We start from the raw sequence: 144,179 nt of genomic DNA, 5'->3' as shown, positions 1-144,179 counted from the left end.
TGACCTTTTAGGTCACCAATATGCTTAGAACTGATGCTTTTGAACTGTGGTATTGGAGAAGACTTTTGAGAGACCCTTGGACTGCAAGGAGACCCAACCAGTCCATCCTAAAGGAGATCAGTCCTGAATATTCATTGGAAGGACTAATGTTGAAGCTGAAACTCCAATCCTTTGGCCACCTGATGCGAAGAACTGACCCATTTGAAAAGACTCTGATGCTAAGAAAGATCGAAGGCAGGAGGAGAAGGGGCTGACAAAGGATGAGATGGTTGGATGGCATCACCAACTCAATGGACATGAGTTTGAGTAAACTCTGGGAGTTGATGATGGACAGGGAGGCCTGGTGTGCTGCAGTCCATGGGGTCACAAAGAGTTGGACATGACTGAGCAACTGAACTGACTGACTGACTGAACTGATGCTTAGAATACAGTTAACCATTTATTAGGTCTTACTATATGCCATGACCACACTGAGAGGCAGGTATAATCCCCATTTTACAGATGAAGAAACTAAAGTGTAAAGAATTAAAAGTGACTGGTGGCTTAGATGGTAAAGAATCTGCCTACAATGCAGGAGACCCAGGTTCAATCCCTGGGTTGGGAAGATCTCGGAGAAGGGAATGACAACCCACTCCAGTATTGTTGCCTGGAAAATTCCATAGGCAGAGGGACCTGGCGGTCTACCATCCATGAGATCACAAAGTCAGACATGACTGATCGACTTTCACTCACTCCCCAAGGCTACACAGCTAAGAGTGCAGCTGAAGAGCTCCCAAAGCCCAGACTGTTTTCCCACTATCCCCTACTATCTTAAAAACTATCAGTCTCGTCTTCTTCCTCTTGATAAGAAAATGCTACCACCAGCCCACACTAATAGTAATGTCCAAGGAAGAAAGTTCCATAATCCCACACAATGTTTAACTGCCCTCATGATCAGGAAATCGTTCACTTATGTAACGAATATGCCTCCAAACAATGTGGAGATTCATTTCCTCTTGACTGGGTTTTTACTCGGGGCCGTTGCTTGGCAGCTTTCCTGATACCAAAACAGCCACCAAGATCCTCTTCTTACACTCCAGGAGGTCTTGGAATTGTTGGCCTCTGCTTTTGAGTGTTCCCACTGGCTCCTTTGCACCACCCCCTCTAGACAGTGCTGAGTTGAGCAAGTCTCGGGGAGTGAGAAAGTGACACTTGAGAACATATTGGTTTATTATTACACAGAGAAGAGTAAAATTAACCACACGAGATGTGTCTGGAATTGCCAAGGCGAAGATGGCTCTGCCTTTCTCATCTTGTCTCTTTTTTTTTGATTCCTACCTCATCTCCATTTTTAAAGCTGTTGAAGCATTTAGTTGAAGGGTGTGTGTGTGTTACTCAGAGACATCCCCTGGCCCCCCAAATTCGTGTCCATAGTCTCTGAATTAATGTTATATTTTTTAAACTCATTGGCCTCATCTCATTTTGGCTCTTTTAAGGGTTAAACTGAGAAACTAGTGCAAATTATGGTGTTAATGGTTAATCTATGACTGAATGTATGTTTCTTCCCAGAAAATATACTTACTTTTTAATCAGGACCTTCAGTGCCTTTAAAACAAGGGGAGCAGAGTCCTCACAATATCCTCAGATATCCTTTGTTGGGTTGCTGATCCATCCTCTTGCATCCCATTGTATAATTCCAGAAATCAAGTCAAGAGCATCTTCTCTTTGTACTTTTGGTGTGACTGGCCTTTCTCCTGAGCAACCCACACAGAATTCTGTCAAATATCACAGACTCTGAAAGCACTGGGCTTCCCTGGTGGCTCAGTGGTAAGAATACACCTGCCAAGGCAGGTGAGGCAGGTTCAATCCCTGGGTCAGGAAGATCCCCTGGAGAAGGAAAGGGCAACCTTCTCCAGGATTCTTGCCTGGGAAATCCCATGGAGAGAGGAGCCTGGCCAGCTACAGTCCAGAAGATAGCAAAAGAGTCGGACATGACTTAGCGACTAAACAGCAACTGAAAGCAGTATTGGAGAAAAGGAATTAACCACTGAAATGCTGGGTTGCCTGCCACACTACTCACACTCATTTGGCATCTAATTTCACATCCAAATTTCACTCCCTAATGTCTATTTGAAAGCCTGTGAGTTTTCTCAAGGTTTTCTCCACAAGGCCTTATGAAGAGAAAGTTCTTCAAGGCCCTCCTAAGAAGTGACTTATAAGGTGATGAGGGTGCTGTAGTGGAAGAATGGGACTTTCAGGATGACAGGAAAGCAGCATCTCCTGGTTTGCCCTTGTATGGTGACTTCCTGCTTTGTCAAGCCCTAAGAACCTCCTGCTTGTCTTGAAGAGAAATGAGGCCTAGAGCAGGGAATTGTAGGCAAGTTTTAACTAGGAATTCCTGGGCTGCAATTCTCAGGAAGGTGGTGGGTCGTTTGAGGTGGAGGGGGTGGTCAGATTATAGTTTTTGTATAACTGTTCCTGATAACATCCTGTTAATATTTTATCAGTGATCATATCATAGCATGTAGGGAGCCACGTTTTAGGGCAAGAGAGAGAGATAACCTGCTGGACTTCCTGTTTGAAGTTCGCCCCCCACCTTCCCATTGAGATAACAGAAATTTTCATCAAAGCTGAGAGCCGCTCTCTGGGCCCGCGAGACCAGACTTGGCAAAGGCTCTAGATTAGTGCAAAGCCCACTGAAGAGAAGCACATGGACTTTCCAGCCTGGGGTCTGCATGTCCCAGAGTAGGCAGCTGCAGGCATGAAAGAATCCCACGTCCATGAGTGTAGGGCTGAGTGATGACCCTGTGAGGCCTCATTTGGCTTCCTTTAACACTGGGCCCCTCTTCTCTCCCTTCTCCCACTTACAGACATGTTTCTCCTCTGGTCGAGAGCCCAAAGGCCTCAGGTTACCTGGATGGACACTGCCTCTGCTGCTTCCAGCAGTTTCCGGAGCCCTGACCAGGAGAAGGAGATGAGGAGGGAGAGGCTGAGCCCCAGTGTCTCTCTCTCCATTAGAGCCACTTAGGGTCCTGTGAGACAAACTCAAGGAGCTCGCAGGTTAGCTGTGTGGCATATCCCTGTTTCTTTCTTAGTACAGCCCTCTCCCCTACTTCTCTATTCCCTATGGTCCTTCAGCTGGAGGAAGCAGTTTTCTCTGTTTGATCATCCTTCCCCCAGAAGCTCAAGTAGTGCCAGACCCTCCTTTCCTATGGATTGGGATTTAGGGGATTTTCAAACCGTTTTTAACTAGCCCCTGATATACCCCTATCTTGTGACACTTTTCCTTATCTCTCACAAGATAGACCATATTATATCTTGTACCACAGGTGGGTGTGCATGTCTTATCTCCCATAGATCAAGTATCACCTGCTACTAGGCACAGACGTTACCTTGTTCACCCTTGTTACCGTCAAAGCCTTTAGCACATTGCCTGCCACCAGGTAAGAGGGCAGTTGGTGTGTGCCGGCTGGTAGCTCGCCAGCTGGAGAGCTGGCTGGATGGCTGTTTGACTGGCTGAATGAAGGTCTTTCAGAAAGTTGGAGTTCATCTTTCTACCAAGAAACCAGTTTTGGCCTCCTCCTCCCCTATTAATAATCACATAGCCATGGGTCAGTAGGGCCCCCAGGGGGAAAAACCATGAGTCACACCATTATCAGAGGAATGAGGGAAGGCAGAAACATCTCTCCTTGTGCAAGGGTCAGAACTGTGAGGCCAGGGAATAGATGCAATGGCCTTCACTGTCCCTGGGTCTGTGGCTAATCTAAATTACTTTATGACGGAAGGCAATGGGGTGACCTGAAAGCTGTTCAACTTGGACCCAGACTCAGAGTTCTGGGAAAGTAGCTAGAGAAAGGCTTTTCTTGCTCAACCACCCAAAAGGATCACTTGCTCTTTATCATGCCTGTCCCAGTTTTTCTAGTTGATGATGAATGTCTAACTCCTTCCATAGAATCTTCCCAAATTAAAAGAAAGGAGGATCTCTCAGGCAAGCCTCAACCTAACGTGGCTGGAAGCTCTGTGCCCTATTTTCCTCAAAAGCCCTTATACTGAGTGAAAGACAGGAGCAGGAAGGTGGCAGGAATTTGAAGAGTCACAGGCTGCCCCCCACTTACACCTTCTGAGACAGAATCCCAGACCCACGTTTGGTGTGGGATGGGTTTCCAAGCTTATCTTCAGATTCTGACACTGTGACTTTAAGGAATTTACTCACCTCTCTGGGCCTCCCTTTTGTCTCCTGTAAAAGACCTGCTTCATTGGGGGTATTTGGAGGAGGTAGTGAAATCATGGATCTGAAAGGGCTTTGGCTACCAGGTGGTGGGTCATCAGAGTCCATATCAGGTTGCAACCCACTGGATCAGATGGTAAAGAATCCACCTACAATGCAGGAGGTGAGGCAGGAGCTGCAGGTTCGACTCCTAGATCAGAAAGATCCCCTGGAGAAGGAAATGGCAACCCACCATGGGAAATCCCATGGGCAGAGGAGCCTGGCGGGCTACAGTCCATGGGGTCACAAAGAGTTGGACACGACTGAGTGACTAAGCACGCACAGCCCAGCAGAGTCAGCAAGGCTAATCCATTTTCCAAATCCAGCGGCCTCCAGTCAAGGGCTCTGGGGTTCTTGGTACCAGCCCAGAAATATGACCTCTTATTAAACATGTGTTCAGAGAGCCCTCTCCCCACTGCCCTTACTCCTGCCTGCCACTATTCCCTCTAAACGGGATTGGATGGTAGGGCCCTAGCCTCTGCCACAAAGAAGGCTCACCTCAGGAATGCAAGGGTAGTGTGTCTTGTAACAGGCTCCTGTGTGCTGAGGCCACCAGGTCTAGGGACTGGGGAGGCTGAGTCTTATAGGGCTCCATTCTTGTTAGGGTTGCCACAGTCAACATGTTTGCACATCAAATGTGGTTAATTCCCAGTGAGGTTAGAGCAGTGCTAAATCATTGGCTTTCCAAACTCCCACACCTCCAGCGCTAGAGGAATTGGAGTTGAGGTGTCATGTCTTATTTAAATGTAAGCTTGGCATTCCCCCTAATGGGCCAGTTAGCTGGACCCAGGCTGGCCACCTGGCCAGCATGGCAGGACAGGCAGTTCCAAGTGGTTCACTCAGTGACTTGGTGCTACTCGCCCAGATTTCGCTCATGGGAGACCAGCAGATCCTATATGTCCCCAGTCTTACCTTACTGGCCACGCGTTGTTTCCTCAGACAACCTGCAACCTCTGGCAGGCTTGCAGTACTGGCTGTGAATATTGTTTGATTGGCAGAGTCCTATTTGGGGAGTCAGGAGACTCAGGCACCTATACGAGCAATGTGGCCCTACAAAAATCTCTTTACTGATGTGTGCCTTAGTTTCTCCATCGCCAAATGGAGATTGGCTGATCTATTTCACCTTCCTCATAATGGTGGTTCAGAGATGAGTAGAATAAACATGTAAGCATTTAACAAATAACTTAAAGGAAATAACTTGTAAGAAGGGAGGGTCCCTGGACATTATGAAAAGGTTAATGTTTCCCTAAGAAGGGCCAAGAACATCCTGCTTTCTTAATGTCTCCAGTAAGGTCTAGAATTTTCTATTCACCTATTGGGGAGAAAGACCAATTTCTATTCTACCCTCCCCTTTGCCCAGTTCCCTCAGTCACACCTGCCCTGTCTGAATTAATTAGAATTAATAAAACAGTTGTTCAATCAACAAGTATTTATTGATCACCTACTATGTGCTCAGCACTCTTACAGATAGTCTGAGAAATATACACATGGCTAAGATATGGACCCTACCCTTCAAGAGTTTACAATGTGCTTGTGAAATCGGTTACATACACATAGAAAGATAATTATCCATCAAACATTGTGAATAATAAGCATCAAAGAGTGATTTTTTACATTGAGGGTTGGAGGATGGAGGGGTAGGAGAGGGACGGAGTGGTCAGAGGAGGCTCGGTGAAGGAGGCGGTGCCAAGCAGCTTCTCCAAGCATGAGGAAGACTCAGCTAAGGGGAGAGGGCCTTCCCGCTTGGGAGAGGAACTTAAATACAGGCAAGAACTGTGAAAGACATGTTCCAGACAGTGACTGGACCCCTCCTGCTGGCGCTGAGGGTTAGGGCAGTGTACTGGAGTTTGTCAGAAGCTAGTCATGCTCAAGCCTTTGGTTTGTTTGTGCCTGTCACTCCCACCTCCACCCCCAGGGGAAAGGGGGCATTTTGAAATCTTGGAGCTGAAACTGTCTGCCTGGGAATCCTCTACTCTTCCATCTCAACCAAAATCCCAGGTGGCAATTCAGCTGTCACTCAGATGAGGGCCACGGCACCTGGGTCAGGATGACTCCATGCTGGAGCCCTTTGATGCCTTCTAGCAATTCCACCATGTCTGGTAAAGGATGGTGGGGAGAACAGGAAGGTGGCTGACAGGGGCCCATCTGGGGCTGTGGCCTTTCAGAGGTGCTGCTGTGCTCTGTGGGCAGACCCCGGGGGCCTGATCTCGATCTTCAGGCTGCTTCTCCATTAAGCCTAAAGACTCTCCTGGGGGCTGCCTCTCTCTGGCCCAGTAGAAACACTCATTGTAGTTTCCACCCATGTCCACCCGTGCTCCCAGGCTGTCACCCCCAGCCAAGGGCCATCTCTAAACCAAACCAGTTTCCTTTCTCTACAGAAACCATTGTGCAGGCCCTTTCGCCTGTTGTTAGCAGGACGCCAGGTCAGAGGGAGACGGGGGCTTCAGTGCAAGTTGGCGCTGTAGCTTTGGAGGGAGCGCCTCGGTACAGTCAGAATCTGCTGCTGCCTTGAGGGCCCTGTCGCATGTTCTTTCCTTGTGCTTTCCTCTGGGAGCTAGGTCCCTGGGCCATGATTTTCGCCTTTTTTTTTTGGTCCTCAGCTTTGGTCCTTGCCCTCTCATCCTCCACCCCGTTGCTCTCTGTTCCCTCAGTACAGTGGGGTGGCTTTATTTCAGTTCATACACATTCAGTTAGACACATTGAGTCTAGACATGTGGAGTCATAAGAGTGGGATGGAGGAGGCTCCAGGGCCCATTACTGGCCAATCAGTTTGTTTGGAGGGAGGCTTGCAAAGGAGATTAGCGCCATGCCCACAGGACCCACCACCCCTTTGCACCCACCCCCATCCCCCAGCAATGAGCTAAGAGCCAACCTCAGCAAGAGGAAGGGTCTTTGATCACAGAGAGGGTCAGTCAGTGGGACGTACTTAGTGGGCTTTTGGATGGACTCCCAGGTAAATCAAAGGGTAAAGGGGAGATGCTGGGGCCTGGCTTCTGGTGGGGGGTGGCTAGAGTTGAAGGTTGGGTATTCGAGGGCTGGGGAGTGGAGGGTGCCAAGATGAAGGAAACAGAAAGTCTGGCTTAGCAAGAGTCTTGACAGTTTAACCCGCATGCTGTCACACCAGCTCCTGTTTCTGCCTTTGTTTGATCCAGTGGCCAAAGTCAGTCTATCTCCAGCAGCACCTTCTGACACGATCCAGTGCCAATATCCCTCACCTGTGGGCCTGGGGGAGGGAGGTGTCCACTGGTGTTCACAGACCCAGCCGCCACCCCCAGCTCTGGCCCCTGGTTCTTCACACATACCCTGTCAGGCTGTAGGAGTTAAACTCACTCTTGCCTTTGGGCGCTTGACCAGGCCTTGGAGAGCTCCTAGTGGCCAGGGGCTGGGCCTGGTAGGCATCGTAGTAGTTGGAGCGATTTCCCTGGGGTGAGCAGGAAAAGCAGAGGAAGATTCCAGCTACCAGGGAGAACAGGGAGGAAATAATGCCCAGGTAAAGAGCCTCTCCGATCTCAAATTTCATGCTGTCAGGCACCAGCGGGGAGTAGAAGTCTCGCAAGATCCCGTGAAGATTCCAGGCAACAGGGATGAAGCCCAGGAGGCCTCCAAGGATGAAGAAGACTCCGCCCACCACCGCCACTCTGTCTTTGGCTCGAGACTCCTGGAAGAAGACTGTGCATCTCATGCCCACCACAGAGACAATGCAGGCCAAGGAGGACATGGCGCTGGACGTCACCATCATGGCCTGGGCAGCTTGGATGTCAGCGGGCAGGCCTAGCATGGTGCTGTAGATGTCACACTGGGTGATGCCTGTGCTGTGTGTTGCACACTCCATCCAGAGGCCCTTGGAGAAGCCAACTGCAGTCACAATGCTGGCACCAACATAGGAGCTTGTTCGCCAGCTGGGGAGCAGCATGGCAATCAGGGTGCCCAACAGCCCCAGAAGGCCCAGGATGTAGCCCACAAGCTGGAGGCCAAGAGAGGCCATGGCAGACCTCTCAGCACACGTGGCTTCAGGGCAGGCTCCCTTGTCTGCTGGCTGTAGCTTTGGCTCCTTGGATCCCGGCCTCTAATCCCTCATTTCACAGTGTCTCTGCCAGGCTGACTTCTCTCCTCCTTACAAGTGTCTGTGGGTGGCCACAAGCAGGCTCAAGAAGGCATCTAGAAGACTTTAAAAAAAATCCATAAACCAGATTAAATATTGACCAGAAGCTTATGAGAAACCAGAAAATGCTGGGTGCCTTTTGACCTTTGTTATCTTTAGAAAAAACACATGAGAAACAAAGGAAAAAAAAAAAAAACTTTGAAAGTGGAGCCAAAATGTCATCAGCTCCTGCGTAGGCACATGCTTTATATTGGCAGCCAGACAAAACCTAGAGCCAGACAGGTGGCTGCTTTCCGAGAAGGTGGCAATGGCAGGGTCGGTTGTGGTGACTATGTTAACTCCAGGTCATGCTGTCGGCTGGTTCTGTCTCCAAGGCCTACGGTTTAATACATTGCCCAGCAGCGGTGCCACGGGGCCCCTCAATTGTACCTTGGGGCCAAATTCCAAGGCAAAGGAGCAGGAAGAACAGACCCTAAGATATAACCTTGGACTCTACGTTCTCAGAGGCCTCTTGACTCTACAGCAGCCTAGAGATCAGTGGTATAGCCCTGGGTCACCCTGTCCAAGGTTAAAGTCGACTCCAGGGCAGGTTGGGGCAGACAACGGGGTATCTGTCCACACTCTTAGAGTTCAAGTCCTCCCAGCCCTGCCCCAGTCCTCCTCCACAGGCTAGCCCGAGGCCTCCCACGTGTGTCACACACCCAGACATTTCCTGTCTGCTCTCCAAATAGTGGTGCCACCATCCCCTAGGCCTCTCAGGAGTTGTGGGAGGATTCAAGAGTGAAGGTTGTTCCAGGGCCTAGAGGGAGCCCTGACATTCCTGGGCTATCTGCTAGGGACACTTAGGTAGACAGAGGAAAAGGCAGCTGCTCCAGAATGGAGGACTTTGTAAGAGGCAGTCATCCAAGTCAATCCTTTAGAATCACAGAGCTGCTCAGGGTTTTCAAGTATTCAAGGAGCATCCCCCACCGGCGCCCCTGACTCTTACCAAGGTTCAAGACGCTAAGGGTCAAGGGCACATCCTTGCTTCCATCCACCTCAAGACCCTCTTGTTTTTCAACCCACCAAAATCTGGCTGTTCAATTTTAGCCTTATTCAAGACTGCTCTTTGTGTAATCATCTCTTAAATGTGAGTATTTGAAAGTCCATCCTTTCCTCAATCAACACTCTGTCCCTGAGCAAATGTATCCATCCCCATGATGTAACCTCCTACTCATCCCCTGGCACTCCCAAATCTGTGTTTCCAGCATAGACCTTTCTCCTGAGCTTCAAGACTTCCAGACCAACCACCATCCAGTTGGAAATCTCATGGGCAGCTCAAATTTGACATGTTCAAAAGAGCCCTCATCACACACACCCCCACTGCATCCTTCCCCAAACAGTTCTTCCATGGGTTCACTGAATGATACCTATGATATCTATCTCCTTGCACCAGACCCAAATCCTAGAAGTGATTCTTGACACTTCTCTCACACATACGTGTCACCTTCTACTGTCACAGTCTCACCAATCCTTGTTGTTGTTGCTCGGTCACTAAGTCCTGTCTGACTCTTTGTGATCCTATGGACTGCAGCATGCCAGGCTTCCCTGTCCTTCATTATCACCCAGAGTTTGCTCCAGTTCATGTCCATTGAGTCAGTGATGCTATCTAACCATCTCATCCTCTGATATCCCTTTTTGCCCTCAGTCTTTCTGAGCATCAGGCTCTTCGCATCACGTGGCCAAAGTATTGGAGCTTCAGCTTCAGCAACAGACCCTCCAGTGAATAGTTGGGGTTGATTTCTTTCAGGATTGACTGGTTAGATCTCCTTGCAGTCCAAGGGACTCTCAAGAGTCTTCTCCAGCACCACAGTTGGAAAGCATCAATATTTCAGTACTCAGTCTCCAACTCTCACATCCATACATAGCTACTGGAAAAACCATAGCTTTGACTACATGGACCTTTGTCAGAAAAGTAATATCTCTCTTTTTTAATATGCTATCTAGGTTTGTCATGGGCTTCCGTTGTGACTCAGGACTTCCCTGGTGGCTCAGACTGTTAAGCGTCTGTCTACAATGTGGGAGACCTGGGTTCAATCCCTGGGTCAGGAAGATCTCCTGGAGAAGGAAATGACAGTCCACCCCAGTACTATTGCCTGGAAAATCCCATGGACAGAGGAACCTGGTAGGCTACAGTCCATGGGATCGCAAAGAGTCAGACATGACTGAGCAAATTTACTTTACTTTGCCTTGTGACTCAGCTGGTGAAGAATCCGCCTGCAGTGTGGGAGACCTGGGTTCGATCCCTGGGTTGGGAAGATCCCCTGGAGAAGGGAAAAGCTACCCACTCCAGTATTCTGGCCTGGAGAATCCCATGGACTAAACAGTTCATGGGGTCACAAAGAGTTGGACACCACTGAGCAACTTTCACTTTCACTTTCAGGTTTGTCATAGCTTTCCTTCCAAAGAGCAAATGTCTTTTAATTTCATGGCTATATTCACTGTCCACAGTGATTCCTTAGCACCCTTCTCTCCATCCCCACTGCTACTTCCACAGTCCAGGGCTTCATCATTCTCTCTCCCCTGGACTATAGCAATGACTTCCTAATTGGTCTTACTTCCAGTCTTGCCTCCTCCAATTCATTCTCCATGCCATTGCTAAGGTGATCTTTCAACATTAATCTGATCAAGTCTCTACTCTCCATACAACATTCCAGTGTCTCCCCATCTACTAAAGGATAAAGTTCAAACATGTTTGGACTCTATGACTTGTCAAACTTTATCTCTTGCCATTGCCCTTCTCATGTTCTATGCTCTTGCTGAACTAAATTACTTTATGTTCCTCGTCATGTCCTGTTGTCTTTTGCTTCCAAGCCTCATCTCAGGCTGTTCCTACAATGCAGAATGCCTGGCATTCTTTCTCTCTGGTTAGCGCGTTCTCATCATTTAAGGCTCAACTCAGATGACTTTAGTCAAGGTCAAGTTCCTCTTCTCTGTGTTCTTATAGTATCTTGTATTTACTTACCTCCATCATAGTACGACTACTACTACTACTAATGATGATAAAATAGCAGCACTCATATCCTATGCAACCACTATAAACAGTTTATGCATCTTAATTCACAACCATGTCTTGTGGTAGGTACTAATCCCTATTGTATACTTAAGGAAATACAGAAAGTACTCATTTCACTGTATTGCAATCTCTTGTTTAAATCATTATTCTTTCCCACTAGTCTGTGGGCTCCTCAAGGGCAAGGACCATGTCTTACTCATTTCTGTATCTCTAATGCCTTACACCATGCATTACCCATCCATTTCACACTCAAAGCAGATGTTCAAAAATATCCTCTCAATGAATAAACAAAAGTGGTAAGGAGGTTTGAGGGACTGTAAGATACAGATTTCTAAATGAACCAATGACACTTGTGTAAGGGACCAGAGCTGCTCAGTGTTGGTAAAGAGGATTGAGAGAGAGAATCAGAGGAAGAGTAAAGGAATGAAGGGGAGGTGGGGAACACAGGAGAGAGAAAAAGAGTTTCACCATTTGATTTTGTCGTTCTTCAGTCACTAAGTCGTGCCCAACTCTCCGTGACCGCATGGACTGCAGCATGCCAGAATTCCCTGTCCTTCACTATCTCCCAAAGTTTGCTCAAACTCATATCCATTGAGCCAATGATGCTGGCCAACCATCTCATCTTCTGTCTCCCCCTTCTCCTCCTGCCCTCAATCTTCCCCAGCATCAGGGTCTTTCCCAATGAATCGGTTCTTTGCATCAAAGTATTGGAGCTTCAGCTTTAGCATCAGTCCTTTCAATGAATATTCAGGACTGATTTCCTTTAGGACTGACTGGTTTGATCTCCTTGCTGTCCAAGGGAATCTCGAGAGTTTTCTCCAACACCACAGTTCAAAAGCATCAATTCTTCAGCACTCAGTCTTTATGGTCCAACTCTCACATCTGTATATGGCTACTGGAAAAACCATAGCTTTGGGGACTTCCCTGCTGGTCCAGTGGTTAAGACTTCGCCTTCCAGTGCAGGGGGTGAGGGTTCAATCCCTGGCAGGGAGTTAAGCTTCCACATGCCTCAGGGCCAATAAATAAATAAACATAAATATTTTTAAAAAACCCATAGCTTTAACTATATGGACCTTTGTTGGCAAAGTGATGTCTCTGCTTTTTAATATACTGTCTAGATTTTTCATAGCTGCCCTACCAAGGAGTGAGCGTCTTTTAATTTCACGGCTGCAGTCACCATCCACAGTGATTTTGGAGCCCAGGAAAATAAAATCTGTCATTGCTTCCACTTTTCCCCCTTCTATTTGCCATGATGTGATGGAACCAGATGCCAAAGTTTTAGTTTTCTGAATGTTGAATTTTAAGCAAGCTTCTTCATTCTCCTCTTTCACCCTCATCAAAAAGCTCTTTAGTTCCTCTTCACTTTCTGCTATTAGAATGGTATCATCTGCATATCTGAGGTTGTAGATATTTCTCCTGTCATCATGATTCCAGCTTGTGATTCATCCAGCCTGGAATTTCACATGATGTACTCTGCATGTAATTTAAATAAGCAAGGTGACAATATACAGCCTTGGTGTCCTCCTTTCCCAATTTCGAACCAATCTGTTGTTCCATATATGGTCCTAACTGTTGCTTCTTGTCCTGCACACATGTTTCTCAGGAGTCAGATATTCTCTGGTATTCCCATCTCTTGAAGAATTTTCCACAGTTTGTTGTGATCCACAGTCAAAGGTTTTGGTGTAGTCAATGAAGCAGAAGTAGATGTTTTTCTGGAATTCCTTTGCTTTCTCTATGATCCACTGAATGTTGTCAACTTGATCTCTGGTTCCTCTGCCTTTTCTAAACCCAGGTTGTACATCTGGAAGTTCTCAGTTCACATATTGTTGAAGCTTAGTTTGAAGGATTTTGAGCATAACCTTACTAGCATGTGAAATGAGTGCAATTGTACAGTAGTTTAAACATTCTTTGGCATTGGCTTTCTTTGGGATTGGAATAAAAACTGACCTTTTCCAGTCCTGTGGCCACTGCTGAGTTTTCCAAATGGGCTGACATATTGAGTGCAGCACTTTCACAGCATCATCTTTTAGGATTTGAAATAGCTCAGCTGGAATTCCATCACCTCCACCAGCTTTGTTCATAGTAAGGCTTCCTAAGGTCCACTTGACTTCATACTCCAGGAGGTCTGGCTCTAGGTGAGTGACCATGCCATCGTGGTTATCTGGGTCATTAAGACTTTTTTGTGTGTATAGTTCTTCTGTATATTCTTGCCACCTCTTCTTAATCTCTTCTGCTTTCATTAGGTCCTTTCTTGTCTGTCCTTTACTGTGCCCTTCCTTGCATGAAATGTTCTATTGATATCCCCAATTTTCTTGAAGAGATTTCTCATCACCATTTTATAAGTACATGCATTTGTTGACTATCTTGTCTCTTCAAACTAAATTCTAAACCACATATGAAACTTCTATTGTGCCTCTGCAGCATTGGACCCATGGTTGATAACCAATACTATTCATCAGTGATGGATATGACGATGCCAATGTGGATGCAAAGCACTGCAGAGCAGGGGCCAGAAAACGTTCAATGGGAGGTACAGAGGGAAATCTACTTTAATCTCGGCTCTGTCACCTTATCAGCAGAGATGCTGTGCAAGTAACTCTTTTCCAGCCATTGGTTTTCTTATTGCTAAAATGGGCATAATTTTACCTGATCGTGATTCTGTATTTCAGTGGTATCTTTAGAGCTGTTTGGAAGTCCTTCTACTTGTCCCTGGTGAACATCTCCTGGTGACCACTTCAAATACTTACCACTTTCTGAGCTTCCTACTCTACCTCTTCCCTTCTCAGCTATTACCCTCTCTTCATCATTTTCTTTGCAGCCAAGATTCTTAAATAAGCCATTTAGTACTGGTGTCTCTACTTCTTCCCCCTTCCACTCACTGCTCAACTTTTGAAGGCTGGCCTCTGCCATTAGTCCTCCACTGAAAATGTTCTCATCAAGGTTACCAAGCTTGTCCCCAAATCCCTCATATCTCTGTCATCTCATCTTGTCCTTCTCCTTCATAAAATTATTTACTCATTTGTTTTCTGCAGCATCACTGCCAGTTTTCCCTGCTCCTCAAAATGATTCCCCTAGGTCTCCTTTATAACTTCCTCCTCTTCTACCCACTGTATAAATTTGACTATTCCCCCACCCCCAGGGTTTCAGCTAGACTTCTTTTTCTTTACATTCTCCATGAGTGACATCATCCACTTCATCTCTATGCCAGTGACTCCTAAATCCATGTATCTGGCACAGATATCTCTCTCTCTTGAACTCAAGATTTTTATATGCAACTTCATTTGGAATGACCCCATCCGGATGTTTTAATGGCACCTCAGACTCAACATTTTGCAAAGTTCAAATCATATTCATTATTCTCTCTCCACTGCCAAACTATTCTTCACACGGTGTTCCCCAGCTCAGTGAGACTATCATTCATCCAGCAACCCAAGTCAGTCATCCTTGGTTCCTCTCCTCTTCTTGACACATAAGTAGTTATGAAGTCCTATGAGATCTATCCTCAAAATATATCCTAAATGCATCCACTTTGTTCCATCTGTACTAGCTAGACTTTAGTTCAAACCTGATATTATCTCTGTCCAGTTGCAAACCTCACATGGATCTCAAATTGGTCCCTCTAATTCCACTTCTGCCCTGTCCCTGTGATCAATTATCCATCCAGTAGCTAAGGCTCTTTCTGAAATGGAAATCAAACAATTAGTATCGCTTCATCTCTTGGCCACACTTAAAAAACTTCAGGACTTCTTCGTTGCTTTCATGATGAAGTTAAAACTCTCTAGCCCAGGAAGCCAGGAAAGCCCTCCAATGTCTGACTCCTGCTCTTCATCCCAGGCTCATCTCTCACCAATAACCTACAACTTCATGCTTTATGCTCCTTTGTGTGCGTGCACACACACACACACACACACACAATCTAATGCTACCTGAACATGTATGTGTACTTCTCTGAAGTTGCCTTTCTATGTGTCTCCAAACCCTTAAGCATGCTATTCAACCACCCAACATTCAAGTCATAGGTGTCCCAGAAGAAGAAGACAAAAAGAAAGGGCATGAGAAAATATTCGAGGAGATTATAGTCAAAAACTTCCCTAAATTGGGGAAGGAAATAGCCATCCAAGTCCAGGAAGCCCAGAGTCCCATACAGTATAAATCCAAGAAGAAATACACGAAGATACTTATTAATCAAACTAACAAAAATTAAACACAAAGAATAAATAGTAAAAGCAGCAAGGAAAAAGCAACAAGAATTTTTTAAATGCCATCACTGAGGCTTGGAATCTCTAAAGAATCTGACATGGCAGAGCTGAGCAGGAGGAAGAGCAAGTTGTTGGAGCTTATTCAACTGGGAGAAATGGCCCGATAGGGTCAATTTTCAGCCAGGCTCAGGAAGGCATGGGGTGGACAAAATAGCAAGTGGTTGAACAGTGAGCCAGTCTAGATTCTGCTCTGGTTTGTGTGATAAGCAGTAGAGGGTTTAGAGAACCAGTGCTAGCCTGAGAATCAAGAATAACTTCTCATCTCGGTTCTGCCAGGAACCTGTTGAGGAAGTTCCCTCACTTCTCCAGACCCTAGTTTGATGAGAACTTTTGAGTCTCAACTAAGGCCATGGGGACAGGAAGCCACTTGGACAAATAGAGAAAGCTGAACAGCTGTCACTAGAAGCAGAAAACTGAACTGAACAGAAAACTAGAAAACAGCTGTCCCTTGAACGAAACTCCTCTCTCTGAGGGGTCCCCCTAGAAGCCAAGCCCTGGTGGCTTTGGAGGGACAGAGAGCTCTGGGTCTGGCCAGCTGAACTTGTCTTCTGGGCATGAGGCCAACACACTCCATGGTCCAGGGGCTGGGCAAGAAGGCTTCATTTAGGATTAATCTTTCTTAGGGGAGGGACTGGAACTGCAGGAGAGGATTAAGAGGGTCAAGACTGACAGCAGTTTCTGAATTAACCCTTTCTTGCCTACTTCCTTGCCCTGCCATTCCCCACTTCTTGCTCTAAGAGTCTTGTGAGTGGTGCCCTTTCTTTGAGGGTACTTTCATGAGACTCTGTGGGATAAGTGGAGTCCTCAGGTGCAAGGAAGGATATGGAGGAGATGGAGGCCACCACAACCCTCTTCTGTCTGCCAGTCTCATTTCTCCAGCCCTTGATCTCACAGTCCCTCCCAGAAATCTGAGACACTTTTTCCACTCCACACCTCACCCCCAGCTCCCAAGCACTCTGGTAGGTGGCAAAGCCATTCCTTTGAAGCCCAATTTTCTGGAAAGCTTGTCCTTGGAGCAGTTCACAGCAAACTACAACTGGATGGAGAGATTTTCTAATTGCTTTAAAAAGAAGTTGCCCCTGGAAAAGGAAATGGCAACCCACTCCAATATTCTTATCTGAGAAATCCCATGGACAGAGGGGCCTGGCGTGCTACAATCCATGGGGTCGCAAAAAAGTCAGACATGACTTAGCAACTCAACAACAACAAAATACTACAGTATTGTGGAAACATAAATGAAAAGTGTCAGGAGAAAAACAATGTTTGAAGCATGGTATTCCTTTACAACTCTCTCTGCACATGGATATACCCTTCTGTGTGTACCCTCAGTGACATATATATTCAGATACAAGTTTTTGTTTGTTTGTTTCATAAAAGTAAAGTTATACTTTGTATACAAAAAAAAAGAAGTTGCTTTTTGTCCTGATCATCAAAGTAAAGCATTCTCATGTTAAAATGCTGGAAAACACAGAAAGACAGAATTTTAAAAAACAGAGATCACTTACAACCTCCCTAGCTACAAGTGCTGTTAATGCTTCCAGTTCCATTTTTTAAAGAGCCCACTTGGAGAGAATAATGTCTCAGTCCAAAAAAGGAATTTCATTTTTATTGAGATATAATGAGTCGAGAAGATCCCCTGAAGGAGGGCATGGCAAACCACTCCAGTATTCTTGCCTGGGAAATCCCATGGACAGAGCAGCCTGGTAGGCTACAGTACATGGGGTCACAAAAGAGTCGTTAATTATTCATTCTAGGTGTACAACATAATCATTTGATACATTCATATATTGCAAACTGATAGCCACATTAAGTTTGGTTACCATCCATCACCAAAGTTGCACACTTTTTTTCTTTTTCATCTGATGAGAGCTTCTATCATCTTCTCTCTTAGCAACTTTCAAATCTACAGCATGGTATTAACTATAATTCCCAGGCTGTACATTACATCCCCTGGATTTATTTATTTTATAACTGGAAGCTTGTACCTTTGACCCACTTCACCCATTTCACCCACCCATCCCCACCCCAACTTCTGATAACCATCCATCTGTTCTCTGTGTATATGTGCTCATTTTTTGCTTTCGTGTTTTAGATTCCACATTAAGTGAGATCATACAGTATTTGTCTGACTTATTTCACTCAGCATAATGCCCTCAAGATCCATCCATGTTGTTGCAAATAACAGGATTTTCTTCAAAGAAAGGCTTTCTAATGAGACACTTGGAGACCAGTGAGAGAGTTATGTAAGGGCTTAAAGAGGAGACTTTAGGACTTCACTCAGAAATCCATCTTCTGCTGCCTCCATGAGCCTTCATGGCAAGCAAGGCACTGGAACTGGTCATGAGGAAGCACCCTTCCAGTCCTCTTCAGTGCCTCACCCCCACAGTTAAGCAGGAGGGTAAAGTGTACCTCCTTTATCCCATCCCTTGATCTCAGTCCTTTTGCCCTCAAAAACTCCATCCAGAAATTATCATCTGACTTGGAGAGTGCTTCTTCTGGCCCCACAGTTTCAAAGACTGGAAACTTTGTGGTAGCCTTGAGGAAACAAATACTACAAATCCAGGTGCCTCATGAATTTTCCCTCTCATACCCTCCGGTCAGAAACCATAGGCCAAACTGATAACGACTAGGAATTTAAAAGGTAGCAAATAAATCAGAATTGAGACACTTACAAAGCAGTTCTTTTGCAGAGCCTTGGAGAAGATGTATAGCCCTGGAGAGAAAGGAAGGGATCCTGAGGGAGGGGAGGAAGGTGCAAGGGGCCCCAGGCTGAGGTGATAAAGGATTTCTAATTGTTAGCTGCAGCTTTGCAAAATCCATCTGCAAATCTCAACCTTGGGTCAGAGACTTATTACAGATCAGAATTAAACCCCTGGAGGCTGTGAAAGATTGAGGTACTTAAAAAAAACTTCGGTGAGTTTTGTGTTTTTCCTGTCAAAAACTCCAGCTGGGCTTTTGTGTGGTGACCTCTGTAAGCCCAGGAAAGATCTTGGGGGGAGAGAGGTTTGGCCCAAGAAGGAATTTGGAACATTTCAGCTTTGGGATGGGGAGAGGAGGGGGCTCTGCTAACCCCCATTATGTGTTCCTGGCTAGTGGCCCTGAGGGCCAGCAGGAAGTAAGCCTCATAAACATGGCCCCAGTAAGCTAGTACCTCAGCAACCCTGCACTGCCCACACCCCACAGACTCATCCACCCAGCTTCTTCTCCAGCAAACCCCAGCCCTACCCCACCCCTAAAACTGACTCCAAGGGCAGACATGTGAACTGTAGGGTCAAACTCTGGTGGCTTCAAAGAGGAGGTCCTGGTCTCTGCAAGGTGGGAGTGAGGCGGCCATGATCATGATGGGCCGCCTCTTTGTATCACTCTCTATGTTACTTCAGTCTCTCCAAAGTTCTGTGGAGTAGAGTACGGCCATGGGTTTCCTCTCCAAATGGAAAATAAAAAGCTTTCCTATTATCTTTTTCTGATTAGAAACATGCTAGATGTGATTGCAAAGAATTTTTAAAAGTATAAAGAGAAAAATAGAGGTCTCTGTAATATCACAAGCAAGAAACGTAGTTTTAATCACTGATAACACTTTGACGTACTATAGGGGTGAGGGTGAAGTCGCTCAGTCGTGTCCGACTCTGCGACCCCATGGACTGTAGCCCACCAGCCATTTCCGTCCATGGGATTCTCCAGGCAAGAATACTGGAGTGGGTTACCATTTCCTTCTCCAGGGGATCTTCCCGACCCAGGGATTGAACCCAGGTCTCCCGCATTGGAGGCAGACGCTTTAACCTCTGAGCCACCAGGGAGAAGACATGAAAATAATTTTTTACACAATTGAATCACTTTATTCTCTATAAATCTATAATCTGCTATCATTTCTAAATAATATAATAATATGACATTGACAGGATCCATTGACATGGCCCTATTTTCATGTCAATTGAAAATCAGATCTGTATCATTCAAATGGCAACCCACTCCAGTACTCTTGCCTGGAGAATCCCATGGACAGAGGAGCTTGGTGGGCTACAGTCCATGGGTTGCAAAGAGTTGGACACGACTGAGCGACTTCACTTTCACTTCACTTATGGATATGCTACACTCTATCATATAGGAATATAATTAAACCATTATCTAGTAGACATTTTTTAATTTCCATTTTTTACTATTATAACCTAGCATCTTTGCATGTAATACTAACAATTTCCTACGAATAGAATTGCTAGGTCAAAGACTATGAATGATTTAAAGGCTTATATAGCATATTACAGAAGTAGGGCTGCTATTAATATTTCCAGACGAGAAACCCTGGGCCCACTGAGATGAAATGAATGACTCACCCAGAAACTCCCTGGAATCTAAGGCTCTTGATGTCTGGTTCAGTAAACTTGCCAGTGCATCACACTGACTCCCTACCAAGAATTCCTCAGTAAAAATGATAAGGCCAATGGCCACTATTCACTGAACACTTTCAAGGTGTCAGGCACTGTGCTCAGGGCTTCATGTACACCATCTCACTGAGCTACTGCAAAGCAGAACCACGTATGGGCATTAAGAGCCCACCTTGGAGCCTGACTCTTAATCATCACTCTCAACTCCATTTTGGAAGCAATATCAAAGCAAAGAGATTGCTGCCTAGTGTGAATTCAACAAAGCAAATCAGAAACCATCTTTCTTCCAAAGGTGCCCTATAACTATACTCCAGGTGCAAATGGGGTACTGACCCCCAGACGATGTTCCTGAGCCAGGGCCTCTCCAGGGGGCTACCCTATGGCAGGCTGGGACAAGCTAAAAAGGCAGCCATGCCTGAGTCCAGGCCTGAGGAGGCCTGTGGGCATGAAAGCAAGCAAGACTGAAGTGGTAGGAGGGAGAACGTGCTAATCCTCTACCCAGCTGTGTGACCTGGGGCAAGTCTTCCTATCTTTCTCCTGCTGACTTCTCAAGTCTGCTGGAGAAGCTTACATAGAGGAAGACATTTTGATATGTAGAAAATGCTGGTTGAAGTGTGATAGAATTTGTAGTAGAAGGGCACCTTATCAGCTCACAGTGATTCTATGCAACTGAGGAGAGGAAAAGGCAGAACCTTAGGGGCAAGTGCCAGGGCGGATGAGGGCAGGATGTGGTTAGCCGATTGGCAACCACACAAGGACTAAGTTCTAATGCTGCATTTCCTCCAGGTCGGCACTGTCAGATCCTGATGGAATCGCGCCAAGCTCTGATTCATCAGTGTTAAGGCTAGGAGGCTATATCTGCTAGGACACCTGCTGAGATCCAGGGAGCCTAGATATAGGGGAACAGAGATGAGTCTGAAAGGAAAAGAAGAGCAGTCTGAGAAAAGCAGTATCTGTTGAAGGAGAGGAGTCCTTGGTGAGAGAATAAAGGGAGGAAAATTAGATCTGGGAAGAGATGGCTTAGGGAAGAGAGCAGGACAAGAGGCAGGAGTGGAGATTTTGAGAAAGAAAATCCAAGAGAGATTTGTATAAAGTGAGGTCTTGAGGGAGAGGGAGGAGATGGTGCTATAAAAATAGGAGTCTAGAAGGAGAAAAACGATGACCAACCTAGACAGCGTATTAAAAAGCAGAGACATCACTTTGCCAACAAGGTCTGTCTAGTTAAAGCTATGGTTTTTCCAGTAGTCATGTACGGATGTGACAGCTGGACCGTACAGAAGGCTGAGTGCCAAAGAATTGATGCTTTCGAACTGTGGTGTTGGAAGACTCTTGAAAGTCCCTTGGACAGCAAGAAGATCAAACCAGTCAATCCTAAAGGAAATCAGTCCTGAATATTCATTAGAAGGACTGGTGCTGAAACTGAAGCTCTAATACTTTGTCCATGTGAGGCAAAGAACCGACTCACTGGAAAAGACTCTGATGCTGGGAAAGACTGAGGGCAGGAGAAGTGGGTGGCTGAGGATGAAATGGTTGGATAGCATCACCAATTCAATGGACGTGAGTTTGAGCAAACTCTGGGAGATAGTGAAAGATAGAGAAGACTGGCGTGCTCCAGTCCATGGGATCGCAAATAATCAGACACAATTTAGCAGCTGAACAACAATGAGAAATAAAAAAAGATTCTAGGGGGACTTCCCTGGTAGCCCAGTGCTTAACAATCCACCTGCCAGTGCAGGGGACTCGGGCTCAATCTCTTGTCAGGGAACTAAGATCCCACATGCCACAACTAAGACCCAGCCAAATAAATAAATACTTAAAAAAAAAAGAGTGGTTCTAGGGACAAAGGGGGAGGCATGAAAAGACCATGGGAGGAATCAGGACTGATGGCAGAGAGGGTCAGACACATGCCAAACCAAGAAATTCTCATCAAGTTCATGAATGACCCCTAAAGTCATCAAATCCAAAGGCCACATCTCAATTCTTAACTTCTTGACTTCCATGCAGAATTCAATGTCCCCAGTAACTTTGCCCTTCTTGAAATGTTTTCTTCTCCTGGCCTCTGTAATATAACTTTCCCCTGATACCCCTCCTATCTCTCTGGCTACTTCTTCATCAATTCCTCCTCCCTTATATATCTGTTTCTCAGGAGCCTGACCTAGGACTTCTTCCCCTCTCCCTCTGCATGTCCACTCTTGGAATTCTCATTTATCTCTTACGGTTTCAATGACTCTCTATAGTCTCATGACTTCCAATCATCACTTTTAGCCCAGACTTCTCTGAAATCCAGACCCCTATATACTGATGTGCATCTGTGTTTGTGTGCTAAGTTGCTTCAGTAGTGTCTGACTCTTTGTGATTTCATGAACTGTAGCCCGCCAGGCTCCTCAGTCCATGGGGATTCTCCAGGCAACAATACTGGAGTGGGTAGCCATTCTCTTCTCCAGGGGACCTTCCCCACCCAGGGATCAGACCCAGGTCTCTTATGTCTCCAGCACTGGCAGGTGGGTTCTTTACCACTAACACCACCTGGGAAGCCCATGCCACCTGGAAACATCTCCATTTAAATACCTCAAAAGCATCTCAAAATCAGCATGTTCAAAATTGTATCCTGGATTGCCCTTGAACTAAAACCAATCGTCCCTCAGTTTTTTCCTTTTGAAAAAGCTAGCTGTTTAAGCCAGAAGCCTCAGAGTTAATCTTACTCTTTTCTCTCTCTCTGACCTTCCACACCCCCATTGCATCTGATCTTTAAATCCTTCCAATCTTATCCCCTCTGAAATCCAGACCCTTATATACTGTTGTGCATATGTGCTTGTGTGCTAAGTCACTTCAGTCATGTCTGACTCTCTGCAATCCCATGGACTGTAGCACGCCAGGCTCCTCCGTCCATGGGATTCTCCAGGCAAGAATACTGGAACGGGTAGCCATTCCCTTCTCCAGGGGATCTTCCCGACCCAGGGATCTGCCTGCAATGCAGGAGACCCAGGTTCGATTCCTGGGTCACGAAGATCCCCTGGAGAAGGAAATGGCAACCTACTCCAGTATTCTTGCTTGGAGAATCCCATGGACAGAGGAGCCTGGCAGGTTACAGTCCATGGAGTCACAAACAGTTGGACATTACTGAGTGTCTAAGCACATACACACATATCCATCCCAAACTCCCTAACTATCCCTTCTCCCCATCCTTCCTTCTGGCATTCATAAGTCTGTTCTCCTTAGATAATCCATCTATGTTTTGTAAGTAAATTCATTTGCATCATTTCTTTTTAGATTCCACATATAAGACCACTTTAAAGTTTTAAAAACTATTTAGGAAACAACTCAATGTCTTTCAGCTACTGAATGGATAAATAAACTATGGCACGTCTGTACAATGGAATATTCCGTGTATTGTGTCTGAGTCTTTGTAACCTCCCCCTCCAACTGTAGCCCGCCAGGCTCCTCTGTCCGTGTAATTTTCCAGGCAAGAATACTGGAGTGAGTTGCCATTTCTTCCTCCAGGGGACCTTCCCAACCCAGGGATTGAACCCTTGTCTCTTAAGTCTCCTGCATTGACAGGTAGATTCTTTACCATTGTGCCACCTGGGAACCCCACAATGGATTACTACTCAGCAATAAAAAGGATGTATTAACACCACTGATACAGGCAACCACATGCATGAGACTCATATGTATTATGCTGAGTGAAAGAAGCTATATTCAAAAGGCCTCTTACTGTGTGGTTCCATTTATATGACATTCTTCAAATGACAAGGCTATTGACATGGAGCACAGATTAGTGGTTGCTTGGGACTGGGAGTAGGGACAGAGGTTAACTACAGTGATATGGCACAGGGAATAGTTTTGGATGTTGTAACTGTAAAGATTGTTGTATAAGTCTACAATTCATGGAACTGTACACCCAAAAGAATGAATTTTAAGTATCTTTTCACATTTGGTCACACAATATAGAATGACATGTATGTCAATTTAACAATAAATAAATAAATAATACTAGCTAAAAACCTATTAAAGATTCCATGGTACATGCCAGCCTAGATGGGAGAGGAGTTTGAGGGAGAATGGATACATGTATATGTATGGCTGAGTCCCTTTTCTGTTCATCTGAAACTATCACAACATTGTTAATCAGCTATACCCCAATGCAAAATAAAAAGTTTAAACTTTGAAAAAAATTATTAAAGACTCCAAGAAGGCTTTACTTTAAATGGGTTATATCATTTGATATTTGACATAATAGAAATTAAAATGGATAAATTTTAAAACTTTTTAATTCAAAATCACAATAATATACCTATTGCATGTTAACATATATTTAATAAATCAGGAAAGGAGTACGTCAAGGCTGTATATTGTCACCCTGCTTATTTAACTTATATGAAGAGTACATCATGAGAAACACTGGGCTGGATGAAGTACAAGCTGGAATCAAGATTGCCAGGAGAAATATCAATAACCTCAGATATGCAGATGACACCACTCTGATGGCAGAAAGTGAAGAACGAAAGAGCTTCTTGATGAAAGTGAAAGAGAGTGAAAGGTGGCTTAAAATTCAACATTCAGAAAACTAAGATGTTGGCATCTGGTTCCATCACTTCATGGCAAATAGACAGAGAAGCAATGGAAATGGTGAGAGACTTTATTTTCGGGGGCTCCAAAATCATTGCAGATGGTGATTGCAGCCATGAAATTAAAAGATGCCTACTCCTTGGAAGAAAAGTTATGACCAACCTAGACAGCATATTAAAAAGCAGAGACATTACTTTGCCAACAAAGGTCTGTCTAGTCAAAGCTATGGTTTTTCCAGTAGTCATGTATGGATGTGAGAGTTGGACTGTGAAGAAAGCTGAGCACCGAAGAATTGATGCTTTTGAATTGTGGTGTTGGAGAAGACTCTTGAGAGTTCCTTGGACTGAAAGGAGATCCAATCAGTCCATCCTAAAGGAAATCAGTCCTGAATATTCATTGGAAGCACTGATGCTGAAGCTGAAACTCCAATACTTTGGTCACCTGATGTGAAAAACTGACTCATTGGAAAAGACCCTGATGCTGGGGAAGATTGAAGGCAGGAGGAAAAGGGGACAACAGAGGATGAGATGGCTGGATGGCATCAGCAACTCAATGGACATGAGTTTGAGTCAAAACCAGGAGTTGGTAATGGACAGGGAGGCCTGGCGTGCTGCAGTCCATGGGGTCTAAAAGAGTCGGACACGACTGAGTGATTGAACTGAACTGATTTAATGAAAAATTACTATTTTCCAGGACAAAAAATATTAGCAAGAAAACTGGCATTGTACTACATTTTTCCAAATCTCTTTTTAATATCCGATTGTATAAAAAACAGCTGGATTCTCATACCTGCTTTTGCATTCAGTCTGTTGCAATATGTTGTTTTGGTTAAAGTATATGAGGAGAATATAGCCTCACAAAGATATGTAGCTAGAGAAGGGAGTTATTTAATAGTTTTAAGGTAGAATTCTAAGAATGATCCCCAAAATGACCCTCACCTGTATATAAATGTCCTCTCCTTTGAGAGTGGGTGTTAACGATGTTTATCACTCCCATGATTATGTTGGTTATTTGGCAAAGAGAGATTTTCAGTGGGACTCATCTAATCATATGAATCCTTTAAAAGCAGATTGCTTTCTCTGGCTAGGGGCAGAGAAGGAAGAGAGATTGGAAGCATGACAACATGCCATTGATGGTTTGAACATGGAAGGGGACACATGAGAGGAAATGTGGGCAGCCTCTGGGAGCAGAGAGTGGCTTTTAGATGACAAGCCAGCAAGGCAACAAGGACCTCAAACCTACAACCTGAAGGAACTGAACTTTTCTAATGTTCTGAGTGAGTGTGGAAGCAGAAATTTCCCCACAAGAGCTTCTAGGTAAAAATCCAGCCCAGCTGACAACTTGGCTAAGCAGAGAACTCAGGTGAAACCCCCTGGACTTCTGACCTACAGAAGTGTGAAATAATAAGTGGTTATCATATTAAGTTGTTAAGTTTGTGGTACCTTGTTATGGCAGCAATAGAAAACTAATACACTGTGAATAGTCTTCTTTGATGCTACGTCTAAACTTCACAGGTGGTAATATCTTAACGTTTGTTGGCAATGTTGAATCTGAAACCATATCAATGAACCTTTTGCACTCTGTTAAATTAAAATCCATTGGACCAGCTTGCACTTTGAATGGATCTATTATCCATGATTTTGTAACATCATACGTTAGTCATTTGGAAAATGACTCACCCAGTTATACAGATCTTCCAGTTGTTGACTCATTTTGTGATTGTACTCTATAAACACTCACATTCATTAATATAACTATTAATCTTATCAAAAATGTCTTTAGGGTATTGAGAAATTCTCAAGCTTACAGTAACAGTTACAGGTTTTCCAAAATTTGACTTCTTACTTGAAAGCTTAGAGTTTATCATTGACAACAAATACTATCAGTTATTTCCCTTGAGATGACAGGATCGCTTGATTCATTTTCAAAATGTTGGCCAAATACTGAAGTCTAAATAACCATAGTTTTCCTGTCAATTGTTCTTTCAAATTAAAAAAAAATGTTCCATGAAAAACTGGCTAGTTTAGCTTGCAATTCAATCAAACAAGTGCTTTTCCTCATGCCAACATCATACTGCAATATGAAGCAGAAGTGCCTTAGATATCCTTCCTATTTGTCATACAAACTGTTAAAAACAAAATATACTCAAAGGATTGAGATTTATTATATTAAAAATGAAATTTCACTGTTCAAGCAAAGCTTTTACTTTTTTGGTCAGACCTTGTGGCATGCAGGATCTTAGGTCCCTATGCTGGGATCAAATTCAACCCCTGCATTGGAAGGCAGAGTCTTAACCACTGGACTGCCACGGAAGTCCCCTAGAACATTCTTAAGTGAAACTCACATTTCTTCTACCAGGAATATATTGATGATGCAGTTTAGTGCCACTGCCTTGATCCATGCTTAGGTACTTTGACCCATTATTGCTTTTATTCCATCAGTGCAAATGTCAACACAATAAAAATGGCAAATAATGTCTCAGTATTACCAAGCAAGTAGTTTTGACTGAACCCCCTGATAGGGGGAGCCCCCAGATGTTTTTGGATCACACTTTTAGGCCTGCTGGTCTAGGCTGAGGCTAGAGGAGAGGGAAAGAAAGAGGGTGGAGGTGAAACTTTAAACATGCTTAGAAATGTTCTGTCAATAGAGGAGACAACTGGAGATAAGGTGGAGAGAATTTCTAGATTCCTTCCCTCCAAGGACCTCTGCTGTGCTCCTTTTTCTTCTGACCTGCCTTGCTCCTGAGCTGTCCCAACCAAGTCAACAGCTACCCTCTGGACTCCCCCATCCTGAGATCATGGATACTCTGTCTTACAAGGCCAAAATACAAACAGAGAAACTCATCCTGGCCTGTGCACCTGTCATGGCTGTTTGTCCCCCTACCCTAGAGCCCCTAAGGCTCTACTAGACTGACTAAAATTAGTCTTCTCAGACCAATTACCGTGTGTGGCATGGCTTCCCAGTCACATGGAATGAGTGCCCTCTGTGTACCCAGTCCTGTGCCGGGAGCTGATCACTTCAATAGGATGCCTTGCTTCACATCCGAGAAGGGAACTTGGATGATAAGCCACGGAAGTAGGTGGATATTGGCATGTCCTGGAGTAACTGAGGCTCAAAGGGGCAGGGAGAGGTAGAATATGAGACATGGGGAAGAGAGAAGGCATTCCAGACGTAGGCAGGCAGGAGTAGAGATGGCCATGTGCAGGGCCAGTGTAGTAACAAGCCTGCTAGAAGTGAGAGGAGGAACTGGGTGAAACTGGAAGTGACGCTGAAGTTACAGGGGAAATTGTGAATGCCTGACTTATCTGGTCATGGGTTGCCAGGGCAGATGTACGAGCAGCCTGGAAGGTGTATTTCAGAAAACTGAATCTGGCCATGTGTGCAGAAAACACCTGAAAGTGTGTGGGAGAAAAAGAATTAATACCAGTTTACCTATACGATTTCATTCCATCCTCACTCCAGCCCTGTGAGATGGGTACTATTGTTTTCATCTCCAGGAAGTTGAGGCTCAGAGAGATTGGTTGATTTACCCATGACCACCTGGATGGTAAACTACAGAGGAGGGATTCCAACCCAGGCCGGCTTCTGAAGCCGATGTTCTAAATAACTACAGTGATGAGAAAAACAGAATAATTACAATAACTGATGACAGCTGACATATACTGGATCCTAAATATGTGTCTGGTTGAACAAAGGACACATTCTTTCATTCAGCCTTCACTACAGCCCTGTGAGATAGGCACCATTATTATCTCATTTCACAGATGGGGAAATTGAGATATGAAAAGTTATTTGCCCCAGGCCATAAACAGCTAAGTGCCAGAGCTGGGACACAGACTAAATTGATCTAACTCTAAAGCCCAAACTTTTCCACTTTACAGTCTACTGCAAAAATACTGACATTAGAGGATAAGGCCTAAGCTCGAGTGGTAACCAAACACTCTATAACAGTGGCTACTGAAGGCTGAGTACAGAGCTATCATGAAGCAAGCAACGACAGCACTTCTGGTGGTCCCCATTTCTGAGTCAAGAAGTGGTGCCGTTGACAGGTCAGGTCGAGTCTCAGAGCACTGGTGATGGCCATGGTGGAGTTGTATTCGGCTTGTGGCACCAGTTACCCACCTCCATTGGCGCCCTCTGCCATCTGCTTAACTCCATAGCAGCACAGGGGCCTCAAAGTAGGGCACCTGGGGCAGCTGTCACAAGGACCATACCCTACACGGATGGATGCTAAAGTCTCAGACAGCACTGAAACAAAACAGACTTAAATCTCAATCTCAGATCTTTTCCCCACTAGCTATTTGCTAAGTCACTTAATCTTCTGTGCCCGTTTCCTGCATGTCTTTAAATGGGAGGAATCATAGTATCCACCTCCTAAGACTTCCATATGAGCAAATGAAATAATAAAGCAATAAAGTGCTTAGCACAGTGCCTGGCACATCACAAGTGCTCCATAGCAGTAGTGTTATTTGCTCAGTCTTGTCCAACTTTTGGGATGTTATGGACTGTAGCCCACCAGGCTCCCCTGCCTGTAGAATTCTCCAGGCAAGAATACAGGAGTGGGTTGCCATTCCCTTCTCCAGCAGTAAAGAATCCTGCAATGCAGGTTTACAGTAAAGAATTGCAGTAAAGAAATCTGCAATGTAGGAGACGCAGGTTCGGTCTCTGAGTGGGGAAGATCCCCTGGAGAAGGAAATGGCAACCCACTCCAATATTCTTGCTGGGAGAATCCCATGGACAGAGGAGTCTGGTGGGCTACAAGCCACAGGGTCACAAAGAGTCAGACACAACTGAGCACAGAACAGAACATTTTTGTGGTGGTGGTGATTATTCTTACTAGTTTGTCAGGACCCACCTCCCAAGAAGATATCTGCCGCTGGTTACCAGTATGAGTTGTTTGCCTAGGCAGGATCTGCAGGATGCCAAGACTGAAAAGAGAAGAGAAGAGAATGCACTACTGAGAATTCAGGACTACGGACTGCATCTTCCCCAGGCCTCAGGCCAGGCTGGGAAAGGGGGCTGGCCAGAGGAGCCAGGGCTGGACAGATTGAATAGAGGAGGGAGTGCCGTTCCCAGGCACCCTCCCTCCCACCCTCCTGCTTCCTCAGTGCTCTGTTTTTCTAAGCCCCTGCCATCCAAATGAGGAGCAAATGGGGAGCTGCGAGGGGCTCTGCCCAGAGAGCCCACCACCACATGGGCCACAGGCCCTGGACTGGATGGCGGCCAAGAGGGAAAAAAGTGTAGGAGGAGAGCTGACCCAGCAACAAACTGTTCTCCAGAGGGGACCCCCATCTCAGGCACCCAAGGGGCTGGGTCCAAGGCTTGGCACATTTGGGACATTTGGACTTGAGGGCAGAGGCCCCAGGAGCCATTTGCTTCTTTTGCTCTGGAGACAGGCTTGGGTGGGAAGAGAATCGCCCCCATCCCTCCTCTCTCAGAGCAGAGGCTGTCTTGCTTCTCGCCTCCATGAGGCCTGCGTTCTGGTTTCTAGGCTTCCTGCCCATGAACCCAGGGACCCTGGGCCAAGAGGCAAAGGCTAGAGGGAACAAGTAACATCTCCTTTCCCGAGGTGAGAGCAGAGCCTTTTCTGGACTTTTCTACCTGGCATTCTAAGTCCTCCTCTAGTTTCCTGCTGGCCTAGACTCTCCCTTTACCCTGCTTGGCCCCCTTTCCACACCAGATCCCCACTAGCAGGGCGGGTAGCTCAGTGGTTAAGAGAACAGAGACCACCTGAGTTCAAAGTTCAGCCTAGTCACCTTTGGTTCTGTGACCTTATTGTTGTTCAGTTGCACAGTTGTGTCTGACTCTTTGCCACCCCATGGACTTGTAGCCCACCAGGCTTCTCTGTCTATGGGATTCTCCAGGCAAGAATACTGGAGTGGGTTGCCATGCCCTCCTCCAGGGGAATCTTCCCCACCCAGGGGTCAAACCGATGTCTCCTGCATGCACAGTCGGATTCTTTACCACTGAGCCACCAGGGGAGCTGGGATGTGACCTTAGGCAAGCATCTTAACATGTTATTCACAAGAGGCGTTTCAATGTCACAGACATCAGTTTCTGTAATCCGCCCCCCCAACCCCTGGTCAATAATGTGTTAATCTCACCAATAAATGAGGCTGGAAATAGCATTTTCTTCATAAGGTTGTTTGTGAGACCAGTTAATCCATGCAAAATGCTTAGAACAGTGCCTGCTACATAAATGTTTAACAAATGTTCTGTCTTGTTACTATCCACTCCTGTGCCAGGATTACATTCCCTCTTCTGTCTGCCCACATAAGCCCCACCCTGCTCAATCATCCCTCTTCCATGAGGCCTCCCTGGCACCACCTGTTCTCCTGACCTCTATTACACTCCCCAGCGAAAGCAAGGACTCTGGCATGAACAGCACTAATTATGAGTCCCAGAATAACATATAGTCCCTTGCATGCCTGCTTAGTCGTGCTCATCTCAGAAGATAGGCATCAGCAAGCAATACACAAAGACACGCACACACACACACACATGTGTGTGTGTGTGTGCACTGTGCTTAGTTGTTCAGTCATGTCCAATTCTTTGCAACCCCATGGACCACAGCTCCCCAGGCTCCTCTGTCCATGGAGTTCTCCAGGTAAGAGTACCGGAGTGTGTTGCCATTTCCTCCTCCAATCTAGTCCCTCAAGTGTGGTCAAATTTTATGACTGGGACCCACAGTAGGAAATGTTTGTTATGGCATAAACCAGGACGTGCATTTATATATCTTTCAATCTAGATCTAGAGATATATGACTAAAGCAAAAGCCTCACAGAATAATATATGCCCTTATCTCATGTGTTTCACTCTTCCATTTGCTGTTCAATTTGTTAAATGCTGGCTGCAACCCACTAAATCAATTTTAAGCTCTGCCACTGGTTGTGACCCACAGTGTTCCCTGTGATTAACCCTATATGGGATGGGACTGAGACTTTCAGAGGCTCTAAACCATGAAAAGATTACAGGTGAAAGGCGTGACCTGTTTATAGAGTGGAGGTCTCTAAAGAGGAGCTGCACTGGAGGCTGCATAGAGGGACTTGGAGGCAGAAGGCTGGAGAGGAAGGCTGGGCTTCGGCAGCAAAGGGCTTCAACTGCCACACAAAAGAGATTGGACACTTCCCATAGGCAACTGGGAATCACTGTAAGTGTTTAAGCCCAGAAAGAGCAAAGTTTGTCCCATGTTATAGGAAGATCACAGGATGAGCTGGGAGGAGGATGATTGGAAAGACCAAGTCAAGAATGGGGGAATCTATCCACGTGAGAGAGGATGGATGAGACCGTAATTGAAGAAACAACCAGGAGAATGGGGAGCACAGAGGAGACAAACGTGAGAAATGATTTTCTTATTTTCTCAAGCCCCAAATCAATAGGACTTGGCGGCTGAGGCTTTTAGCTTGAGTGACCGGGCCAATATGATACTGGTTATCGAGGTAGGAACAGAGGAGGTTGGTGGGAACAAAATCAGTTCAGTTTTGCAACAGGTTTGAGACACCTATCAGGAACATTTCAGGATGGAAATATGTCTCAATTTTTCATTCATTGAATAAAACATTAATGGGACTGGACATTTCTATCTTGACAAATAGGGACATTAAAGAAATAAATTAATATCCACCATTGCCATCATTTCAGGAAAGAGAGAATATTTTGCCACCAAAAAGTTTTAAAAAGGCAGAATGTCAGAATAAAGGACAATCGTTTATAATTAGATACATTGAGATTATTGAAAAACTCTACTTTTGATGTTTCTCCCATTTTGCCATGACCCGTTGAAAACATTACTGTGTATCAGCTTTGTTTGTGGATTGTAATTGACAGCCACATATTTGAGAACTGAGCAGAAGAAAAGTCAGCAAAAGATACACAGGGGGGTAGTTCCAGAAGTAGGAGGGAGGTAGTGACCAAGAAAGAAAGGAGAGCCTCAGAAATGAGGACTTGGTCAAGAGTGCCTTTGGCCCCAGAGTTCAAAGAGATCATTGAACTTGGCACTCAGGTGGTCATTGGTGACCTTTGGTAGTGCCCTTTCACAAGGAGGATGGGGCTGAGGCCAAAATGCAGTAAGTTGAAGTATGAATGGGAAGTTGAGAAAAGTATAGACTCTACATTCAACGAATTTGAGGGTGAAGGAAAGAAAAGAGAGAAGAGGAGGGAGGGGAAGAGAGAGAAAGATATTGAAAGTTAGGGGAGCAAGAGAATACATTTAGGAAAGGAGGGACTTAATTCTGGGGGATAACAGAGACAGGTACTTTATAATCAGGAGGGAAAGAGCTGGTATAAAGAAGCCGAAGTTTCCTGAAGAGAAGGGTCATAATGCCCGGAGGAAGGCCCCAGAGAAGGAGGGTGGATAAGGCCAAGGCTCGAGTGAACAGATTAGTCTTTAACGAGAGGGGCACCTTGTCCCCTGAGAAGGGAGGGCTGGAGGGGAAGGAAGTTGGAAAGGCAGGCCAGTTTGGGGGGAGTGGGGCAGGGCACTGAGGTAATTCACGCTTCAAAGCCTGTGTTTTCTCAGGGAAGTGGGAGGAGAGGTTGTTCTGTGGGTAGAGGGGAGGGGCAGGAACGTGGTAAGAGTTGAAGCAACTTTGGAATGTGGCCCAGGGAATGGGGACACTCGAGCTGGGGAGAGCTGAGGAGTGGACAAGGGAACACGCTCCAGGGTGGTAGGGGGAACCAGGCCCCACTGACATTGATTGAGCCTGTCCCGTGCAGGTCTTGTCTCCCTCCCTAGCTGTCAGCACCGTGAGGCAGTCTGTTCCTCTTTATAGTTCATTCTCTTGCCTGGCAAGGTCCAGAAGTGTCTGGCCCAGAGAACGCACCAAGCCCTCTCTGAATGTTCTGGCAAAGCAATCACTGACAAAACCCAGAGGCACCATAAGGCTGTTAGGGGTAAGGGAGGTAGGATCATAACTGCCGTGACAGGAAGTTCTTCGTTTTGATTGTTCCAGACCTTTCTTGCCACCTTGCTAGCCACCTCACTCCTTTTATGTGCGAGGGCAAAGGAGAACAGCCAGGTTCCCATTCTTACCCAGCAACCCTTGTGGGTCTTAAATCCTTCAGACTGAGGAGAGGTCCTCAAGAGGTGCCAGTGGCTTCATCTCCCACAAGCTAAATGAGGCTGAGGCAATTCTTAGGGAGGTGGTGAGACAGAGCAGCTGTGCAGCTGGAGAAGAAAGATCCACACTCATAGGCCTGAATGCCACCTGAGCTCTAGGAGAAGATGCCAGGAGCTGGCATGAGGGGAACCCTCAGGCCTGCAGCTCAGGAGAGTGAAGGAGCTGGATGGCCCTGATTGTGAGATTGTGGCTGAATGAACACAAGTTCAAGATGCCTGGGCATGAGCCCTGGGCTCTGGAGGAATATCTACCTCTTCTCTCTTTCCCCGCTCCTGACCATTTTCAGGGCACCTAGAAGTCAAAAAGATGCCCCGGTTTGACAATAGGTCTGCTTCTTCCTCCTTCACATGCCATCTCCTTCCAGCCCAGTCTCTTCATCCTGGCTCCCTCTCAGCCTCGCCCCTCCTTTGAGCCAGTGGCGCAATACATGCACATTTTCATCTCCTGGAGGTAAATTTAGCAAGAACCCTCAGAGACCGATAGAAACTCAGGCTTCCCATCAGCTCTGCTCGCCATCCCCCACTCCCCCCTCCCTCTAGATTTTCCACTCCAAGATCCAGGATCCGGGATCCAGCCTGCACTTACACAGTTCAGGGACAGAGGGCTTAGCCCAGTCCAAGACTCCACTCATTTCACCACATATAATAAAGCTCTGTTTATGGAGAACCGGTACAGTGCCAGGTCTCTGGGTTAGGTGGAGGCTGGGCTGTTACAAAGTTTTCCTTTGACTGAGCCAAAATGTATCTCCTTGTAGCTTCTACCCGTGGGCCTCAGTCCTGCCCTTTGAAGTCACACAGAACAAGTGTAATCTCATTTCAGTCAAATCCTCAGACATTTGAAAATGGCCATCATTTCCCCAACAGTTTTCTCTTCTCTGTGGATAAACATTTCTTTCTTTCTTTTTAATTTTATGTCTTTACTTTTTATTACCCAAACAGTATCAGGGCTTGTGGAACTTTTGGGAAAACTCAGAAAAGCCTAAAGAAGGAAATAAAAGTCTACCATAATCTTATTCCCAGAAAGCACTGTAACTTTCTCCTTTCTTCTAACCAGACTCTTTTTTCCCCCCTGCACACTGTATATTCTACTCTCCTTTTTTTTTCTTACCAAAACAGGATCATCCTCCAAATTATGTGGTACAGGCTTCTTTTTTTCACTCTTCAATATATCAACCTTTCCCCAGTCTTCTACCATGCCAGTTTTAATATGAACCTGTGTAACTGTTCAATGATTTATTTAACTGGCTTTCTAAAGTAAGACATTTGGCTTGTTTCCAGTTTTCCTTTGCTACAAAGAACACAGTGGGGTTGAAATTGGAAATGGGGGTTATGTGAACAGAGAAAAAAACAGCACTGGGATCAAATTATTCACACTTTTAGCATCTTTCTTTTTTTCTAAACTTTCTGTGTTGATAATTATACTTCCTAGAACACGATTATGAGTGCCTGCTTAGTATTCGGTGGTAAGGACTTACCCTAAATAATCTAACTTGTTTCCTGTCATTGGACATTGAGGTGGTTTCTAATTTTTGACGATTACACACCTGGCTGTGATGAATATCCAAGAAGCTAAATAAACCTGCACTGGTGCTCGACACTGAGGTCAGTAGTCATAGTTTCAAACCTCTGAAGCATAAGGAACCTGCCAGTAGTTGTAACTGCAAGCATTTTGGCAAAGGCCCAGAAGACTGGCTGAGACTGAGAGGATTGTGACCCAGGTGCTGGGCTTGCTGGGGTCAGTACCCATTTACCCAGAGCCCGTCACAGAGTGTTCAGCCTGACTGGGCCCTTTGGAACCACTGGGCTTGCATCCTCCTCTCACACTAGAGGGAACCGAGGCACCGGGAATCCAGGCGCCAGGGTCAGAGATGGTCTTTCAGCAGACCTCCCCCAGCACCCTGGCACCTGGACTGGAAGCTGAGCTTTGAGATCAGCAATCCTACCTGGAAACCCCTGCAAATGCTGCCTGCACTCCCTTCTCAAACCACTGATGGCTGAGGCTGGAGAGGGGATTCAGACAGGCACTTCTGCAAATGCACTGCCCAGTAAAAGGGAGGGCATGGAAACAAGACTTGAGGTCCAACCCACAGGCAGTCAGACCAGCCCCACCCAGACGCTCCATTTTTCTCTAACCCAGGGGATATGCTTCATAGTGGTCACCCCATATCCGGTCCACCTGGCCAGTCTATTTGGGGTTTGAACTGAAATAACGTGAGTCTCACTGGCCTCAGTTGTCCCTTCTCACTGGAAACCAGCTTTGCTACTGGTCTCTCTCCCCAGCGCCTGACAACTTTCTGCAGTTTCTAAGGCACTTCCCTTGTTCCCTTCCCTCAGGCCTTGCTACCACCTGGGGAATTCGCACAAATGGTGTTCGATTTGCCTCTTTTGTGTTTTCCTTTCTGACTTGGAGATAAAGAACCGCACCCCCTCCTGCCTATTGACTCTCTGTTTATTCAACTGGGAGAAATTTCACACCCAGGAACACGGGTATCCCTTCCCAAGCCCCTTTGCCTAAATCTTCACACACACACACCCCCCCCACTGCTCCCCAGGTATCTCATCCTGGTATGTCCCTGAATAATTTATGAGTCCGGGCAGACCTTATAAAAAGGTCTCCCAGGAAAAGCCAGAAAAGTGCGGGACACTGAGGAATCGCAGCCCCCACAGCCTGCCTGGCCTTTACACCCTAAGGATGGACCCTCCTGCCCTCGCTGCTGCCACCCCTGCCCTGGCCCTGGCCTCAGCTCCAGCCCTAGCACAGGGCTCCCTGGCACTGCCCTACCTGGGAAACCCATCGCCCCTTCTCTCCTCTGGACAAGAAGTAAATAAATATGAACGGTAAGTGGAACTTGGCCTTTGGTCATTTGAACTCAAGCTTAGTGGGGTTACTGGGACAACAAAGGAAATGAGAAGTCCGGGGCCCCCCTGTTCTCTGTGCTCCCTCCACAGCTCAGACTCTAATATCTCAGCTGGCTCTTCACCTCACTAATCCCTCTGACTCACAGGAGGAGACTTGGGGACAGTGGGCATTGCCAAAGCTGAAAACTAAGCAGCCAGGCCCTCATGCGCCAAGTGGCTCAGTCCACTGAGGGGCAAAGGGGAGGCTACCAGGAAATCTGGATTGGACAGGACCTAGGCTGAAGAGCAGGGAACGAGGTTCAAAGTGCCAAGAGGCTGATAACCAAGGGACTGTCTCTTTCCTGACCACACCATAAGCTCTCCGTTTGCTTTTCTTCTTACCTTTTGAAGTCTAGTGAGGGAGCAGTGGACCCAGAAATATATTTGGCCCCTTTCCCCATCCCAGGAAGAGGGCAGAACTGTGAGCTCTACTTTTGGGGGCAGGAGGTAGGGGGCAAGATAGTTTCTACCCAACCCTCATTCATTCATCCAAACGTGTAACCGTTCACTAAACACTGACCAAAACACCTACTGTGTACCAGGCATTATGCTTTGGTGTTGGGGATTCAGATACCATTGAACATAAATCTGCCCTTAAGAAGTTCTAAGGTTACTAAACAGATAATCATCCAACAGGTGTGATAACATTGTTGAAGCAGAGGAGGGCCATCTGTCTTGACCTGGACTCAGGGTCCTTAGGAAAGTCTTCCTGCAGGAGATGGAATCCAAGTCAAGTTTTTGGAGGGCTTCTTTTCTTATTTCAGGGAAGCCAGACTCTTTCTCCTCCACCAACTAATCTCTCCTCTTTGTCTTAGAGGAGCTTCTCTTTGGAGGCCCTGGCTGACCTCTACAAATGACCTCCCCAGGCAGGTGAGGAAACGTGTGGATTTGGTGAGTTGTAGCCCCTGTCCCACGTGTTCACATACACACATGACCATGTGCAGGCACTCAGACCTGGTCCCTTCCCAGAGGGGCCCCCCAACCTCTGACCTTCGACTTGGGCTGTAGACCCAGAAAAGCACTTTCCCAGCCTTGCCCACTTTAGCTGTGCAGAAAGCTGAGCCCCAGAGCATGAGAGGGACATGGGCAGGCTCCACGGCACATGTGCACTGGGGTTGGTGCTAGAATCACGGTCTCGTGGCACCCAACCACGGGGTTCTTTCCCACCCCCACCCCACCCCCACGTCTTTGCTGCCCCAGTAGAACTCTGTCCCCTGGACCATCTCCAAACAGGTGTTAGAACAAGGACAGGAAAGCAAACAACCCCCCGGACTCTGTCCACTTGTTGTTCAACTAGAACCAGGACAGATCCCCTTATGGGGGGCGGGTACTGAACCCCAGAGATGTCTAAGGTCTCTTCTAAATCATCTTACCTACAGGTTGCTGACCCCTGATACAGAAGAGGCAGTTATCTGACCATGCACTTTGAGCCACATGCTTTTTGCTTTTGACAGGCCCCCGGTGGGACAACACATGCCAAGGTCACCAAGGTTGACTTTGAGTTCCATCACCCGGTCAGGTAAGTTTCTGGCACCAGGCACAGAGCCTCATGTAGATCTATTAGCCTTTTAAATCCTCACAACAGCACTATGAGGCAGGAGGAGGGAGGTACTGCTATGATCACTCTTTCACAGACCAGGAAATGGAAGCTCAGAGAGGTTAAGGGACTTGGCCTAGGTTGCCTTCCCTGGAGTCACTGTCATTGACCGCTAAGAACAAGCCCCTGTGGAGAGATCAGTGAAGAAAGCCTTAGCAGGAGATGGAGGACATGGGGCTAGAAAATGCTTGGCTGCAGGCCTTCTGGGGTGGGGAGTAGGGAGGGGGATCAGTTGGAGGATTGATATATGCCAGGCCTGGGTCTCTTCACAGCTATAGGCCCACCAGACATGACCTTCCTGCATGGAGCCATTTTGTAACATTCCAGAAGGTTCTGTTACAAAGCTCCCTTTCTTCTTTTTCCATCTCACCCCATTACTGCAACTAGAAGGAGTTTAGTGTCTGGCTTCCTTCTTGGTCCTACTGACCCCTCTGCACATGGCAGCCTATGCAAGTTGGGGCCATATTTCTTCTCTGTCCACAGACTCTTTTGGCCTAAATCCTGCTCCTTTGACTACCTGTACAGTGATGGGGAGATTTTACTGCAGAACTTCCCTGTCCAGGCAACCATCAACCTCTATGAGGACTCAACCAGCGAGGAGGAGGAGGAAGTGGAGGAGAGAGAAGAGGAGGAGAAAGAGGAAGCAGATGGAAAGGGGCCAGAAGGGTGTGTGAAGGTACCAGGGTCAGCACCACACAGGGCCACAGCTCATTCTCCCTCCCTGCCCCTGACCTGTCCCAACTGAACCAGTCAGTCTGATGGGGTTCATTATGCCTGGCAACGTTTCAGGGCATTGATTAGCCAGGAATCCCCAGGAACAGTTCTCTGGATTGAAAGTTGGGTCCTCAAGTTACCAGCTCACCCTGGCTACACCCAACAGGTCTGTGAGCCCAGCCCTCTGGCATCTTATTGGATTGCTATTGTGTTGCCAATGAAAGGGTCCTAGGAACTCTAGGGGAAGGAAAATTTGTTTTCTGAGCCCCCCAGGGAGCAGATGAGGATGAAGCATGCCTATGCAGAGAATTGCCACTCTTCAGGGCTCTGACTCCCCAACCATTCAGGTGGCCATGATGTCCTGTCTTCCTGTGGTAAACCTGACTTCTGGCTTCACCTCCACGGATGCAATACCAACACCAGTTGGGGTGCCTTTCTGACGGACCTTGCAGGAAGGAGAGGGGCCATCTAAAACATCAGTCTACTTTGGGGACCTCTTCCCTTTCGGTTGTTATCTACTGGGGTCTGTATTTTGGCATGAGACGAATCAGGAGAAAAATAAACTAGATGATGTTTACCTTTTTTCCTGGAACTGGACTGATTTCTTAACTGAACTCTGCCCATGTTTTGAAGTCATGGGCACAGGGTCAGAAACCAGCTCAAGGCCAATCCATTGCTCTACCTGAGGTCAATTGACAGATCTTTCTTCACAGGGATGTACCACGGGGGGCCCAACAGGGGGTCAGGCCTTCTTGGTCAACTTGTGCAATCAGGTTTGATTAAACCTTAAAGACAGCTTGGAAAGGGAACAAAAAGGACCTCAGAGGGCAGCTTAAAAGTCAGAAGCAGAGCTGGAGGTGGGGGAAGGTGAGAGGTGCAGCATCAGCGGAGCCTTGATGATGAGCCTGTGTGTGGGGGGAGGGGCCTTAAGAGGCGCCCAAGTCCTACCAATGTTACCTTCTCAAGTCCCTTTATATCTTCCATAGCTCAGGTCCTCAGATCCACCCCTGTCCCAAACAGCCTTTGAGTCATTTTCTTGCCTCCAGAATGTTCTGCTGCAATTCATCCTCTATGTGTGTGCATGTGTGCTAGGTTGCTTCAGTTGTGTCTGACTCTATGTGACCCTATGGACCGTAGCCCACCAGGCTCCTCTGTCCATGGGATTCTCCAGGCAAGAATAGTGGAGTAGGTTGCCATGCCCTTCTCTAAGGGAGCAAACCCTTGTCTCTACATCTTCTGCATTGGCAAGAGGATTCCTTACCACTAGTGCCCCTGGGAAGCCTACAGGCCACTAGATCAGACCATGCTGTGCCCCCTGCTCAAAGCCCGACCACAGCTTTTCGTTGCCTCAGCAATAGTTGGACTTTGTTTTTTAAGTCACAGATCTTTCTGGGAATCTATAGCTTCTCTACTCTGCTGCTGCTGCTGCTAAGTCACTTCAGTCGAGTCCGACTCTGTGTGACCCCATAGATGGCAGCCCACCAGGCTCCCCCATCCCTGGGATTCTCCAGGCAAGAACACTGGAGTGGGTTGCCATTTCCTTCTCCAATGTAGGAAAGTGAAAAGTGAAAGTGAAGTCGTTCATTCGTGTACCACTCTTAGTGACCCCATGGGCTGCAGCCCACCAGGCTCCTCCGTCCATGGGATTATCCAGGCAAGAGTACTGGAGTGGGGTGCCATCGCCTTCTCCGTTCTCTACTCAGACACTTACAAATCAAGTCCTCAACTTGATATTCTAGGCTGTTCAATTGCCTGGTTCCTGCTTGTCTCTTTAGACTTGTCTCTCAACACTTGAAGCTCATGCTTCCTGTCTTTGAATGTGTCATGGATTATAATCCCTCTGTGGCTTTAATGCTGTCTGGAATGCTTGTTTTTTTTTTTTTTCACTTTTGTCTGATAAGCTCCCATGCATCCAACAGGACTAGCTCAGACACCTCTCCTGTGGGAAGTCTCCCCAGACTTCCAAGCCCAGGCTGGGTGCCCCCATCATTCAGTACCTCAACCTTCTACCATAGCATCTGCCTCTCTTCCTTTGCAGTAAGATGGAGCCGTGACTTGTTTGCACAGCACACTGTCTGGCACAAGAGAGGTGCCCAGGAAATGCTGAAGGAAAAAGATTTGTAGATCTTTTTAAAACAGTTCTTAGTAGAACCACCTTCATCCCCTCACTTGCTGGCTTCCCATGTCTTTGCTGAGCTACAGACAGGACAAGGTAGCATTATCTGATTCAGGAGCAGAACACTGCCCATCTTTCTTTCTCTCCTCTCTCAACTTAAGACAGGTTGCTTCAGTTCTGAGCCCTCACTGGGACTTCCCTTAATTGGACACAGCCTTGAGCAGCCCACCAAACACACACTGGTGCCATCTATTGGTCAAAATTTAACTTCGTTCCTTAATTAAGGCTGCCAGGCAGTTGACCTTTGATCACTTTAATTCTTTTAGGCCATTCTGTTTCTGCTTGTAGGTAAAGTGGAATTTACCAGTCTTCTAGCTGTATAATCTTGGGCTAGCTACTTATCCACTCTGAACCCCAGTCTCCTCATCTGTAAAATGGGAAAAGTCATGATACTTCCTCTCAGGGTTGTTGTAAGGATTCAGTGAGATAATATATGTAAAGTACTTAGCACAACTCCTGGCACATAGTAAAAGCACACAATAAGTAGTGGCATTCATAGTAATTATAGTTGTAGCAGTGGTTATTATTAATTTTATGATAGATATCAGCTAGTAGGCTAGAGTCAGCTAATGACTGGATTTATTCAACTAAAGATTGATTTATCAGTCACCTCCACCTGATCTCCCTGGCACCATTTGATGGTTTACCAATCACAGGATGTATTGTTTGTCCCCCATTAAGCAAACAAACAAAAGGAAACAGAGGCCAAATGTGGCTTCAACTTATTTTCTGCGCTTCAGCAGGAACACCCTTCTTTTGAATTGAATGCAGGGCCAACATACAAGCCAGACAAAGATGGAGCTGCCCTGGGAGTTATAATGGGAGACACAAGATTCCTACTTTGGTGTCCTCTTGATGTAAACGAACTCTCTTCACCCCATTTTTGTGAGGTACCATCAGAGGTCTCTAGATGGTGTGAAAGACTATTTGAAACCACTATCCCAAGAGTTAAACCAAGGTTGATTTGAAGTTGAAGAGGGATTAGTATTTTTAACATGTTCAGTGTTCTGATTAAAATCCTTGTTTTGGGTCCTAGGCTCCCAGCATTTCATTTCACTTGAGCATTTCATAGCTCAAAAATTGCTCAAGTCCTTGTACCATAGGTAGTAGGAGTTTAAAATCTTTGGAATCCCAATATCTTTGGTTTTAGGGTATTATGCAGCATAGAATTACAAATCCCTAAATCCCCAGTGGCTTAAAGACCTTAAAACCCTTGGGGCAGTAATTCTTAACTCAGTGAACTCCTCTCACTTCCCTCTCTCCTCCCTCTTTCTGAGCATGTGCCAGTGGTCAGTGGCAGCCATTTTATCTCATTTTCCTCCCAGTCCATTGCCCTGAAATGGCTTCCAATCCTCTTCCCCTGACATAGTTGCTAAGTGATTGGAAGTCACTGTTCTGACTAATCGGAGTACAGTGTGAGTTGCTTTGTTGTCATGGATGTACCAGTCATTGTAGCAATGTCAAATCCAGTGCACAGACTTGGGGTGGGGGGAATCTTTGCAAAACTGAGTCCTTCCTCTGGCTCCACCTAGCTGGCCCATCCTAGCTGCCCATACGTCCTCATCCCAGCACTGTTCCTCCTGTTTTCCCCATAGCAATGAGAACAGGGTACTTTGGTTGAGTGTTGAGTGCAAGTCTTCATTTGAGCTGGGCCTTGAAGAATGGGCCCAGGTAGAGATGGAGAGAGAAAACTTTCCACAAAGAGGCAGCTGTGTGAATTCTTTCATTAAATGAATATTTATTGAGTAGCTCCTCCATGCCAGATATTAATATTATAGTGATTAAGAGCATGAGCTTTGGAGGCAGATGTACCTCAGTTCAAATCCCATATCTGACACTGCTGGCTACATCCATAGGCCCACTCCCCTCAGGTGTCAAGGTCAGTTCCCTATGCTCAGCCTTTTCACTACATCTCTGTAGTCCTTGATTGTATCACTCACACAGTCACACACATACACACTGCATGTGCTCGTTAAGAGTTGCCTATTTTCTCCTCTGTTTCTGGGCAAGGAAGGCCCTCTCTCCAACCCCAGTGGTTGTTACCAATTTCACCTCTCTCCTCTTCTCCCGGACTGTACCTGTGTGGCTATCTAGCAGGCAGTTGGTCTCCTCCTCGACTCAGGCCCTTGTTGTAAAATGGTGGCCAATCGTCCTTCCAAACAAAGTTGTTAGGTGGCCTGAGTTCACTGTTTGGACCTCTCAGGGGCCTGGTGTTGGTTACTATGTTTTGGGTTTACACCCCAGCTGGCAAGACTTGTAGCAACCTCCAGGCAAGCGCACAAACCCAGGTAGAAAACCTGGCAAAGAGCGAGTCTTTAGGAAGTGGTAGTCACACGTTCTCCAAGGCACTTGCTGCTCACAGTAGCTGCCATGATCTCCTATGCTACTGTAATCACAACAATCCTGAGAGAGACACCAGTGTTATGCCCGTTTATGAATGAGAAACTTAAGGTTAGTAAGGATTTTGTCCCTGGGTCTGTGTGTTTGTGTGGAGGTTACTACGAGCATGGCCACTTCTTAGGATGAGGCACTTTATCCTATTACCTTATCTAATCCTTACAACAACTCTGATACATAAGTACTGTTATTATCCTCACTTTAGAGATGAACAAACTGAGGTTTGGAGAGTTTAAGGAATCTGCTTAAGGTCACACCACGAATCAATGGCTGAGCCCAGATTTGAATGATTACAGCACTTGCCCAGGTTACACCAGTAATAAGCAGCAGAACCAGGCTTCTGGTCTGTCTCATGGCAGAGCCCCAGTGCTTTCAGGAAGTAGAGTCTACAGAGCTTGGTGAAGGATTCAATTTGTGAGAGGGCAAGAGAGAAAATGTTTCAACTCCAGTTAGAGGGAAGTAAGTCAGAGATTAGGAACAATTCTGAGCCAGGAAGAGCTGCTGAAAGGTGTCACCAAGAGATGGATATTTGAGGGCCCCCTGCTGGGCAGTGGTAGCCTCTCACAGAGCCTGGGCTCTTTGGAACACAGGGCTACCAGAGGCCAGGGCCGGATGAGGGACTTCTGTTCCCACCTTCCAGCCCTGTGCAACCTCTGTGTGGACTCCATCCTGGCTGGGCGAGCTTCCTTCTGGCTGAAGGGTCTGGGCCCAGAAGGAGAAACTTTCAATAGCCCAGCTCTCCTGAGATGCACCAGGCACTGAGCTCAGCACCCCACAGGCTTTATCCTGAACAAGGCTCACCAAATCCCGGCAGGGTGGGGTGGGGAGGTGTTATCCTCATGTTTACAGATAGGAAAAGGGGGCTCAGAGAGTTGAAATGACCTCAGCAAGGACAGAAAGTGGGGAACCTGAGGGAGACCCAGACAGTGTAGTCACAGAGTTCTGGCTCTTAAGCGCTCGGCTCCTTCTACTCATTTCCCTTCAGAGTTCCGAGAAGGCAGGCACCTTGCCTGGTCTCCTGTGGCCTACATGGAAAAGAAAGAAAGTGAAGTCACTCAGTCGTGTCTGGACTCTTTGCGACCCCATGGACTGTAGCCTACCAGACTCTTCCATCCATGGGCCTACATGGAAGAGAAGCATATAAACTGATGTGCAAGGCATTTCTATCCCCACCACTGGGGAAACCTGGGCCCTGGGGCTAAGTGTGAATTAAAAGGCATTGAGCGAGAACTCAAGAAAAACCTGGAGTCAGGCTCTGGGTTTTTCCAGAATTCTTCCCTCCCTGAGAGAGAATAGCCAGCTTTGGCTTCCCTGGCAGCTCAGATGGTAAAGAATCTGCTTGCAACGCAGGAGATCCAGCTTCATTCCCTGGGTCGGGAAGATCCCTTAGGTGAGAGCATGCCAACTCACTCTAGTATTCTTGCTGGGAGAACCCCATGGACAGAGGAGCCTGGCGGGCTCCAGTCCACAGGTCGCACAGAGTGGAGACGCGATTGAAGCGACTTAGCATGCAGCATGCACAAGTTCCCAGCAATTCAACCGCTGCCCATTAACAGCATGGGAGGCAGCGCCCTCTGGTGGCTGAGTTCTAAACTGACCCTAAACCTTTAGCACTGGGTGAGGGATAAGGAGGTCCAGGCACCCAGGAGATTCTATGGCCAACAATTTAGTGCCGGGTGGTTATACGAACAGGCTGTGGAGTCACACTACACACATTACACCTGGATTGCAAATACAGGCTCTTTGCTAGCTAAACGGCGACAGCCAAAATAGCGAATTAGTCTGCAAGCCTCAGCTCCTTCATCTATAAGACAGGTATGATAATACTTTCACAGGGTAATTGTAAGGATTAAATTAGATAAGACATGTAAAATGTTTAGCAGAGTACTTGGCATGTTACAGATCTGAGACTCAGTGTGGCGTGTGGCGTGTGTGTTTGTGTGTGTGTGTGGAGACAGATAGATATAGATTAATAAAATGTGTGCATATATATAATCATTTTCCTTTTTGGACACACACTTCAGGGCTCAGTTGTGTCCTACTCTTTGCAACCCCATAGACTGTAGCCTGCCAAACTCCTCTGTCCATGGAATTCTCCAGGCAAGAATGCTGGAGTGGATAGCCATTTCCTTCTCCAGGGGATCTTCCTGACCCAGGGATCGAACTCAGGTCTCCCACATTGCAGGCAGATTCTTTACCATCTGAGCCACCAGGGAAGCCCCATCATGGTATCATTTCAGTAATCACAAGGACTGGTTACCTTGACTTTCCTTGTTGTTCAGTCGCTAAGTCATGTTCGATTCTTTGCAACCCCATGAACTGCAGCACGCCAGGTTTCCCTGTCTTTCCCTATTTGGCTCTATTAGGTCCCTGGTGCCTCCAAGCTCGCTGTCTCCCCTGAAGGGAGGCACAGTCATCACTTACCCAAGGCTTATGGGCAAGAAATGGGTTAAAACATTTGTTTTTCCTCCATGGATACTTTCAAGTACCTTGGACTGTACATCTTTGTCCTTCACTATCCTGTGATGTTAGTAAGCTGGCTTTATACACAGGCTGGGCTCTTTCTGCACTTCAGAGCAGCTTGGCATCCATGGTCTCATTTGAGTCTCTTACTACTCCCCATGAGATATTCCCATCTTTCAATGAGGAAATTGAAGGTGATGAGAGAAGCGATTGGTTCAAGGTTGCCCCACAAGTCAGTACAGGAGCCAAGACCGGACCCCTAAATCTTATGTTGAGTCCAGGGCTTTTCCACTAATCCTTGCAATCGTTCTGAGCTCTGGCTAAACATGAAGCATCTATAATCCGGATACAGCCTTATTGTGTGGAAGCCACATCACTGCATTCTGACAAAAGGTTTCCTGTTTCTAGGGCCAGGACTGCATCTGCGTAAACTGTCAAACCATGTTATTTTCCTAAAAGAAATGACAGCAACTTCCCGGGACTGGTTACCCAAGATAGCCACATCTCCAACACATGCCAAGAATGCAATTAAATGTCAGATGACAGGTTTAAGGTGAGATGAACATTATCTCCCCTGCCAACCTGTGGGAGAAACTAACTGCTGTCCTGTATTCACAGCCAACTTGGTTAGCCACTTGTGTTGGACTGAACCATTGGGGCCTCAGAAGGGCAAATCTGCCCTGAGTCAGTATGAACATTGGGAGGTGCTGATGTGTGTCATCAGTGTGGGTCCTGATTGGTAGTACCTGTTTGCAGGCACTAAGGGAAGCAATATTATAATAGCCCTTGGTGTCATTTGACACGAACACAGGCTTGAGTGTCAGTATCAAGGCTGGGATCCTCTCATTCTGACACATTGGTAGCAGCACAAGCCCTGCGGAGATAAGAGGTCTTTGAGCCCAAAGACTTCTTCCTCAGTCCCTATGTCACTTGGAAGCCCCAGCAAGTTTGGTTCTACTGTGAGGGGAATCTTGTTACTTCCTCCTGGAACACTGCATCTCTGGATGACACTGGATTTCTCTTCATGCTGTCACTTGCTCTTCTCCCTGTCATCACCATGACAACCTGAGAGGGAGCCAACATCAAAATCAACTCCTCCCCACCAAACATATGTGGAACAGTGAAGGTATTCTCTGTCATATTAGGAAAGGGAACATTTTTAAGCCTCCTCGCCACGCTTCAGCTTTGGTCCATGGTGGAGAGCAAATTCTGTTACCTACAACCTGACGTTTGCTATACCTCTTTCTGAGCTCTTCCTGCATAGAAGCTGTGAATCTGGTGGGCCTGAGATCAATCATTATGCTACATCTCACTGGTGAGCAGGGTCATCACAGTGAAGAGTGATCTATACATCTATAGCCCATATTGTTGGTTCCACCTACTCAGAATGATTTAAGTTAAGTAAAAGTCACTTGGTCTTGTCTGATTCTTTGGTCCATGGAATTCTCCAGTCCAGAATAGTGGAGTACGTAGACTTTCCCTTCTCCAACCTAGGGATCGAACTCAGTTCTCCCGCATTGCAGGTGGATTCTTTACCAGCTGAGCCACAAGGGAAGCCCAAGAATACTGGGGTGGGTAGCCTATCCCTTCTCCAGCGGATCTTCCTGATCCAGGAATTGAACCAGGGTCTCCTGCATTGCAGGTGGATTCTTTACCAACTGAGCTATCAGCTCAGGCCACATTTGTTCTGACCACTTTAGATTCTCAGATTCAGAGGAGGAGTAGCTTAAGTTGTGTTTTCTGATTAATTTGTGAAACCAGAGAACTCTAAAACAGAGAGAATGAGGGGAGGAGGTATTACCAAGTGTACCTGAATTCTCATATCAAGCTTTAATTAATAAAAGACACTTCGCTTGCTGTTCTAATCACTCTGTGTGCCTATAGCTTTCTCAGTGGAAACCTTTTTTTTTTCACTATTATTTTTTTAATTGGAGGATAATTGCTTTACAATGTTGTGTTGGTTTCCTGCAGCAATGTGAATCAGCTATAAGTATACATATATCCCCTCCCTCTTGAGCCTTCCTCCCACTGGGCTGTCACATAGCACAAGGTTGGGCTCCCTGTTAGGCAGCAGCTTCCCACTAGCTGTCTGTTTTATACATGGTAGTGTGTATATGTCCATGCTACTCTCTCAATTTGTCCCACCCTCTCCTTCCCCTGCTGTGTTCACAAGTCTGTTCTCTATGTCTGTGTCTCCATTTCTTCCCTGTAAATAGGTTCAGCAGTACCTCAGCAGAAAACTTTGAAGAGAAGAAGGGTGAGTGGTGGGATTCTGGCATGAAAACTCCTCCTTGAACCAATGAAACCTAGGAAGGTTGGTCTAGGGTCAGTGTCTTGTCCTAGCCGATGTCTACACTGGACATTTCCTCACCTTCTCATGATCTCTGAGGGTGTGGGGGAGCAAATTCAATTTAAATTCAAATTTCATATCCAGTCTGTAGATGTGTGTAACTCTTTCATGGACACCCAGGAGTCACAGGAGTATGTTGTTAGATTGTGAGCCTGGGAGTAGTGGTTTTACCTTGGGCTAACAGTGAAAATGTCCCCTGCTCAAAAAGATCCAAGGAAACTTGTTTAATTATCAAAGAACCTTTGGAAAATTGATGACAATTTCCACAGGTAAGAAAAGTTTAAAATAAAAATCCATTGTGTGCAAACTTATCAGACATTTTTCTTCTTTTCTTCTGGTTTTACATTTAGGTCTATGATCCATTTTGAGTTAATCTTTGTGTATGGTGCAAGGTATGATCAATTGTTGTTGCTGTTTTTTGCATAGAGGTATTCAAGTTTTCTAGTGCCATTTGTTGTCCTGCACCACATGACATGTGGGATCTTAGTTCTTCTTAGTTCCCCAATCAGGGATCGAACCCATGACCTCTGCACTGGAAGGTGGAGTCTTAGGCACCAGACCACCAGTGAAGTTCCTATCAGACTTTATTATGGCAAATATTCTCTGAGGTGGGGGAGCACTGTGAGTAGGAGGCTTGACTGAGGTACTTGTTCAGGTTCTCTCATTTATTATCTGTAATATGTTGGACTATTGACTTCGTTTCCTTATCTCTAAAAGGGGGGCCAGTCCTTAGCCTATCAACTTCTTTGGGCTTGTTGGAAATGAGGTTTAGGTGGGTGATTATATAATGAAATCACTCTGAAAATTGTAAAAAATTTATATGGAGTTGTATTTTAATAACCACCATGAAGGAAACTTCAGTATAATAATAGTCTGCCTTTTAAAATGCAGGCACAAGCCCCAGAAATTTATAGGAGAAACCCTTGGAGATCTGGCATAAAAGCCATTCAGGTAAATTACTGGAGGAGCTGAAGCTCATGGCTTTACTCCTAGAGGTAGCTGAAATATTGCCATTTTTGTGTCCTGTCCAACTTTCCTGGAAACTCCATCTCCTGGTCAACTTGGGAAATCTGTCCAAGAGGCTCTGTGTACAAACCTGTGACTATGGGAGCAGAACAGTAGTTTTGCTTGAGTTACTGGGAATGCTGACTTTTGGTAGTTGCCATTGGCAAGGGCTTACAAAATCCTCAGTTCATACTATTTCTGCAAATCTAGGCTGCCTTCACGTTTGAGCAAAATGAACATATTATACCACTCCAAATGTAGTCAGTGTGTTTCTTCAGTTCAGTTCAGTTCAGTTCAGTCGCTCAGTTGCGTCCAACTCTTTGTGACCCCATGAATCACAGCACGCCAGGCCTCCCTGTCCATCACCATCTCCCGGAGTTCACCCAGACTCACGTCCATCAAGTCCATGATGCCATCCAGCCATCTCATCCTCGGTCGTCCCCTTCTCCTCCTGCCCCCAATCCCTCCCAGCATCAGAGTCTTTTCCAATGAGTCAACTCTTTGCATGAGGTGGCCAAAGTACTGGAGCTTCAGCTTTAGCATCATTCCTTCCAAAGAAATCCCAGGGTTGATCTCCTTCAGAATGGACCGGTTGGATCTCCTTGCAGTCCATGGGACTCTCAAGAGTCTTCTCCAACACCACAGTTCAAAAGCATCAATTCTTCGGCACTTAGCCGTCTTCACAGTCCAACTCTCACATCCATACATGACCACAGGAAAAACCATAGCCTCGACTAGATGGACCTTAGTCATGCCCAAGGTAAGAGAAACCCAAGTAAGATGGTAGGTGTTGCCAGAGGGCATCAGAGGGCAGACACACTGAAACCATACTCACAGAAAACTAGTCAATCTAATCACACTAGGACCACAGCCTTGTCTAACTCAATGAAACCAAACCATGCCTGCGGGGCCACCCAAGATGGGCGGGTCATGGTAGAGAGGTCTGACAGAATGTGGTCCACTGGAGAAGGGAATTTCTTGCCTTGAGAACCCCATGAACAGTATGAACAGTATGAAAACAGTATGAACAGTGTGTTTGTTAGGAAAATGGATTTTTTTTCCTAGAAGCCATTTTAAGGACTCACACTATTCAAATTCCAAAAAGATACTGAAATTTTTACATACCGAGGAAACCAGAATTGAAAGAGACACATGTACCCCAATATTCATCACAGCACTGTTTCTAATAGCCAGGACATGGAAGCAACCTACATGTCCATCAGCAGATGAATGGATAAGAAAGCTGTGGTACATATACACAATGGAGTATTACTCAGCCATTAAAAAGAATACATTTGAATCAGTTCTAATGAGGTGGATGAAACTGGAGCCTATTATACAGAATTAAGCAAGTCAGAAAGAAAAACACCAATACAGTATACTAACGCATATATATGGAATCTAGAAAGATGGTAACGATAACCCTGTATGTGAGATAGCAAAAGAGACACAGATGTATAGAACAGTCTTTTGGACTCTGTGGAAGAGGGAGAGGGTGGGATGATTTGGGAGAATGGCATTGAAACATGTTTAATATCATATATGAAACGAATAGCCAGTCCAGGTTCGATGCAGGATACTGGATGCTTGGGGCTGGAGCACTGAGATGACCCAGAGGGATGGTACGGGCAGGGAGGAGGGAGGGGGGTTCAGGATGGGGAACACGTGTATACCTGTGGCAGATTCATGTTGATATATGGCAAAACCAATACAATATTGTAAAGTAACCTCCAATTAAAATAAATAAATTTATATTTTTAAAAATAGTTCTCTAAAATGATGGGAAAACTTAAAAATAATCTATAAAAGAATTGGCATAAGAATAACAGTAAAAATGGTAGGAGACATCTCAACTGACCAAAACATTTGCTGAAACATAAAAAGTAAGATAAAAGGAGAGTAATGGGAATAAAAATAAAATTATTGAAAGTATCACAGGAAGAGCCATATACAAAGAGTTTGGATTCATGGAAGAACACGAACTTGAGGGATCAATTTCAGAAGTAAGTGAGGAAAAAATGGAACCAGTCAGGAATGCAATGAGATGGCAGATGGCCACGTGTTCCTTGATATAGTCTTTCTCTCATAATATCACAAATCTTCAGGAAAAAGACAAAAATCATCAAGTACTTATTGTGTTTTTGTTGCAGGAAAGGAGACCCCTTCCAGGGCCCGAGAGTGGGCTCATGTTTAACACTCAGAAATGAATTGTCCAAGGAGACACACATGCTGAAAAAGCAAGAGACTTTATTGGGAAGGAGTGCCAGGGTAGAGAGCTGCAAGGTAAGGCAACCCAAGAGGACTGCTCTGCCACGTGGCTCACAGTCTCAGGTTTTGTGGTGATGTGGTTAATTTCTGGGCTGTCCCTGGCCAATCATTCTGACTCAGGGCCCTTCCGGGTGTTGCTCAGCCAAGATAGATTCCAGTGAGGAGGATTCTGGGAGGTGGTGGGACACGTGGACTGGCATCGCCTCTCTCCTTTTGACCTTTCCCGAATTCTTCCAGTCATGGCGGTTTGTTAGTTCTGTGTTCCTTACCAGGACCTCCTGTCATAAAATAACTCATGCAAATGGTTACTGTGGTGCCTGGCCCGGGAGGGTGGTTTCAGTCAGTGTTTCCCCTAACATTTTGATTTCTTTTAGAAGATGGTGAGAGGGCTAAAGTTTTTGGCCAGGTTCTGATTAGAGGCACCAGAAAATCTGTGTGCACATAGAAGCAGAAAATGATTCAGAGAAACAGAAGAAAATTGAAAGAAGTCTGAGTTTCCTGTTATCCTGGAATTGGGATTCAAGCCAAATATACTAAATCTTTGATGAGGGTTAGGATAGGTATGGTAGCTTGATGTTCAGCTCCATTCCACCCCCCATCCTAGTGTGTCATGCAGTTGATGGAGAGTATAAAAACACACACACACTTTCTGGACTTCCTTTCAGCTGAGATTCTGAATGATTTAGGTTCAGCTAATCATATGCATAGACTTCCCTGATGGCTCAGCCAGTAAAGAATCTCCCTACAATGCTTCCTCCTTAAACTAGCCAGAGTAGCTTCTGATCTCTGCAACTGAACTCTGACCAATGAAGGGTGTAGTACCACGAATGCTCAAAGGCGATAGTGTCAATGCAAGTTTGAGTGCCCAATGCACAGTGAGGCCAAACAAACTGAGACATTGGAGTTTGGAGAAGAGAAAGGTTTATTGCAGGGCTATGCAAGCAGACAGGTGGCTCAGGCTCTAAAGCCTGGAACTCCCCAAAGGGTTTCAGCAAAGCACTAAGGTCCCACTCTACAGCACAGGGAACTCTGCTCAATGTCATATGGCAGCTTAGATGGGAGGGGAGTTTGGGGGAGAATGGATACATGTATATGGATGACTGGGTCCCTTTGCCCTCCACCTGAAACTATCACAATATTGTTCGTTAATTGGCTATACCTCAATATGAGCTTCCCAGGTGGTGCTAGCGGTAAAGAATCCGTCTGCCAGTGCAGGAGATATAGGAGACACAGGTTCAATCCCTGGGTCAGGAAGATCCCCTGGAGGAGGGCATGGCAATCCACTGCAGTATTCTTGCCTGGAGAATCCCATGGACAGAGGAGCCTGGTAGGCTATGGTCCATAGGGTCTCAAAGAGTCGGACATGATTGAAGTGACTTAGCATGCACGCACACACCCCAATACAAAATAAAAAGTTTTAAAAAATATAAGCCAGGTGAGGGAGAGGGTCGCAGGGTCTGAGATCAGCTTGTGCACATTTCTCTGACTGGCTGATGGTGAGGCAGCAGGGTGGTATCACAGGGGTTGACATTGTCAGTCCCTAGGCTCCAGGACGGAGAAGGCAATGGCACCCCACTCCAGTACTCTTGCCTGGAAAATCCCATGGATGGAGGAGCCTGGAAGGCTGCAGTCCATGGGGTCGATGAGGGTCAGACACAACTGAGTGACTTCACTTTCACTTTTCACTTTCAGGCATTGGAGAAGGAAATGGCAACCCACTCCAGTGTTCTTTCCTGGAGAATCCCAGGGATCGGGGAGCCTGGTGGGCTGCCATCCTGGGGTCGCACAGAGTTGGACACGACTGAAGTGACTTAGCAGCAGGCTCCAGGAGGCCTGGGACTCTGTCAAGCAGTTAACATCTTCCATTGTTGGACAGGAGAAGGTTTTTTACATCTGCAAAACAACTCAGAAAATGTGCATCAAATACTATTATCTAGATATTTTGGAGAGGAACTAAAGCAGAGGATATGGAGGAAGGCCTGTCTCCTCACAGCTCCCTCCCCACCAAGGCTCCATGGGGTTCTTGCTGTTGTTTAGCTGCTCAGTCTTGTCTGACTCTTTGTGACCCCATGGACTACAGCACCCCACATTTCTCTGATCTTTACTATCTCTGGGAGTTTGCTCAAACTCGTGTTCATTGAGGCAATGATGCCATCCAACCATCTCATCCTCTGTCACCCCCTTCTCCTCCTGCCTTCAATCTTTCCCAGCATCAGGGGCTTTTCCAATGAGTTGGCTCTTTGCATCAGATGGCCGAAGTTTTGGAGCTTCAACTTCAGCATCAGTCCTTCCAATGAATATTCAGGGTTGATTTCATTTAGGATTGATTGGCTTGATCACCTTGCAGTCCAAGGGACTCTCAAGAGACTTTTTCAGTACCACAGTTTGAAAGCATCAGTTCTTAGGCACTCAGCCTTCTTCATGGTACAACTCTCACATCCGTACATGACTACTGGAAAGACTATAACTTTGACTGTGAAGAGCCTAAGCCACTCCATTTTGCAAAAAAAAAAAAAAAAAAAAAAAAAAGACTCCATTTTAGAGTTCTGAGGAAAGAGTCTTTGGAAATCTTCTGACCTCACCCCCCCCCCACCTGCAAGCCAATCAGATCCCAGATCAGCATCTCCTGACTTTATGTTCAGGACTTATGACCTGCCTGGGAAATTCGAATTAAGCCCGGGAAATGAAAACCAATCAGAACCCAATACCTAACCCTTCCACAGAAGGTAACCAATTAGACATCTCCTAACCCGGAAACTCCCGTTTTTCGAATTGTTCGCGCGAGAATACCCTGTATAAGCAATGTAACCCAGAGTTCGGGGCTCCTCTCCTTAGCCGCTGTGTCGGTAATGGTGGGAGCCCCAGCTCGAGCTTGGTAATAAAAACTCTCTTGCTTTTGCATTGGATATCGGCTCCCTGGTGGTCACTGGGAGATTTCACAACTTGGGCATAACAACTGTACAGATCTTTCTTGGCAAAGTGATGTCTCGTGCTTTTAAACATGCTGTCTAGGTTTGTCATAGCTTTTATTCTAAGGAGCAAGCATCTTTTAATTTCATGGCTGCAGTCACCATCCACACTGATTTTGGAGCCCAAGAAAGTAAAGTCTGTCACTGTTTCCATTGTTTCCCCATCTATTTGCCATGAAGCCATGGGACCCAATGCCATGATCTTAGTTTTCTGAATGTTGACTTTTAAGGCAGCTTTTTCACTCTCTTTCAGCATCATCGAGAGGCTCTTCAGTTCTTCTTCACTTTCCACCATTAGGGTGGTGTCATCTACATATCCAAGGTTATTGATATTTCTCCTGGCAATCTTGATTCCAGCTTGAGCTTCATCCAGTCCAGCGTTTCACAAGATGTACAAACAGGCTGACAATATATGGCCTTGACATACTCCTTTCCCGATTTGGAACCAGTCTGTTCCATGTCCAGTTCTAACTGTTGCTTCTTGACCTGCATACAGTTTCTCAGGAGGCAGGTAAGGTGATCTGGTATTCCTATCTCTTTAAGAATTTTCTAGCTTGTTGTGATCCGTACAATCAAAGGGTTTAGCATAGTCCATGAAGCAGAAGTAGATGTTTTTCTGGAATTCCCTGTGTTTTCTATGAACCAGCTGATGCTCTAAATTTGATCTCTGCTCCCTCTGCCTTTTCTAAATCCAGCTTTTACCTTTGGAAGTTATCAGTTCACATACTGTTGAAACCTAGCTTGAAAGATTTTGAGCATTACCTTGCCAGCATGTGAAATGAGTGTAATTGTGCAGTAGTTTGAACATTCTTTGGCATGGCCCTTCTTTGGGATTGGAATGAAAACTGACCTTTTCCAGTGGCCACTGCTGAGTTTTCCAAATTTGCTGGCATATTGAGTGCAACACTTTAACAGCATCATCCTTTAAAAACTGAAATATCTTAGGTGGAATTCCACCACCTCCACTAGGTTTGTTTGAGGTCCAAAAGTGTTTCAGGAAAATGGGAAATTGGAATTTATTAGATAGCCTGATTGGATTTGAAAGTAGTAGTATTCAGAAGAGGAGATGCTGGCATCTCATGACACAAAATGCAAACCAATCAAATCATGGCCAGTAGGCATCGACAATGAAGTGCCTCCTGAATGCAAGGCTTGATGGTCTGAGTAGCTGCTACTATGGATTATTTGGGCAGTAACGATGAACCCAAGAACTATGGAGTGGGATGACTTCTAACTGTGTTCTCAGTTCAGTCACTCAGTCATGTGTGACTCTTTGTGACCCCCATGGACTGCAGCATGCCAGACTTCCCTGTCCTGGAGCTTACTCAAACTCATGTCCATCGAGCTGGTGATGCCATCCAACCATCTCATCTCCCCTTCTTCTCCTGCCTTCAATCTTTCCCAGCCTCAGGGTCTTTTCCAAGGAGTCAGTTCTTCGCATCAGGTGGCCAAAGTATTGGAGCTTCAGCTTCAGCATCACTCCTTCCAATGAATAGTCAAGACTGATCTTTTAGGATTGACTGGTGGATTTCCTTACAATCCAAGGGACTCTCAAGAGTCTTCTCCAACACCACAGTTCAAAAGCATCAATTCTCTGGTGCTCAGCTTTCTTTATAGTCCAACTCTCACATCCATACATGACTACTGGAAAAACTATGGCTTTGACTAGATGGACCTTTGTTGGCAAAGTAATGTCTCTACTTTTTAATATGCTGTCTAGGTTGGTCATAACTTTTCTTTCAAGGAGCAAATGTCTTTTAATTTCATGGGTGCAGTCACCAACTGCAGTGATTTTGGAGCTCCAAAAAGTAAATTCTCTCACTGTTTCCACTGTTTCCCCATCTATTTGCCATGAAGTGATGGGACCAGATGCCATGATCTTCATTTTTTGAATGTTGAGTTTCAACCCAGCTTTCTCACTCTCCTCTTTCACCTTCATCAAGAGGCTCTTCAGCTCTTCTTTGCTTTCTGCCATAAGGGTGGTGTCATCTGCATATCTGAGGTTATTGATATTTCTCCCAGCAAGCCTGATTCCAGCTTGTGTTTCATCCAGCCCAGCATTTCACATGATGTACTCTGCATATAAGTTAAATAAGCAGAGTGGCAATATACAGCCCTGATGTACTCCTTTCCCAATCTGGAGCCAATCTATTGTTCCATGTCCAGTTCTAACTGCTGCTTCTTGACCTGCATACAGATTACTCAAGAGGCAGGTCAGGTGGTCTGGTATTCCCATCTCTTGAAGAATTTTCCACAGTTTGTTGTGATCCACATCATCAAAGGCTTTGGCATAGTCAGCGAAGCAGAAGTAGATATTTTTCTGGAATTCTGTTGCTTTTTCTATGATCCGAGGGATGTTGGCAATTTGATCTCTGGCTCCTCTGCCTTTCCTAAATCCAGCTTGAACATCTGGAAGTTCATGGTTCACATACTGTTGAAGCCTCACTTGGAGAATTTTAAGTATTACTTTGTTAGCTTGTGAGATGAGTGCAATTGTGCGGTATACAGATCCCATATGCCGAGGGACAATTAGGCCCATGTGCCACAACTATTGAGCCTGCACTCTGGAGCCCGCAAGCCACAACTACTGAGCCCTCATGCAGCAACTACTGAAGCCTGAGTGCCCCAAAGCCTATGCTCTACCACAAGAGAAGCTACCACAATGAGAAGCTCACAAACCACAAGTAAAGAGTAGCCTCCTCCCTGCAAAACTAGAAAAAACCTGCACACAGCAATGATGATCCAGCACAGCAAAAACTAAGTTTTTTTTAAATAAAATGGCAATCTTAAAATTTAAATTGCCAGCTTAAGAAACAGAGGACGGTAAGTTTCTATTATCTCTTGTTGATGTAGATCACAGACCGATTGGAACCAGAAGGTTGTTGATGCTGAGTCCCACTTACTTTACCACCTACCAATCAGCAGAATGTCCACAAGCTGATCATGCCCTTTTTGAACCATTATTAAAAGAATTTCTCACTACCCTCTCCAGGTTGCAACACACAGTTTTGAGGGCATTAGCCCACTGTGGCCTCCTTCACCTGGCAAAGCAATAAAGCTATTCTTTTCTACTTCACCCAAAACTCCACCTCTAAGAATTAATTCAATGTCAGGGTACACAGGCCAGATTCAGCTTCACATAGTTGAAAATTAGAGTCTTATTCCTATAGATGTTTGAGTTACAATATATAATGAACTCACAGCATTGTCATGTCTCACTTTGGGGAAACTAAGGGCATTTGATTAGATGAGATCTCCTAGAATAGAAATGAGGATATTTGGGTGAATTCAGATGATTTTAAGTACCTCATCAATTAGACTTCTTTGCCCTAAAAGCCATCCCTAGTTGATGAAGCTAGCCCTGCCTTGCTTCAGCATCCTCAAGTTACTTGCAAGGGAATGCCAATTTTCCTCATGTACCGTTCCTACCACCTCTCATTGCTTCCAGACCTACAACTAGAGTTAGATCACAATATAGTCATGTATGGATGTGAGAGCTGGACTATAAAGAAATCTGAGTGCCGAAAAATTGATGCTTTTGAACTGTGGTGTTGGAGAAGACTCTTGAGAGTCCCCTGGATTGCAAGGAGGTCCAACCAGTCCATCCTAAAGGAAATCAGTCCTGAATATTCACTGGAAGGACTGATGCTGAAGCTGAAACTCCAATACTTTGGCCACCTGATGCGAAGAACTGACTCACTGGAAAAGACCCTGATCCTGGGAAAGACTGAGGGCAAGAGGAGAAGGGGACAACAGAGGATGAGATAGTTGGATGGCAGATGGACATGAATTTGAGAGAGCTCCGGGAGCTGATGATGGACAGGGAGGCCTGGTGTGCTGCAGTCCATGGGGTTGCAAAAAGTTGTACAGGACTAAGTGACTTAACTGAACTGATGTTCTAAGAATACAAATATAAGTCTGAACTCGAAGGAGGAAATTATGAAATTTTGCTAATTTATAATAGCAGAAATTTGGAGAATATGTGTGGGAATGTATTTGAAGGATACTATGCCTTGGAGGAAGGAATGTAATTTTAATTGGGCCACTTATCAGAGATTCTGGATTCAATTACTAGCTTGCCCACTTGAAATTGGTTCTATTTGCTTGGTTGACTGAAGTCAAGGCTGAAAATTAGACCATATTAAATGAAGTTGATATGCCAGATATCCTTGGCATAATGTAAAGGAAGTTCTCCAAAGGCTTAAGGAAATTGAAACATTGGAATACATTTATGATACATGATCCACTCACCTACATCCTAACCATGTCCCCCGATAGGACCTAGGGGATGTTCTCTTCCACAAGACACTGAAAAATACATTGACAAGAGGAGCCTTATCACTCTTGGAACATGGTACAGTGGAAGTCTTCAGTAGGCCAGAGATAAGAGTTGAGAGATGCTGCCACTGAATGTAACTTGCTAATTTCAATGAGAATAATGAGATCTTAGAATAGCAGAGAACAAGTGGCAGCACTTAATGACCAGAGATGGGGTGAGCATGGTTAACATGACAGGAACATAGCTAGAGAAGTAATCTGAATGTTCTGACCTGCAGAGAAGTTTGGTGATGGCTAATTATTCTTCAGATGGAAATAGATGAGCAATCTACTAATTCCTACTTGATCTGCATAGCAGGAACAGTTCTACCTGGTGAATAAAGATCTAATTTGAGTTATTATGATGGAGATTCATGGCCTTTTGAAGCCAAATCCAGCCTTTGTACCCCAATACCGAATTAATTCTCAGAGACAGAGTTTTGGGTGATGTGGAAAAGAGTAGCTTTATCTCTTTGTCAGGCAAAAAGGGCCACAGTGGGCTAATACCCTCAAAACTGTATGTCTTGAGTGGGTAGTGAGGAGTTTTATAGTAATGATTAAAAGAGGGCATAATAAGTTCATGGACATTCCTCTGACTGGTTGGTGGTGAGGTAAGTGGGAAAGAACATCATCAACCTTCTGGTTTCAACTGGTCTGAGGTCTACCTGTGTGCGGGCAGCATACTGTTAACTTCTCCCACCTGGTAGGGGGTTTCAGTATCTGCAAAACAGCTCAAAGATAGTGCTACGTGTATCCTTTGAGGGGGAACCAGGACTCCGCCCCAAGGCTGCACTATTGTTTCTTTTGACTGTCTTGTCTCTGCATCCTTTTCCTTCCCCAATTAGCAAACGTTTGGACCTGCTCCTTGGATCTCAGGGAAGGTCATGGAGGCCGAATGAAGCCTATTTCCTGTAATCAAGAAATGGGGGACACAAAAAGACTTTCGTGCCCAGGAGCCCCACAGGGTCCTGCTTGGTATCAGTTTCGCTTATTTGCAGATCTGAATTCAGTTCACACACCTAGAGGCCCTGGAAGAGAACGCCAGGTCCCCCTTGGAGAAGGATTCAGCAATACCATAAGCAGGTGTTGTAAATTTCCTCCCGAGCTTTCCTTTCTTTCTAGCCAGAGGGGCCTTTGGTCATTTACCAGGGTAGCCATGCACTAGGAAATTGGAAATGTAACAGGGAAGAACTAATTCTGACTCCAGTTGGATCTATTTGACTTTAACCTTTGCTTTTCATTGGTTTTGTTATTATAATCATACATAATGGCCTGCCTCAGGGAACCCTGCCCCTCTGCCTGAATGTTAAAGTGGCTTTGTTCAGCTCACAGGAGACACAACTGATCCTGCCACCCTGTGAGTGGCTGAAGAAAAGATGAACACATCCCCTCCTATTTTGCAAGATAAATGGCCTTTTTACTTTATTTCCTCACCTTCTCTCCCTCTCTGTTCTATAAAAGAAACTAGTATCCAGACTCCAATAAGATGTTTTTTTTGGAGACACTACTCTGCCATCTTCTCAGTCTGCCAGCTTTCCAAATAAAGTCATTATTCCTTGCCTCAACACCTCGTCTCCTGATTCATTGGCCTGTCGTGTTGCAAGCAGAGTGAGCTTGAACTCAGTAACAGAAACACTCACACTTTTCAGTGTTTTGAACAGTGATTATGAATTCACATTCATCCAGGACCAATGTGGGGGTAGGGTGGGGGGAGAGTTTACAACACGATGGTCATTGATTGGTCAGAGTCAGGGCTTAGGGAGTCCAGAAATAAATTTTATCCTAAATCCATCTACAATGGATCCAGTAGATCTGCAAATATATCATACAATTCTTAGTTTATGAATGAATATTTGAAGTAGTAATACTCAACAACTGGCAGACCTACCACATTTGCTCCCTGACCAGTGTAGTAAGGACTATTTATAGTAGAAATGGCCAAGTAGAATTCACTGTATCTGTCAGTACCTCACCCCCAGGGAAATCACACAGCTGAGTGCCCACCAAATATCTGAAGGATGTATGTATGTATGGAAGGTGATTTCTATTACATCCTCATTTAATTTGCCTGTTCGGCTTGTGCAAAAAGCATGCAGGTCTAGAAGAATGATGGTTGATAATCAAAATTTAATAATGTCAAACATGACTTTTTAAAAAGCTAGATAAATCATAAGAAACTGCAGAACACTGGCAACACTATGATCTTAAAAGCAGCCATAAAGAAAAGACATTACTCTCAAAGGAGGACAAGTAGAATTAATAGAATAGGAAATCTACTGCTTGGTGCTTTGGGGATGGGGGAAAAACTGTAGTTCTGATAACAGAAATGGATGCTGCAGTAAACTGTGAGATTAGGGTTAAATGCCCTTCTGCCAGTAAGTGTAAGCCTAGGAATGTAGCTACCAGGATAATTTGTTTGCCTGACCTCAAGGGAGATGGTGCTACAGGGCTCCCAGGGTCACATGTATCAACCTTACCTTAGATAGCCAATGAAACGGATTCTGGCTGGCAAAAGGAGAAAACTACTTTATTGAACTGTTGGGCTCACAGATGTGTTAGGGGAGTTGCTGACTGAAACCAACCACCGTGGCCAAATACCACAGTAACCACTTGCATGAATTACTTTACAACAGGAGATCCTGGTAAGGAACATGGAACTAACAAGCCACCATCAACTGGAAGAATTCAGGAAAGGTCAAAAGGAGAGAGGAGATGCTAGTTCATATTTATTACCAACTTCCAAGAGTCCTCCTTTGAATCCATCTTGGTTGAACGATATGCCACCAGCAAGGAGCCTGAGGCAGAATGGCCAGAGAAAATTCAGAAACTAACCCTATCACCATAAATCTGAGACTGTGAGCCATGTAGTAGAGCAGTTCTCCTGGGTTCCCTTACTCTGCTGCTCTTTCCCTGGGTGCTCCTTCTCGATAACGTTTTTGCTTTGTCAGCATGTGTGTCTCCTTGGCTAATTCATTTCCGAGGTCAAACAAGAGCCCATTCTTGGGCCCTGCAAGAGATGCACTAAGAAGCTCCTCTCCCTCAAAAAGGGGGGATAAAGTCTGTGCATCCATAAGCACTTGAAGTCCTACTTCAGAACCAGAGTATTGATGTGAAGATGCCACTACTGCCACCAGAATGTCTTCTCTACTTTCTCTCCTGCTCTGCTATGGATTGAGAAATTCAAGCAGAAGCATGTCATTAACCAGTTCTTTGTCACATGGCTACAAAGGGTAGGGATTTGGGGACAGCAAACATCTGGTCTTTAATATGTTGGGGAAAACCCTGATGATAAGTGGTTATTAGGGGTGGGGAGAGAATGTCACTATGAAAAGACAGACTGCTTCAGGGAGTTTTGGGGGGTGATGGAATTCTAATTGTGTTCTGTATTCTAATTGTGGTGATGGTTACAGGAACACATATCTGTGTTAAAAATTCATATAAGTGAGACTTCCCTGATGGTACAGCGGATAAGAATCTGCCTGCCAATGCAGGGGACACAGGTTCTATCTCTGGTCCAGGAAGATCCCACATGCCACAGAGCAACGAAGCCCGTGTGCCATAGCTACCGAGCCCGTGAGCCGCAACTACTGAACCCATGTGCTGCAACTACTGAAACCTGTGCGCCTAGAGCCTGCCCTCCACAAACAGAGAAGCCACCAGAATGAGAAGCCTGTGCAGCACAACAAAGAGTAGCTGCTGCTCCTTGCAACTACAGAAACACCCGTGTGGGGCAACAAAGACCCTGCACCACCAAAAAAAAAAAAAAAAAATCGTAGAGGTGTACACCAAAAAAAAAGCTAATTTATTGTATGATAATTAAAAAAATGAAACATAACTATGGTTGTGTTGTAGGAATGACTACTGTACCTATCCATAGTTTCTGCCATTCTTTTTTAGGTACATAATTATATACAGGAGACGGGGATCAAGACCATCCCCAAGAAAAAGAAATGCAAAAAGGCAAAATGGCTGTCTGAGGAGGCCTTACAAATAGCTGAGAAAAGTAGAGAAGTGAAAGGCAAAGGAGAAAAGGAAAGATATACCCATTTGAATGCAGAGTTCCAAAGAATAGCAAGGAGAGATAAGAAAGCCATCCTCAGTGATCGATGCAAAGAAATAGAGGAAAACAATAGAATGAGAAAGATTAGACATCTCTTCAAGAAAATTAGAGATACCAAGGGAACATTTCATACAAAGATGGGCTTGATAATGGACAGAAATGGTATGGACCTAACAGAAGCAGAAGATATTAAGAAGAGGTGGCAAGAATACACAGAACTATACAAAAAAGATCTTTATGACCCAGATAACCATGATGGTGTGATCACTCACCTAAGCCAGACATCCTGGAGTGCAAAGTCAAGAGGGATTTAGGAAGCATCACTATAAACAAAGCTGATGGAGGTGATGGAATTCCAGTGGAGCTATTTCAAATCCTAAAAGATGATGCCGTGAAAGTGCTGCACTCAATATGTCAGCAAATTTGGAAAACTCAGCAGTGGCCACAGGACTGGGAAAGGTCAGTTTTCATTCCAATCCCAAAGAAAGGCAATGCCAAAGAATGCTCAAACTACCACACGATTGCACTCATCTCACACGCTAGCAAATGCTCAAAACTCTCCAAGCTAGGCTTCAACAGTCCATGAACCGAGAACTTGCAGGTGTTCAAGCTGGATTTAGAAAAGGCAGAGGAACCAGAGATCAAATTGCCAACATCCGCTGGATCATGGAAAAAGCAAGAGAATTCCAGAAAAACATCTACTTCTGCTTACTACGCCTTTGACGGCGTGGGTCACAACAAACTGGAAAATTCTTCAAGAGATGGGAATACCAGATCACCTGACCTGCCTCTTGAGAAATCTGTATGCAGGTCAAGGGGCAACACTCAGACCCAGACATGGAACAACAGACTGGTTCCAAATCGGGAAAGGAGTATATCAAGGCTGTATATTGTCACCCTGATTATTTAACTTATATACAGGGTACATCATGAGAAATGCTGGGCTGGATGAAGCACAAGCTGGAATCAAGATTGCCAGGAGAAATATCAATAACCTCAGATACGCAGATGACACCACCCTTATGGCAGACAGTGAAGAACTAAAAAGGCTACTGATGAAGGTGAAAGAGGAGAGTGGAAAAGCTGCCTTGAAACTCAACATTCAGAAAACTAAGATCATGGCATCCGGTCCCATCACTTCATGGCAAATAGATGGGGGGAAAATGGAGACAGTGAGAGACTTTATTTTGGGGGGCTCCAAAATCACTGGAGATGGTGATTGCAGCCATGAAAGGTACCTGCTCCTTGGAAAAAAAGCTGTGACCAACCCAGACAGCATATTAAAAAGCAGAGTCATTACTTTTCTGACAAAAGTCCATCTAGTCAAAGCTATGGTTTTTCCAATAGTCATGTATGGATGTGAGAGTTGGACTATAAAGTAAACTGAGAGCCGAAGCATTGATGCTTTTGAACTGTGGTGTTGGAGAAGACTCTTGAGAGTCCCCTGGACTGCAAGGAGATCCAACCAGTCCATCCTAAAGGAAATCAGTCCTGGGTGTTCACTGGAAGGACTGATGCTGAAGCTGAAACTCTAATGGGGCCACCTGATGTGAAGAACTGACTCATTGGAAAAGACCCTGATGCTGGGAAAGACTGAAGGCAGGAGGAGAAGGGGACAACAGAGGATGAGATGGTTGGATGGCATCACCGACTCAATGGACATGAGTTTGAGCAAGCTGCAGGAGCTGGTGATGGACAGGGAAGCCTGGCGAGCTGCAGTCCATGGGGTCGCAGAGAGTCTGATATGACTGAGTGACTGAACTGAACTGAACTGAATTATATACTTAAATTTCTTTCCCTACTTCTCTACTTTATATAAGGTGAGTTGATGGTAGTTATCTTTTTGTAGTTCACATGTAAGATGGGATGGAGATTGAATTAAGACTAAAAACTTGGATTTTCCCTTAGGAGAGAGGATTAGTGCATTTTTTTTGCTATGAGGATTTCTGTTGTGACAGTCAGAAGCATACCACTGATGCTATTAGCTCTTCTGCGGAAGTATGAGAAGGGTATGGCTGTGTGGGAAAAGAGGTGGGTAACATAGATTCTTGTGGTGAACAGACTCCACAGTGCACTCCCTAGAACCTTTGTTTCCCGATGTTCGTGTGTAATCTTCCCCCCTTTAAAGTGGACAGAACCTGTGGCTTACCTTTAATTAACCAACAGAATATGGCAAAGGGGAAATGTCACACTGTGAGATCATGTGACATTATATAAGACACTGTCTCGCTAGCAGACTTGCTTCAGAGACTCTCCTTGCTGTATTGATGAAGTAAGTGGCCATCTGAGTGAAGCCCACAAGGCAAGGTCAGGAAGCCTGAATAAGCAGTTTCTGGGAACTGAGTAAAGCCTCTAGGAGCTGAGGGGGATTTCCAGTCAACCACCTGCAAGAAGCTGGGGCCTCCAGACCTATAACCATATGGAAATAACTCCTGTCAACAGTCTGAGTTAGGCTGGAAGTGGATTCTTCCCCAGGTAAGCCTCTATAATGAGAACCACCTTGGAAAAAACCTTGGTTTTGCAGTTTGTCAGATCCTAAGCGAGAACCCAGCTAAGCTGAGCCTGGAGTCCTGACTCTTTGCAATGGTGAAATAATGTGTATTGAGATAATTTGTTACCCAGCAAGAGAAAGGAAACACAGTGCTCAGTGTCCATTCCAGCCTCTAAGTGTGCCTTTCTGTACTGCTGGGGCTAAGAAACTAAGGACATTTCCCAGATTCCCTCACAACCAGGACTCTGGACATATTACAGGGCAGTCAGATACACACGTGTGAGACAACTGGCAGAAGGGAGGTGGAGGCTATGCTTCTGCCATTTCTTCTGGTAAACACGGTTTTGCAGCTGTTTGGTTGTCCTACCTCAATTTAGTCACTAGCTTGTGGGTGCTGAGAGGCAGGATGCTTGGCATCAATTTCACTGGTGTAAATAGTAGTAGGTGGAGTATGGTTCTGGGGACAGGAGCCATACAGCTGGCTTTTCATCATGGAGTGGGAAGTGGCAGTTTCCTAATCGGAGAAGAATTAGCAACTCCCTTGGTGACCTGATGCTGTGGTATAGCTTTGGAAGTTGTTCTTGAATGCTCAATTTAGAGTCAGTCCTCTTGATAATTCTATAAGTAACTTAATGTCTGGTAATAAATCTTTTCCTGCCTAAACTAATTTGAGTGAATTTTGTTCTCTGCAACTGAACCTTAACTAATATAGGAGGGAAGTCCTCAAGTGATTATACATCATAATAAATAATAGTAAGATCTCTAAGTAAGCCATTTTCATATTTATTTAATAGATTTATAACATTTATTTTTATAAAGACAAGTAAAGCCCACCTTATAACACCTAATTTAATGTATAAGGTACAATGCACTGGTTCAGTGTGACACAACTACGTAAGAAAAACCCATTTGTTCAACAAGATAGTGACTACAAAACTATGTGTTCAGTTTATTTCTCCTGCAGACTCAGAAAATAAATGTTTGTCTTTTTAACTTGCATTTATAATCTTTTTGCAACTCAAAAATCTCTTTAGGTACTCAATTTTAACTAATCTAGGCTAAAATACAATACTAAGTAATCTTCAATATTCTGATTTTAAAATCATATCAAATATCAATAACATATGCTCTTAAGAAAGTATCTTTTTTGTAAATACGACTGACAAAATATTGAACAATGTGCAACAGTGCATTTGAATATAAGCATAGAGCCTTGTGTCTTACAGAGCTACTATAGTATAACAATCATTGCTTAAAAGCAGATGTGTGATAGTTCACATACAAACTATTAACTGAACTCTAAAATTTGGACACATTTCAGGCAAATAAATCATTTCTGAGAAAAGGCACAGATGTTTACTTAGCAATTATCTCTTTAAGTGGTAATTTCCTTGAAAAGACAAAGCTGACAAAATCATTTTAAAGACATTACTAGTAAGTGTTTGGCCAAGTCCAATTTACAAAAATTTTCAAGGGGTCAACTTGAAAATTCTTGAACCCTTCTGAAAATAACACATTTTGTGGTGATGAAACCCTCTGGGTTAAGCCTTGTTCACAGTGGATTCTTGCCAAAAGCTGATTATACCAATCAATTCTTTTCCACAAAGGGAGACTTCTTGGGTCATTCTTAAAGGATGTCTGCCTTCTCATGATTTCAAATCTGCAAAGTCAAAAGGCTTAAAACCAAAGTCTTTTGTGAAGAAAGAAGTTCCAATGGATGACTTCTCAGTTTTCCAAATTAATTGATTTATAAATTGCTTTTATCAGAAAGAGCACAGAATATCAGACAGCTATGGTTTTTTTTTTCTCTTTAAAGTGCTAACAAAGCCCATTATCTCTAAATGAACTTTCACTGTAATGACTGAAATATAAGCAGCATAAAGTATATAGTAATTACACATTTAAATCAGATAAATTACAGCTTTTTAGATAGATGCCAAAATTCTATACATTATCTTAACAATCCTTGTGCACAAGTACAGGCATACCTTGGATGTTGCAGGTTTGGTTCCAGAAGCAAACCTGGGATAGAAGCAAATATTGCAATAAAGCGAGTCACATGAATTTTTTGGTTTCCCAGGGCATATAAGAGTTATGTTTACACTATAGTGTAGCCTATTAAGTGTACAATAATAGCATTATGTCTAAAAAAGGAACAAACTTTAATTAAAACTATTTTACCACTAAAAAATGCTAGCCATCATATGAGCCTTCAGTGAGTTGCATTAGTAACATTAAAGATCACTGATCACAGATCACCATGACAAACATAATAATAATGAAAAAGTTCCAAATATTGTGAGAATCACCAAAACGTGACAGAGACACTGAGCAAATGCTGTTGGAAAAATGGCACTGACTTGCTCAATGCAGTGTTGCCACAAGCCTTCATTTTCAAGATAGTATCTGTGGGAACTTTCTGGTGATCCAGTGGTTAGGACTCTGCACTTTTACTGCCAAGGGCCCGGGTTCAATCCCTGTGGGGAACTACCATCCTGTAAGCCTGGATCCCACAAGCCCACTAGTCACAAATCATGTGGTGGCCGAAAAAAAAAAAAAAAAGACAAAAAACTGTAGTATCTGTGGAGCACAGCCAAGCCAAGTGCAATAAAACAAGGTATGCTTGTATACTTTATGAACTCGTCAGACTAATACAATAATTCAAGCTATCTACTATAACTTAAAATATGACTGGTGAAAATCCAAAATCTAAAATTGGAACCAAACTACTCTGAGAAAAATACCACAAAGAGCAATGCTTGGAATTTCAAGTAACTTCTCAGTCCAATGAGAGACCTGTACACAGTTAACTGTATATTTATTTACCCTTCTGAATTGGCTCATTTTAACCAGCTCAAATCCAAATCCAATATAGTTTTTCCTCATATCAGCCCAGTATTTGAGTTTTTTATTTTTGTCAGTAACAGAGCTGGAAGTGTGTCAGTAGCTTCTGAACTGCTCAGGTTAGGGAGAAGGTAGAATTTACTTAAAAAAAATAAACCACGTAATACTAGAAGGCTGAATGAGATTAACTTTAAGAACTTAATATTATTTCAGTTAGATAACTTGAAAATGAGGTTCCCATATGGTAATCTTATAGATAATTAAGGCTACAGATCTAAGAGTCTGATTTTCTAAAGCATTGTAATAGGACTGAGGCAATTTGGAAAGTAAGATTTATCGTTATGGCATGTCAGCATCACTAATACTCAAACATAACACCACATTTTCAAAAATCATCACTCATTCATATGTAAATAGCAACACAAACTAGTTATTTCCTTACTAAAAGTGATATGGTGGTGCCCTCTGGTGGTGACATTTAGCATACTCCCCCCCCGATACTGCATGTCTTGTGAAATATAAAAAGTATATTCGAATTATAGAATATCAAAATTAGATATTACCCCAAAGGAATAAATCATTGTGCTTACAATATCTTATTTTTAACCTTAAAATACATTGGTAACAAGATAAATCCCTGATCCCTATTTCCAGGAATCAAGTTGACGGTTGTAAGAAATCTTGGTAAAATGCCTGTTAAGAGCTTTACTTCTTGGTTCTAGAACTTAACTGAGAGGTTTTCGCATTTTCTAGTTTGGCTTTTAGATCTATGGATTTCTCAAAAAACTTCACCAATGCTGGTTCATTCAACAAAGAGGCAAGAATCTGTTCAAACGCAAATGACCACTGAGGTTCTTCCCTGGGCGAGGAGGGTTTTCTCTCCAAGGGTTTCTCTGCCTGCCCCTCACTGGGTACTCCAGAAACACAGACTGCACCAGACAGTCCTTTCATTGCAGATGTAGGGCTATGGAGTTTCCTTCCAACCTCTTCCATCCTGAGCAAAAGGCTGGTTACAACAGCAATGGCTTGATATAATGACTCTTCTTCAGGGTCCCCATGAAATAAGTTATATAGTGTCTTTGAAAACTGAATAAATTGTGACTAGAAGACACAAGTTAGAAATATCACATTTGATATTAGACTTAGCAAATATATAACGAGAACTTAGAAGTGAATAGTCTTCTATTGAGAATCTGCACCACATAACCTTCACTATAGAAGTTCTAAGAACTGATGATCAATCCCCAAGTAAATTTTGGTTCTAGAAAAATGGGTATGAATTATGAAAGAAAATTCCACTTAAGTTTTCTCATCTGTTGCCTAATAACAGTAAATTATATATATATATAGATATATATGTATGTATGTATGTATGTATGTATGTATATAGTGTGTAGCGTTAGTCACTCAGTCATGTCTGACTCTTAGTGACCTCATGGACTATAGCCCACCAGTCCGTGTGATTTTCCAGGGAAGAATACTGGAGTGGGTTGCCATTCCCTTCTCCAGCGGATCTTCCTGACCTTGGGATTGAACTTGTGTCTCCTGCACTGCGAGCAGATTCTTTACCATCTGAGCCACCAGGGAAGCCCCCCAAACAACATATATGTACATATTTTATATATACAATAATTCCTGGACAGTATCTGCCAGCATTCCTTCAAAGTTAGGTGATACTTTTAATTAGGCAAAGTCCCATATTTGCCTACATACAAATCATTCATTCATTAATCAATCTTAATGAACAGACTAGGTTGACTCAAATTTAAGGAAGAATGTTTTGGAATCAATCCAGTAATACAAGGAGGTCATGTGGGCATGTGTCTTTTTAAAGACTAAGGAGGGGCCCTAGTAAAGAAATAAACTGGATTGTTTGCTAACTGTCCCTAGACAATCCATAGACATTCCTAGAAGATCCTTGCCAATATCAAAAATTTTTTTCAAACACAGAAGTCCTATAAGTCAATCATCCTTCTAGAAAAGTTTATCTGTAAATAAAAAGCAAATAAAAAAGATATACTTTGGGTGGGGGCTGCACTGTAAGGCATGCAGGATCTTAGTTCCCCAACAAGGGATCCAACCTATGCCCCCTGCAGTGGAAGCATGGATTCTTAACTACTGGACTACCAGGGAAAGGGGAAGTGAAAGTAGCTCAGTCATGTCTGACTCTTTGCGACCCCATGGACTAGACAGTTCATAGAATTCTTCAGGCCAGAATACTGGAGTGGGTAGCCTTTCTCTTCTCCATCTTCCCAACCCAGGATTGAACCCAGGTCTCTCGCATTGCAGGCAGAGTCTTTCCCAGTTAAGCCACAAGGGAAATCCAAGAATACTGGAGTGGGGTAGCCTATCCCTTCTCCAGCAGATCTTCCCGACCTAGGAATTGAACTGGGGTCTCCTGCATTGCAGGCGGATTCTTTACCAACTGAGCTATCAGGGAAGCCCCAGGACTGTCAGGGAAGTCCCCCTAAAAGATACACTTTATAAAAACTTATACCAAACTTTAAGCTTTACTTTTCTTTCTTAGTCTGTAACACTGTTTATTAAAATTTTAGTATTAATATATTAATTTTAAGAAGTACTTATTTAACTATCAAATTACCTACTCCACTGAGAAAAATGAAGTTATTTCATATTTCTCATTTTGGTTAAGTTCTGAGAATCCTCAGTATCTGTACCAAAAGAATTTATTTAAAAAATATAAGAACATACAATGACTGAATAGTGTGCAAGAAAGAGATGGATTTATAATTGTGTCAATAGGGAATTCCCTGATGGTCCACAGCTTAAGACTCTGTGCTTCAACAGCAGAGAGTGTGGTTTGATCCCTGACTAAGATCCCACATGCTACATGGCATGGCCAAAAAAAAAAGTTGTGTTAACAGTAGTCGTTAGTACTGAGCAGATTCAAGATGATTAGGAACCAGGGTATAACCTATTTTAGTTATTTTTTATTCCTACTACCTAGTATTGGGCATGTCATCTAGTAGTCACTAAAAAATATATACTGAATAAATGAACATTTCTAATAAAGCTAGAAGTAGAAAACACTGAAATATATGTTATACACACATCTTTTCTATAGGTACAAATGTCACAGCAGAGGACTGTACTGAAACTCTAGATGCATTTAAGTGTTTAAAGTAGAAAATCATTTAAAAATTTACTCCCACTCTTCTATACTCATCTGAAACTTACAGAGATGATGCAGAGATTATTTTTGTAATAGCATGTTAGCTATTTTAGATTTGGAAACACCCACATTCATTTTAATAAAACACATAAGAAAACCAGAATTTATGAACTGAATACCTGATTCATTCTTGGTAAATCTTTAATGTTTTCTTCTTTTTTTAGAAGCTCATCTTGCCATTGACTTAGATATGCTTGAATATTGACTTTTTCTTTTTCTAAATGAGGAGAATAAAATCATTTCATAATGAACAGCCCACTATATTTTCCCAAATCCTCAAAAGAACAATTATTATTGAAAGATATTTCATTGGATATAAGATTCCACTTTTTTCTCCAGAAATTGATCTGACTATACCTTTTCTTTCACTTACTGGTTCTCAAAATATTCTCCATTTCCATTAAACTAAAATTTTTACTTTGAAAAGGTTGGGGACTAGAGAAGATGTAAGGTGAGGGGAAGAAGAATGCCTTTTAGATTAAACAGTACACCCTGATTTGATGATGTAAATTTCATGTAGATGTTCTCATGTATACCACTAAGTTTAAAATAGCTTCTATATGATGTTCTTAATATGCAGATACCAAAGTGGTCTATGGTGACTCTTTGAAAAATTCAAAACAGTACTTATTCATTCGTTCCTTTGAAGAGTTTAACCACAATGATGTTAATGTGACTTTATTAATAATTATTTAGATCTCTTGGAAAACTAGGATATACTGAACAACCTGGTGAAGTGGTCATATCTAAGCAGATCTTCAAAAATTATTTTTTAGCTGTTACTCAAAAACATAAAAAGAATGATGGACTTTTGTAGAACAATTTGACAGTCTCTGCTACTGCTGCGGCTGCTAAGTCGCTTCAGTTGTGTCCGACTCTGTGCGACCCCATAGACGGCAGCCCGCCAGGCTCTGCCGTCCCTGGGATTCTCCAGGCAAGAACACTGGAGTGGGTTGCCATTTCCTTCTCCAATGCATGAAAGTGAAAAGTGAAAGGGAAGTCGCTTAGTCGTGTCTGACTCTTAGCGACCCCATGGACTGCAGCCCACCAGGCTCCTCCATCCATGCATGGGATTTTCCAGGCCAGAGTACTGGAGTAGGGTGCCATTGACAGTCTCTATCAAAATACTAAATGTGCATATTCTTTGTGACCCAGCATTCTCATACCTCTATGAATTTATCCTATCTTAAAGAAATATGCCCCAAAGTGTCATTAAAGGTAAGTATAAAAATGTTTGTTGGAGCATAGTTTGCAATATAATTAATTGGAAATAACCTAAGTGTTCATCAATATTGAGCTAGTTACTGAAATAAATGACAATACAACCAAACTCTGTACCCCAATACTCAGTACATGTCAGATCCACATGTACTGACATGAAAAGTTGTCCATGATATACTATAAAATTAAAAAAACAAGTTATAAAATGGTATTTATGAAGTGTTTCTTTTTAAAAAATAGATGTCTATTTATATCTGTTTATATGCAGAAGCAGGTCTGGAAAGAATATAGGCCAAAATATTTTCACATCTACTTCAGGGTGGGGTTGGGTGGGGATATGAGCATTTCCGTGCCATTTAAATTTCTTTTATATGAATTATCTATTACTTATACAATTAAAATAAGTATTTTTAAAATAATAAATAAATATGGCTCATTTACTGTTACATTTTCTATAACTTCTGAGACTGAAGTATCCAGAGAAGAATAAATTGTTCAACTTACACAAAGGAACTGAAAAAGCTCTAAGGATAAATCAAAGATTTTAAAAGGAATCCATGCCTCCCCCTTGTGTAGTTAACCTTATTTACAAAAACAATAACTTAAACTAAATGGTACTCCTAAATCATATACCTTTTTCAGGGCTGTTTTTTGCTGACTTTGCTTCCTTCTCCTTTGCAGGCTTGGAAACTAGAGGAGAAGAGGATAACTGCATTTTGTAAAATATTTAAAAAATACCTTTTGAAAGTAAAATAGTATTTTGATAGACTTATAAGCACACATTATTTTCTTCAGTTCAACAAACCAATTATAGCTAATCTGACCTCCTATCATGAGAAGACAAAGTATTCAAGAACTTTAAAAAAAACACTGGGTGGAAAATCCACATTAAAAAATCTTAGATAGAAGTATACAAATTATTAATTTATTTCTGGGTGGTATGTGATATTTCTTTCCTTGTGATTTTCTTCAAATTGAATAGTATTACTTCTTTTATTAGGAAAAAAACATATTGAGAGCCAAAAGACTGAGCCAAAAAAAAAGAAAAAGACTGAGCTACTAGTCCTAACTGTGGTAAAACCTCATTGAAAAATCTCACACGAGTCACTTCTCCCTTCTAGGCCTCAGTGCCCTCTATATAATTAAGGGACTTGACTAGATGATTTGTAAGGTTGCTTCAAACTTAATGTTCAAATACCATCATACAGTAAGCATACACAAGGTTACATAAGGACTTCTCTCTAAGATACTTCTATTTATGAAAAAGCAGCAAAAGACACAACAATAAGCCCATAATACTTCCAAATTTTGTCTCAGAGACAGACTCATCCCTATCTCCTACACCTACACCAGTGATTTATAATAAGTATTCACTGTTTGAATAATAGCTATGATCTTCTATCATCAAAGATTCTATTGTCTTCATTGCATTTTAACAAAGCATTAAAAAAGTCTGATACATTTTAGAAATTTCTGCTACAAAAGTAGAAACAAAATGCATTTTCTTTCAAATTCCCCAGTAAACAAGAAATTCCATAAATCAAAATCCAAAATGTAGTTTAGTTAATCAGTCAAATATTTATGGAATACTTACCATGCATTTAGGACTATGCTAAGTGCTATGGCAGCACAAAAGAAGTGTAAGGTATAATTAACTCAAATTTTACTAGTAGTAGCTGGGTAAAGAACATTTAAACCAGAAAGATCTCTAGGTGATTAATCAACAAAACAGATATATATATTCAAAACATATTTACCATGGAGTTGACTGAAGTACAGCAATTCTTCCTTGGAAAGTTCATCTCCCTTTGAAGGGTCTTTATACTGCACTTCAGTATAAGCTGAAAATAGATAACCCAGATCATATTTGTAACAATGAGAGACAGAAACAGGTCCTATAATGGATCAATTAAATCTGGGGACAGAGAATTAAACAAAGGGTCCCTGTAAAAGAAAGACATATGTGAAGAAGTATGGAAGTAGTACTACTCTACTGTATAGCAAATATTTTAACAAGAAGTATTTGATCACTTTGAATTCTCTTATTTCTCCAAATTACTTGCTTTTTAACAGTTTTCCAAGAGCCATTACAAATTGAAATTTTAAAATATGACACTTGGGAATCTCTGAAAACGTGATCACAGTCATTTAAAAACATCATTAATAAGAAGGAAAACATGAAACTCAGTGTTTTTTCTATTTTTGATCCTTCTATGGAAAATCATATTCATTTCATTACAATATTAGACAATCTAATGACAATTTGACTTGACAATGTAAAGTCCTTCATGGTTAAATTATTATTTGATTTGTCTTTGGTTTTTAACACTGTGTTTGTGATTTGAGTTTCTGAAGGTTAAACATGAGTTTTAGATTTTTGGTGTGGTAAAGAATGGTTCCCAGCTATCCTGGGAAGACTTTAAAAGAGACCTCAGGTGTAGTTTTAGACAAATTATGAAATTATGAGGTGCTTTTTTTTTTTTTTTTTGGTGAATCACCCTATTAAAGCTAAAAGGTACTTTTGCAATGTTCCTTTAAAGTTTAAGACTAGATTCCCAATTATGGATCAGGCTGGCAAATGCAGCCTCTTGAGCTCAGAGGGAAACACTTAAGTAGAACCGATATGGTAACAGTAAGGCAGTATGGTAGAATAGAAAGAAGTCTGCGTTTTGGAGTCAAACCTTAGTCTGAATTTCAGCTAAGCAATTTATTAGATATGCTGTCTTCAGCAAATTTAATCTTTCTCTTAGTTTCCATATCGTCAAAATTGGACAGATAATACCACCTTTTCAAAGATATCATGAGAATTAAATAAAGGAATGCATATAAATGCCTGAACAGAACAAGTGCTCAATAAATGGTAGTTTTTGTTTCCTCCTCCAAATGTTTAATATCCCTTGCCGTCCAGTCTCACTTTTCTGAATAATTTGTAGTATTTCACAAGTTTGGTGGTTTGTCTAAATTCTACTGTCTAATGACAACAACAATAAAAATTCAACATTATGCCAATATTCAAATGATAGACAGTTCTTACACATAAACTACTTATTAAATTGACTGACCACTAATAGGAAGGAAACCTGTGAACCTATCTGTTGCACAGAATCTCCTCTACAGATTTCAGTGTAACTATATATTAACAAAAATATTGCTAACATGATCCACAGGCCACATTTAAGCAACGACTTTATACCATATGGAAAATTATATTATTCGTTAAAATGGAATGATATCTGTAATTATACTTGTTAAAAAGTATAATATTAAACTCTTACCTGGAGAAATATGCAGCTTAAAAAGCAGCTTAAGCTTCTCAGTAAAACTTCCATTGTACATTATATCTGTTCAATAAAATTAAAATTGCAAATAATCACAGCCAAAGAACATTCAATCAATTACAGCAACACAGATTAATTAAGACACAGATGTGAGCCAGGATTCAGAAACCTTCTGTTACTGAAACTATCAGTTAACCAAAACCCAGTAGGCCAGATTCTCTCCTTGAAGTATATAAGCAAAATAAAGGGATAAGTAAAATGCTCTCCTACTGAACTCTCTCCCCAACCCCAATCTAAAATTTACTTTTTCCTTTGAACGCTTCATCAGAGGAGAGAACTCCTCTTCAAGGGGCAATCCCTGATAAGAAAGCACGTTAGGGTATCTGGAAAAGCAAAGGAACGATATAACTGGTGGACTATTTACAGGCACAAAATGTTTGTTGACTATTTCTTTACCACTTTTCTAGGCTATGCGGTTGCATTTTTGCTGAGGTAGAACATCCTCCTGAAGAATCTATATGCCTGAAAGTGGGGAAATCAGGACATTATCTTCCTTCATGTTAACCATTAAAACAACCACATCTAACAGCTTGTTTTTTCTGGGAGGGTTGGGGCAAGATGAGATGAAATATTTAGATTTAGTAACAAACAAAGAAAATGGTCCAGTTATTGCTAAAGCTGGAGATAGTATAAATCAGGCTGATAAAATCTGACTAAATTGGCAATGATAGGCAGTACTAAGTATTTCTATGGGTACCTTTATTTTTCTGCTTTAAAAAGAAAAGTTATTGGACATCATCCTACCAATTGCAGAGGAGAATTCTTTGAAGTTGATAAGGCAGTCGGAGTTTTCATCCAACAATCTGAATGTCCATAAAGCTAGTGAATCTCTATTTGCAGAATGAGCCCAGGGACTCAACAAGTGATACAACACTCTGAACTGCTGGCAGTCAATCTGATACTGCTCCAAATATGGCAGACTGGGATCATGGTGCTTCAATACTGGAGAACTCAAACACCAATAATAAGAAAAAAATAACTCTTTCTATTTAAAAAATGGAAAAAAAGACAAAAGTCATTAAATCAGAAAAGTAACTTCATAACATTTTTTAAACCTGTATACTAAAATAATTAAAGATAAAATAGTTGGGTGGTTGTGGTAAAATTCTGCTAAGTATTATTTTTCATTTAAAGAAGGAAAAGAGTACCTTAAAGATGACATAAAGTTCATCCAGTTCATGAAGGCTCAACTTCACGTCTTGTGATACAACACGCAACTTTAAAAACATTAAAAGCAATTTAGAATTTAACACTTTGGTATAGAAATTCTCTTTGAACCCATTTAGAAAACTCCCTCTACCAGAATACTTTTAAATACTTTTTAAAACTTTGAAAGTAAAAGTGAAAGTGAAGTCGCTCAGTCATGTCCGACTCTTTGCGACCCCATAGACTGTAGCCTATCAGGCTCCTCCGTCCATGGGATTTTCCAGGCAAGAGTGCTGGAGTGGATTGCCATTTCCTTATCCAGGGGATCTTCCCGACCCAGGAATCGAACCCAGGTCTCCCGCATTGCAGGCAGACGCTTTACCATCTGAGCCATCAGGGAAGCATGTCATTTTAAACTTTAAGGAATAACAAAAGGTAAATGTACCTATTTTGTCCTTTAAAAAAGCTGTGCATAGAGTATAGTTCAATTCTACTCTGATATGTAATTTGACCTTTGTCTCTTCATACACAGAGATAGCCACCAGAGGACAGCCAGTTAATAAGTGTAAATATAATCCCTTGGATCATTGAAAAAGTAAGAGAATTCCAGAAAAACATCTATTTCTGCTTTATTGACTATGTCAAAGCCTTTGACTGTGTGAATCACAATAAAATGTGGAAAATTCTTCAAGAGATGGGAATACCAGACCACCTGACCTGCCTCTTGAGAAACCTGTATGCAGGTCAGGAAGCAACAGTTAGAACTGGACATGGAACAACAGACTGGTTCCAAATAGGAAAAGGGGTACGTCAAGGCTGTCTATTGTCACCCTGCTTATTTAACTTATATGCAGAGTACACCATGAGAAACGCTGGGCTAGAGGAAGCACAAGCTGGAATCAAGACTGCCAGGAGAAATATGAGTAACCTCAGACATGCAGATGACACCACCCTGATGACAGAAAGTGAAGAGGAACTAAAGAGCCTCTTGATGAAAGTGAAAGAGGAGAGTGAAAAAGTTGGCCTAAAGCTCAACATTCAGAAAACTAAGATCATGGCATCTGGTCCCACCACTTCATGGCAAATAGATGGGGAAACAGTAGCTGACTTTATTTTTCTGGGCTCCAAAATCCCGGCAGATGGTAACTGCAGCCATGAAATTAAAAGAGGCTTACTCCTTGGAAGGAAAGTTATGACCAACCTAGACAGCATATTAAAAAGTAAAGACATTACTTTGCCAACAAAGGTCCATCTAGTCAAAGCTATGTTTTTACCAGTAGTCATGTATGGATGTGAGAGTTGGACTATAAAGAAAGCTGAGCACCGAAGAATTGATGCTTTTGAACTGTGGTGTTGGAGAAGACTCTTGAGAGTCCCTTGGACTGCAAGGAGATCCAATCAGTCCATCCTAAAGGGAATCAGTCCTGAGTGTTCATTGGAAGGACTGATGTTGAAGCTGAAACTCCAATATTTTGGCCACCTGATGCGAAGAGCTGACTCGTTTGAAAAGACCCTGATGTTGGGAAAGACTGAAGGCAAGAGAAGAAGGGGACAACAGAGGATGAGCTGGTTAGATGGCATCACTGACTCAATGGACATGAGTTTGAGTAAACTCCAGGAGTTGGTGATGGACAGGGAGGCATGGCATGCTGCAGTTCATGAGGTCGCAAAGAGTCGAACACAACTGAACTGAACTAACTGAAATATAAGCCACAGTATTCCATGTCTTTTTCCATATATTCCTGTCTTACTACAAAGGCAATTTGTCAAGTCACCCTGTGGGGTTGTCATTAAAGACTTCAAAGGCAATGGGAGATGTACATTCCCTCTCTGTGCCAAAAAAAACGTAACCCAAGAATGAATAATCTCAGAAAATATGCAATATCATTCTACTTCAGGAAGAATAAGCACTTATGGTACAATGATTTTGGTATTTAAGACATTTTAAAGCAAGGGTAAAGATAAAGGCTAGAATTAATGAAACAGGAGTAACTAAAAAAAAAAAAGTATACTTCATAAATAAAACAAAGAGTTTGTTAAGCCAAAAAAGTAAAATAAATATCTGGCAGGTTTGATAAAAGAAAGCATGAATAAATATCATTGAGAAGTAAAAGAATACTATAAATATAGACATATAAATTATTGTGTCTAGCATAAGGAAAGTAACATTAATTATCTGTTCAATGAATTCCACAAGCTGTAAAACAACATATCTGAAAGTCTAGATGAAATGGGTAATCTCTATAAAAGTATAAGTGACTAAAATTAACTCAGGAAGAACAAGTTCTGAATAGACAGAACTGAAAAAGTAATCAAGTGCCCACCAAAGGCAGCAGATCCAGATGGTTTTACAGGTTCATCTCAAACTTTCAGGTACTGAGTAATTTCTATGTGGTTTAAACTATCCCAGCACATAGAAAAATATGATTTGTTCAAAACTCCATTCTATGACAAGAGTACAATTCTAATATGAAAAAATAAAGTTAGCACACACACACTATAAGTCAGTGTCGTTTTAACATATGTAAAGAACCTAGCTAAACTATTCAGGAAAACTATCAAAGCAGAATATTAAAAGAATAACACAACACGAACAAATAGGATTCATCTCAAGAATTAAACAGAAGTTCAGTCTAGGAATTCTTTAATGTACTTTACTATATTATTAACGTAGAAAAATATATAATCTCACAATACAGAAAAATTATTTGATCAAAGTTAACACTCAATATTGAATTTTTAAAATGTCCCAAATCTCTTAACCTAGAAATTAAATGAAACTACTAAATTTGATTAAAAAGAGTCCTTCAAAAATTAACAGCAAACATCATACTTAATAAAATAGTAGAAGCGCTTCTATTAAATTCCAGAATGAGACAAGGAAGCTCGCTTCTACTGTTATTATTTAATACTTCTCTGAAGATTCTACCCACTACAATAATACAAATAAAAATCTAAAAGAGGTATACATATTAGGAAGGGTCAAAACTCTTAAGCCTAGAAAAGATATGCCTGTCTATTCATAAACTCAACTGAAAAAAATCAGAATTAGTGAGAGTCAGTAACACAGTCATTAAAAAAGCAACATGTACCAATCAATAGGTTTTATATATAAGATAATAAATGAATTAGAAAATATAAAGGAAAAAAGATCTCATTCATATTAGTAACAAAACCATAAACTACACAGGAGACAAACCCAACAATATATGTGTAAGATCTATATGATGAAAACAATAAAATTTTATACTAAAGGACATTTAAAAAGACATAATTCAAATGGATTTTAAAAAGGACTTCCCTGATGGCTCACTGGTGAAAAATCTGCCTGCCAATGCAGGAGATGCAAGAGACACGAGTTCTATCCCTGGGTCCAGAAGATCCCCTGGAGTAGGAAATGGCAACCCACTCCAGTATTCTTGCCTGGAAAATTCCATGGGCAGAGGAGCCTGGGGGGCCAAAAAGAGTCAAACATGACTGAGTGACTAAGCACACTACTAGATTTCAAAATGGATTATAAAGCCACAATAATTAGCAGTGTGGTGTTATAGGGAAAAAAAGAAACTCCAGAAATAAATCCATGTATGTATATAAGTATATAAGTATTTAGCATATGAAAAAGGCAGAGTATAGAAAGGATGGACTATTTAATAAATGGTATTCAAAAAATTGATTGTTTTAGCTGGATAAAAATACTATTAGAATCCTATATCACACTATTAACAAAATATATATTTTAGGTGTATTAAAGATCTAAATGTTTAAAAAAAAAGCAATACCAGTATTAAAAGCTAGTAGGAGAAACTGTGTTTATAAATTATATAATTTTATATGGGGAAGGCCTTGCTAAGTTTGACATGAAACCCACACAATATGTAAGAAGAAAAAGATTTGACTACATAAAATGTTGAAACTTACACACCCTGAAATACATCATAAAAAATTAAAGAAACAAGATTGGGGGGAAATATTAGCCACAAACATAACTGACAAAGAATTAACACCACTAACATTTTTAGTAAGTAACACTAGTGGGAATGTGGGGAAAAGGGCATTTTTACATACTATCAGTGGGATTATAATTTGATACAAATCCTTTAGAAGACAACTTAGCAGGACTTGTCAATTTTTAAATGGGCACACCCTTTGACCCAGCTGCCAGTTCCAAGAATCCACCTTATAGAAATATATTTACAAATGTGTAAGATTAGAAATACAGTTGACCCTTGAACAACATGGGGGTTAAGGATGCTGCCCTTCCACACAGTCAAAAATCTGCACATAGAGCTTCCCAGGTGGCTCAGTGGTAAGGAATACACCTGCCAATGCGGGAGACACAGGTTTGATCCCTGATCCAGGGAGATCCCACATGCTCAGAACAACTAGGCCCATGTGCCACAACTACTTAGCCTGTGCTGTAGAGCCCAGTAACTGCAACTTCTTAGCCCATGTGCCACAACTACTAAAACCTGAAAGCCCTAGAGCCCATGCTCCACAAGAGAAGCCACTGCAATGAAAAGCCCACACACCACAACTAGAAAAAGCTCACACACAGCAACAAAGACCTGGCAGAGTCAAGAACGAATAAATTTTAAAAAATCTGCATATAACTTTATAGTTGGCCCTTCATATCCATGATTCCACATCTGCAGATTCAACCAACCATGGATCCTGTAGTACTAAAGTACATGTTCATTGAAAAAAATCCACATGTAGGTGAATCTGCACAGTTCAAATCCATGTGATTTAAATAAGGTATTACTTGTAAGAGCAAAAAATAAAATAAAATGAAAGGAGGGTATACATACTACATGCATATCAACAAGGAATAGTTAAGTCAAGTATAGCATATCCATACTGTGGTATACTATTCAGCACATTAAGAAAAGTGAGTTATACAATGATATGCAATGACTATGATATATTTGTGAGTGAAAAAAGTAAGTTACAGAACATGCAACTAAATGGTATGATCTCATTTAGAAAGCTATATTGTCCCTCTCACCCCTTCCTTACACACAGACATGCATGTCTATAGATATTTAGAAAAAAGATCTGGAAGGATACATGCCAAATCATTTTAAATGTTGATTACTCCTAGAGTAGGTAAGTTCTACTTTTTCACATTTCTATACGTTTAAATTGTTCATAATGAGTATGTATTCAGAAATGTTAATTTTCCCAGATTTGTATATCTGATGACTTGACCTTTAAGCAAGTAGGTTTACAAAAACAATATATTCTCATGATAAAAGCTCGAACAGTACAGAAGATTCATGTGCATGTGTGCATGTTCAGTTGCTAAGGCATGACTGACTCCTTGCAATCTCATGGACTGTAGCCCACCAGGCTCCTCTCATTCATGTGTGTGTGTATTCAGTTGCTAAGCCATGTCCAACTCTCTGTGACCCCATGGTCTGTAACCCGCCAGACTCCTCTGTCCATGGAATTTTCCAGGCAAGAATACTGGAGTGGGTTGCTATGTCCTACTCCAGAAGAATTCTTTCAACAAAGTAAAACGCTCCCTCTTTCAACCAGCAATCTATTAATCCCACTCACTAGAAGCAATCAATATTAACAGCTTCTAATGTAGTCATCCAAATATTTAAAAAGAGTACTTAAAACACATTGTTTTATACCTTTTATACTTTATCTTGAGTATCCAAGGATAATAATATATTTTAGCAACCTAGACTATTGTGTAGGTCAGCTGTTCTTCTTGATAAAGTACATCACAAATATGTTATGCTTAAATGCCAACATCATAGCATTCAATATTAAAGGTCAAATAATACAAAACATGTTGGAGAAACCAATGTGTTTCAACCAGAAGAAAATCACTTATTTCCTCTCAAAAAATTTACAGTAAGCTAAGCTGTGACAAGACTCTAGCTCAAATGTATAGTTATTCTATTTTCTTCACATGAAATGATAATTTTTTAAAAGAAGTTGAGGAAAAAAAAATGTTATTCCAATTGGTTTCCCCCATTTGGTGGATACTTACCACATTCTGCTTTGTCGTTTCCTCTAGGGTCTGTATCACATACAACCTGTTTCGACAGCGCATGCTGTGTATATTTTCATAGCAAATATTACCATATTTCTGTAAGAAATATGATTTCAGTGGATACTCATTCATAATAAATACCCACTTCTCTTACAGTTGAATTTCATCAGATTCAATTCTCATAGGCTTTGGTTCTATTTCTAGTTATTTTCCCAACTTGTTCAGTGATTATGCAAATTTTCACCTCCCACATTTCAGTTTTTCTATATATTCACAGGAGAGCATTCCATCTACTATGGGCCTAGACTAAGTACAAGAACATTGGTAAAATTCTTAGGCTCTAAGAAGAGAATATTTTTCACCTTTAAACATAGTGATGAATATTTAAAAGTGGTCATTATTTGTGAAATCATGAGTAATTTCATTTAATGAAAAGCAAACTGAAGCAGAGGAAGCTACATAACTGAGGAACAGTTCACAGAACTCATTTTTAAAGTGAAGTCATCATGTCAATCTATGCCAAAACCAATACAGAATTGTAAAGTAAAAATTAAAAATAAATAAATAAATTAAAAAAAAAAAAAAAAATAAAGTGAAGTCAGATTTTAAATTACTACTTTGCTTGTATTATTATCTTACTCTCAATATACTACTCTAGAGATATAACTATAGTATCTATCATTTTAAATATGCTATTTAATTATATTTATGGAATAAGAAAAACTTACCTCATTAGATTCTCTAATCAAATCTGTAATATCCACTCTAATATGACTGCTTTTTTCATCACTTACATTTGAACCCTGCTGCACACTTGAAGGCAGTGGGCTATCCTTATTAGTGACATTGTTGAAGAACCTATCCAAAAGTGACAATAATACAGAATTAGTAGAAGTATACAGAGAAATGCAGGAAAATGACAACTAATTTCTTCCTAGTTAGTCAAAGGTTAATTTCAACTGAGAGGACAAGGGATAGTTTGATGAAGTAGAATTTAAAGATGGTTGGGAATTAGGAGGACATGGGAGTGAGAGATGGGATGGTGATGAAGACTTCAGAGGTAGACTTACTAGGATGGAATTTAGGGCATGTAGAAGCATGTAAGGAGAAATAATTTAAGAAAGATACATTGAAGCCTTAACATTGAGAGTTCTAAATGCCAGAGTGAGGTGTTTATACTTTATTCTGTACATAAATGGGATCTGATGCATCATTTCAACAGTTACCCAAATATTAATATATTCATTCATTTAACATACATATAGTGTATACATACACACACATATCCATATATGTGCTTTAATACAAAATAGAATTCACAGAAAAGGCACCAGGAAAATAAAGCTCAGCCTATGCAATTGAAAATACCTAAAAAACCAGAACAATATCCCCCACTGTATTTTAATATTAATAACCAACTTTCCCCCCTCAAATTACTTTTACAGACGTTATAGCTCAAACAGGGACTATGAAAGTTTCAGCATATTGAATCAACAATATTAGTGTAAATGTGTATATAACCTAGCAGTTTCCTTCAAACTGATTTTTGTTATATTCTATTTGGAAACAGGAGTGGACTTTAGGACTAGCTTTTTCATTCAACTAGCTAGCTTTGACTTTGGGCCAATTATTTAATGTTTCTAGGGATCAGTTTCTTCACCTATAAAATAAAGGCTTGAGCAACATAATCTCTAAGGGGCTCTCCAGATTTATATGTTATGGTTCTCACATTACCTATTTAAAGCTGTCACGGCTTCAGCATCATCTTTACATGCCAGCAGTTTGTCTAAGTTATAGTCAAGTATTGCCAATCCCAGTTGTAAAATGGCCTTTATTCCATCATAGAAGAAACAGTCTACCACATTCACTGCACTTTCAATAGGTAGCACACTAATAAAAAGTGTGAGGAACCATGAGAGAGAAACTGAGGAAAAGAATGTCATATCAGTCATATGTTCAGTCAGCTGGGGAAGGTGATCTCTGATAAGTTCTTCAAAGACTGCCTGATCCACCAAGGCACCTGGAGAACATAAAAAGAAATTTTAAAATGAACACCTTTCAAAAGGACTTGTTTTCAATATCTTCCCACTACTATTAGTAGGCTGATATATCTCATTTCTCTTCCTTAAATTACGAACTTCTTCAGTGCCTTTTCTATATTTCACACATCTCTTTATCTGATAGCAGTATCATGCATAAAGAAGCACTTGAGAAACTCAATTTATATTCATTTGACAGTTACTTATAGAATCTTTATTATGTCCAGAAACCTGTACTAGGTGCTATAAGAGATATACGAATTAATTAAAATGTTCTCATCCTCAGAGAGTTTAATCTCTAATAGAACTTAAGATAAATACACAAATAACTATAACACAAGATAATATAATCAGTGACCTAGCCATGATACAGAAGGCTTAGTCAAAGTTGCTCAGTTGTGTTTGACTTTGTGACCCATGGACTATATAGTCCATGGAATTCTCTAGGCCAAAATACTGGAGTGGGTAGCCTTTCCATTCTCCAGGGGATCTTTCCACCCCAGGGATCGAAACCCAGTCTCCTGAATTGCAGGCGGATTCTTTACAAGTTGAGCCACAAGGGAAGCAAACAGGCTTATGAAGGTACAAAGGAAAGACCACCTACGGTTTTAAAGTAAGGGATGACAGATCTATAAATATTTGATGACTAAAGAAAATATTACATAATTAACTAAGAACTTGATCCTTCTTTCCAAGCTTTCATATATCTATACAATTAATAAAAATGTGGAGACTTTAAGCTGATTAAAATCTCGTTCAAGAAACTTAACAATAGTAAACTTAAAACTTTGATTGTATAAAGAAACAGGCCAGGTACTTTCTTTTTAAAAAAGCAATATATTAAGCAATCTTTCCAATCATATGTCGAGTGTAAAAAGCTCTTCTCTTGAGGATGTCAGTGAATGTGGTATTTCAAAAACTTAATTGATCAGTTCTTCCATTTGATAGGTAACTGGATAGACAAGAGGCCTATAAATTCTTTAGAAAAGAAATATATGTTTGTATATGTACACATGTGTGTGTGCTTTTTTTTACCAATGATTCGACGATTAAAATAATCAGGTAACATTCGTTCACATACAGCAACCAGAAGCCAAAAAGCCTCTTCCTCTTTTGCATACAGAAGCAACACTGAAGTCAAAATATTCATTGCCTAAAATTCATAGAAAAATAAAACATAAATGTTGCTTGGGTAATAATTACATCTCTTCTTCAAATATAGTAGTTTTCAGCAATAACAACAACTATGAGAGTAATTATAACGGAAACATGATAACTCTGAGCCAGTCCAAAGCAAAACAAGTTTAATCAGTTATTTTACACGGTAAATTCCAGGAAAATGAAATAGTAATATCATGAACATAGAACACAGTTAAGTAAAACCTCTCTAATTTAGACTAATTTCAATCAGTAAGAAGTATAAATTATCACAAGTCTGAAAAACTACATACTTTCTCAGATCATTGCCAAATTCAGACTTAAATTGAAGAAAGTAGGGAAAACCCCTAGACCATTCAGGTATGACCTAAATCAAATCCCTTACAGTTATAGTGGAAGTGAGAAAGAGACTTAAGGGCCTAGATCTGTTAGACAGAGTGCCTGAAGAACTATGGATGGAGATTCATGATATTGTTCAGGAGACGGATCAAGACCATCCCCAAGAAAAAGAAATGCAAAAAAGCAAAAATGGTTGTCTGAGGAGGCCTTACAAATAGCTGTGAAAAGAAGAGAAACAAAAAGCAAAGGAGAAAAGGAAACATATACCCATTTGAATGCAGAGTTCCAAAGAATAGCAAGGAGAGATAAGAAAGCCTTCCTCAGTGACCAATGCAAAGAAATAGAGGAAAACAATAGAATGGGAAAGGCTAGAGATCTCTTCAAGAAAATGAGAGATACCAAGGGAACATTTCATGCAAAGATGGGCTTGATAAAGGACAGAAATGGTATGGACCTAACAGAAGCAGAAGATATTAAGAAGAGGTGGCAAGAATACACAGAAGAACTGTACGAAAAAGATCTTCATGACCCAGATAATCATGATGGTATGATCACTCACCTAGAATCAGACATCCTGGAATGCGAAGTCAAGTGGGCCTTAGGAAGCATCATTACGAACAAAGCTAATGGAGATGATGGAATTCCAGTTGAGCTATTTCAAATCCTAGAAGATGATGCTGTGAAAGTGCTGCACTCAATATGCCAGCAAATTTGGAAAACTCAGCAGTGGCCACAGGACTCGAAAAGGTCAGTTTTCATTCCAATCCCAAAGAAAGGTAATGCCAAAGAATGCTCAAACTATAGCACAATTGCACTCATCTCACATGCTAGCAAAGTAATGCTCAAAATTTTCCAGGCCAGGCTTCAACAGTATGTGAACCGTGAACTTCCAGATGTTCAAGCTGGATTTAGCAAAAGCAGAAGAACCAGATATCAAATTGCCACTATCCATTGGATCATAGAAAAAGGAAGAGAATTTCAGAAAAACATCTACTTCTGCTTTATTGACTATGCTAAAGCCTCTGACTATGTGGATTACAACAAACTGTGGAATATTTTTCAAGAAAATTCTTCAAAATTCTTCACCTGACCTGCCTCTTCAGAAATCTGTATGCAGGTCAGGAAGCAACAGTTAGAACTGGACATGGAACAACAGACTGGTTCCAAACAGGAAAAGGAGTACGTCAAGGCTGTATATTGTCACCCTGCTTATTTAACTTATATGCAGAGTATATCATGAGAAACACTGAGCTGGAGGAAGCACAAGCTGGAAATATCAATAACCTCAGATATGCAGATGATACCACCCTGATGACAGAAAGTGAAGAACTAAAGAGCCTCTTGATGAAAATGAAAGAGAAAAGTGAAAAAGTTGGCTTAAAACTCAACATTCAAAAAACTAAGATTATCTGGTCCCATCACTTCATGGCAAATAGATGGGGAAGCAATGGAAACAGTGACAGACTTTATTTTCTTGGGATCCAAAATCACTGCAGATGATGATTGCAGCCATGAAATTAAAAGATGCTTACTCCTTGGGAGAAAAGTTATGACCAACCTAGACAGCATATTAAAAAGCAGAGACATTACTTTGCCAACAAAGGTCCGTCTAGTCAAGGCTATGGTTTTTCCAGTGGTCATGTATGGATGTGAGATTTGGACTATAAAGAAAGCTGAGGGTTGAAGAATTGATGCTTTTGAACTGTGGTGTAGGATAAGACTCTTGAGAGTCCCTTGGACTGCAAGGAGATCCAACCAGTCCAGCCTAAAGGAAATCAGTCCTGAATATTCATTGGAATGGCTGATGTTGAAGCCGAAACTCCAATATTTTGGCCACCTGATGCGAAGAGCTGACTCGTTTGAAAAGACCCTGATGTTGGGAAAGATTGAAGGCAAGAGAAGAAGGGGACAACAGAGGATGAGATGGTTGGATGGCATCACCGACTCAATGGACATGAGTTTAAGTAAACTCCAGGAGTTGATGATGGACAGGGATGCCTGGTGTGCTGCAATTCATGGGGCTGCTAAGAGTTGGACATGAGTGGGCAACTGAACTGAACTGAACTGAACTGAGGACATATTAAGATTGGAAAAACCAACCTCATCTGTATTTTCATCTACCAACAGGGTAACATCCCTTAAATGGCATTCTCAATTGTGTCTAAAACTAAATTTTATTTCTTCTATTAAATAGCATTTTCTTTGCTACCTTAATTTGATCATGCTAGAAACCCTTTATCTACCACATCCAATTTGTCTTCACATTCTAGAGTTTCTTCTTATACGAAGTCTTTTATTTTTATGTATTTATTTTTCTGGCTGCACCGCACAGCATGTGGGATCTTACTTCCCCCATCAGGTATTGAACCTGTGCCCCCTGCAGTGGGACTGCAGAGCCCTAACCACTGGACAACCAGGGAATTCCTAAAATGTCTTTTAGATTTGCTTTAACCTCTCCATTCTCACTACCACCCTAAATTTCTCCTTCTTCTAATCTATCTTCCATACTAATGTCAGATCATTACTTTTGTATAACATTTGGTCATAGCCCCTATTATAATGTAATATAATGTATAGAATCTGGAAAGAATGGAAAGGTATGAAGAAAATCAAACCTCTTGCATCCTACCTAGCCAGAGATCACCACTGTTAATGAGTTGAAGTACTTTTTTTTTCTTTTTCCCCTTCTAAAATTTAGACCAAACTGTATATTAAAGTTTATGTTTTTCCACTTAACATTATATTATACATTTTCCATGCCATCAAATCATCAAATAGCTCTTCTAAAATAGTATTTTAATGACTGTAAAAAATCTAATAAGTGTAATATACTATAAATGATTTAGCTATTCTACTATTATTGGATATCTAGGCTGATTTTAGCATTTCAGTATTATATATAACACTGTTAATGAATATCTCTGTATGTAAATCTTCATCCAAGTGGTTTACTATTTTCTCAGTAAAGATACATAGAAATTAAATTATTTGGTCAATTAATATTTTAAAATGACTTGATATTACTGCCAATTGTATTCCAGAAAGACTGTACCAATTTATATTCCTGACTTATAGTATTTGAATGTTTACTTCCCTGTGCCTTTGCCAATACTAAGAACTGTGACAATTATAATTGTCTTTGCTGACTTGATAGTGAAAATAGTATGTCACGGTTTGAATTTGACTTTCTTTGAGATTGAGCCTTCTTTTTTAAACTTTATTATCTATATTTTCTTTCTGTGACTAATCTTTTCATGTCCATTGCTCATTTTTATAACTCAGTACTTTTCGTATGGATTTGTATATTAAGTGTATCAATCTTTGCCAGATCTGGAGTAATGTCTGACTTCAAGTTCAGTTTTCACTCCATCACTTCCCGGTTCAAGAAGCCATAATGGGAGCAGCCTCAGTGAAAGTGGCAGAGTGAGGCCCTCAGTCAAAGCAATAATAACACTAGCAAAAATCATCAAAATCAATTTTTCAGAACTTTGAAAGTTCACCAAAAGCTTATAGCAAGTCAGGAAGCATTAGTTAATAAAATGGCTGAATCTCAGTAAAAACAGTGAACCCTGTGGCATTTTAAACTGTCCAAGTCCCAACCCTCCTGAGCTTCACAGAAGCCTGAAAAACCAACACTCAGGAATCATGGTGAAAAGCAGCACCTAGCAGCCATGGGAGGAAACAGAATGGGGCTGAAGTGCCTCCAACATCCCATTCCCAGTGAACTGTCATTATTTGACCTATCTGGTCATTCCCTAGAAAACTGCACTCACAAGGCTGTCTTTATTTGACCCAACACAGAGCTTACCCAAGGCAAATAGCCTTTCTTTTAAACAATCAGAAGCAGTTGTTGAACATGTGGCTTCCTGAAGTAATGGATAACAACTGGGCCAAACAACAGGCTAATAAGGGGTGAAAATGAAAAGCTGGAGAATGAGACATCCATGGGGGGCTTTGGAAAGCTCTAATTTATTCCTGGGAATCTAGAAGGCCAAGTGCATGATATGGCTTTATGCCTGCCCAGAGCTGTAGGCACATTCAGGAAAGAACAGAAAAAGCCCTAAGCTCTTATCTCTGGCTAATCTTGAGGCTCTGCACAAACAGGAAGTGATAGAGAATAGAAAAAAATAGGGAAAACTCAACAAAATCAAAAGCTGGTTCTTTAGAAAGATTTAAAAACCTGAAACACCTTTAGGTAATCTATCCAAAAGGACAAAAAATAGAAAGAGAGAGACTGACTCAAATTAAAATCAAGAAATAGAGAACATTACTACCAATGTTAACAGTAATAAAAAGGATTATTTAGGGAATACAAGGAATAACTCTATGCTAACAAATTAGACAACCTAGATAAAATGGACAATGTCCTAGAAAAACCAAGACCAACTTAAGAAGAAACAGAAAAATCTGACAACACTTATTACAAGTAAAGATACTGAACTAATAATAATTAAAAAAAACTTTATACAAAAAAAAAAACTCTAGGAACAGATAGTTTCATTGGCCAATTCTATCACAATTTAAAGAAGAATTAACACCAAATGGGAGGGCAAGAAATATTACCAAGCTCATTCTTTGACGTGCGTACATGCGTGCTAAGTCACTTCAGTCATGTTTGACTCTTTGCAACCCGATGGACTACAGCCTGTCAGGTTCCTCTGTCCACGGGCATTCTCCAGGCAAGAATATTGGAGTGGGTTGCCAATCTTTTCTCCAGGGGATCTTCCTGACCCTGGGATCAAACCTGCCATCTCTTATGTCTCCTGCATTGGCAGGTTGGTTCTTTACCACTAGCCGCCACCTGGGAAGCACAATTCTTTTGACTCCCTGACACACCCTGACACTAAAACCAGACAAAGACATCACAAAAAAAATTATTATCAATACATTTTATGAATATAAATGCAAAAATCTCCAACAAAATACTAGAAAATTGAACACAATAGCCTATAAAAAAGGATTACACATAACGACGCAGTAAGATTTATCCTGGCAATACAAGTGTGGTGAAACATGACAACAAAAGTAATACACGATGTAAAAAATTAACAAATGGAAACTTCACTTAAAGAGTTTGGAGACCAGAAGGGGGTGCTCTCATGCCCTGCAACTACAGCAGAGACTAAAAGGAATAAGAGTTTTCTTTCCTGGCAAGGCCAATGCAAAGCTATGGATTCTTAGTTTACTATAGCCCTTCCAACTTCCTTTTCTTCTCTATAAAAGTTTTCTCCTCCCCTTGCCATGAGGGGACTTGCCTATGGCTCACCATGGTTGTAGACACCAAACTGCCAATTCTCTGCTCATTCTAAATAAACCCATCTTTGCTGAAGAAATATCTGGTGGTCTATTTGTTTCAGGTCAACAATGATATTACTAAAATAAAGGGGAAAAGTCACATGATTATCTCAACAGACATAGAAAATTACTTAAAATCCACTACCCTTTCATGGTAAAGACACTTAATGAACTAGGAATGTAAGGGAACTTCCACAACATGATAAACAGAATCTATAAAACGCCCACATCTAACATCTACTTAATGATGAAAGACTGATTGCTTCCTTTTAAGATAAATAACAAGAAAGGAATATGCATTCTCACCACTTTTCTTCAACATTGTACCTGAAGGTTATAGCCAAGTCAACAGGCAAAAAAAAGAGGGGTAAAAGACATCCAGGTTGGAATGGAAGAAGTAAAAATATTCACTATTCAGATTCCATGATCTTGTATACAGAAAATCCTAAGTAAGGAATCCACAAAAGAAAAAAAAAACAAAAACACTCCACTAGAACTAATAAGCTCAGCAAGATTACATGATACAAAATCAATATATACAAAAATCAATTGTATTTCTATATAGTAGCAAATGAGCAATCCAAAAATAAAATCAAGAGAACAATTCCATTTATTGTAATGCCAAAAATTAAAAAATTTAGAAATAAAATTAACAAAGGAAGTAAGAATCTAGAGCTTTCCACATAGGAAACTACAAAACAACCTTGAATAAAATCTAAAAAAGAATTAAATGGGAAAAGAAAAAAATCCTGTGTTCATGGATTAGAAGACCAGGATTTTTTTTGCTTTCTTCAGAAATTATCAAACAGATACTAAAATTCGTATGGAAATGCAAGAGATCTAAAAAAGCCAAAATAATTTTTGGAAAAATAGTTAAAGGACTCAAATTTCCCAATTTCAAACTTACTACAAAGCTGCAGTAAAAAAGACAGTGTGATATTGGCATAAGAACAGAAACATAATAGAACAGAATTTTGAGTCAAGAGGTAAGCCCTAACATTTATAGTCAATTGATTTTCAGCAGGGTGCCAAGGCAATTCAGTGATTAAAAAGATTGTTTTTTTTGTTTGTTTGTTTGTTTTTTTTCCCAAAAAATGGCACTGGGACAACTGGCTATTCACAAGTAAAAGAATGAAGCTGAACTTTTTTCATATACTACACATGAAAATTAACATAAAAGCTTCCAGAAACCTAAATTTAAGCATTAAAACTATAAAACTCTTAGAAGAAAACATAGGAATAAATCTTTTTAACCTTGGCTTAGGCAATGGCTTCTTAGATATGACATCAAAAGCACACACAATGAAAGGAAAACATAAAAATAAATATTAAAACTTTTGGGCTTCAAAGGGTACCATTAAGAAAATGAAAAGACAATTCATAGAATAGAAGAAAAAATTGCAACTAATATATTTGATAAAGGATTAGTATCTAAAATATATGAAGAATCATTACAACTCAACAATAACAAGATAAACAAAATTTAAATGATAGAGAAGAGATAAAGCCAGTCAGCCAGCCATAATGAGTCAGTATTGTTCACCTGGGTTTTTGATAACAAGTGATAAAACCTGCTTACCATATTAAATTCAAACTTTTCCCAAACTTAAAAGATTCACCACGATCTTGCTTCACATAAACTTATTTACTTCTTGAGTCCAGCAGGAACCTAGTCAGTCTGAACTCCACGGCCGACTTATTTTCACCTGAATGATAGTGCTCATAGTGTTACCTAACTCAGTAACTTTCCTCTGGCCCTCCAAGTTTCTAACTTTGCTTTCATTTTTTAGAAGTAAAAAATTGAGTAATGCCTACTTTGAAGCTGCCTCTAAACTACTGCATACAGATAATATCTCAGGCTTTGGGAGTGTAAGCTCTTTGAGAAAAGAAGCATTATGCTTCTTTTTTACCTTTCAGAGACCCTGCTGCTGCTAAGTCGCTTCAGTCATGTCCGACTCTGTGCGACCCCATAGATGGCAGCCCACCAGGCTCCTCCGTTCCTGGGACTCTCCAGGCAAGAATACTGGAGTGGGTTGCCATTTCCTTCTCCAATGCGTGAAAGTGAAAAGTGAAAGTGAAGTCGCTCAGTTGTGTCCGACTAGTAGCGACCCTATGGACTGCAGCCTACCAAGCTCCTCAGTCCCTGAGATTTTCTAGGCAAGAGTACTGGAGTGGCTTGCCATTGCCTTCTAAAACAGGCTAAATACTTGTCATTTAGATGATCCATTCACTTAAATTACTTTTCTAACTTTCCTCTCTATTAACAAGTTTCAATGGATAGATAGGATTGATATGTAGTCATAATGGTTTGTTGTTGTTGTTTAGTCGATAAGTTGTGTCCAACTCTTTTGCACCCCCATGTACTATAGCCCACCATGCTCCTATATCCATGGGATTTCCCAGGCAAAAATACAGGAGTGGGAAAAAAAAAATACAGGACTGGGATGCCATTTCCTTTTTCAGGGGGTCCTCCCAATCCAAGGATTGAACTTATGTCTTACACACTGGCAGGTGGATTCTTGACCACTGAGCCACTAGAAACTGTAAAACACTGTAATTAACTCTGTAAAAGGCCTGTAATTTTCAAATGTCTGAACATACGAGTATGTACTAATTCAAATTTTCTTTTGGTTTCTTCACAGAACTATCTAGCCTCTTGCTTCAGTCTTTAGTAGCTGCTCTCAAGGCATGTTTCCTTCAGTTCCTTTCCCAGGTTGATGTCCTCTTTCTGAGAATCATCTCTTCCTTTTCTCATCCTCCTCAGCTTATTTTGTGGGCTTCTTCAGGTGGACTCAGTGGTAAAGAATCCACCTGCCAATGCAGGAGACACTGGAGACATGTGTTCAATCTCTGGGTCAGGAAGATCCCCTGGGGCAACTCACTCCAGTATTCTTGCCTGGAGAATTCCATGGACAGAGGAGCCTGCTGGGCTACAATCCACGGGGTTGCAAAGAGTCAGAAAACTGAGTACACACGCAGGCACACAACTTATTTTATAAAATCATACATTCCAGTAGCTTAAGAAAGGACACATGGAAGAAAAATGTTTTAAATGCTTGCATTTGACATCTAATTGACCGTTTGATTAAATATAGAATACCAAGTTAAAGATTTTTTTCCTCAAGATTTAAAGGCATCGTTTCACTGTTTACTACCTTAAGAGTTACTGCTGAGGAGTCTGGTGACATTTTAATTTTGTTTCCTTTCTGGTGATGTATTTGTCCCTTCTCTGGGAAGTTTAAAGATTTTCTCTTCACTTTTGGAATTCTCAAATTTCACAGAGATGTAACTTGGTCCATTTCCATTCACTGTGATGAGTATTGGATGAGCCTTCATTATAAATAAATGTGTGGCTAAGAGTGCTAGCTAGTCACCATAATCCAGTCTCCCTTTCTCCCATAGTATCTGCATGTACGTGCGTGTAATCATGCTGAATTTTTGCAGACTTCTTTATAAATATGTGTTGCCTGAGACCAAGATCCTCCAATAATATGTGGGTGAAGTGATGTATACAACTTCCAGGCCTGGTCAAAATAATTTCCCATAATTGTTTCTCTATACTTTCTCCCTTCTTCCTGTAAGTAGTAATGGCAATGAAAGAGCACCATGGAAGGCATGTTTTGAAGATGACAGAGCCTGCTGTCATCCTATACCTCTGAATAATCACATGGAATAGAGCTACCTACTGACCTGAAAACTTGCTCTGTTAAAGGAACTGTTTATTCCTTTAAGTAAACTTCTGTGTTTGAGCTATTATCTGTTTGAAATTATTTGTTAGCAGTCAAGCATACCCTTTAGTGTCCTCCTAAAGGATTTTTTTCAATGATTCCCCCACTGTCTACAAAGTAAAATCAAACTCCTGACTTATCCCAATCTACCTTATTGATCCCTCCTCCACCGGCCAATTGCCCAGTTACTTCATTTCATTAACTCTGCACTTCTACTAAACAGAACATATGTCCGTTAGTCACTCAGTTGTGCCCAACTCTTTGTGACCCCATGGACTGCAGCCCACCAGGCTCCTTGGTCCATGGGATTTTCCAGGCAAGGATACTGGAGTGGTTTGCCATTTCTTCCTCCAAAACAGAATATGGTCCTACATATATTCCATATTTACCTCTATCTGTGCCTGGTTATACTAATCCCTTCATCTAGAATGGTCTTTCATTCCTTCTCCATATATCCAAAATTCACAGATTTCAAGACCTACAAATGCCACTTATTCCATGAAGTCTTTTCTGTTCCTCCAACTTATTCCTTTTATGAATCCTGGTGAGACTTAATATTCTTTAATAAACTGTCTCATTTGTTTTTCATTTGCCAATGAATCTGTTTTAATACCTGCCAGTCCAAATATTTTTAAGGGGAGGATTCTTATCTGATTCAGCTTTATGTAGTCCTGAGTACCTAGCACAGTATCTTTCACAGAGCAGGAATTCAATTAATATTTGTTAAATATAAAAGAAAAATGAATTAATGGAATATCAATTCTACATATTTCTACTACCATTCTTAGATTAATAATATCCACTATCAATCACAGCCCAACCTCTGTTCTTATTAGTAGAGTTGGATTTGATGTGATTTTATCATTTGGAACATGTAAATAGTTGAGTTCATAAAGACAGCATACCTGGCAGTATCCAATTTTGGGATTTCTGAATGCATAAGCAGTAAGTACCCGCCTCAGAGCAGATATACCAGTGTCACTTTGAAAAGCTGGATGCTCAGGCAGGGAGCGACGCAAATCACGTTCAATTTCTTCAGTAGCCAAGTTGCAGGTCCCTAAGGACTGCTCAACCACTTCAGCATAATAGCCAGGATTAGCAGCCATGTCATTAACAGCACCTGTATAGATGATTACATTGACACACAAAAGAAGAGGAATATAAAAAAGCTACTATTTGCATATATACATGAAAAACTGGATTGCTTTTAAATTTAGCTCTATGCTCAAGTGTTATCTGAGTACAAACAAAATGAAAAGCTTCACAGTATACAGCAATCAGAGAAGAAAAAGAAATTAAAGGAATCCAGATCAGAAAAGAAGAAGTAAAGCTCTCACTGTTTGCAGATGACATGATACTGTACATAGAAAACCCTAAAGATAGTATCAGAACATTACTAGAGCTAATCAGTGAAATTAGCAATGGTTAGGATACAAAATCAATACACAGAAATCACTTGCATTTCTATATACTAACAATAAAAAAACAGAAAGATAGATTAAGGAATCAATCCAATTCGCCACTGCAACAAAAATAACAAAATAGCTAGGAATAAATTTGCCTAACTTATATGCAGAGTACATCATGAGAAATGCTGGACTGGAAGAAACACAAGCTGGAATCAAGATTGCCAGGAGAAACATCAATAACCTCAGATATGCAGATGACACCACCCTTACGGCAGAAAGTGGAGAGGAACTAAAAAGCCTCTTGATGAAAGTCAAAGAGGAGAGTGAAAAAGTTGGCTTAAAGTTCAACATTCAGAAAACGAAGATCATGGCATCTGGTCCCATCACTTCATGGCAAATAGATGGGGAAACAGTGGAAACAGTGTCAGATTTTATTTTGGGGGGCTCCAAAATCAGTGCAGATGGTGACTGCAGCCATGAAATTAAAAGACGCTTACTCCTTGGAAGAAAAGTTATGACCAACCTAGATAGCATATTCAAAAGCAAAGACATTACTTTGCTGACTAAGGTCCGTCTAGTCAAGGCTATGGTTTTTCCTGTGGTCATGTATGGATGTGAGAGTTGGACTGTGAAGGAGGCTGAGCACTGAAGAATTGATGCTTTTGAACTGTGGTGTTGGAGAAGACTCTTGAGAGTCCCATGGACTGCAAGGAGATCCAACCAGTGCAGTTTGAAGGAGATCAGCCCTGGGATTTCTTTGGAGGGAATGATGCTAAAGCTGAAACTCCAGTACTTTGGCCACCTCATGCGAAGAGTTGACTCACTGGAAAAGACTCTAATGCTGGGAGGGATTGGGGGCAGGAGGAGAAGGGGGCGACAGAGGATGAGATGGCTGGATGGCATCACTGACTCAATGGATGTGAATCTGAGTGAAGTCTGGGAGTTGGTGATGGACAGGGAGGCCTGGTGTGCTGTGATTCATGGGGTCACAAAGAGTCGGACACAACTGAGTGACTGAACTGAACTGAACTGAAGGAGACAAAAGAACTGTACATAGAAAATTATAAGACACAAATGAAAGAAATCAAAGATGACATAAACAGATATTCCATGTTCCCGGGTAGGAAGAATCAATATTGTGAAAATAACTATACTACCAAATGCAATCTACAGATGCAATGTGATTCCTATCAAATTATCAATGGCATTTTTCACAGAAATAGAACAAAAAATTTCACAATTCATATGGAAACACAATTCATATGGAGACCCCAAACAGCCAAAGCAGTCTTGAGAAAGAAGAATGGAGTTAGAATAATCAACTTTCCTGACTTCAGATTATATTACAAAGCTACAGTCATCAAGACAGAATGGTACTGGCACAAAAACAGAAACACAGACCAATGGAACAAGATAGAAAGCCCAGAAATAAACCCATGCACCTATGGGTACCTTATTTTTGACAAAGGAGGCAAGAATATACAATGGGGCAAAGACAGCCTCTTCAATAAATGGTGCTGGGAAAACTGGACAGCTACATGTGTAAGAATGAAATTAGAATACCTCTTAACACCATACACAAAGATAAACTCAAAATGGATTCAAGACCTAAATGTCAGATCAGAAACCATAAAACTCTTAGAGGAAAACAGAGGCAGAACACTGGATGACATAAATCAAAGCAAGATCCTCTATAACACACCTCCTAGAGTAATGAAAATAAAAACAAAAATAAACAAATGGGACCTGTTTAAACGTAAAAGCTTTTGCATAGCAAAGGAATCTATAAGCAAGGTGAAAAGACAACTCTCAGAATGGGAGAAAATAATAGCAAATGAAACAACTGATAAAGGATTAATTTCCAAAATATACAAGCAACTCATACAACTCAATGCCAGAAAAACAAACAACACAATAAAAAAGTGAGAAAAAGACCTAAACAGACATTTCTCCAAAGAAGACATACAGATGGCTAATACATGAAAAGATGCTCAACATTGCTCATTATTATAGAAATGCAAATGAAAACTACAATGAGATATTACCTCACACTGGTCAGAACGGCCATCACCAAAAAGTCTACAAGTAATAAATGCTGGAGAGGGTGTGGAGAAAAAGGGAATGCTCTTGCACTGTTGATGGGAATGTAAATTGATACAGCCACTATGGAAGACGGTATGGAGATTCCTTAAAAAACTAGGAATAAAACCACCGTATGACCCAGCAATCCCACTCCTAGGCCTATACCGTGAGGAAACCAAAATTGAAAGAGACACATGTATCCCATTGTTCACTGAAGCACTATTTACAATAGCTAGAACATGGAAGCAACCTAGATGTCCATCGACAAATGAACAGATAAAGAAGCTGTGGTGCATATTCACAATGGAATATTACTCAGCCATTAAAAGGAACACATTTGAGTCAGTTCTAATGAGGTAGATGAACTTAGAACCTATTATACAGAGTGAAGTGAGTCAGAAAGAGAAAGATAAATACCATATTCTAACATATATATATGGAATCTAGAAAAACAGTATTTAAGAATTTATTTACAGGGCAACAATGGAGAAAGAGACATAGAGAATGGTCTAATGGACATAGGGAGAGGGTGAAATGTATGGAAAGAGTAACATGGAAACTTACATTACCATGTATAAAATAGATAGCCAATGGGAATTTGCTGTATGGTGCAGGAAACACAAACAGGGGCTCTGTATCAACCTAGGGGGGTGAGATGGGGAGGGAGATGGGAAGGAGTTTCAGAAGGAAGGGGATATATGTATACCTATGGCTGATTCATGTTGAGGTTTGACAGAAAACAGCAAAATTCTGTAAAGCAATTATCCTTCAACAAAAAATAAATTAAAAAAAAAAGGAAAAGCTTCACACTAAAACCTCTAACATCAGGACACCAATCTTATCCAAAAGAGTAACATTTTCATGAAATGTCATTTCCCCTTAACTTTCTTTTTACACTAGAGGTTCCCATTCCATCCCTTCCAGTTAGCTATATATTGCCTCATAAACTAATCTGCTCAGGCAATGGATGTGTGTATATAAAGGTAAGTACACATAACTATTGTACTCTCTTTGACTAGTCTGAACTCATGATGGGATGATGAGTAAGACTTTGTTCTAGCCACCTTTGTAATTATTTTTATTGGGGCATAGTTAATGTCTGTTAAATGAATAAAGTAAGTAAGTGTAATACCTGAAAAAAGCATCCAGAGCTCTCCTCTTAGGGTCTCTGGAATCCCTCTTACAACCAGATCTCGAGTCTTTTTGGTCCGAAACATGCTAACACCACGTCCACATTCTGAAAATAGAATGTTCCAGGACTGTTCCTTCATCTTTTCTTTCAACTATTAAAAAAAATCAAAGCAATTAAACATGGTGAGAAATCAACTTAATTTGAAATTAAGTTTCAAATAACTTGACAACTTTCTTCACCAAGAAACAACACCTATGGAAAATAAGAACATAGAAAGTCTAAATCGGTATTCACAGATGGGCTAACCACTGGAACACTGTCATCACAAAAATCTTCTAAACCCGTGTGAGCATAACAGCTTTAATTTACTATTTTAGTTCTTAGCTAAACTCATGTTAAAATGGGAAAATCAGGACACTTGGGAGGTAAAACTTTGAACCATCATTCTCACCAATCACTCCAATTAGGACTGACTGTCAGAAATCAATGCAAATAAAACCCAAGATTCAACTTTCATCTTAATTCTAGATAATAGTCATATTTTGTATCTGCTAGAAAACCTTCTCCAGCCCTAAAAGAAGAATTTTCAGTTGCAATACCTTCTAGTCTAGTATTTTTATTTTTAATCAATTGTTTCAATCCATAGATTTAAATATTTTGTTTTCCTACCATTTTGGAATCAAGAGTCTCCAAATTCTGAGGGTGAAATACTGTCATTAAAGCTTCAGTGTTCACAGTTTTGCTGCATTCTCTCTGACATGTCAAAGACTGTACGTTGGTATCATCAGATGGGTCTATAGAATCAGAACTAACAGGAACCTGGAAAAGAAAGAATATAATTGTCCCAAATGTATGCCTAAAAGTTTCTGCAAGAGGAAAAAGTGCTAATGTTCTATTTGTCATTTAAGAACCATGATTTATATACATAATAAATATTAATGCAATGTCTCAGAAGAACATTGTTTTTCTACCAAAATTAGAGACGTCAACAAACCAATGTCAAGAACATCAAACTTAGGACCTTAGTGAATCAATTCCTCTATATGGGCAATAAAATACTAGCAAAATATTAAAGAGCAAAAACAGTTCAGAACACTGGAAATTAACCAAAGGTACAGAATGAACTGAAAAGTATCAATTAAAAAAAAAAAAACTATTGAACCTCAGTAAGAACACCAGTCTGTTAAGTTTTAACTGGAGGTTATTCCCATCCTCCCTCCCTTCCAAGTTCAAAGGTATGGTAGTCATGAAAGTCAGCACTATCACAGCCAATGGATCTCTTGGAGGTTCATTAAAAGCCCCATCCCCAGAACACAGTCAATATTTTCACCGAATTAGTAGCTACCCAGAAAACTCCATTCCCAGGGTGCCGTTACCATTGGATTTGACTCAGAGCTCAGTTCAGTACAGTTCAGTCGCTCAGTCGTGTCCGACTCTTTGTGGCCCCATGAATCGCAGCACGCCAGGCCTCCCTGTCCATCACCAACTCCCAGAGTTCACCCAAACCCACGTCCATTGAGTCGGTGATGCCATCCAGCCATCTCATCCTCTGTTGTCCCCTTCTCCTCCTGCCCCCAATCCCTCCCAGCATCAGAGTCTTTTCCAACGAGTCAACTCTTTGCATGAGGTGGCCAAAGTACTGGAGCTTCAGCTTTAGCATCATTCCTTCCAAAGAACACTCAGGGCTGATCTCCTTTAGAATGGACTGGTTGGATCTCCTTGCAGTCCATGGGACTCTCCAACACCACAGTTCAAAAGTATCAATTCTTCGGCGCTCAGCTTTCTTCACAGTCCAACTCTCACATCCATACATGACTACTGGAAAAACCATAGCCTTGACTAGACGGACCTTAGTTGGCAAAGTAATGTCTCTGCTTTTGAATATGCTATCTAGGTTGGTCATAACTTTTCTTCCAAGGAGTAAGCATCTTTTAATTTCATGGCTGCAGTCACCATCTGCAGTGATTCTGGAGCCCAAAAAATAAAGTCTGACACTGTTTCCACTGTTTCCCCATCTATTTGCCATTAAGTGATGAGACCAGATGCCATGATCTTAGTTTTCTGAATGTTGAGCATTAGGCCAACTTTCTCGCTCTCTTCTTCGACTTTCATCAAGAGGCTTTTTAGTTCTTCTTCACTTTCTGCCATAAGGGTGGTGTCATCTGCATATCTGAGGTTACTGATATTTCTCCTGGCAATCTTGATTCCAGCTTGTGCTTCTTCTAGCCCAGCGTTTCTCATGATGTACTCTGCATATAAGTTAAATAAGTAGGGTGACAATATATAGCCTTGATGTACTCCTTTTCCTATTTGGAACCAGTCTGTTGTTCCATGTCCAGTTCTAACTGTTGCTTCCTGACCTGCATGTTCAGAGCTCAGCTCTTTGTAAAAAGTACTTTCCTCAGGGCATTATAAGAAAACCACAGCAATCTGCTGATAATGTCACAGCTGCCTAATGCTATGATTTCAATTTGGAGCAAACAAGAGCCTGGCTAAAATATTAAAGGAAGGCTTTGAAAACCAGATGGCCATAAGGGAACTTTGAGAGATTCCAACATATTATTGGGAATCTGAAAGTATGCATGAGTATACAAGACTGTGAACCTGCCCAGGAACAAGATGGGACAGGAGAAGGCCCCAGTTACTCAACTCAGGCTGATCTTGGAAATAAGAAATGAAAACTAAGGCTAACTGATAAACTGCTTAAAGTATGAGGAATACCTTTACACAAAGATCCCCTTGGTAGAAGGTGGAGAACCTAATGGTTCAAGGCATTTAAGGACATCTCTGACCCATCATCGGCTGACCACTCATTTATAATGACTGAGGGGGTGATCTGAAGAAGCCAGGCTTAAAAATACACACAAGGGGCTTCCCTGGTAGCTCAGTGGTAAAGGAGACACAGAAGACAATGCAGGAGACACGGGTTTGATCCCTGATCCAAGAAGATCCCACATGCTCTGGAGCAACTAAGCCTGTACACCACAACTATTGAGCCTGTGCCACAATGAGAAACCCACACACTGCAATTAGAGAGCAGCCCCTGCACACCACAACTAGAGAAAAGCCCTTGCAGCAACGAAGACCTAGCACAGCCAAAAAATCAATTAATTATTTTTTTAAAATACAAACAAGAATTTGTTTTCGAAAAAAAGGCAACCAACAAATGTCCCTGAAGGGCCTCACTTCTTAGTTTTTTTATACTAAGAATGGAAACCAGCTATTATACATATATTCAAAGAACTAAAGGAAACTGTTTTAAAAAATAAAGGACTCAGTTAAAAAGTAGGTAAAAGACCTAGGCAGAGACCTCACCAAAAACATATATATAAAGATGACAATCATATGAAAAGATGCTCAATATCATATATCTTTCAGTTCAGTTCAGTTCAGTTCAGTCGCTCAGCCGTGTCCGACTCTCGGCGACCCCATGAATTGTAGCATGCCAGGCCTCCTTGTCCATCACCAACTCCCGGAGTTCACTCAAACTCACGTCCATTGAGTCAGTGATGCCATCCAGCCATCTCATCCTCTGTCGTCCCCTTTTCCTCCTGCCCCTAATCCCTCCCAGCATCAGAGTCTTTTCCAATGAGTCAGCTCTTTGCATCAGGTGGCCAAATATTGGAGTTTCAGCTTCAGCATCAGTCCTTCCAATGAACATCCAAGACCAATCTCCTTTAGGATGGACTGGTTGGATCTCCTTGCAGTTCAAGGGTCAAGTCAAGAGTCTTCTCCAACACCACAGTTCAAAAGCATCAATTCTTTGGTGCTCAGCTTTCTTCACAGTCCAACTCTCACATCCATACATGACCACCGGAAAAACCATAGCCTTGACTAGATGGACCTTTGTTGGCAAAGTAATGTCTCTGCTTTTCAAAATGCTATCTAGGTTGGTCATAACTTTTCTTCCAAGGAGCAAGCGTCTTTTAATACCTTTAGTAAGTAAGTAAAGTCCCTCAGTCGTGTCCAACTCTTTGTGACCCTGTGGACTGCAACCCACCAGGCTCCTCAGTCGATGGGATTCTCCAGGCAAGAATACTGGAGTGGGTTGCCATTTCCTTCTCCAGGGGATCTTCCCGACCCAGGGATCAAACCCAGGTCTCCTGCATTGGAGGCAGACACTTTAACCTCTGAGTCACCAGGGAAGCCCCTTAATATCTTTAGGTAACTGCAAAGTTAAAGAGTGAGATACCATTTCATACCTATTAAAATGGCTAAAATCCAGGATACTGGTAACACCAAGGGCTACTGAAGATGATGAACAAGAACTCATTGCTGATGGGAATACAAAGCAGTACAGTACTTTAAGAGATGGTGTGACAGTTTCTTATAGAGCCAAACATAGGGTTACCTTATGATTCAGCAACTGTGCTCCAAAGGACATATCCAAATAAGCTGAAAACTTACATCCACACAAAAATCTGCACATGAATGTTTATAGCAGTTTTATTCATAACTGACAAAACCTGGAAGCAACTAAGGTATCCGTCAATAGGTGAATGGATAAACACTGCTATTATACATATATTATATATATCCAAATATATCCAAAAATGGAATACTTTTCAGCAATAAAAAGACAGGAACAATCATCACAACTAAGAGCTGTTTTTTTTTAAAGATAAATAAAACTGATAAACCTTTAGCTAGATTTACGAAAAAAAAAAGAGATAATTCAAGCAAAATTAGAAATAAAAGAGACTTTGTCTGATGACACAGAAATTAAAACGATCATAAGGACCACTATGACTGATTATATGCCAATAAATGGCATGACATTGAAGAAACACACAAATTCCAAGAGACATACAATCTACCAAGATATAATCATAAAAAATAGGAAATCTGAACTTAACCAATGATATGTAAGGAAAGTGAATCCAATACAAAATCTCCCAACAATAACAACAAAAATCCCTGGCTTCATGGGTGAAATCTGTCAAATATGTAAAGAAGAATTAATGCTAATCCTCAAACTCTTCCAAAAAATTAAATAGGAGTCAACGCTCCCAAACTTCTTTTACAAGGCCAGCAGTCCCCTGAAACCAAAGCCAGATGGGAACACTACGAGAAAAGAAAACTACAGGCCAAAAATTCGTGATGAATACAGATGCAAAAATTCTCAACAAAATACTGGCAAACTGAATTCAACAGCACATTAGAAGGATCATACACCATGATCAACTATGATCTCTGGAAGGCAAGGATGGTTCAAAATATACAAATCAATAAAATGAATTAGAATGAAAGGCAAAAACCATATGATCATTTCAATAGATGCAGAAAAATTATTTGACACATATTCAACATCCTCTCACAATAAAAACTTTCAATAAAGTGGATACAGAGAAACATACCTCAATATAATAAAGGCTATGTGTGACAAGCCCAAAGCAAACATCATACTCCATGGTGAAAGGTTAAAAGCTTTCTAAGATTAAGAACAAGAAAAGGGTGCCCACTGTCACTACTACTATTTAACAAAGTACCATACATCCGGGCCAGAGAAACTAAGCAAGAAAAACAAATGAGATATAACTATACACTTGTTAGAATGGCTTTTATCAAAAGACAAGAGTTAAGTGTTGGCAAGAATATGGAAAAAAAGAGAGCACAAGCACAGTTTGTGATGATGCAAATTGGTGCTGCACTATGGAAAACATGTATGAAGGTTCCTCAAAAAGATTAAAACTAGAACTACCACTTGAGGACTTCCCTGATGGTACAGTGGTTAAGAATCTGCCTGTCTCAATATAATATAGGAAGGGGACACGAGTTTGATCCCTGGTCCGAGAAGATTCTGCATGCTGCAGAGCAACTACTGAGCCTGTCCTCTAGAGCCTGTGCTCCACAACAAGAGAAGCAGAAAAACCACCACAGTGAGAAGCCCGTGTACCACAATGAAGAGTAGCCCCTGCTTGCTGCAACTAGAGAAAGGATGAGCGTAGCAATGAAGAACCAGCACAACCAAAAATAGAAATAAAGTTTTTAAAAAAAGACCTACCACATGATTCAGTAATCCCACTTCTCAGTATATATTCAAAGGAAATGAAGTCACTATCTTCGATTGATAACTGCACCCCATATGTTCACTGCAGCATTGTTCACAAAAGCTAAGACAAACCTAACTGTTGACAGATTAATCAACAAAGAAAATGTGGTATACAGATAAACAAAAAATTATTATTCAGTCATAAAAAGGAAGTTTTGCAATGTGCAACAACATTGACAGACATTAAGGGCACTACACTAAGTGAAATAAATCGGACAGAGAAAGACAAATACTGTATGATCTCACTTATATGTGGAATCTAAAATAGCCAGCTTTACAAAAGCAGAGTAGAATGGGGGTTTGCAGGGGCTAGGAAAGGGGGAAATGAAGAGATGTTGGTTAATGTGTACATACTTCTAGTTTATATGAGAAATAAAATCTAGGAATCTAATGTACAGCATGATGACTATAGTTATTGATAATGTATATCTGAAAGTTGCTATGAGAGTAGAATTTAAATGTTTTCACTACAACTACAAAATTGTAATTACATGAGTGGGTGGTAAGTGAAAGAACTTTACTGTGGTAATCATTTAATTGACATATAAATTGTATAAGTTTGAGATGTATGATGTGATGATTTGATACACAGATATATTAAGGCCCATTTTAATATACCTGTGTATCAAATCATCACATCATATATCTCTTACACAATTTGTCAATTATCACAATAAATCTGGCGGGAAGCGGGGAAAGAACCTAGCAGTTCCTTACACAAATAGTTGAAGTTTAACAAGTATCTGTTGAATTTTTTTTAATTTAAAAAATGAGATATCAAACCACAAAAAGATATGGAGGAACCTTAAATGCATACTGCCAAGGAGTCACTCTGAAAAGAATACATATGTTATATAAAATTTTGGAAAAGGCAACCCCTCATTCATAAAACTAGGATCGTGGCAGCTGGTCCCATCACTTCATGGCAAATAGATGGGGAAACAATAGAAAGAGTGAAAGACTATTTTCTTGGGCCCCAGAATCACTGTGGACGGTGACTGCAGCATGAAATTTAAAGACACTTGCTCTTTGGAAGAAAAGCTATGACAAACCTAGACAGCATATTAAAAAGGAGAGACAATACTTTGCTGACAAAAGTTCATATGGTCAAAGCTATGGTTTTTCCAGTAGTCATGTATGGATGTGAGTTGGACCATAAAGAAGGCTGAGCGCCAATGAATGCTTTCAAACTGTGGTGCTGGATAAGACTCGAGAGTCCCTCAGACTGCAAGAGATCAAACCAGTCAATCCTAACAGAAATCAACCCTGAATATTCATTGGAAGGACTGATGCTGAAGCTGAAGCTCCAATACTTTGGCCACCTGATGCAAAGAGCCAACTCATGAGAAGAGACCCTGATGCTGGGAAAGATTGAAGGCAGGAAGAGAAGGGGGTAACAGATGAGAAGGTTGGATGGCACTCAGTGGACATGCGTTTGAGCAAGCCCCAGGAGATGGTGAAGGACAGGGAAGCCTGGCGTGCTGCAGCCCATGTGGTCCCAGAGCGTTGGACACAACTAAGCAACTGACACACACACAACACAGAAGGGTTGAAAGTTAAAGAGGATTCAGGGAAAGTTTAAAAGGAGTATTCAAAACAATGTCTGAATATAAGGGTAGGACAGAAGAATCTTAGAAAGGGAAAAAAAAACAATTATTAGTGAGTATATGTCCTGTGTTACAACACTTTCTTTTTTAAAAAAGCTTGTTTTGACAAGTATGGATCTGACTCTACAATCCCATGGACTACAGCTGGCCAGGCTCCTCTGTCCATGGCATTTGCCAAGCAAGAATACTGGAATAGGTTGCCATCTCCCTCTCTACTTGACAAGTATACTTTACTATTAATGCTAAATTTTGATGTTCTAATGAGGGATTATGTTTTTCCAAAACCAACTCAAAAATTCGTGGTTGTAGTTTGGATCTCAAAGTAAAGTGCATTCTCTTAATTTAGGACATATGACTGAGACTCCAGCTTATCTACTAGTTGTATATCTAAACTATAGTAAAAGTAGCCAAGAAGGAAAATAAAAATAACCCTTATAAAATGCCAAATATCAACATATAAAACAGACACCAAGTGTGCTGCTTCTCTCCAACATTACCCTTTAAGTATTCACAAAAGTCACATTAACATACTGCTGCTGCTCAGTTGCTTCAGTTGTGTCCAACTCTTAGTAACCCTGTGGACTGTAGCCTGCCAGGCTCCTCTGTCCATGGGATTCTCCAGCCAAGAATACAGGAGTGGGTTGCCATTCCCTTCTCCAGGGGATCTTCCCAACCCAGGGATTGAACCTGCATCTCGTATTTCATATTTACCTTCAAAGATGTTTGTTTAAAAATCAATTTAATATTTCGTTTGAAGAGCATAATAAAGAATTAGGAAGATAAGCTTAAATTTCTTAACTTTTATTTTTGTTCTGGCACTTTGAATGGGAGGATTTTACCCCAAGGCCATAACAATTCTATATATCCATATAGCTATATAGATATGTAGAATATGCTGTATATAAATATACACTCACACTTGTGATGGTTATAAATTTGGCACTCTTCAGACATTTAGTGCCTGAGCAAAATCCAATCACATGAAGAAGCAACATAGGTTGCTGACTTTATAAAGGGTATTCTTAGACTGGTTTGGTTTTTGGTATCTGCTATTGACTTTAGAAATAGCATATGGCTTCTAAAAGTGAAGAAAAGGCAGAGGAAAGATAAATATTTCTGTATGTGTAACTTTAACTTTTCCACAATTAGATTTAAATTAAAATATCTCATTAAACTCAGTATAATAATGACGACTGGGGGCCACAGTTGATCTGTAAATTCAAAAACTACAACAAAAATACGAAGAAATACTTTCCTTAGATATCACAAGCTTATCTTAAAATATGCTCCTGTACATTGTTGTTGTTCAGTCACTCCATCGTGTCTGACTCTTAGAAACCCCATGGTCTGCAGCACACCAGGCTTCCCTGCCTTCACTATCTCCCAGAGGTTGCTCAGACTCATGACCATTGAGTTGGTGATGCCATACAACATCTCGTCCTCTGTGGTCCCCTTCTCCTCCTGCCTTCTATCTTTCCCAGCTTCAGGGTCTTTTCTAATGAGTCGGCTCTTTGCACAAGGTGGCCAAAGTATTGGAGCTTCAGCTTCAGCATCAGTCCTTCTAATGAATATATTCAGGATTGATTTCCTTTAGAATTGACTGGTTTGACTGTACATTGTACATAACTTTAAATTAGTGTTAATTTTATTTTTAATAAAACTTCTGATTTCCTAATGTTGAAATTCCAATCCCAAAGAAGGGCAATGCCGAAGAATGTTTTCAAATTATTACACAACTGCTCTCATTTCACATGACAGCAAGATAATGCTCAAAATCCTTCAAGCTAGGCTTCAATAGTATGTGAACCAAGGACTCCCAGATGTACAAGCTGTATTTAGAAAAGGCAGATGAACCAGAGATCAAATTGCCAATATCCACTGGATCATAGAAAAAGGAAGGGAATTCCAGAAAAATATCTACTTCTGCTTCATTGACTATGTTAAAGCCTTTGACTTTGTTGGTCACAACAAAGTGTGGAAAATTCTTCAAGAGATGGGAATACCAGACCACCTTACCTCTGCTTCCTGAGAAAACTGTATGCAGGTCAAGAAGCAACAGTTAGAACTAGACATAAAGCAACAGACTGGTTCCAAATTGTGAAAGGAGTATGTCAAGCCTGTATTGTCATCCTGCTTATTTAACTTATGCAGAGTACATCACGTGAAATGCCAGGCTGGATGAATCACAAGCTTGGAATCAAGACTGCCTGGAGAAATATCAACAACCTCTGATATGCAGATAATACTAATAGCAGAAGGCAAAGAGCAACTAAAGAGCCTCTTGCTGACGGTGAAAGAGGAGAATGCAAAAGCTGGCTTAAAATTCAACATTCAAAAGCAAGATCATGGCATCCGGTCCTATCACTTCATGGCAAATAAATGGGGAAACAATGAAAACAGTGACAGACTTCATTTTCTTGGGCTCCAAAATCACTGTGGATGGTGACTGCAGCCATGAAATTAAGAAGCTTACTCCTGGAAGAAAAGCTATGACCAACCTAGACAGCATATTAAAAAGCAGAGACAACATTTTGTCAACAAAGGTCCGTATAGTCAAAGCTACGGTTTTCCCAGTAGTAATGTACAAATTTGAGAGTTGGACCATAAAGAAGGCTGAGCGTCAAAGAATTGATGCTTTTGAATTGTGGTGCTGGAGAAGGCTCCTGAGACAGCAAGGAGATCAAACCCGTCAATCCTAAAGAAAATCAACCCTGAATATTCATTGAAGGATTGATACTGAAGCTCCAATACTTTGGCCACCTGGTGCGAAGAGCTGACTCATTAGAAAAGACCCTGAAGCTGGGAAAGATTTAAGGCAGGAGAAGGGGATGACAGAGGATGAGATGGTTGGATGGCATTCAATGGACGTGAGTTTAAGCAAACTCTGGGAGATAATGAAGGACAGGGAAGCCTAACATGCTGCATTCCATGCGGTCACAAAGAGTCAGACATGACTTAGCAAATGAACAACAAGAAATGTTGAAATAAAGCTACTCCACACAGCTTAAGCATCTCTAATTTACATTATAGCTACAGAAAATATATTACTTTATTCTGACAAGGCAAAGAAAACATCAGTTGTGTGGTTTAGATTATTCTTTTTTAAGAAATTTATTTTTGGCTGTGGTGTGTCTTCATTGCTGCATGGACTTTTCTCTAGTTGCAGTGCTTGGGCTTCTCATTACAGTGGTTTCTCCTGTTGCAGAGCATGGGTTCTAGAGCTCCCAGGCTCTAGAGCACAGGCTCAAAAGTCATGGAGCTCAGACTTAGTTGCTCCACAGCATGTGGGATCTTCCTGGATCAGGGATTGAACCCTTGTCTCCTGCACTGGCAGGTAGATTCTTTACCACTGAGCCACCAGGGAAGCCCCAAAGTATTATTCTTATCTGCATTATCATAGAGGATAAGGAAGCCATTAGATAGGGTTGGTTATGAAAACTAATGAAACAAGTATATTTATAAACACTTCAATAATCTGTAGATTTTGCCCTTTTAAACATTCCAATGCATAGCTCAATTTCTACCTCTTCTTGACATTCTATGGTTTCTATGACCCACTTACAATGTAGTTGCAAAGCATCAAGTAAAGGATCTTTAGCAGTACTTTTCCTCTTAAGTCACTTTGCTTAAAACTAACCTAAAAGGGCCCATTTTTCTTTCACTTATTATAGTTCTGAAAAATTATCATATCTGGTAATATTTCTTGAGTATACATGTTAATAAAAAAAAAAAGATTAATGTGTTTTCTAAGCATTTGATTGGAAAATTTCAAAACCTGTGTATGTACCTGGATTTTAACTTAACAAAATGTGGAGAATTTTAATTGACATATTTAAAAATTTAGACAGAACTGATACTTATCCATACTCCCAGTTGTTTCTGGGAGCATTTGTTCTTTGTTTCACAATTTTATATACTCATGGGAAAAATTTCCTAGTCCTTCCTGTATTCATATTTAGATTTGTTGATTTAGACTTTCTTGAGATTTAGAATAAAAAGTCTTGTTTGTGTATAATTTTTTAATATAATTTTTTCTTTGTTTCAGCATGCTAGGTGTAGCTATAAAATAACTACAATGTCTGTCATTTAGAAATCAAATGGAACCAGCTCCTCTTTAAAAAGCTCTCTTTACTATTTTTAAAAATGTAGTATAAAAATAAAGCTAGACATACACAGATTATAGTAAACAAGTTAATATTCCTCCTCATTGTGAAGATAAAAATCTTAAGTGAAAATAGAATGTTATGTCAATTAAAAAAAAAAAATTTCCAAGCAAGCCAGTTTACTAACTGGTATTTCGTACATATCTTTGTTAAAACCTTTAAAAATGGGTAAGAGAAACTAGAAAACCTTAGGACTTTGACATACATCTGAAAAGACGGCAAACTCATTTTGAAACAAAATCCTTTCTTGACAATTGAGCATATCCAACTATTAAGATGCATCTGAGAATTTTCAAGGGAAAAAATTCCAGGTATTCGCGTTTAAGAGAAACAGATAAATTAAAGGAAAGGGAAAGATAAGCAGAGCATTACATCCAACACAGAGACTGAATCTGAAATGGACTTAGGACTGAAAAACAAAAGTGAGATAAGCAAGAATATGTGAGCAAGACTAATCAGTTTACTTATGTCCTCACATCAAACTGTGGTATACTGTGGGTATATATATTTGACAAGAATGAAAGATTAGCAAGTTGGAGCACAAAAACTCTTAATGGCCAACATGAAGGTTCTGTGTCTGGAACAGTGATTGTTGTTGTTCTGTCGCTAAGTCATGTCCAACTCTTAAACTGAAATATATAAATATTTTTAAATTATATGCTTTCACTGCACTTTTCTCTTATCAAGTAGAGAGTCAGTCTTGTCAATTCTACATTCGAATTGACTTAGCATAATATTTTCAGTCTCTGCTCTAGGCAAAGAAATAAAAGCCTCCATAATCCAATCCAAGTAAAATAATATAGCCAGTGAAGCCAATGTTGATTTTTCTTTGAATTTTTAATTAAAATAAAAGTAGTTGTAATGTAATGTTTTATCAATCTATTAAAACATGAGATTGAAAAAGAAAAATTAATTTGAATTGAAACTACATTTCCATAAAAGACAAACATCAAAATCAGGCTTTTAATTATCTTTTGCCAAGAATATTTGCTTTGTCTAATATTTTACAAGTAAATAGATATGTCACTATTTTGCTTTGGCCCAGATTATATAAATAAGGCTCACCTGCTTGATGTTAAATAAAAAGATTATCAGACCATCTCCCTACAGCAATAAGAGTCCTTTTTTAATGCCTTATTGAATTCTCAGACATAGTTTGAGTTGTTAAAAGCCATGTTATGTGAAAGTACAAGGTATGTATATATGATTAAACAACAAATATAGTCAAGAAAAATAACAAGATAATTTTTTAAAAGTCTGAATTCCTAAAAAATGATAACGTCCCTAATTTTCACTTCTGCTTTATGATGTGACTTAGAGAATACAATTTATTTGGTATTCATCTTATAAAAACTAAACATAAGAATAATAGGAAAGGTACTGTGAGTTCCTTTTAAAGAGGAGACCACACAAACATAAATCTTTTTTTCAAAATGATTTGATTGGTATATAATTACCTCTGTGCTAATATCGTGATATTGAGTTGAAGTTGCCCCACACTTGAGCCTGAGTTTTGCCACCAATTGCTCAAATTCTTTTACTTCACTGAAGCGAAAAGCTGTTTTTCCTTTGACGCTAATGATGACAGATTTGCTGGAATCATTTGTCTTATCTATAGCTAAGACCTGGGGGATGAAAACATAAGTGAATCACTTTTTTTCTCATTTTTGACAAGGTCAGGCAAAATGGCTTAGCTTATTATTATTTGTTTTTTGTGGCAACAAGTTTTGGTCTGTGGTAGGACTTAGTAAGGAACAGACTGGGTACTAGCAGTATCACTGATACAAGAAATCTCAGCGCAAGTTATTTCACTTCTTTAGGAAAAGGTTAACAAGTAACCTTTAAAAATGACAAGTGTAAAAATTCAACGCCGCAATACTGACAACTGATTTTTGACTTATAGAAAAACTATCAATCCTATTCTTTCTGATCATGTATATATATCAAATGTGATAGTGTAAGTTTTGGTATTCATGTCATAAATGTCTAACTGATTATACTCCATGTTGCATCACCCCAAACCCTTACGTTGTACATAAACTTTTAGTTGTTTTCATTTTCAATAAGAGCTATAAGGTTCTTATCCTAGTACTCTTATCCTTAGGAATGGTACTCTTATCCTGGAGAATATTATGGAACTTAAAAGAGATTATTTAAACATTACTAAAAAGATGTTGCACATTGTTTTTAATAATCTACAAAATTAAAGGGTATTTTACTCTGTGAATGATAACATTTTTGAACTAAAAACTGATATGCAACTAAACTTTACCTCTCGTAATGGAATGATTACACTACACAGATTGCCATCCTGGCTAGAAAAGCAGATATAGTTTTCCGAGATGCACATTTTTCCATGAGTGTTGAAATGGCTGAATGGTACCCATAAGAAACATTCATGTACTTCTTTCAAAGTCTCTTCTTTGGGCAGCCTAAAAAAAGCATTAAATTGCTCACTGTGGGCTCGGTTTTCCAGACCTCTATAGGAAAGAAAAAAAGAAGGGGCTCAAATGATGCCTTCTAAAGTGTACACATGTCTATACTGATTAAGTGCACTGTAAAACAGAACGATTAAACACTACATGTTATGCTCTTCAACAAATTATGGAATGGAAGAAACACATTGATTCCTAACCAATTTGTTTCTTCTCTTTTCCAGTTTTGTATTATTAGTAGATTCCAATGCACAACGGTTAGAGATGATGTAGGTCTTCAAACCATCTGTTAAAGGGTGATTTGCTAGGAGACTATTCTATTATTATATTCATATGTGAATATGGCTAAAACCAATCTTGGAAGACAATAATTTTTACACTTGGTTTTCAGGAAAATCAAGAGAGTTACCCAGTTCAAACAAAATGATGAAAGTTTACGGCATCAAAATTTATATAGGAAGACTAGTACATAAAAATAACATTGAAATCAAATGAAGCAAAAATCTAAATGAATGTTTAAAAAATTCAAAGTAGAGACACAATAAAACAACAGTGCTTGCACAGTTTTGGGCACAGGATGGGTGTCAATAAATACAGATGACTTGTTAACTGACACATAAATATATAAATAAAAAACAATTGCTTAAAATAGCACAATTTTTCTAGAGGCATTAAACACTTGTGCTAAGCAACAAAGCCATCTGGGGTAGTGAGTAAATTATGCAAGTTCTAATTCTAAGCCAAAAAAGTTAAAACTAAATTTATCCTTCCAGCATATACTGTTTGAATATGTGGCAGTTCACCATGTCTTTTAAAAATAATTCTGATAAATATGAACAGAGACTCACAATTTTTACCTCACTTAAATTGCAATTTGGTGGGGTTTTCCACTATTATTGAAAAACATAAGATCTTTTCTGTCTGTGATATATTATTTTAAGAGGAGAAGTAGACTGTAGCATAATATGTGATGTTTAATCCCATTCATGCTTTTGGCAAATATTTTTTAATTCATGCATTAAAAGGTCTGGAAGGATATACACTGAATTTAGCTACTATAATACATATTTGTAAAAACAATAAACCAAAGCAATAGATATTCCATTTTTATTTTATTTATTTTTTTTTTAGATATTCCATTTTTAAAATGTCATTTGGAGACGAAGTCTAAATAATCTATTTTTTTAATGTACTAGGGAAAAGGATTTAGATATATATGATTTTCAATGCATGTGCTCAGTCACTTCAGTCATGTCCGATTCTTTGTCACACGATGGACTACCAGCCCACCATGCTCCTCTGTCCATGGGATTTTCCCAGCAAGAATACTGCAGTGGGTTGCTATTTCCTCCTCCAGGGGATCTTCCAGACCCAGGGATCAAACCCACATGTCTCCTGCATTGAAGGTAGATTCTTTACTGCTGAGTTGCAGGGGAAGCCCTAATTTTCAATAGGTTCTTTTAAAAATGCACATAGACAAAAATGAATCTACTATACCTCATTTAAATACAGACTTGGTAATGAATAACTCATTGACAAGTGGCCTTTTAGGATATTTTAAGGGAAATAAAATAGCTAAAATGTTTATGCTTAGGGTGGCCAATCAAAACAACCTATATAAACAAATGCTTCACTATAACATAAATTATATTCTTAATCCTTATGGAGTTCTAATGATAAATCATGCACACTGGGACCTAATTTTGATAGTAAGGTGTAAAACAAATTCACCTTGCCGATCTATTTCCAGAAAAGTAAGAAGGCTCACAAAGGGAACCCTTATGTATATAGATTTTAGGAATGGTTTAAGAATAGTAAGAGGAACAACTGTACCCAGGTTAGGGCTATGTAACAATCACACAGCATCCAGGTTACTAGTTCTGGTCTATCCACAGGACTGTAGCTTAGCTTTCTCTTATTTACACTTTCCCATACAGTCTATACCCTCATCCTTCTTGCCAGAAGCGGTTCTCACTAGCTATTTCTGGATTCTCTCCCCTTTGGCACACTCATTTCAGTCAACTGTTCTGAGTGTTGAGCAGGATGAAAGGGCTCTGGTCGGTTTCAGCAAACCAAATATAGTGGCAAACAGCTATAAGACAGATACTTCTGATGCAGGCACTAATAATGGTAACTATTTATCTAGTGCTTTATATTTTACAAAGTGCTTTCACAAGTTATATTGCTCATTCCTCACAAGTGCTCTCTGAGGTACAAACAACAGATGAGAAAACTGAGGTCCTGAGAGGTTACAACTTTTCCCAGGGTTGCTCTAATCTTATTCTAAAGCTCATGTTCCATTGATTCTACTAACTTATCCTATACTAAAATGTGAAACTCTCAGGGGGAGAGGGTTGGGAGAGGGAAAAATTGGGAGTTTGGGATTAGTAGATGCAAGCTATTACATATAGGATGGATAAACAAGATCATACTGTATAGCACAGGGAACTATATTCAATATCCTCTGATAAACCATAAAGGAAAAGAATATGAAAAAGAATATATGTATAGCCAACTGAGTCATTTTGCTATATAGCAGAAATTAACACAACATTGTAAATCAACTATATGTCAATAAAATTTTGTAAACAAAGAAAAAATGAAACTACCTATAAAATGTGTTTAAAAATAAACAATACATTTAACAATTTCAGCCTTAAATCTATCTAGGCTACTCCTCAGGCTAACCATGCACACAAAAACTTCTGTGTTTCTAAAAACACTCCAGAGCAAATCCTACTGAGATCTTAAGAAATAATTTTCAAATCTAACTTCTATTACTTCTTAACATTAAATTTCTCAGAGACGATACTATTTGTGAAATGCAAATGAATAAACTTTAAAAACTCACACATCAATGATTACTCCAAAGAAAAACTATCATATAACATAGAACAGTTAACTTTTTAAAAATTAATTTATTTAATTGGAGGCTAATTACTTTACAATATTGTGGTGGCTTTTGCCATACATTGACAGGACTCAGCCACGGGGGTACATGCGTCCCCCATCCCAAACCCCCCCTCCCACCTCCCTCCCCATCCCATCCCTCTGGGTTGTCCCAGTGTACCGGCTCTGAGTGCCCTGTTTCATGCATCAAACTTGGACTGGTCATCTATTTCACATATGGCAATATACATGTTTCAATGCTATTCTCTCAAATCATCCCATCCTCACCTTTTCCCACAAAGTCCAAAAGTCTGTTTATATCTGTATCTCTTTTTCTGTCTCATGTATATGGTCGTTGTTACCATCTTTCTAAATTCCATATATATGCATTAATATACCGCATTGGTGTTTTTGTTTCTGACTTACTTCACTCTGTATAATAGGCTCCAGTTTCATCCACCTCATTAGAACTGACTCAAATGTGTTCTTTTTAATAGCTGAGTAATATTCCATTGTGTACATGTATCAGAACTTTTTTATCCATTCGTCTTTTAATGTTATTCAATGCCACCATTCTTTGGTCAAACGATACTTTAAAAAATAAAATATTAATTAAGCTTTGAATACCTTTTAGTGATTTGTAGAGGATCATCAAGGACTGGGTCATTATCAAATGTTTCTTTATCAAAAATTCTTTTTATAGCATAGTTTGCCAGTTGTTCCATAAGAAGGTATGTTTGGTTAATATGCAAAAACATCGAAAAGTAGTGATTCTCCCCTTGGGAACACACATGAATACTCTCTGTCAGTATGACATTTGAAGTCTTTTCAAGTTTTGAGACTGCATCCCAGGAGATAATGAGTTTTACTGCAAATTAGAGTTGTAAGTAGATATGATTAAGTTTCTCAATGTTGATTAATGTTTATCAATCAGGTCTTTCAAAACAAACAACAGTCACTTAAAAATGCTATGAACAATTAAGAGTTCAAGATTAGTTTAAATTTTGAAGCATAACAATGAACGTACAACAACTGATTTTAGAACAGATATAATTCACCAGGGAAGTCCCTAATTTTAAATAATTTCTAATCCTTTTTTCTGATTTGATATTAAATTTGGTATTTCAATTTATACAATTATATAACTATTGGTGTAAAAGCTATACATGTGCTATGAACAGTACTGCTTGATTCTTCTTTGTAGCTATAGGACATTAGGTACTATGATTACTACACATATGTGTACTGTATGTTTAAAACAATTATTTAAATATAGATTGAAGAAAGTGCATAGTTTAGAACAGGGAAAAAAAGGATATGTCAGATCACCATCACTGTTTAATATTCATTTGCTTCCCACAACAGGCAAGGCAGCTATATACAATTCAAATGGTTTTTATGTTAAGCAAACAGTCTTAAAAGTATTCTTCCCCAGATGAAGTGAACTTTTAAATGTATAGTTTAATTACCTTTAATATCTATTCTATTACTTTACATGCAACCTAATACCATCACAAAGTTGATAGGCAAGTTTGTAAATTCAAAGTCATAGTAAACAACAGAAACCACTTACTTTCTGATCCTAACAAAAAAGAATAGAAGCTCAGAAAATTGGTGCTAAGATATAGCCAACCTTGACAAGGAACTCGTCCTTTCCAATAACTGCATGAGTAATAGGTAACTAACTTTTCCTGCTCTGGCAAACCAAAACATTTTTCAAATTTCAAAAGGGCTTCTCGAAATTTTTCAGGATCATCTTCTTTTGCAAAAGAATGTTTTCCCTCTTCAGCAATTAATCCCTAAAGGAGACAAAATAATTTCTGAAAATTAATAATTACCCATCCACAAAAATATACCTCACGTTTAAACAGTTCATTGAATAAAACTGTGTATACACATACACACATACCTACATCTCTTACGACAGAAGTGAGCAGATCTTTAATTTTGTAATTCAATTTCTTTAAATTTGCAATTTTATAATTTAATCTTTTCCTAATGCCTCAAAAGAACCTACCAAAAATACAGGTGCTAAATATTATTTTGATTGAGTGAAGGGTTCTTTCAAAGAGATTCTGAAATGAAAATATCCCTAACTGCACTCACAAGGGCACCAAATAACCACTAAGTTTACAACTCTCTTTAGTTCTGATTCTGATATTTATATGTGCTTCTGCCAGTCCTGAAAGGTGCCAGTAAAACAATGAGCTTCCATGCAACTTTCATCCTCAAATAAATTGGTCGAAGAGTTTAGTATTCCATCTACAAACTATATCCATGCCACTTACTCTTATCTTTCCTTGTACAAAATTAGTAATATCTTCATTTGAATCGAACACAGATAAGGTCTTCATGATATTTTCTTCTAACCACTCCCAATGTTTGGTTATTTCTTCTCTGTCAGCTCCTGATTAATAATATAAGAGAAAGAGAGACTCAAAGGAAACTTTACACACAAAAAACCCCTGCTCTTGATATTTATAAGCTTAGTTTAAACAGCTATAAAATAATATTTGTTCTTTTAAAAAATGATCATCATAAATGAACAGGATACAATGTTTATTCTCCAAGTCATCCTTAAATGTGAGTATGAACACTAGTTTTCATTATAAACAGAAAGAATAAAAATTTAATGAAAGTGGAGAAAAGTAAATACAACTCATGAGAAAAGATATAAAATTTTGGAAACAAGGTGCCAGTAACTGTGACCTATAGTAACCAGTTCTTTTAAGAGAATATATCAAGTGTGTGCTCAGTTGCTCAGGCATATCTGACTCTGTAACCCCACGGACTGTAGCCTGTAGGCTCCTTTGTTCATGGGATTTTCCAGGCAAGAATACTGGAGTGGACTGCCATGCCCTCCTCCAGGGGATCTTCCCAACTCAGGGATCGAACCTGCATCTCCTGCAGCTCCTGCGCTGCAGGCCGATTCTTAACTGCTGAGCCACCAGGGAAGCCATGATATATAGAGTATGTGTGTATTTGTTAGTCGCTCAGTCATGTCTGACTCTGCGACCCCGTGGACTGTAGCCTGCCAGGCTCCTCTGTCCATGGGATTCTCTAGGCAGGAGTACTGGAGTGGGTTGTCATTCCCTTCTCCAGGGCATCTTCCCAATCAAGGGATTGAACCTGGGTTCCCCACATGGCAGGCGGATTCTTTACCATCTGTGCCACCAGGGAAGCCCAAATATATAGGGTATTAGAATATAAATATACATAATTTAATCTTTGGTCTTCAAATAATACAGTCTTCTAATAATACTGTGTGACTGAAAACAGCATGCATATGGCAATCCTATGCACAGTGCATAAACATGGATCTCAACTGTGGCAACCCTCAGGAGTATGAAGCTTTTTCTCAGTCAACTCTTTCATTAAAAAGCCTAGTCACCTTACAGAAATTTTATGAAAGAGATTAGAAATCCTATAGCAAGGTTGTGATCTGCTGAATCAAGGTTAGGTGGTTTACTGAGGGTCAGAGTACTTGCATTGACAGTCAGTATTATGCTTAACTCTGGGTTGCTTTGGTTTGAAGAACATTTTAATATCTATCAATTTTCCCCTATAACCAACATACATTTAAGATCTCCCCAGCACTGTAGATTATACAAATCTCACTCAACAGAAATATCCTGACTTCTAAGTATGTTTTATGACATATGGAGAGTGATACACTAAAAAATGTATTGATGGGCTTCCCTGATGGTCTAGTGGTTAAGAATTCATCCACCTGCCAATTCAGGGAACATGGGTTCTATCATTGGTCCGGGAAGATACCACATACGGTGGAGCAAGTAACCCCATACCCTACAATTACTGAGCACACGCACTGCAACTCTGAGACTGCGCACCTAGAGCCTGTGCTCCACAACAACAGAAGTCACCACCACGAAAAGTCTGCACTGCAATGAAGAGTAGCCCCTGCTCACTGCAACTAGAGAAAGCCCATACGTAGCAACGAAGACCCAGTAGCAGCCAAAAATAAATAATTTTTTTAAAAAGTGTTGACACTTCAAAACTGCCTATTTTCTACAGATCAGTTAGAACTATATTTATGTTACTCAAGTCATCACACCATGTGTAATAACTTTCTTTAATGAACCACAAATAAAAGCCATGGGGAAATTTTAAGGCCTTTATTGTGGCCCTTTAGGTATAAAGAAGCTTCACTAATAGGTAAGTACCATATTTCTGTGCATTTCCCAGGAGGCTCAGAGGTAAAGAATCTGCCTGCTGATGCAGGAGATGCAGGTTCAACCCCTGGTCGGGAAGCTGTCCTGGAGGAGGGAATGGCGACCCACTCCCATATTCTTGCCTGGAGAATCCCATGGACAGAGGAGCCTGGCAGGCCACAGTCCACAGGGTCACAGAGAGTCAGACGTGACTGAGCAACTGAACACGCATGCACTGTTTCTGCAACAAGTTGATTTGGAAAGTAAGTTGTATGATCATCCTTTTTTTTTTAAGAAATGAGGATATAATTTCTACCAACTCAACTTAGAGTTGAGGTTATAGACACCTCATGATATCAGCAAGTATAATATCTTCCATATTTAGTTTAAATGGTATTCAATTTGAAAGAGTCAAGAGAAAACACTCATCAGAAACACTAAAGGAAATTGAGAGGGAGATGCAAAAAACAAGCCACACAGTTTTAAAAATTAATTGTATGCTATATGTTCACACACATGAACTGCCCAGAAGTTCACATGCTTTTGTATTTTTTAAGTATATCTACTTAAAAAAGAGAGGGGTAGAAAAGAGAAAGAATCAGAAAAAGGCAAACTTTCAACATTAAAAAAAAAAACATAAATCTCAGATTCTAATTTAGACCAACATTGTAATGGCATCATTAAAGAAGTAACAACTATCACTGTATTTTTTCTTAATTTTGAGTTGCTATGTTAAGAATCATCCTAATTCCTTTTCTACCAAAATAGATACATGTGGAAGAATCTGAACCCCCTGAAGGATGCATTTGAACATATTCATGGATGAATATGTTGCACTACGTGTAAATTATCCCTTCATATTTCAAGGATATGATGCTTTGTTCAGGTTTTCAGGCTTATATTTTCTTAGAGATCAGCCTTTAAGTTTTGGGCTTGATTCGCCTCATCTGAATTATTAGAGATGAAACAAAGAACTTCATGGGGGAGGTTCTCATCTTCCTAGCAGTTGGGTTAAGCACGAAAGGTGAGTTGAAGAAAGGAGTCAGATTAGCAGTAGCACTGACCAAAATTTGCTCAGAATCAACACTGCCAGAACACATGCTTCAGGTCTCACATATTAATGGATTTTTAAAAAGTCTGTAATCCTTCTTAAATAGATATTTTTCTAGTCTCTCAAAGTAGAGCTGCACATTTACCTGAATTCTAAATCAAAACAACTGGGGAGATTCTATTCCCATATAGGTCATTACAAAGTATTGAGTAGAGTTCCCTGTGCTATACAGTAGGTTCTCATTAGCTATCTATTTTACAGTAGTGTATAGATGTCAATCCCAATCTCCTAATTTATCCTTCACCCTCCCATGTACCTTATTTTTTTCCTATATCTGTGACTCTATTTGTAAATCAACTATACTCCAATAAAAATTAATTTTAAAACACTGGGGAGTATAAATAAATTTAAATATTCAGTTTCTTAAGATCCTTATTTGTTTGAATTCTATGTTTTAAAAATCATACTTACCACATGCAATTGACAGGTAAACTTGAGAATCTGGTGTCTGATGTAGGATGCGAAATGGAGCTACTTTTGCAGTAGAGTCTAAGACTGAATCAAGAGTCCCAACCAAAAGTCCTGTTGTAATAAAGAGACTATTGAAACAAGGATCTTACAAGAGATAAAATCAATATTGCTTCACATGACTAACAACCAATGGATTTTTTTTTTTTAATTTCTAACTCAAAGCTTCCTTACAGAGATTTTTCTTAAAGAAAAAAATACAATCGGGATGAAGAGATTACAGTGTTCCAATGTCAGTAGTGCTTTAAAAAATTATCTTTCAATAAAATAAGTCAGATTCATTTGTCTAAACCTCATGATATATTTGCAGCACTTATTTACCTCCTTTACAAGGTTATGTATAGAGCAGATAAGAATGTAGATTCTAGTAACAGAGATTTCCTAGGTTTGAATCCTAGTACTAACTTGTGTCAGCTTGACCCAGTTGTACTTACCTTTTCTTCATCCTCATTTGTAAAATAAGGGGGGTAAAACTGGAGCCTACCACAAAAGGTTGTTGGAAAGATAAAATGAGTTATTTATTACACATAAAACACTTAGCACAATGCCTAGCACACAGTAAAAGACTCAGTGTTAGCTAATACTATAAGAAAAGCAATGGATTTGTACAAGATAAAAATCTTGATTAGTTAAAATGCTTAAAGGGGATTTTTTTCTTTTTAACATTTAATTCCTCAATTTCAAATTCAAGGTTTTGATTATTTAGCTTCAATTTAATTATTTGATATTTCCTACTCCTCCTAGAATAAGTTTCCTGTTTTATTAATTTCTCCCATAAAGTCTTTGTATAGCAAGTCTGGGCTTCCCTGGTGGCTCAGTGGTAAAAAATCCACCTGCCAATGCAGGAGACCCCAGTTTTATCCCTGGTCCTGGAAGATTCCACGTGCCATAGAGCGTCTAAGCTCGTGAGACAACAATTAAGCCAGTGCTCTAGAGCCAGAGAGCCGCAACTATTGAGCCCATGTGCCCTAGAGTCCGTGCTCAGCAACAAAATAAGCCTGGGCACTGCAAATAGAAAGTGGCCTGGGCTCTCTGCAACTAGAGAAAAGGCCCACACAAAGCAACAAAGATCCAATACAGCCAAAAATAAATAAATCAATAAAAACTTAAAAAGTCTCTGCTAAGCAAGTCTTTTTTACCTAGAAATGTTAATGGAAGTCTTGTAGCCCAGTGTGGCTAATCCAAATTCTATGTTTTCTTCAAGACCCAATTCCCCTATGAAATCTTCATTGGCAACCCCAAGCAATTATGCCTTCCCTTGTCTCTGATTATACACAGCACTTAAAGTCTGTATGATACAACCCAGCATTCTGATTATTAGGTTAGTTATTACAACTACTTTCTAAGTACTTCATGTATATTAATTTTGCCTCCTTACCTAGATTATTAGTTCTCTGAGGACAATAACCATGTCTTCTACCTCTAGGTTTCTATCCCTAACTTTCAGAAGCTAAATTTGTTAACTGTATCAGTGAGATGGCTGAGAAACATAAATCAATCTTTCTTTTCTGGAAGCTTTAACTGGTTGAGTGTTGGTTTTACTTTATGAAGCATTCCTCTTTGATTTAGCATACAGACTTGAGAAAAAAATAACTCAACTATAAAACAGGCCTTTGGCTATTTTCCTATCTTTACCCACTTAAAAGGAGTTAAGATTTCAAGCAACATTTGTATGAGAATATAGGTACATTGGCAGATGTGAGGTAGGGAGTTATTATAAGCATAGAGGGAAGTAAATTAGAAGAGTAGAAGATAAAACAAAGAAATAAAGAGAAACTTGGTTCAGGTGAAAGGAAAAGGTGGGAGAGAGATGTAGGAATTGGTAAAAAGTAAAAACAGGGGTCACAAATGCAGCATATTAATTAGCAGTCTTAGAGGGCAGTCTTAGAAGACTTTGGCAATCATAACATGTGCAGATTATAGAAAAAAGCAATTATCTGATATGAAAAAGTTATAATATGAATTAAAGACTAAGAAAAAGAAATATGAACACTCAGACAAATATTATGAAAGAGACGGTATGAGGGAAGAGAGAATGGGAATGAAGATGCGAGATATAGGAAGTGATTCTATGTCAACTAATGAGGGAATTACTGAAGGGTTGGAGATAAAAGGAAAAATAAGTCTATCACTCTCAGTATGAAAAAGTGACTGTGAGAAATTGGAGATCTGGCTAAGAGATTAGGATAAAGTAAGAAAAGTGGGAGCTGGTGAGAAAGAAAAGTGGGAGTTAAACATATGCAGATAGCCTCTTCAGAGCAACGTAACTGAAATTATTCAGGAAATAGAAAAAAAGGAGGATGTTTTCATTTTGAAGATGGGAAAGTAAAAATACTAAAAAGAGGCAGTGAAAGAAAACCAAAAGAGGGAACTATCTTCAGGTTGAAAAAGTGGAATCAAGTATATGAATGCCTGTTTATATAAATAAACATGCAATGACTTAACAAAACTGTCAAAACAAGGAGTTCAAATAAAAGCATTCATTAAAAACAGCTCTATTTAAGCTTCTGGATTTGGCTCCCATGAATTTAATTTCTAAAACAGCTTTCAAAAAAGTTTTTGCAAATTTGCAAGGAAAATTATTTATTGCACATTTTGCCACATTTCAAAGAAAAGGAGCTCAAAGTCTATTTCCTTCATATATACTAGAAAAAGCAGTATTAGAAGAATGGGAAAAAGAACAAAGAGGTAAAGAAAAGTTTGGCTCAGCTGAAAGTTAACATGGGAGTGTGGATGTATGAGGAGGCAGAAAGGAAAGGAGAGACTACAGATCATTATTTCTGAGTAACATAAGAAAAATTAGTTCTTCAATAGAAAGTTTGAGACTGGGAACAAAGTAGTCAAAATCACTGGCGTGAAAGGTCACTGTTTTTGCAACAGAAATGTTTGCAAGATTATAAGTGCTTTACACTATGCAGAAAGGAAACTGGTCAGTTTTGGTAAGTGCTTTAAATCTGGCAGCTAGTGCAAAACCATGCAACAAATAATTTGGAAGCTAGTGCAATAAATTTCAAGTCACTTGGGGATGTCTTCCAGCTTATTAAGCTATAATCATCATCAAGTCCCTGCAAGTCATTTAGGAATTAATATGTACCAATGTCTGGGTTCTAGAAGTACAAGAAAATAGCAGAGAATTTTGGGTTGCTTTTCCATATAAACAGAGGTTTATCATCTGACAGCCTGAACATCCAAGGTCATGAATCAGCCTACATATGGGAAGATCTATAGCAATAGAAACAGGCTTCCTTGATGGCTCGGAGGTAGAGAAATCTGCCTGCAACACAGGAGCCTCAGGAGACATGGGTTCAATTCCTGGGTGGGAAGATCCCCTGGAGGAGGGCATGGCAACCTACTCCAGTCTTCTTGCCTGGAGGATCCTATGGACAGAGGAGCCTAGTGAGCTACAGTCCATAGGGTCACAGACAGCTGGACATGACTGAAGTGACTTAGCACACATGCATAGCAATAGTAAATTGGGAAAAGAATACTGCAGCTGCAGGACAGAACAAGAGAGTTAAAAATATCAAGAAACTCAAATCATTTTTTGAATGTCTATAGCTGAGTAAGGTAATGTTCTACACCCTGTTAAAGTTCTGTGCAGTTTATAGCACTCTGCCAGATAAGTAGCAACAAACTTCTGAAAGAAACCATCACCATAGTTGATATGAAATATTTTTTATTAAATGATACAGCAAGATAACAAAAAGCAAAGTTCTATGATTTTAAAAAACAGACAACTTGCGGGTAATGAACTGTTCATGAACCAATTATTTTTGGATGGATAGAGATAGAGCATCATTGATGTCAGAGATGAAAAAATATCCTAGCATGTCATACATACAGTCAAACCACCGACACATTCATCTATTCTATAGTATCCCTGATTGGAAGCTTATCTTTTCCCTTTTTAACTCCAGAGTTATCCCAAGGCAGCCTATTGCATTGGTGGGAATTTCTACTAATTAGAAACTTATTTCTAAAATATTTTTACAATTGACCCATGAACAATGCAGGGGTTAGAGGTATCGACCCCCACGCAAGTCAAAACTGCATATAACTTCATAGTCAGCCCTCCATGTCTGCAGCTCCAGTCTGCAGATTCAACAAACTGAAGACTGTATAATACTGTTAAAAGTCACATACAGTGGACTCATTCAGTTCAAACTCCATGTTGTTCAAGGGTGAACTGTAAATTTCTAGATGTTATATAATTAAAGCTGGCTTCATGAGCTTATGACCTGTCCATAGGGCCTCATGCCAGAAGGGCCCCATGCTTGCTTTAATACTCTGCTGTTACATGTTTAAATTCTTAATTTTTTAACATAGAGCCCTGTACATTTTCTTTCTTCTTCCCCCTGCATTATCATTTTGCACTGAGCCCAGAGTGGTTATCTCTGGGCAGCAGGATGATAGGTGGTCATTATTTTCTTTTTCACACCTATACATATTTTCTGAAATGAACATTTTTTTAACCTTTAAGATAGAAAAATGAAAGTATTTCTTACACACTTAAAAAAAAATAGAAAATGATGGTCTTCCTTAGGATAAATACTACTTTTGCAACTTTGGGGCCATACAAAATATATGCTCTATTCAATATGGTAGGCCTTCAAATATTATTAATATGATTATAGTTCTGTTGTCTCCCTGTGCTTATTCTTCTCATCTCCTGGCTTAAAATATACCTAGTTCTTTCATCTGTTTGTTGTAAGAGACTGTCTGAGTCTCTTATTATTTCTCTTTACATACCTATTTGTCAAAGTCTCATAAAATGTGTCTTTCAAACCTGAATATGAGATACGATCTGAACAAATGGAGGTTTTTTTATACTGTAGGCTACATGGTTCTATTAATGCTGTCAAAGATCATACTAGCTTTCTAGTCATGATGTCATATTATCATCATACTAACCTTGTGATAAATTAACCTACTTTGACCTTTTTCACAAACACAAGCATCAACCTAGGTATTCTCTGTCCTGTACAGTTGATTAAAAAAAAAACCCATAAATACAGTTTACATTTACCTATGTTAAATTTCATCTCATTGATTTCAACTGAGCTTTTAACTTGTCCAGATCTATCTGAATCTTGACTTTATTTTCCATGATAGTGATTCTCAACTGTAACTGCAAATTTGAAGCATTTGGGGGAGGGTTTTTTTTTAAGATTTATTTATTTTAATTTATTTTATTTTTGGCTGTGCTGGGTCTTCATCACTGCACAGGCTTTTCTCTAGTGGCGGCAAGTGGGGGCTACTCTCTAGTCATGGTTTGAGGGTTTCTCATTATGGTGGCTTCTCTTGTTGTGGAGCATAAGCTCTAGTGTGCGTGGGCTCAGTAGTTGCAGCTCCCTAGCTCGAACAGTTGGACACGACTGAGTGGCTTCACTTTCACCTTTCACTTTCATGCACTGGAGGAGGAAATGGCAACCCACTCCAATGTTCTTGCCTGGAGAATCCCAGCGACGGGGGAGCCTGGTGGGCTGCCGTCTATGGGGTCGCACAGAGTCGGACACGACTGAAGGACTTAGCAGCAGCAGTAGCTCTAGAGCACAGGCTTAATAGTTGTGGCACAAGGGCTTAGTTGCTCTGGGGCATGTGAGATCTTCCCCGATCAGGGATTGAACCCATGTCTCCTGCATTGACAGGCAGATTCTTTATCACTGAGGCACGAGGTAAGCCCTGGAGGAGTTTTACAAACTACTCAAGCTCAACTTTTAAAACCACTAAAGCCTGAAGATTCTAATTTAATTCATCTGGGGTAGGGCCCAGGTATTCTATTTTTCCTTAACTGTGTTTTATAAAAACTTTCAAAAAGAGAATAATAAACTAAAACTTCTAGGTGCCCATGACATAACTTCAATAATTACCAACAGTTTGCCAATCTTCTATCATTATTCCCTCCTAGAGTATTTTAAAATAAATCCCAAATATCATATCATTTTACCCATAAATACTCCAGCGTCATTTAGTTTGTTTAAAAATGTTCTCAGTTGAATCTAACATGCAGTCAGTACTGAGAAAACTGATCTATGGTATTAACTGTCACTTTCAATTTTCAGACACCTCCAAATTTGGTAAACATTTTTTTCTTATATTAGGTTAATAATAATATGAACAAGTAGGCTGAGTGTTGGAGGAAGGGACGCTATAAAATAGCCAAAGCTTGGTACTCATTATCAATGAGCTAGTTTAATACACTTTCATTTGACAAGTGGTTTTTTCTGCCTGTACACTAGATTGAGGACATTGTGTAAGGCAATACTGCTCCAGCTGCAGAAGTTATTAAAATGCACTTCCTAATTCAAAGAACATTTAATTTCCATTCTAAGTAAAACACTCAATTATAAACTTTGGCCATAGAAATGACTGTTGAAACTTTATAATGGATTCTGTATCTTGTCTTCAGTTGCCAGGTTTACAAAGTCAAACAAGTACACCTTTACTGAATTTTTTATAATCTCAGGTTCATTAAATGTTGATGAACAAACTAATTGGTAAACTTAGTAGGAAATACATTCAAATAGGAGAAAGTAATGTTCTCAGTAAAGGGCCATAGGTCTTCCTCTTTCTACTGCTTTTGCTGCCAGTTCTAAGTCCTTAAAACAAGATTGTGAACTCTTCTTTTACAATAATCCAACAGATATAGTTGACATTTTGAAAGCTGCCAACTTTACACTAAAAGCTTTAGAAAACAGTTAATAAAAATAATTATCTTGCCTTATTTTCCCTCTCCTTGCATTTTTTACAGACATTTACTTGAAAACTAGATATACATAAGCACTCATTTCCTTCCCTAACTGAAAATAAAGCTTTGTTTCATTAAAGGATTTAGAATTTTGTAAAGGTAAGTAACTGAGCATAAATGGCAGATTACAATGTCATGGGGAAAAAAAGAATATAAGAACTATCCATCAAATACAGTTATACTTCTAAAGATTAAATCAGACAAATATAAGAATTGTTACCATCTTTATTTACAGCACCTTAATACACTTCAAGACTTATGCATCAAGGCGCAAAAAGAGTAACCCTCAGAAAATTAAAGAAAATAACAACATCTGAATTCCTAGGGGCAAAGCAAAAAGCAAGTGTGGCAGCAAATGGAAACTCATATATAGTACAGTATTTTAAAAACATTGTTTAGAAGCTCTAAAGCTGGCTATGATTTTGGTTAGTTTAAAACAAGAGGGCAACTAATTTAAGGATAAAAATCAACAAATGTGATTACCTCTTGTTTTAAAAGTTCACTTTTTTATACTGGAGTGAAAGAAAAAACAAAACCATCTAGACTGAATTCAAAAGGCAGTGGAGACAAAAAACAACAAAGGTTTCATTTTCAAGTCCTTTTGATTTTCTATCTCCAGTTTTCCAGGTTTTCCTCTTCTATAGATGAAGGCATTGCTCTTCAACAGACCCTTCTGGTTGCTAAGGGCAATATATCTTGAGTTTCCTATTTTCAGCCACAAATAAGTGAATCTGGAGTACTTTCTGTATCCCCAACAACTGCCATCTTTTGCTTCTGCACTGGCATATTATTCCTCTCTACCAAGCAACATCCCAGATCTTGTTAGTGCTGAGAGATGGCTGATTTAATTTAAAAAAGCAATCCAAACTGGCTTTTGACAAGTTGCTCCACAGATGTCATGCTGGAATTCTGCCACCAGAATACCACCTATTGTTATTAATCACTGCTTTTAGGAAATCTTTGTATCATTTAACAGGAAATTAGATAAAGCATACTTTACACCAGATCTGGCCCTGGAAAATTGCTTTGGGAGTTTCAAATACTCCTCATGCATGACTATTCATAAGCCACTCACATCAGGCAGATATTATTACTGACTACCCCAATAATTATGTATTTGCTTGCTTACTTATTATGTGTCTGTCCTACCAGATTATAAAGTCTGTGGGGGTATAAACTATTTTTGTTTTATTGACCACTGTATACCCAACACCCAAACCAGTAGCTGGCTACCACCCATTTCTCTGCTTCTTTTCACAGTGAAATTCCTAGACAGAATTATGTATATTCAGTCTGTTTCAAATTATCTGCTTGGCTCATGTACTCTAGTCCCTCTGGTCTCTACTCATAGGTCACCTTAAGGAAGCATTCCTAAACCACACTTATCTAAACTACCAATCCCCTCTCCTCTCTATTACTATACCTTACTTTATTTTTCTTTATAGCGTTTACTGCTACCAGCCATATATTAATTTGCCTCCCTCAACTAAAATGTTAGCCCCATGAAAACGGGGATTTTGTTTTGTTCACTGCTGTTATCTGTAGCACCTAAAACAGGGCTTGATTTTTAGGAGTCACTTGGTAATTATCTGTTGAGTGAATGCATCTTGTAATATCATATTTAGGATTCATTCTTATCTGCGGTGCTCATATAGCAGCAGCAAAAGAAGGAAAACTGGGCAGATTTTCTAACATAAAAGTAATATAAAATCCATGTCATAGCTGTACAGCAACATGGGAAACAGTATAGTCCCCTTTATTTTATTAATTTTTAGCTTATTTTACATCCATACTCCTTCCACAGCTGCCCATCAGAAGCATGGCCTTTCGCCAGCTGAATGGTTATTTCTTCTTCAAGTATTATGTTTTAAAAAATATAACAAAGACAACTAGAGTTACACACACTCTTTGACACCACTCAGAAAGACAAGTGATGCTTGTATCTACAGAAGCACTGTCTGAGGACTTCTGGGTTTGGGGCAATAACATATCAAAAGGAAATGCTGTCCTGCTATTTTAGTCTAAGTCCTGTTAAATATCACTGTTTTGATTTTGCAGTGTTATCACTGCATATTGTATAGATCATGGCATCCAGTCACATCACTTCATGGCAAATAGAGGGGGCGGGGAAGTGGAAACAGTGGCAGATTTCATTTTCTTGGGCTCCAAAATCATTGGCTGCAGCCACAAAATTCAAAGATGCCTGCTCCATCAAAGAAAAGCTATGACAAACCTAGACAGCATATTAAAAAGCAGAGACATCACTTTGCCAACAAATGTCTGTCCAGTCAAAGCTATTTCTCATCCAGTAGTCATGTATGGATGTGAGAGTAGGACCATAAAGAAGGCTGAGCACCAAAGGATTGATGCTTTTGAACTGTGGTGTTGGAGAAGACTCTTGAGAGTCCCTTGGACAACAAGGGAATCAAACCAGTCAATCCTAAAGGAAATCAGTCACGAATATTCATTGGAAGGACTGATGCTGAAGCTCCAATACTCTGGCCACCTGATACGAAAAGGTGACTCAGTGGAAAAGACCATGATGCTGAGAAAGACTGAAGGCAGGAGGAGAAGGGAGTGACACAGGGTGAGATGTTTGGATGGTATCATTGGCTCAATGGACCTGAGTTTGAGCAAACTCCAGGAGATGGTGCAGGACAGGAAAGCCTGGCATGCTGCAGTCCATGGGGTTGCAAAGAGTTGGATATGACTGAGTGACTGAACAAAAACTACTCCAAATCAATTTCTGTAAGTTGTCGTTCAGTCATGAAGTCATGCCTGATTCTTTGTGACCCCATGGACTACACCATGCCAGGCTTCTCTGTCCTTCACCATCTCCCAGAGTTTGCTCAAACTCATGTCCATTGAACCAATGATGCCATCCAACCATCTCATTCTCTGTCGCCCCCTTCTCCTCCTGCACTCAATCTTTCTCAACATCATGGTTTTTTCCAGTGAATCAGCTCTTCATATCAGGTGGCCAAAGTATTGGAGCTTCAGCATCAGTCTTTCCAATGCGTATTCAGGGTTGATTTCCTTTAGGATTAACTGGTTTGATCTCCTTGCTATCCAAAGGACTCCCAAGAGTCTTCTCCAGCACCACAGTTCAGCACTAAGGGCTTCCCTCATAGCTCAGTTGGTAAAGAATCTGCCTGTAATGCAGGAGACCCTGGTTCGATTCCTGGGTTGGGAAGATCTGCTGGAGAAGGGATAGGCTACCCACTCCAGTATTCTTGGGCTTCCCTGGGGGCTCAGCTGGTAAAGAATCTGCCTGCAATGCAGGAGACCTGGGTTTGACCCCTGGGTTGGGAAGATCCCTTGGAGTAGGGAAAGGCTACCCACTCCAGTATTCTGGCCTGGAGAATTCCATGGACTGTGCAGCCCATGGGGTTGCAAAGAGTCAGATACCACTGAGTGACTTTCACTTTCAAGCCTTCTTTATGGTCCAACTCTCACATCCGTACATGACTACTAGAGAAACCATAGCTTTGACTATACAAACCTTTGTCGGATACAACATGGGAAAAGTAATTACCAGAAAAAAATGGTACAAATATAGATCTTTATTTGCTCTTCAGGTAAAGAAAATGGCACTAACAAAGACAGAAATATAGATCAATGGAACAACATAGAAAGCTCAGAGATAAATCCATGTACCTATGGACACCTTATCTTTGATAAAGGAGGCAAAAATATACAATGGAGAAAAGACAATCTCTTTAACAAGTGGTACTGGGAAAACTGGTCAACCACGTGTAAAAGAATGAAACTAGAACACTTTCTAACACCATACACAAAGATAAACTCAAAATGGATTAAAGTTCTAAATGTAAGACTAGAAACTATAAAACTCTTAGAGGAAAACACTGGCAGAACACTCTCTGACATAAATCACGGCAAGATTCTCTAGGACCCACCTCCCAAAAGAAACTAAAGACGTATATATAGAAAACTATAAAACACTGGTGAAAGAAATCAAAGAGGACACTAATAGATGGAGAAATATACCATGCTCATGGATTGGAAGAATCAATATAGTGAAAATGAGTATACTACCCAAAACAATCTATAGATTCAATGTAATCCCTATCAAGCTACCAATGGTATTTTTCATAGAGCTAGAACAAATAATTTCACAATTTGTATGGAGATACAAAAAACCTCGAATAGCCAAGGCAATCTTGAGAAAGAAGAATGGAATTGGAGGGATCAACCTGCCTGACTTCAGGCTCTACTACAAAGCCACAGTCATCAAGACAGTATGGTACTGGCACAAAGACAGAAATATAGATCAATGGAACAAAACAGAAAGCCCAGAGATAAATCCACACACCTATGGACACCTTATCTTTGACAAAGGAGGCAAGAATATACAATGGAGAAAAGACAATCTCTTTAACAAGTGGTGTTGGGAAAACTGGTCAACCACTTGTAAAAGAATGAAACTAGATCACTTTCTAACACCACACACAAAAATAAACTCAAAATGGATTAAAGATCTAAACATAAGACTAGAAACGATAAAACTCCTAGAGGAGAACATAGGCAAAACACTCTCCGACATAAATCACAGCAGGATCCTCTATGATCCACCTCCCAGAATATTGGAAATAAAAGCAAAAATAAACAAATGGGACCTAATTAAAATTAAAAGCTTCTGCACAACAAAGGAAACTATAAGCAAGGTGAAAAGACAGCCTTCAGAATGGGAGAAAATAATAGCAAATGAAGCAAATGACAAACAACTAATCTCAAAAATATACAAGCAACTTATGCAGCTCAATTCCAGAAAAATAAATGACCGAATCAAAAAATGGGCCAAAGATCTAAATAGACATTTCTCCAAAGAAGACATACAGATGGCTAACAAACACATGAAAGATGCTAACATCACTCATTATCAGAGAAATGCAAATCAAAACCACAATGAGGTACCATTTCACACCAGTCAGAATGGCTGCGATCCAAAAGTCTACAAGCAATAAATGCTGGAGAGGGTGTGAAGATAAGGGAACCCTCTTACACTGTTGGTGGGAATGCAAACTAGTACAGCCACTATGGAGAACAGTGTGGAGATTCCTTAAAAAATTGGAAATAGAACTGACTTATGACCCAGCAATCCCACTGCTCGGCATACACACTGAGGAAACCAGAACTGAAAGAGACACATGTACCCCAATGTACATTGCAGCACTGTTTACAATAGCCAGGACATGGAAGCAACCTAGATGTCCATCAGCAGATGAATGGATAAGAAAGCAGTGGTACATATACACAATGGAGTATTACTCAGCCATTAAAAAGAATATATCTGAGTCAGTTCTAATGAGTTGGATGAAACTGGAGCCGATTATACAGAGTGAAGTAAGCCAGAAAGAAAAACACCAATACAGTATACTAACGCATATATATGGAATTTAGAATGATGGTAATGATAACCCTGTATGTGAGACAGCAAAAGAGACACAGATGTATAGAACAGACTTTTGGACTCTGTGGGAGTGGGAGAGGGTGGGATGACTTGGGAGAATGGCATTGAAACATGTATAATATCATATATGAAACGAATCTCCAGTCCAAGTTCGATGCATGATACTGGATGCTTGGGGCTGGTGCACTGGGACGACCCAGAGGGATGGTACGGGGAGGGACCAGAGGGAGGGGGGTTCAGGATGGGGAACACGTGTATACCTGTGGCAGATTCATGTTGATGTATGGGAAAACAACTACAATATTGTCAAGTAATAACCTCCAATTAAAATAAATAAATTTATATTAAAAAAACCAAAAATAAACAAATGGGACCTTATTAAACTCAAAAGCTTTTGCACAATGAAGGAAACTATAAGCAAGGTGAAAAGGCAGCCTTCAGAATGGGAGAAAATAATAGCAAACGAAGCAACTGACAAAAAATTAATCTTCAAAATATACAAGCAGTTCATGCAGCTCAATACCAGAAAATCGAAAAATCCAATCAAAAAGTGGGCCAAAGAACTAAACGGACATTTCTCCAAAGACATACAGATGGCTAATAAACACATGAAAAGATGCTCAATATCACTCATTGTTAGAGAAATACAAATCAAAATCACAATGAGGTATCATCACACACTGGTCAGAATGGCTGCCATCAAAAAGTCTACAAACAGTAAATGCTGGAGAGGGTGTGGAGAAAAGGGAACCCTCTTACACTGCTGGTGGGAATGCAAACTAGTACAGCCACTGTGCAGAACAGTGTGGAGATTCCTTAAAAAACTGGAAACAGAACTGCCATATGACCCAGCAATCCCACTGCTGGGCATACACACGGAGGAAACCAGAACTGAGAGACACATGTACCCCAATGTTCACTGCAGCACTGTTTACAATAGCTAGGACCTGGACGCAACCTAGATGTCCATCAGCAGATGAATGGATAAGGAAGTTGTGGTACATATACACAATGGAGTATTACTCAGCTATAAAAAACAATGCATTTGAGTCAGTTCTAATGAGGTGGATGAAACTGGAGCCTATGATACAGAGTGAAGTAAGTCAGAAAGAGAAACACCAATACAGTATATTAACACATATATGTGGAATTTAGAAAGATGGTAACAATGATCCTATATGCAAGGCAGCAAAAGAGACACAAGTGTAAAGAATAGATTTTTGGACTATGTGGAAGAAGGGGAGTGTGGGATGATTTGAGAGAATAGCACTGAAACATGTACATTACCATATGTGAAATAGATAGAGAGTGTAAGTTTGATGCATGAATCAGGGCACTCAAAGCCAGTGCTCTGGACAGCCTAGAGGGATGGAGTGGGGAGAGAGGGGGGTTCAAGATCGGGGGGCACATGTGTACTCGTGGGTGATTCATGTTGAAGTAAGGCAAAAAACACCACAATATTGTAAATAAATTATCCTTCAATTTAAATTAATTAATTAAAAATGCCACTAAACAAATCATTCCTTTATCAACAGATAAATGAGTGTCAAATGTTTCATCAGTTGCTCACAAGTTTCAAAACGCAATTGACTCATGTAACAGTGCCGTGAGATACTGAAGATAAGTTCTGTTCCCAGTTTACACGTGACAAAGCTTTTATAAAACAATCACAACTAAACAGACACATAAAAATATTAAAGAATCAGGAAAGATAAAGGAAATAGGGTCAATGGGGTACATGGAATCACCGGACTAGGTGGTGCATTCATGCATTTGTGGATTTTGGCTTGTAGTTGACTTACTAAAAAGAAAAATCTCATGAGGAGACACTGTGCTCACTTCCCTTTCTGGGACATTTTGATACAGGTGAAATTAAGTAAAAATTACCTTCAAAGATTTCTTTGGATGATATGACAAGAACAGGTCTGTAGGTTTTGAAAAATGAAGCTTGGTCAGTGTCATCACTTCTTAGTATTCTGTTTTCATTAGAACAAAATCTACTTGACATTAAATATTAATTTCCCATTTACATTATAAACCTCCAATATCTTAACCAAAAAAAAGAAAAGAAATCGACTTCTTTGCCCACAAGCCAGATCATTATCACTTTAACTCTTGAGGATTGAGGATTCATGACCCTAAGGTGAACTGGAGTGGTGGTTCCCAGGCTACACTTAAGGGAGGAAAGACCCTAGCAGCAAGCAGAGAAGGGAAAAGGGCAAGAGAGCAGTATATTAACAGGTATGTGAAGAAAGGCCTGAAGCTCACAGGTATGCACTCAATAATCCTTCCGTTACTACCTAGAAAGAGTGATGACACTGACAATCCTTTATGTCTCAAAACCTCCTGCAAAGCTGTCCTTCATCATTCTACAAGATCTTTAAAGCCAACTGTTTACTGGATTTCACATGGATACTCGTTCCAGGAAGGGAAGACGAGAGGGGAGCATACAGTGTGATTTGCCTCCCTAGGGGTTGCCCCATGGGATTTTTCTCTTCAATAAACCAAAATGATATTTATTAATTTACACTGTGGTGGGGCGGGGGTGGTGGACTGGGTGGGAGGGTTGATCTTTCCTTACGTAAAATGAAATGTCAAGGCCACTATTTAGCACCCAGGTCCCAGTAATGAGATATCTGGAAGGCCAAAATTTTATCAGCTGGTTCCTTTGTGAGTATGGCATGCAGGAATATTTTGCAAAGGAAAACTTGAGAACGTTTTCAGAGTTGGGTCCTTGAGTTGGGAATAGGGAAAAGGGAGAGAAAAGCCTTGTATTTTTGAGGGATGGTCATGAAGAACTTTTTAAAAGGCTACCTAATTGATTTTTATGTGTGTGTTGATTTATGATAACTCACATAGTGATTTCTTAAGTTTATATAAATATCATAAAATGGGAAGCTCATTTCAAATATTATCATGTTCTAGTGTTTACAGATGGTTTAATTTCAAAGTAGCGGTGCCAAGATGCAAAAAGGGATAAGGAAACATCCTCCATTTTCATGTTTTATTTCTTAGTCTAGTTCTACATCACAAAAAAGTAAGGTCTACTGAAGGAGACTGTCAGTCAACACACAAAAACCTGCTCACACTATTCACATATGGAAAATTCAAGAGTAAAATACTGGGTCTTCCCTGGTGGTCCAGTGACTAAGACTCTGAGCTCCCAATGCAGGGAGCCAGGGTTCAAACCCTGGTCAGGGAACTAGATCCCACATGCTGCAACTAAGAGCCAGTGCAGGCAAATAAATAAAAATTTCTAAAAAAGAGTAAAATACTCTCAACAAACTATCTAAATTAAAGCTTCCTAATTGGCAGACCTTCCTAGGTCCCATACTAGAGTACTTAATAGAATGCAGCCCCATAATTTCACTCATGTAGTAGCTACCATCTGACAAGCAAATTGTTGATTTGTGCTTAATAAGCCAAATATGCATAAATTATTTTTAATTACATAAAGCCAAGTGGTAAGTGCCAGAGAAAAGTCATTACCCTTATCATCCAGGAGGAACAAGGAATACTGCAAGGTAACTGCAAAAATCTAGAAGGGTGAATTACTTCTTTAATGAAAATCACTTTATCTGAAAAATAATCTTATGTATAAAAAATTTTTCACAAGATATTCTACCCTGCTGGGAACTAGGACAATTAAGTAAGATACAGTTAGGCAAATGCTAAGTAATCTTACCAAATGCTAAGATATCCACTAGAAGTGTTTCAGAAAATTTAGAAAAGGACTTCAGAATTCTAACTTCCAAGTTAGTCACCTGCTAAAACCATCCTAGGGTTCTCTGTGGATCCAATTCCATTACTAGAATTTTTTTTTAAAAAAGAGCCAACTAACTTCTCCAAATCCACAGCTAAATTCATTACTTTGGTGGTGCTTATTGCCAATTATCACATGGCCAAGAAATGAAATCTTAAAAAAAAGTACAATATTAGCATCTCTAGGTGTTCATTTTCTTCATTAAAATAAAATGTATAAACGAAACTCTTAAAGGGGGAGCATGTAGCATTGGATTTTAGCAAACAAAATGGACAAAGGCAAGCTTATACTGGCACAGAATCAATCTCCTATGAGAGTGAATCCAAATGTGTATTTGTGGTAAAGCACAGCAAAGCTGTTGGGTTCACAATTTTAAGAATACAGTAATTGAGCAGCCATGGAAATCAGCACACACTTTTGCTCTGGACCAAAAAGAACCAAATAAACCTTAAAAACACCTCCTTGCTCCATTCTGATCCATTTTAATTTACATGAACTATAATAGTGGTAGCTCTCATGTGGTAATTTCAACCATTCTACCACACCACAGATGAAGACAAATATGCTGAGATACGAACTGACCACAAAAATGGGGCTATACCTGTTCTCATCATACAGGTGTGGCAGAAATCTTGGTTTATTTCTTAAGACAAACCCTCTCTTCTTTTACAGAGATGGGGCTAGAGTAAATGCGAATGGGTGGGAGACAGATAAGAAACTGGTGCAACTGATGCATGCTTTAAGAAAAAGCATGTCAAAGGAATTCCTCTGTGGTCCAGTGGTTGTGACTCCCGGGCTCTCGATGACAAGGGGCCTGGGTTCAATCCCTGGTCAAGAAACTAAAATCCCACAAGTCACGCGGCAACAAACAAACAAACACTACAGCGTCAAATGAAAACCCAAATAAAACAAAGACTGATTATATAAAGAAAATTTGCAACAAGTAAAAACATATTTACTACTACATAATAGTGATTTGATTCTCAAAAATCTGATTTACCTATTACTTTTCAGGAACACAGTAGTTGTAACAAAGTGACATAACAGGAGCAACAGAAAATTTCTGGTCAAATAAAATTATGGGGAACCAAAATTTTATGCTGTAACACTGGGCTGGAAAATATATTTTAAATATATTCTGATCTGTTTTCAATGGACTCAAATGGGCAAATTACATCACTGGGTAATTATGAACATTGATTCTCAAATTTTAATCTGGAAAATATATAAATCTATTAAATGGAAAGACTCCTCTGCAAAATAACACTTCTAATTTTTGAAAATTATAAAGTGGCAAAACATGAAGTTTAATCAGGTAATTTTTGTGGTGGTATTTTCAAGAGGGCTCTTTTAGAAGCTGAATAGGACGAATAGGTCCTGCAAGATATTTTTTTAAATGTCCCATAGGACCTCAGAATTCTCACCACACTAGCCGGATCTTGAGAAAAAAAGCAAATAATAGCACATGTTCAGCACCATCTCAACAATACACATTGATTTAGTGCCTGTAATCTTTCATTTCATCCTCTCAACACTGAGGTAGACACCATTTAACAGAAGAAAAAAAGCAATGCCTTCAGTTATTCGGTTCTAATTACAATTTGCCTGGTTTAGCAGCTACAGGTCATAATTATAATTTGCCTGGTTTGCTGATTATTTCCCTCAAACCCGACTCTCTGCCACTTATCTCGATTATGATCACTTCAAAGACAGGGAACTGAATATTAATTATCTTTGTGTACTAGCATTCCATATGGCACACAGTAGGCTCTTAAGGTTGAATGAATGAAATAATTTGTTGAACATCATTCAACAGCAGACCATGATGGGACTAACAAGCAGGTTTTGAGACACTTCCTTCTCATTCCATCTCGCTGCTGAATTAATCCTGGACCATCACTTCAAGGCCACAAAATCGAACTAGAAGTTGTCACGAAAATAAGCTCTGGTCTCTCCAGTGACCAAAAGTTTGCACCAAAAGTTTGCACCTGCCCAGGAAGGCTGGTCTCAAAGCAAAGTACCCAGACTAGACATAAATAGAGTTCTTGATTCGTAAATCAAAGAAGTGAAGGCAGGATGAATTAGGCGGGAAGAGAAACTTCCGTTAGTTCAATCGGTTTGCTTTACAACCTTGGCTCTGAAAGAAAGGGCAGCCAGCGCCAAACACTAAAGAGAGAAACAAGTACAACGGTTACTTTGGGAGGGGATCCCAAGGATCGAAAACTTGGAGACAAAGTGAAAAACGCTAAATGGGGAGGAATTAGCAATTCTGAGACCTACTCCTCACCTTCCCCCCGCACTCAGACTCTCTCCACCCACCCCGCCCAACCCCGACTCCCGAATCTCTCTTTTGACGCTGATCCCCCTAGATGTGATTGGAGTTCCTCCCTTTCTCCTCATCCGTCCTCCCACACAATTACCCGCCACCCCCACCCCCAGGATGGTGGCTAAAGATGGGGGAGGAGGGGAGGTTGTGGGAAAAAGTTAAGTGCACAACTGCGAACTGGCCCTGATCACTAGCCTAAAAGCGATCTGCCCACGTCTAACGCTTGTCACCAGCCCCCTCCCCCATGGGTACTCTGCCTCTGAAAAAGCCCCTCCTTTACCTCAGATTCTTCCTTGGCTTCAGAAAGAACCCTCTGCTCCCTTTCGCCGTCCCACCCAAAGAGCGATTGCTGGTCCAGGGAGGCGTTCTTAGGACTCAGTGAGGGCGACAGAAAGGTGGTGGCAGGGGGAGAAGAATCCGACTCCCACCCACCCCCACCCTCCCCGCCCAGGGTTTAGAACCAGGCGGCGGGCGGCGACGAGTAACTGCCTCACCTCCTTGAAGTACCAGCAAGGGTGGGGGTAATGGCCACAGCTTACCTGTGAGTCCCCCGCCGCCTTCCTCCCCGTAGCCCCGACGCCGCTGCAGCACGAAGTAGTCATTGGACCTTTCCATCATCCACAGCTTCAGCGCATTTTTCAGGAGCACTTCCTCGGGCTTCAGCCACATCGTGAAGAACTTTATGCCGCCCTGGAGCAGCCACCCAGATACCCTCCTCACCTCACCCCTCCACTCTTTTCCTCCCCTCTACTTCTCCTCCCACTAAATCTCCCTCAGGCGGCAGCCGCTGGAGTTCTGCTTTCCCACACTTCCCCCAACCCTCCCTTCTCTCCCACGTAGGCAGCGAGATTGCCAATTCCCTCCCACAGCGCTAACGCCCGACTGGGAAATAGTCCTGTTCTTTTCCCTTCTGGGAATTGTAGTTTGCTTTCCGCTTTTCTGTACTCAAGCACCTGGAGCACAGGACTACACTTCCCACAATCCATTGGGGTGATAACTGGGTGCGCGTGCTTTCAAAGCGAGTCAAGGCAACAGTTAGGTGGATTTTGACAATCGAAAGTTTAAAGCGGTTTTTGGAGCGAATAAGTGAGGCCCGGGTATAGAGGTGGTGTTTCTTCTCATCCTTTTACAGCTGAGGCTGTTAAACTGTAGTAAATAGTTTCCGGAATTTGGGAGTAACGAACGGCCATTCTGGGAAGGAGCTGTAGCGGTAATTAACGTTTTGTTGTTGTTGAATAGCTCAGTCGTGTCCAACTCTTTGCGACCCCATTGACTGTAGCCCACCAACCAGGCTCCTCTGTCCATGGAATTCTCCAAGCAAGAATACTGGAGTGGGTTGCCATTTCCTTCTCCAGAACTAACGTTTAATGAGTTCTTGCTGCTGCTGCTGCTGCTGCTGCTAAGTCGCTTCAGTCGTGTCCGACTCTATGCGACCCCGTAGACGGAAGCCCACCAGGCTCCCCAGTCGCTGGGATTCCCCAGGCAAGAACACTGGAGTGGGTTGCCATTTCCTGCTCCAATACATGAAAGTGAAAAGAGAAAGTGAAGTCGCTCAGTCCTGTCCGACTCTTAGCGACCCCATGGACTGCAGCCCACCAGGCTCCTCCGTCCATGGGATTTTCCAGGCAACAGTACTGGAGTGGGTTACCATTGCCTTCTCTTACTATGTACTAACGCGATTTCACTTACAATGTCTGACATAATCCTTACAGAAGTCTTACAATGTATATCTCATTCCCTACTCTGTACGTAAACAAATGTGCAGTCGGGTTCAGTGACTTAGCCAAAGTTACACAGAAAGTGGAGCCTGATACTGTTCATTGTCTGATTGAAAAATCTTTCTTGGATTTTCTGCCCATACAATAAAAATATAAAATCTCCAGAAACCATATAGTGTTTTTCATACCGTGTGCTCCTTCCTTCCCAGATTTGTTCTAAATATTGTAATCAGCCACAGAAAATGTCGTCCAACTTTGCTTTACTGGATATAATAATTTTTGAGCGATTTTTTTTCTTCAGTTCTTTAAGAATCCCTTTCAGGGCAGCCTGTACCTTGTTAATGATATGCAGCTGCTTAAACACTTTGAAGTCGGTACTTTGTGAGACATCATTATGAGAAATTATTTGAGGGACATTTTTATTTACTGCTGTCACTAAGCCCACCAGAATTAAAGAGGCTTCTCTGGTGGCTCAGACGGTAAAGAATCTGTCTGCAATGCAGGAGACCTGGGTTCAATCCCTGGGTCTGGAAGATCCTCTGGAGAAGAAAATGGCAACCCACTCCAGTATTCTTGCCTGGAGAACTCCATGGACAGAGGCTACAGTCCATGGGGTCGCAGAGTCAGATAAGACTGAGCGACTAACACACAACAACTGAAAGTGAAAACGTTTATAGGAAGGAAAGAGTTGAGAGGCAGCGTACAAAAAAGGGGGGGGGTCTCTTGGCAAGCTATATTGAGAATGAAGCCTCAAATATATGACTTAAAAAAATGGGGTGGGGCACACCCAGATGCCAAGGAGCCATAAAACTCTGCATCTGTGGCTTAACCCTCACAAAACGTGGGCCAGTTCAAAGAAAGCAGGTGTGTACCACAAGCAGGGATTTTTCTTGAAAGTGAAAAAAAGGGCCAATTTGGGATTCTTTTTT

At 40.8% G+C, this 144,179-nt stretch overlaps 3 protein-coding genes across 3 annotated transcripts; 1 reads left to right on the top strand and 2 right to left on the bottom strand.

The window, feature by feature from the left end:
• Positions 1–5,660: 5,660 nt before the first annotated feature.
• CLDN2 (claudin 2) lies at positions 5,661–8,561 on the bottom strand. The gene has a single exon (XM_040265030.1). It carries the CDS (start codon positions 8,229–8,231, stop codon positions 7,539–7,541), a length of 693 nt encoding a protein of 230 aa, XP_040120964.1. The 5' UTR covers positions 8,232–8,561; the 3' UTR covers positions 5,661–7,538.
• A 27,678-nt stretch (positions 8,562–36,239) lies between these two features.
• On the top strand, positions 36,240–39,532 carry RIPPLY1 (ripply transcriptional repressor 1). The gene is made up of 4 exons (XM_040265031.1): positions 36,240–36,569; positions 37,445–37,520; positions 38,084–38,148; positions 38,710–39,532. The coding sequence occupies exons 1-4, from the start codon at positions 36,316–36,318 to the stop codon at positions 38,969–38,971; spliced, it is 657 nt and encodes a 218-aa protein (XP_040120965.1). The 5' UTR covers positions 36,240–36,315; the 3' UTR covers positions 38,972–39,532.
• Positions 39,533–66,227: 26,695 nt separating this feature from the next.
• TBC1D8B (TBC1 domain family member 8B) lies at positions 66,228–142,375 on the bottom strand. Its single transcript, XM_040265022.1, has 21 exons — positions 142,072–142,375; positions 123,208–123,318; positions 119,802–119,920; positions 119,087–119,312; positions 118,141–118,381; positions 114,462–114,669; positions 113,647–113,814; positions 101,037–101,186; positions 100,368–100,518; positions 96,650–96,864; positions 86,260–86,377; positions 84,920–85,205; positions 83,914–84,043; positions 83,183–83,281; positions 77,181–77,249; positions 76,777–77,017; positions 75,970–76,035; positions 74,452–74,535; positions 73,328–73,384; positions 71,593–71,690; positions 66,228–69,381 (listed from the first exon to the last, which is right to left on the bottom strand). The coding sequence occupies exons 1-21, from the start codon at positions 142,199–142,201 to the stop codon at positions 68,986–68,988; spliced, it is 3,363 nt and encodes a 1,120-aa protein (XP_040120956.1). The 5' UTR covers positions 142,202–142,375; the 3' UTR covers positions 66,228–68,985.
• Between the last annotated feature and the right edge of the window lie 1,804 nt (positions 142,376–144,179).

This window comes from Oryx dammah, unplaced genomic scaffold (genome assembly GCF_014754425.2).
Source record: "Oryx dammah isolate SB20612 unplaced genomic scaffold, SCBI_Odam_1.1 HiC_scaffold_23, whole genome shotgun sequence".
Taxonomy (NCBI): Eukaryota; Metazoa; Chordata; class Mammalia; order Artiodactyla; family Bovidae; genus Oryx; species Oryx dammah.
Note: the sequence above shows the minus strand (reverse complement) of the source record. Positions and strands in the feature narration are given on the sequence as shown.

Excerpts from the sequence above, each read along its gene's own strand:
- TBC1D8B (XM_040265022.1), bottom strand. The coding sequence starts at position 142,201 with ATGTGGCTGAAGCCCGAGGAAGTGCTCCTGAAAAATGCGCTGAAGCTG. Across the intron at positions 113,815-114,461 it reads TAATCATTCCATTACGAGAG|GTCTTAGCTATAGATAAGAC; the intron begins GTAAAGTTTAGT and ends TTCATCCCCCAG. Across the intron at positions 77,250-83,182 it reads AAACGACAAAGCAGAATGTG|TTGCGTGTTGTATCACAAGA; the intron begins GTAAGTATCCAC and ends ATGTTTTTAAAG.
- CLDN2 (XM_040265030.1), bottom strand. The coding sequence starts at position 8,231 with ATGGCCTCTCTTGGCCTCCAGCTTGTGGGCTACATCCTGGGCCTTCTG.
- RIPPLY1 (XM_040265031.1), top strand. The coding sequence starts at position 36,316 with ATGAGTCCGGGCAGACCTTATAAAAAGGTCTCCCAGGAAAAGCCAGAA. Across the intron at positions 36,570-37,444 it reads GAAGTAAATAAATATGAACG|AGGAGCTTCTCTTTGGAGGC; the intron begins GTAAGTGGAACT and ends TCTTTGTCTTAG. Across the intron at positions 37,521-38,083 it reads TGAGGAAACGTGTGGATTTG|GCCCCCGGTGGGACAACACA; the intron begins GTGAGTTGTAGC and ends TGCTTTTGACAG.